This window comes from Schistocerca americana, chromosome 7, assembly GCF_021461395.2.
Source record: "Schistocerca americana isolate TAMUIC-IGC-003095 chromosome 7, iqSchAmer2.1, whole genome shotgun sequence".
In the NCBI taxonomy this organism is placed as follows: Eukaryota; Metazoa; Arthropoda; class Insecta; order Orthoptera; family Acrididae; genus Schistocerca; species Schistocerca americana.
In genome coordinates, this window is record NC_060125.1 from 460,328,610 (window position 1) to 460,472,788 (window position 144,179).

The 144,179-nt window shown below is 43.0% G+C and overlaps 1 protein-coding gene across 1 annotated transcript; it reads left to right on the plus strand.

Moving 5' to 3' along the window:
- The first annotated feature begins 4,624 nt into the window (after positions 1-4,624).
- Positions 4,625-112,945, plus strand: LOC124623010 (lachesin-like). The gene is made up of 8 exons (XM_047148801.1): positions 4,625-4,721; positions 11,992-12,162; positions 80,302-80,430; positions 86,843-86,981; positions 90,425-90,573; positions 92,541-92,603; positions 94,603-94,662; positions 112,698-112,945. Exons 1-8 carry the CDS (start codon positions 4,625-4,627, stop codon positions 112,943-112,945), a joined length of 1,056 nt encoding a protein of 351 aa, XP_047004757.1.
- Positions 112,946-144,179: the final 31,234 nt, after the last annotated feature.

Below are 144,179 nucleotides of genomic sequence, written 5' to 3' on the forward strand. Positions count from 1 at the left end.
GCAAAGATACAGGGAACATTGCTCGCCATGCGAAGTACCCTAAAATCAAACATAGGAAACTCAGCTTCAAGTAAAAATTACTGAGAACGTCCGCTTGGAGCACAGCATTACATCGAAGTAAGTAATGGACTGTGAGAAAGGGTGACGAAAAGGGAACCGAAGCGTTTGAAATGTGGCGCTATAGAAGAATGTTGATCTATGAGGACAGATAATACACTGACGGAAGAAACATCGCAACACCAAGAAGGAGTTGTGCGACAGAAACGGAAGACGGTATTCGTGTTTCCAAATCTGAAAGACGATGTCTATTCAAATTTCGCGCAGGATGCATAAGTGCGGCGCTAGTAGCGCCAATATGAGGATGCTAATCAGCTTTACCTAAAATTTGCGCTGTAATCAGAATGAGATTTTCACTGTGCAGCCGAGTGTACGCTGATATGAAACTTCCTGGCAGATTAAAACTGTGTGCCGGACCGAGACTCGAACTCGGGACCTTTGCCTTTTACGGGCAAGGGCAATGATTACTTGCCCGCGAAAGGCAAAGGTCCCGAGTTAGAGTCTCGGTCCCGCACACAGTTGTAATCTGCCAGGACGTTTCATGCGCTGCAATGGTAGTGATCATCAGTTACCTTTCTAGACTGAACGTAGTGAGTTGATGTTAGCCAAGAATGTTTTCAAGGTGAGAGAGACGCCATTATCAATACCTCATCTAGTTTGAACGAAGTCACGTAATAGGGCTACGAGAAGCTGGATGTTCCTTCTGCTATACTGCTGAAAGATTTGGCAACAATGTAGCCACTGTACATTATTGTCGGCAGCAATTGTCACGACAAAATTCTATGGCAAGAAGACCGCTCTCCGGACAGCCACGTCGCACTGTGAAGAGGGAAGACGATAGTGTTCGGCGTACGGCTACGGCGCTTCGTACTGCAACTGCAGCAGGTTAAATTGCACCACAATGACACAACGAACGGCTACAAACCGGTTATTTCAAGGACGGCTCCGGGCCACCCACCAAGTAGTGTGCATTCTATTCACCCAAAACTACCGCAATTTGCGACTTCAGTGGTGTCAAGCGAAAGGTCACTGGAGGGCAGGGTGGACGTTTGTTGTGTTTTATGATGAAAGCTGTCTCTGCCTCGGTGCCAGTGATGGCCGTATCTTGGTTAGGAGAAGTCCAGTTAGGGCCTGCAACCAACCTGTGTGCGTGCTGGAATTTCACCTGGGTTTATGGTCTGGGTTGCCATTTCGTATGACAGCAGGAACAATCTCGTGGTTACCCAACGGAACCTAACTGCTGTGTGCAGCCATTCATGAACACCATTTCAACGGGTGTTTTCCAACAGGATGTAGCCCAAATTATCTAAAGAAAGACCACGTTTTGCCTTGGCCCATCCGATCACTAGATCTGTCTCCAGTAGAGCGCATACGGGACATCATCTGACGACATATCCAATGTCGTCCACAAACAGCATGTACTGACCGACTATGTGCAACGGGTATAGAACTCAATCGCACGAACTGACATCCGGCGCCTGTAAACGCAATGTATGTATCTTTGCATGCTTGTAATCAACTTTCTGGCTGCTACACCGGTTATTAATGTACTGGCATATCTCATTTGCAATGGCTTATCTCGCGCTTACCTAAACCTGTAATTTTTCATTTTTAATTACTTAAAAATGGTACCAAGACCAATGTGTTCCATAAATTTCACTACTCACCATAATTTTTTAGTGTGCGACTTTTGCCATCCGTGTATATCAGTTAGCAGTTTCTTAGAAAAATCAGCCAGGGAACTTTGACTGCAAGAGAGGACTCACTGACAACATAATTATGAAGACATCAAGAAATAGCTTCGAGGGAGATGTATAGAGTAATAGTAGTTGGGGGAACATAGATTGCTGGCCGTGGTGGCCGAGCGGTTCTAGGCACTTCAGTCCGGAGCCCCGCGACCGCTACGGTCGCAGGTTCGAATCCTGCCTCGGGCATGGATGTGTGTGATGTCCATAGAACTACTTAAACTTAACTAACCTAAGTTATAGGGGGACTGATGACCTCAGATGTAAAGTCCCATAGTGCTCAGAGCCATTTGACCATTTTTGAACATATATTTGAATAGTAGATTTACTGCCAATATTTTGTGATCACCTGATAGACAACAAAGTGGTCGTGATATAAGGTACTTCTTTGCCGAGTACGTTTCCTATTTCGCTTCCTGGGAGGAGGACAGCGACAGTGTGCGATCTGAGATGACAGCTTGGCTTGTCATGTGCGTGTTTATCAGCTGTAGTTATTCTCGTTTAAAACTCTTTAAAAAACTAAAATATAAATAGAAACACCGACAAGTGCGAGTGGGACTCTCTTTCTCTCTGAGAGTTCCGTACGCACTTAGTTGTGTACATAGACAGATCAACTATCGATTGTGGCGAGGGAGTTTGCGAGATCCAGAATATATGATATAAACTACCGTGTCTTTCGATTATATTGACCTACAAGTGTGAAATTTTTACAATATCAAAGGAACCCATAGCTTAATATTATACATACATTTCAACTTAATACGGTCTCGTAAACTGACATGTGGCCGGAAGAACGGCTTGCTGACCACATGCCCCTCCATAACCGCATCCAGTGAGGCCTGTGGACTAAGGATGACATTGCTGCCGTTCGGTACCATTGGGACTTCATGGCCTGTTCGGGGCGCAGTCTTGTTTTCAGCTTGATACATGATGTCTTAACACATGGACTGATAAATGGAGAACACTGTGACAATAATATTATATTACAAGGGTTTTGCTTTTTCAGTTTGAGGTACAGGACTCCAAAACCGTTTTCGTCATACACTCCTGGAAATTGAAATAAGAACACCGTGAATTCATTGTCCCAGGAAGGGGAAACTTTATTGACACATTCCTGGGGTCAGATACATCACATGATCACACTGACAGAACCACAGGCACATAGACACAGGCAACAGAGCATGAACAATGTCGGCACTAGTACAGTGTATATCCACCTTTCGCAGCAATGCAGGCTGCTATTCTCCCATGGAGACGATCGTAGAGATGCTGGATGTAGTCCTGTGGAACGGCTTGCCATGCCATTGCCACCTGGCGCCTCAGTTGGACCAGCGTTCGTGCTGGACGTGCAGACCGCGTGAGACGACGCTTCATCCAGTCCCAAACATGCTCAATGGGGGACAGATCCGGAGATCTTGCTGGCCAGGGTAGTTGACTTACACCTTCTAGAGCACGTTGGGTGGCACGGGATACATGCGGACGTGCATTGTCCTGTTGGAACAGCAAGTTCCCTTGCCGGTCTAGGAATGGTAGAACGATGGGTTCGATGACGGTTTGGATGTACCGTGCACTATTCAGTGTCCCCTCGACGATCACCAGTGGTGTACGGCCATTGTAGGAGATCGCTCCGCACACCATGATGCCGGGTGTTGGCCCTGTGTGCCTCGGTCGTATGCAGTCCTAATTGTGGCGCTCACCTGCACGGCGCCAAACACGCATACGACCATCATTGGCACCAAGGCAGAAGCGACTCTCATCGCTGAAGACGACACGTCTCCATTCGTCCCTCCATTCACGCCTGTCGCGACACCACTGGAGGCGGGCTGCACGATGTTGGGGCGTGAGCGGAAGACGGCCTAACGGTGTGCGGGACCGTAGCCCAGCTTCATGGAGACGGTTGCGAATGGTCCTCGCCGATACCCCACGAGCAACAGTGTCCCCAATTTGCTGAGAACTGGCGGTGCGGTCCCCTACGGCACTGCGTAGGATCCTACGGTCTTGGCGTGCATCCGTGCGTCGCTGCGGTCCGGTCCCAAGTCGACGGGCACGTGCACCTTCCGCCGACCACTGGCGACAACATCGATGTACTGTGGAGACCTCACGTCCCACGTGTTGAGCAATTCGGCGGTACGTCCACCCGGCCTCCCGCATGCCCACTATACGCCCTCGCTCAAAGTCCGTCAACTGCACATACGGTTCACGTCCACGCTGTTGCGGCATGCTACCAGTGTTAAAGACTGCGATGGAGCTCCGTATGCCACGGCAAACTGGCTGACACTGACGGCGGCGGTGCACAAATGCTGCGCAGCTAGCGCCATTCGACGGCCAACACCGCGGTTCCTGGTGTGTCCGCTGTGCCGTGCGTGTGATCATTGCTTGTACAGCCCTCTCGCAGTGTCCGGAGCAAGTATGGTGGGTCTGACGCACCGGTGTCAATGTGTTCTTTTTTCCATTTCCAGGAGTGTAGATATATAAAAATTTCTGTACGTCAATGAAACTATAGCAATGCTCGGGCAACACCGAAAATTTATGTAATTAGACTGCTTACCCTGGGTGGATTCCATGAGATCCTAATAATGTGGAAGACGGGACACAAAGACAGTGCGACATGATCCACAATACAGTGGCCGCAACAGAGGGAATCGCATGTTGTGCAAAGCGGCACTGTGGGAGCAGGGGGGAGGGTCTCTGCGAGTGAGACGCAAACGAGCACCGACGGCGTGGGCGGTGGTGGTGGGTGCAGAAAACACCTGGAGCGGCGAGTAACCGAGAGCCACGCTAAGTGCTGCAATGCGACCCGCCTGGCGCCTGGTGGCTGCTTAATGGCCGCCAGCTGTGCACACGTGCTCTGCTCTGCGTCCCACCACTGTCTCCCACCTCCTCAGACATCGCAGGCCACCACCCCTTCGCGCTACGACTGTGGGTGACGCCTTGCGACAAACTCCTACTGGGCAAAACATGAGTCACCCCCCAGAGGACATCACGATAATAAAGTGCCACACGTCCATTGTAGCCTCAATGGGGCAAGATGACCGCCCGCAATTTCCATCAGGTATGCTATATCCACCTGAGGCTCCTCACTACTGATTAAACTTCGTAGAGGAAACAACTGTCAGAGATGTTGATTGCTAAGTTTCACGCACTGTTCCAACCATTCCCACATATGATGGGATGAGTTCAGGGCTCAGTAAGGGTGTGGTAGGATGCCTGAACGTTCATCACCCCAGGTACGTATATACGCAACCATTAGAAAATGACTGCTATCGCCTTGGAATATGGTCATGTCGACACCCATAATAAAGATGTAGAAGGAAGGGCGCCGTTTGGTTACTGAGTATGTTAAAATAAACATCATGTCCTTTTATTTTCTCCATGTTTAAATTCACCCGACTTTAATAAGGGGTGATCAAAAAGTTTCCGATTGAGTGTGTTGCTGCAGCGTATATACAATGTAGCGGGCCCATACTGCGGGTATATCAGCACCGAAAAAATTCTTCCAGTCAATATGTGGTACAACAGCAAACCAGTGCTTAACAGTATTGGTTAAAAACGGTCTTGGTTGCAATTTTTTTTATTTTTTTATTTTTTAACGACGCGTTCCGCCTTATTTAGACATCTTCAGGTTTTCTTTCCTAGATGGACGCGAGAGGCACCAAGATCTGCATAATGCGTTCGCGTTCACAGGAGCGAGTAACATTAACATATGGGCACAGCCCGGTTGTCACCAAATGCAGCGAAACAGGACCAACGTAATGTTAGATCTTTCTTGACTGTCGAAAGGCCATCACCGGTAAACATTTAACGGAGAATTAAGTCTGTGCATGGGCAGCATATACGTCGAAACCTACCATTATAGAATGGTGCGCCAAGTCCCATTCTGCTTCATGATAACATACGTCCGCATATCGCAAATGTAACACAAAAGCTATTTATTCGAGCTCAATTCAAGACACTCCAGCACCCAACCGATAGTCTCTACCAGGCCTTCCGTCCCTCAGAAATGGCCTAGAAGAGTCGACGATTCCTGCCGCATGAGGATCTGCAGCAGGCAGTTACGGACATCTTCACGCAGCAGGACACGGTATTTTATCTGATGAATACACTTAAATTGGTGCGTCGGTGGCATAAAAGTCTCAAGGCTCACGGCGATTCTGCTTGATTGACATACCGATTCTATAAGCTTTTTGATCGCCTTCTATACTACTGGCCATTAAAATTGCTACACCACGAAGACGACGTGCTACAGACGCGAAATTTAACCGTCAGGAAGAAGATGCTGTGATATTCAAATAAATTAGCTTTTCAGAGCATTCACACAAGGTTGTCACCGGTGGCGACACCTACAACGTGCTGACATGAGGAAAGTTTCCAACCGATTTCTCATACACAAACAGCAGTTGACCGGCATTGCCTGGTGAAACGTTGTTGTGATGCCTCGTGTAAGGAGGAGAAATGCGTACCATCGCGTTTCCGACTTTGATAAAGGTCGGATTGTAGACTATCGCGTTTGCGGTTTATCGTATCGCGACATTGCTGCTCGTGGTGGTCGAGATCCAATGACTGTTAGCAGAATATGGAATCGGTGGGTTCAGGAAGGTAATACGAAACGCCATGCTGGATCCACACGGCCTCGTATCACTAGCAGTAGAGATGACAGGCATCTTATCCGCATGGCTGTAACAGATCGTGCAACCACGTCTCGATCCTTGAGTCAACACATGAGGACGTTTGCAAGACAACAACCATCTGCACGAACAGTTCGACGACGTTTGCCGCAGCGTGGACCGTCAGCTTGGAGACCCTTGACGCTGCATCACAGACAAGAGCGCCTGCAATGGTGTACTCAACGACGAACCTGGGTGTACGAATGGCTAAAACGTCATTTTTTCGGATGAATCCAGGTTCTGTTTGCAGCGTCATGATGGTCGCATCCGTGTTTGGCAACATCGCGGTGAACGCACATTGGAAGCGTGTATTCGTCATCGTAATATTGGCATATCACCCGGCGTGGTGGTATGGGGTGCCATTGGTTACACGTCTCGGTCTCCTCTTGTTCGCATTGACAGCACTTTGAACAGTGGACGTTACATTTCAGATGTGTTACGACCCGTGGCTCTACTCTTAATCCGACCCCTGCGAAATCCTACATCAGTAGGGTAATGCACGATCCTGTACGGTCCTTTCTGGATACAAAAAATGTTCGACTGCTGCCCTGGCCAGCACATTCTCCAGATCTCTCACCAACTGAAAACGTCTAGTCAATGGTGGCCGAGCAACTGGCTCGCCACAATACGCCAGTCACTACTCTTGATGAACTGTGGAATCGTGTTGAAGCCGCATGGGCTGCTGTACCTGTACACGCCATCCAAGCTCTGTATGACTCAATGCCCAGGCGTATCAAAGCCGTTATTACAGCCAGAGGTGGTTGTTCTGGGTACTGATTTCTCAGCATCTATGCACCCAAACTGCGTGAAAATTTTCAAAAAATTTTTCAAATGGCTCTGAGCGCTATGGGACTTAACTTCTAAGGTCATCAGTCCCCTACAACTTAGAACTACTTAAGCCTAACTGACCTAAGGACATCACACACATCCATGCCCGAGGCAGGATTCGAGCCTGCGACCGTAGCGGTCACGCGGTTTCAGACTGAAGCGCCTAGAACCGCTCGGCCACACCAGCCAGCCGTGAAAATGTAGTCACATGTCAGTTCTAGTATAATATATTTGTCCAATGAATACCCGTTTATCATCTGCATTTCTTCTTGGTGTAGCTATTTTAATGACCAGTAGTGTACTTTCATAATCGTTTCAGATTGCTTCATGACATTACAATGTGAGACTTTTTTTGCTGCACTTGTTCTTCCCGTGCGTAAACTTAGTTTCTTGTGTCATTTTATGCAAGCGATTTACAACGGGGGTCTCGTGAGTGTCTCCAGGCGCTTTTTCCCTGATGTTTCGGCAGATATTTTTAATTTCGTTTTCGCAGTATGTTGTTGGAGTCAGCCCACAGGAATACTGTGAAGGCCATTGTTGACGGAAAGCGTCGGTTTATTTCCCGATACAAAAAAAAAAAAAAAAAAAAAAAAAAAAGAATTAGAACGATATTTTAACTACCGATAGAGCGGTCTCAAATCAGTTTAGTACGATATTTGATTTGACTGAGTGTGTTAAAAGCCAACAGCATTGCCGCGGTGGTTACACTGGTTCAAGTCACATCACCGAAGTAGAGAGCTGTCGCTGTTCTATCACTTTGATGAGTGACCGTCCGGTCTGCAGCACGCTGTTGGTAAGGGGGATGCGTTCAGCCCTTGCGAGGCAGACTGAGGTGCTACTTGGTTGAGAAGTAGCGGCTCCGATCACGAAAACTGACAACGGCCTGGAGAGCGGTTTGCTGATAACATGGCCGTCCACATCCGTATCCAGTGATGCCTGTGGGTTGAGGATGACACGGCGGACGGCCGGTAACGTTGGGCCTTCCAAGGCCTGTTCGGACGGAGTTCAGTTTCGTATATATTAACAGGGATGGTAAAACACGAAGAATGTAGTCCAACAACGAGAGATCAGCGCTGTTGGATGGCGGTAGCAGTCAGCGCTGACTCGGGTGGTACTGTCGCTGCTGGAATACTGGTTAGTCTTCTTCTTTTAGTGTTTCTCTTAATACATATCGATAAAACAAGTATCGCACTTGATTAATTCGAGATTGCTCTATCGAATGGTCACCCGATAGGCAGTATTCGCTCGGTTGCCTCCAGCTACACATTGCAAAACCGAAACTGCAGGTGTCTGTGGAAGTACAAAAAAATGCGCCTGAAGGATCTTAGGGTCGACACCCTGTATATCCACTACACTATACATTTAGAATTGTATTTTCAGGTCCCCTAGAAGATGACCTGGAAGTGAAGGACGAAACGGCTGTGGACTCCTGTTAAGAATATATTAACAACTGGAGCCGCAGTTCACTAATCCTGTATCACGTTCACGAAATCTGAATGAATGATCCCAAGTCATGGAAGGAAAAATCACAGAACGATCTCCGGTCTGAGGTCCACCCTCTGCCCATTGCATCTGTGATGTCATATTTGGCTGTTGGAGTACTTGAAGCCTTACATCATTTAAGGAGACAGAATCACGACTGATCAGACCACAGGTCATACCTCCGGTCAGCTACTGTTGAGTTTCCGTGTTATTAGGCCCATTAAAAGTGTGCAGCTTTGCGCACCTGTGAAGAATGGTGTCTTGCGAGATACACGACGCCATATTTCCGGTGTCCACTGTTTTCCTTCGCACTGTTCGCTCGCAAACTGGTTGAGATGAATCTGCATTCACAGACAGCAGCAAATCCAATTATCTGCGGACACTTGGCTTACGTCTGTTGGTGCTCGGTTAGTAACGTAGACGCCTAAAGTGGATATCCAATGTTTAGAATATGTTCAGCTTATGTAAACAGACGTGCTGCTGTTTTTTCAGGAAATAAAACAGATCACGCCTTCAGTACTCTCGAAAAGAAAAAAATTGCATCAAATACAAGCGGAGGTGAACTACTGACCAAATACAGATTGTGATAACATACTTCACTAACTTTCATTACTTAACTTACGGTCATCATTCAGTGTACTTTGACATCTTTGTTGATTCATCAACAAGTGGTACGTTTCTGCTTGCAGGAGTAGAGCTTCTTTCTTTTTTGTTAAGTACGTGCATTGAAACAACATGTTGCACGTATTGTTTTTGTGTGTGAAATCTTATGGGACTTAACTGCTAAGGTCGTCAGTCCCTAAGCTTACACACTACTTAACCTAAATTATCCTAAGGACAAGCACAAACACCCATGTCCGAGGGAGGACTCGAACCTCCGCCGGGATCAGCCGTACAGTCCATGACTGCAGCGCCTTAGACCACTAGGCTAATCCCGCGAGGCACTCGTATTATTTTTCACAGAACGCATTTACTTCTCTTCCTTATGAGACACTGCAATTTGAGCATTGAAACATGTCTGAAACTCAGAATGCAACATGACTGACGATGTTTATCAACTTTTCGCCGACATAACAATTTCGTAATAACAAATTAGTAATTTTGAAACGCAAAATTAAAATTTTCGAAAAAATCTTTTAATGCCCAGACAGTGTTAACGTAATTAATTAATTTAATGTAAGTAATCCACAATACGGAAAAAAGAACAAATATAATACGTGTACAGAAGAAATCATTTGCATATCAAATGAGTTACTTATTTATGATCTTTCCTTAGTAATTAATTTTAAGGTTTATAGTTAACAGTTTTAGTGTCGATGACTTCAAACAGAATTAAAACTCAATAAATAAAGTCGGAAATATACCGAATATAAGAGGGGTAATTAAGTTTTTTTCTGACATAATCAAATTAATTTTGTATTAGATCGATATTTCTACGTATGTCCTGTACATAAGTGTACAAAATAATTATACTGAATGTCGTTATAAATGAAATTGCACTTTTGAGCTTGTATGTATCGTATGGTAAATTTATGACGTTTATCAAACAATTCTGTTCTTTAAGTGTATCGACAGGTAGAACGCATAACAAAATATGAGTCATTCATCAATTCCGTTACAGGCTCCAGACGTGATATGAGGGGAAGGAGCACTAATATATGGTACACCATGTCACGCACTTCACAGTTGCCTGTAGGGCGATAATGTATACGTAGATAGTGTTCCGTTTCACTGAATATCAACAGAGTACCATAGTGGCCAGTTCCAGCGTTGTTGTCGCAGTGTATTTACAAAAATCATCTGGAGTGTCGCGTCTCTATGTGTTAGCTGTGACCAAAGTTGGTATTTCGCAGAGCCCAGCTTACTTGGCATGTAACCGAACATCCCTTCTCGGGCATGGTTCGGTTCGGTGAAGCTTTATAAATGTCATGAGGCTTCTATTATTCGCATAAGGCTGGGACACGGATGTTACCCCGCGCACCTTTATCATTAGAAGATTATCACGTCTGGACACTGCGATAAGGACACAACGGTAGTAGTGGAACTTAACCACATTATATTGGCATGTTCCAAATATATACGACTGTACAGTCAGACTTGCATAATAAATTTGCTGGTTACCGCCTTCCTATCAGCGTTCTTGTTTTACTCTACCGTTTTTATAGATATAGCTTTCTCGCAGACTATTTTAAAGCTACCGGCATCCATATTTAATGTATGAGATGCCGAGGTCTTCATTTACAAATGGCATCACTACTGTTCGTAATCGGGTGCGTAATACTGTGTTTTAATTTGTATACAGACCACTATTTGTACGTTACATTTTCATTTTTGCTCTCTTGTGCAATTTACATCACTGTTCTACTGATCCTGTTGTACATAACATTGGTTGTACTGTGTTTGTTATTTTCGGTTCTTCTTTTAAGTACGCTTTTCTGTATGCTAGGCAACGGCCTTGCCGCAGTGGATACACCGGTTCCCGTGAGATCACCGAAGTTAAGCGCTGTTGTGCGTGGCTGGCACTTGCATGGGTGACCATCCAGCCGCCATGCGCTGTTGCCAATATTCGGGATGCACTCAGCCTCGTGATGTCAATTGAGGAGCTAGTCGACCGAATAGTAGCGGCTTCGGTCAAGAATACCATCATAACGACTGGGAGAGCGGTGTGCTGACCCCATGCTCCTCCTACCCCCATCCTCCTGTGAGGATGACACGGCGGTCGAATGGTCCCGGTAGGCCACTCGTGGCCTGAACACGGAGTGCTGTCTGTATGCTACACTTCTCACATTGTTGTATGAAGTTATTTCTGATTCTGTTCTTCAACTGTTGTTGTAATTGTTGTATGATGTACGTTGTTTGCCCTTTCATGTTTTGTCTTTTACTATAAGATCATACCCATGTCTGTCATAATGTTGCTGTATAGTGCTGTCTGTAGCTCTGCTCCGATGCCATTGTCTTCAGTGCGGTCGGTGGTCTTGTGTTGGTCTAACTGCGCTTTTAGTTTACTTTAAGGGTGTGTTTATATGCTAACTAGGTAATTTTATGCCATACTGCTTTTTTTCGATTAGGTTTCATTGGCACTTTATAACCGCGTTGGCTGTATGGTCATCGTAACCCAAAGTAAAAAAAAAACTTACTTGCTGTTTGGTGCACTGCTGTGCAACGGAACTGAACTGGAGGCGTCTCACGGTGACCGTATTATGTGTTCGGCACAGTTCCACCCGACATCGTGGACGACGCGACGAGCTCCGACGTGACGGTGCGCGAGGGCGACGACGCGACGCTGGTGTGCCGGGCCACGGGCAAGCCGGCGCCGCGCGTCGTGTGGCGTCGCGAGGACGGCGAGCCGATGCTCATCCGCAGCGGACCCAGGGAGGTCGCCAAGCGTGAGTACCCTCGGCCCGCCAGTCGCTCTGCAGTGAGGAGTCTTAACGCTGTGGCGTTACCTCTTCCGACTGCCATTTAGCGCTACAACTAGCATCGTCGCTACGAAATAGAGGATAAATTTATTTAATTTCACGTCTGTGGTCACCCTATTCTCCCCAGACTATTGGTTTTGGTCAGCAATGACCATCTTCAGATCTGCAGCGAAATATTAAAAAAAAATACAACTAGTGGATTATCTACAGCTAAAAAGAATAAAACACGCCATGCAGACATGTGTTACTGACATACGTGTAAAAACTGTGAGCATTAAATTATAGAATACACAAGAGTCATCTAGTCAGCAACGCTACTGTTCAAAGCAGACTGTCGTACAGTAACCACAAAATGTTTGTGTCGCAAGCTCGCCAGATATCGCAACTGTAGGTGTACACATATTCTTCAGTGACAATTGTACTGTGTAAAATAAAAAGACGGATACAATCAGTAAAGTCTGTACAGGGTTTATAAGCTGAAAAAGTCATTAAAGTAATAACATGCAATAACTTGAAATGCAACAAAGTTGAAATTGTTAAAAAGAAAAATATTAACGGAACTTGGCTGGAGGCCGCATATTAAGCAATAAGAAGAGTTACAATCAAAAGGCAGAAGGCCTTATCCTAAAACATTCCATGCAATATTCGGCTGAAAGCCCCATACAAAAGCATAACAGTCTTATCCCTTAAGGGCAAGACAAGAGCATAAATTTAAGAGAAATTAATATTCGGCCGAAGGCCACTCATCAACCAAACAACTAAAACCCAAACAGGAAAATTACTATTTAACATACAAGGAACGGCGCTCGGAAGTTTCTAAGGGTCAGCCTGGGATTGTAAGACTAACTCCCGCTTAGGTGAGACAGGCAGCCTGTCCAACGACTTCTTAATCTGGAGGCAACCCAACCGACAGACAGCCGACAGACCAATCAACAAAATCAGTTCCGCTACACGCCACCAGCAAGACGACCATAATATTTCAGTACAACACCCCGGCTGTCGAACTACACGCCGCATTGGACAGCAACAACACGACGAGGAAAATACACTGCCGGAAACTACGTCAACGGCCAGGGCAGGTAACCGGAACGTCATCGGCCAAAAGGCAGAAGATACCGCTGGTCAACTTCAACAACAGGGAATAAATTAAGTCAGACTCCACAAGAAGACGGCTGGAATCTTAGCCGGTTTAAATAAACACACGTTGTTGCTCGCGGGAATGATGGGTGGGCGTCGAGATTCGTAGCACTCGCAAGCACCACCTCACAGTCCAACCACAGGTGCACACCGCCAGCGGCGCCGGCCCGACTCCGCACGACAGGAACTTCCTTGCTGCTCCACGGTAACCGACCGACTGGTCACACACCGCCTAGCTGGAACTATATCTGCCACACCAAAGATAGTACAGCAGTACTAGTATCGATACTCGATACACGCTGCTGCTGCCACTCACGGAGAGGACAGCAACATTATCGCGATAACTACAGGGGAAATAAAACCACAGGATTGCAACCGAGGTTTAACCCAAGACAAGCATGACTCGAGCCAGCCACGGCTCATATATATATATATATATATATATATATATATATATATATATATATATCCATGAGGTGCGGCAATAAAGTAATGACACTGATTTTCTTTTCAAGATGTGGCAAACCTGCATGCTTGTGTAGGCACAATATCTTTGAACTTGCTCTATAAGCTGCTTCTAGTCCAAGCTGCACATCAGTGCAACTGCTCATTCGTGAGTTGCGTTGTAATAAGTTAACACGTGTTTGTGTGTCTCGTCACGGAAATGGAACCGCATAATATTGCGCAACGTTATGCCATTTCTTTTTGAGTTAAATTGGGTGAAAACGCGACGGCAACTTATGGTAAGCTTCAGAAGGCTTTTGACGAGGAGGTTATGTCAAGAGCTCATAATATGTTTAGTAAATGCAGGACGAATGTTGAAGATGAAACCGCAGTTGACGACCATGAACCTCATGGACGGATGTCAACTTGGCCAGGGTGCGTGAAATCGTACGATCTGATCGAAGATTATCCGTAAAAATGATTGCAGAAGAACTGAACTTCAATGGAGAAACGGTTCGTCTAATAATAACTGAGAGTATTGGTATGAGAAAGATTTGTGCAAATATGGTCCCCTAAAATCTCTCCCCACAATAGCGAGAAACAAGGAAAAATGTGGCAGCCGATATGTTAGAGCAAACGGAAATCAATCCAGAATTGTTGAGCCGTGTCATCACTGGTGATAAAAGTAGTTTTTTCAGTACGATCCAGAGACAAAACGCCAAAGTTAACAATGGTGCTCAAAGGGATCACCCAGACCAAAAAAAGGTCAGCAGAGCAAGAATCAACTCGTTTTGCCAACTCGCTTTTTATTACGGAAACTACAATGAACCACCAACGGCAACACACTAATAAAACAAAAACAAAAAAGACTATAATGATCCCTTCTGCGGATCAAGCAATTAACAACTAATTCCCTTCGACTCTATACCCGTACAATTGTTCCACGTCGACGTCGGCTCTAGCAGCTGGTAGATAGCTTAACACGGCGAAAGCGACGTAACATATTCGTTGCGGAACAGGGGAAGGTCGATGTGGCACACCGCTGGACCGGCCAATTTTCTCCGCACTCGGTAAGTCGAGAACTGCCCGCTGAACAGGCAGCCACCGGGTTATATAGTTCCGGGCGAAAGGATATTTCCGGGACTATTTGCACACACGTGATCACGAGGAAGTAGTTCGTTGATCGTCGCGCTCCCATCCTCTGCTCCAGGTTGATACCCCCTGGCGGACGTTAGTTGGCAACTGTGGTACTTGCTTGTAAACAACCTTGCGTCGGCCATACTTCGCATCGTTAGTCAATCTGCGGTGTTGCTGCTGAAGTAGGCGGCTGTGGTGACTGCAGCAGTCAGAATTCGTGATAATTGATGGAAAGTCATCGAATCAAACGGAAGTGTTATCTGGTGTTCCCCAAGGAAATGCTATGGGCTCTCTGCTGTTCCTAAATTATTTAAACAATTTAGGAGCTCTCTCACATTGTTTGCTCACGATGCTTTCGTATTCTCACTTGTAAAGTCATCTGATGGGAAAAACCAATAAAAATTATTTACACATGATATCTGTATGATGTGAAATTTGGCAATTTGCTCTAAATAATGAGACGTGCGCAGTCATTAACATAAGTATTAAAAGGAAGTCTCTAAATTACTGTTACACCAAATCTGAAGACTAACAACTGAGCTAGATACTTTGGAAATACAACGACGACTATCTTAAACTGAAACTATCACACAGACAATGTCATGGGGCAGCTAATCAAAGACTGATTTTTATTGGCGAAGCAATTAAATGTTGAAGATCTACTAAAGAGACTGCCTTCACGAGGCTTGTCTGTCCACTTCTGGAGTACAGCTCCGTGGTGTAGGACGTGCATCAGACAGGATTCACGCAAGAGATTGAAGAAGTTCAAAGATGGGCTGCTCGTTTTTTATTAACGCGAAACAGGGAAGAGCGCCAGTGACATGATACGCAAGTTCGGATGGCAGTCGTTAAACAGATGTGTGTTTCGTTGCGGCAGGATTTTTTCACGAAATATCCATCACAAAGTTCCTCCTCCGTGTGAAAAAATACCTCCTGCATAAGGAGAAATGATAATCGTAATAAAGTAAATGAAAACCGATCTCGAACGAAAAGATTTCAATGTTGTTCTCACGCGCCTTTAGAGGGTGGAGCGGTACAGAAATTGCATGAACTGGAGAGTAGTCATGTAGATAGGACGTAGATGTAGGCGTTCACATGGAATTCAATAGTCTTCATCAACTGAATCAAACAGTTAAATGTTATAAAACACTATAATGAATTAAAAACGATAATGTATCTATGAAAAAAGGATTATACCAAATTTGTTTCGAACTTCCAACGTATTCTACATTTTTACTCCGTAGTGTAGCGCAGAGCCACTTTCCGCCAGCACTGTATAATGCTATTTCTTAAAGATTCATGTGTTTTATTCAAACTATTTAGCGTGTTAGGAGTATAACTGCAGCTATTGTGATCATTGATAACCTAATACATACCCACTACTGTGAGTTAGTTCTTTTTCTCCCCAACTAACAGTCTTCCCACATTGTTTACTATTTTACATGGACTGGGCTTGTCAATGTAGACTACATGTTTTGTGTCGACGTGTCCACACTTCAATACCTGACTTGGTGCCCACGGGTAGTAGGTATTGCGTTAGTAAGTTAATCCTGGCCGAGCGAGCCTGCGGTTCAGATCACTGTGGATGATTGTGTATAAAACTGAATAGTTTGAGGAAGTCTAGTTTCGAAACCGATGAAGGCAACCTTAAATTATAGAACAGCAATGGCAAACTCGGACTAATCAAGGTTCTGCTGGTGATTGTGACAGTAGAATGAGTGTAATTAGGAACACAGTAACGTACTACTTATGTCTAAATAGCAAGAAATGTAAAAAGCAATAGATCGGCCCAGCACTGAGTTTTAATCTGCCAGGAGGTTTCAATAAATCGCGTGTCCATTGAAACGGTTTCAACGTCATTTCAACCTACACAAGTGTGTAAAACTGAAGGAAAAAATTAACTTTCGCGTCAGATGTCACAGGCAAGTGACATAGTCCGATGGAACTTGGGCTATACAAAGAAAGGACTGCTATAGTACACTACAGGAGGTAAAAGAAAGAGATACGCAATGAGACGACCGGAAGTCATATTTTTACTCAAGGGCAATAATTACACTGTAGTCATCACGATTTTTTATGTTTCCCTGCACGTAACAAGTGTCAGAATTTGTTCTTAATAGGGAGAGTGATCACCACGGACAGCAATACATGCTCTGAAACGTGCTCCCACGCTGGCCACAACGTTGTCGAGGAGTTGGTAGGGCGTTCAGTTCCACCACCGGTCGACAACTGCAGGCCAGTCCATTTGAAGAATAATCTCTCATTCCAAAAGCTCCTTTATATGCACTATTCGATGCTATCACGCTTCGTCAACCATAAAAACGAAGATAGACCCGAATGAATTCTTGAAAAGACTCACATGAGGAAGGAGTGCAGTGTCACAATAACGTCGAAAGATGAGTGTACCGTCTTCAAGAATTGTTGGTCATTTCACCCATGTATCGTTATGCCTTTCCACACGATAATACTTGGACCACTAAGCCGATCATGATTAGCAACGTTCCTCGGTGCATTGTGTGTTCCCACGACACGCCAGGGCTCAGTACTCATACTGAATCTGTTCTCATCTGAGGAGAGCACGCGACAGCACGCCTCGTTCGTGCGTTGCCCATGCCCTTCGCACCATCGCGAACGGTAACGCCGCTGTTCAGATGTCAATGTAACAGACCTGTTCGTCGGCACGGAGACCTCCGCGATGCCGTCGCCGTGCCATTGTGAAGCGTGAGATTGTGTGCACTGCCGTCCTTTTAAATGTGGTTCCAACTACGTAAATCTGTTATTTGATCGAGTCTCTTTCTGACTGTTGGACAATATAGTAGTCATGTGCTTCTGTAATTGCCCCTTCTCAAAAACCGCCTCTCTGTCGGGTGGTAGTGGCTGTGATTCGATACGGTGTCTATGCATGTGAAGAAATTCTCAGAGCAATACCAAACTCCTGGGACACACTTCGTATTTCTTCAAGTGTACCGATGATTCAGCCTCTGTAAACATTCGAATGTAGTCTCCAGGCCATGTAATAACGAAGAACTCCACCACAGTGCACCGAAACCGCTCCTTTCCATAGCCTGGTTTTGCAGATCCATCCCATTTGGGGCTATAGTTACGTTGACCACGCGCCACGCGGCGTTAAATGTTCTGTGCACGTCTGAAAGATATCTGAAAATATGAGCCACACTCTCATCATTTGCACTGCCTCGCCCTTCTGTTGTGCAGCGTAACGCATTCATCTTATTTTCTTGATTTATCGCGAACTTACGAACAGAAGCAGTGGAAGTTTTGATACCACATTTGTCACTAGGCCCGCAGTAGGAAGATTAGTAAACTGGCACTTGTACTTTGGGCGTAAACCTGTTCTGCTGTCTTAAAGTATGTGTCAGATTCCCATAAATTCAGGCAGAAAATTAACTCAAACATCCATTTAATCAGAACGAAGGACGGCTTACAACTTGCTTATGTGGTTGCCGATAGGGGATCTCATGTGTGCTGGTAGCACATCAACAAAAAGTATTTTACGTTCTCCGCTTCAACGGGTGCTATTTAGCTACAACTGTGCGTCCGGATTTTCGCCGAGAATAGAGAATTTCATCTACAGTAGCGCAAAGCGTTAGACGACGGCCCCAGTACTTTCATGACACTGCTTACTTATGTAAGGGAAACGCCAGTGATGGCTCATTCAGGACACAGAGCGCATCTAACAGGCCCTTGCACATAGCCCACAGATGTCTAATCGTAGTGCAGGCCTGGATTTAGCCATTCCTCGTGTGTTTATGTAGTGTGTTTTCCTATGACGTTTGTGTTTCAAACCATATAGCAGCGCCTGCGAAGGCTGCCAAACAGCACACCGAGTGTGCACGCTGCGTGCGGGCGGGGCCTCGACCTTTCTCGGGAATGCTCGCTCCTTCTCGGAAGTACCCCGTATAGCATGACATTACATTTACTACTGCGGTGTGGCACTTTTCGGTCAGCAAAACTTTCTGCATCACCATAGAATTGTGGAGTCAGTGCTGTTTAGCTTCGCTGTTGCTTCACAATGCGCAATTCGTGGTCTCGCGGCAGCGTTCTCGCTTCCTGACCGGGGGATTTCGTTATTCGATTTCCGGCGGGGTCAGGGATTTTTCCACCTGCCCCGAAATGACTGGTTTTTGTTGTGTCATCTTTATCATCATATTTCATCCCCATTACGGTCGGAGGAAGACAACGACAAGCCACCTCTTCTATGACCTTGTCTAGTACGGTTCTCTCGTTTCGTTCCCCTACGCACTGTCACGAAGCATGGGACGTCATTTCCATTTCTTCATAGTAGGAAGGACGTTCACACGTCCAGTGGCTATTTGCACAAAAAGGAAACAGTCTAGTGATCTATCTCCACAAGCTTTTAAAACTGAATGGGACTGGGAGAAGAGAGAGATGAGAATTCGTAATATCTGTTTCAGATTCGCATAATCAGCAGGCACCACAAATATCCCACGAAACGACATTACATTACCATGCAGGAAGAATTTAAAGATGTACTTGATATACAAAGATAAAAACTGCAACCATCGCTGTACGAGATTCATTTCCCTCTACATCAAAAAGCACTTTGTGATAAATTCGCAGGCATGGAGCATGTGAAGAAACCGGTGGTACGAGTAGTAAGATTTCTGAAGTCGCACGCATTATCAGAGGTAAAAGTTTCCAGCGGAACTAAACGAAGAGTGAGTACGGTGGTGAAGTCAAGGCCATACCTGTAACGATCTTTCTGTTTAAAACAATCATATGTCAAATTTGTGAAGGAAATATCAGTGCAGAAACGAAAATTAGAACTGTTGGAATGAATTGCAGACCTCGAATTTTAAGTGGACTTCACTGCGCGCGACCCACAATAACACATTTCGACGTGTGAAACACCATATTTCCGATTTGAGTGGGAATCATTTAGAAGACAAATCACATTGTGAAAGGTACAGATCCTAACAAACACAGTCCACTTCCTTAAGATCACTGTCGTTAAAGAAAGCGCAGTGCAGAAACTACAACTATAGTTTTCTAATTGTTTTGGGAGCAATGCCAGTGTTACATGTTTTTCGAGCAGTTTTCGAGACCCTTTGAAATTTCAGTTGAAATTATCCCTGTACATGTGCAGATGTAATTAACTGATCTGCAGTGGAATTGCCATTTAAAACAAAAAAATAATAATAAAAAAAAATTCTTTTACGTTAAAATTTTCTTGTTTTCCTCAAGTGGACTCTCCAAAATAATACTGTCAAAGTGCTACAATATTTCCATCAACGTAAGTGTGCGAAATACCTTATTTCGATTATGAAACGAAATAAGTCACGAATATGGATCAGCCCGCCTGCAGAAATATGTGAAATTTTTCACGTCTGTCCGTATCATACAGTCTACACCGGTTAAAATTTACGTTATGTCTTCAGCGCGCAAAAAATAATTACGTAATACTGGAAGTTTGTTTTGTTTGTGATCTAGTATGTTATTGACAAATATGAAAAACTTAACCAAGGTGTATGCAATGCGGCTGCATTGCTATTTAAATGCGGTGCGTTGGCAGGTTCCCCGCTCCTCACACTCACACAGTCTGCTGTAGTGGTGCAGGATGTGTGCAGCTAGAGTGGGCGCTATGGCTATCGTGCAAGACATGACACATGAGCCAAGTTCTTGGTCATTCCTGCTATACAGGATTTAATTACTTAAAGTCCTTCACGGCTGTGACAACAGCATTCCGTAGTGTTTCATGACCATTCTGAGCATGGAGAAGTCCACGTATGTAAATGCAAGCACGTAAAAGAAAATCCTTGTAAAATTAGAAGAATCTTTTGAAGAGAGGAGCAGCCTAATGCTGCGCGTAGGGTAAAATTTACTCCAATTCAGACGACGTAGCTAAGTAAATGAAACTGAAAAGATAAATTAACACGACATTAAAAGAACTGAAGACCAGTTGCGGGAACTTCGAGTGAAAATGAAAAATCTAAAACCATAGACTGTGTATACTATAAGTTAATCAACTAATATAAATTTCAAAATTTGTGTTGAAGTGATGGAGCATGTCGATGACGTCTGGTGCCTTGCAAACAAAATATACGTTAAATGGCATGTAATACAACAATGGAAACAAGAATAGCCATTACCTAAAAAAATGTTTTACAAAATGATGAGGATGTCCTGTTGTCTATCAAGAAATTAAGATCAAGGTCATCGAACTGTTTCATATGGTATCTGCCTTGTGGGGTATAGAAGCGCGAGCATTGCGACGTAGAGAGGATATGTGCTTAAAGGCTTTATACATGTGGATTTTAAGGAGAAGGGTGTAAAACGCAAACATAATAGTGAATGAATTCATGTTACAGGGGGTGAATGAGGAAAGACCAATAGCCTAGTGGAAACATCTAACAGCAGGAATAGAAGTCAGTTAGGACTGCATAACAGAAGACTCTAATAATGGATGCAGTAGAAGGAATGGTGACGATGAAGAGGAGTTGAGGAGCAAGAAGATACCTGATGACTGATATCAAGAGAAATGCGTCACGCACAGTTACGAAAAAGATTGCAGAAAATTTATAGGTTGGTAGATTGCCAAACTTTCAAAGATGTACCTGCTAAAAGAGTAAAACACATCACCAACATCAACAAAACCGTTATCAACCTGTTCTCTTATATTCATAATAGAATGTTCATTCAGGAAGAGAAATCGATCGGTAGGTAGGGTCTAGAATGCATAACAGCGATAAAGTAACGTACTTTGTATCTGCTGTCACGTTCATACCCGAATGATTACCCACGAAAATACACATGAGACTACATACGACTAGCCCGCATGGTTCAATCCCCTGGGTGTTTCAAAATTCCTGGTGCAGGCTCCTAGGAGCTTTAGAGACGATTTACTAGATTAAGTTCTCATAAAGACTCCATTCCCAGAAATGCACCTTTTGGATGTAAAATAGTGGACGTCAGAATCGCGACGACCAGTGTTGAAAGGTCGCGGTTTTGTTACGAGTAACTGAGGAAAACATTTCAGACACGAGGATGCTCAGCTCAGAATCGACACGAAAAGGCCATAGGGGGTAGCATAAATGGGCGTCAATGAAACCGCACAAATATTATTGAGAGTTTCTGATTGGCTTACAAACCGCTGAGGTTTCAATCCTCCTCTACGAACGTCGTCGGCTAGCAACTCCGCTGAATCAGTGGGTACTCCCAATTTGCTATGAAGCAACATTATAATATCATGCAGAAAGAATTTAAAGATTTAGTTGACAATAAATAAGCAAATATTTACAACTATTGATACAGGGAATTCATTGTTCCGTGCATGAAGAAGTGCTTTGTGATAAAATTGCAGGCACGTAGCACATGTGGAAACTGATGGTCGAATGGTAAAATTTCTGGGGACATGCCCATCATTTCACTGTCTCTGCAACAGTTTATGATGGAACTGAATAAAGATTGTGGAAACTTTCTATCCTGTTACAAATCTCTAGAACTTGTAGGAGGAGTGGAATATAATATTTGAATATGAATCCTCTCGAAAACGTATATGCTCGGTAGGTATGTAACAAGATAGTCACGGTGGTGGGGACTGCTACGTCAGATTGCCTGACGTCATTTGACGTCCATCCTACCTCTCTGACTCTGTTCAACCGTAATTCACGCGGCTGAGAGTATTAGAGCAACATGGCAGAATACACTGACATTATACTTCAGAATGTAGAAGATCACGGTAGTGGAAGAGCTCCTCGTCACCTTCATCAAAATCTTTCACCACAACGTCCGACTCCATCGCATATCCTTTTCGCCCCAATTACGCAACAGCTTCGAGAAAGGGTACCTGCAGCGTCAGCAGGCGTGACTGTGGTGCTCCAAGGAGACCCCACACACCCTAAATGGAAGAGGCCATTCTGCATCACGGTGAAGAGAACCTCTCAAAGAATAAACGAACAATTTCTTTGGCTACTATTGAGATGAATCGTAAAATAGGTGATGTACTGCGTCACGCCTAATCTGTTACTTGTAAACGTGGTCGCGTTACGAACATGTTTTGAAAATTTTTAGCACAGAAAAGCTACGTTTGCAGACATGGGTTCATATTCAAAATATTATCTACTCACTCCCCTCCTAAAAGTTTGCAATGGGAATATCCGAACACCCTGTATGTGAATGCAAGATATGTTGATTGAGTTAAGGGCAGGCCTAGAACGGTTTTTCCATGTAAACCAGCTATTGTAGAATTTATGAAGCAAAAAGGTGCAGGAACGCAAAGTAGAATATCCGGAATGGATTACCGATCTTACATTTTTAAGAGGACATGACTGCACAGTGACCACTATAAGACATATTTTTTGATTAATTGGGGGTGCATTTAAAAGCTAAATCGGATTGCAGGCATGACAAACTTTGACAAACAGATTCCAATTCCCTAACCACAGTGGCGTCAAAGAAACAATTACAAGGACAGTTTTCTAAAAACTTCAAGACAGTGCCATTCTTACGTCTGTTTTCGAGACGTTAACGAGACCGTTTTAGCTGAAAGGCATATGCAAATGCAACTGATTGATCTGCGCTGTAATTCCCGTTGTGAAGACAAATCCTTTCACAACAAAACTTCCAGAACGCCTACATTGTTTTCCTCAGGTGGAGTCTCTATGTCTCCACAATGAGGGTACAAAAGTACTTAAATATTTCGATCAACGTGTGTGTGTGAAAAATACGTGGCATCATGACTGTGCAAATCTGAGAAATTCTCCATGTCTGTCCGTATGCTGACTGTTTTTACCAGACAGAAACTGTATTATGTCGTTAGCGCTCCAAAAATTGTTAACTAATAGTAAAAATTCGTCTTGCTTCTGAGCTACGTCGTTGATAAATGCGAAATATAAAACCAAGCTGTATGCAGAGATGCTGCATTTCCATTTAGCGATGTGAGAACTGTGAAGCTGGGTTGAATGCTGCGGCACTCATGCCATGACATGGCTCGCGAGCCGAAATTTTGGCCGTCCCGGCTCTGAAGTGACGGTCATAACATATCCAATGTAACTAAAGAAATAATCGATCATTTTCTTCGAACTCTTTTACGAGGAAACCACGTTTGTTGGTTTAGTTTCATCTTGGAGTATTAAAATAATTGAGGGTTTCTTAGTTTATGGTTCACAGGAATATATGGTTGAACTATCTGTCGGAGGATTACATTCATGCATCGTACAGCCGTTACGGGGCATTCCATGCGGTGTACGTCGGCCCCACATAATGCCACCCCGAAAACATCTGGGAACCTCCACCTTGCTGTACTCACTGAACAGTGTGTCTAAGGCGTTCAGCCTGACCGGGTTGCCTCCATACACGTCTACGACCATTGTCTGATTGAATGCGTAAGCGAGACTCCTCGGTGAAGAGAACGTGTTGCCAATCCTGAAAGCATGTTGTTGGGCCCATCTGTACCGCACTGCATGGTGTCATGATTGCAAAGATGGACCTCGCCGTAAACGTCGGGAGTGAAGTTGCGCATCATGCAGCCTATTGCGCACAGTTTGAGTCGTAACAAGACGTCCTGTGGCTGCACGAAAAGTATTATTTAACATGGTGGCGTTGCTGTCAGAGTTCCTCCGAACCATAATCCGTAGGTAGCGGTCATCCACTGCAGTAGTAGCCCTTGGGCGGCCTGAGCGAGGCATGTCATCGACAGTTCCTTTCTATCTGTATCTCCTCGATGTCCAAACCACATCGCTTTGGTTCACTCCGAGAGGCCTGGGCACTTCCCTTGTTGAGAGCCCTTCCTGGCACAATGTAACAATGCGGACGCGATCGAACCGCGGTATTGACCGTCTAGGTATGGTTGAACTACAGACATCACGAGTCGTGTACCTCCTTCCTAGTGGAATAACTGGAACTGATCGGCTTGCGGACCCCTTCCGTCCAACAGGCGCTACTCAAGCATGGTTGTTTACATCTTTGAGAAAGTTTAGTGACATGTCTGAACAGTCAAAGGGACTGTGTCTGTGACACAATATCCACAGTCAACGTTTATCTTCAGGAGTTCTAGGAACCTGGGTGGTGCAAAGCTTTTTTCCATGTTTGTAATTCTGTCAGAGTGCCACATAAGTAAAGGCTGTGTGAGTTGTTATGCACAAGCACTACAAAAATAACAATAAGTCACCATCGTGGCCGTCAAAGGATAACATCTGGTCTACGGAATGTGAAGCACGTATCAAGTTGCGTCTTTCCAACATGTATGAATAATAATCGAAATTAATTAACCTATTATCATTAAAATATCGTCTTTTGTGGAAAAATGGATGTCTCATTAGAAATAATTTTATTTCCTTCTTCCAATAAGACTTTCCATGTGCTCCAAAGAATAGTTTCTAAAAATGTCTCAAGCCTGATGCTGCAGTCCTTTCACATCAGGTTTGGTGGGATTAGCAGACACTCAATCTAATATATTACTACGAATAACAAGTGTACTGCAAAACATTAAATTTTAGTAACGTAAGTTATCTATCTACACATGCCCGATGCGTTGTTTTTCTGTCTGTATTTCAAATTAAAAATGTACACTCCTCATTTTTTCCTGTTTAAATGTGCTGTTAATAGAATAGAAATCATTGCAATTTTTCTCCCGTGTAAACTAGGAAACAAAGGCCGTCACCGAAATATTACTTCTGGAGGTTGTTTGCCTGTATAATAGGGCAAAAGATTGTTTTCCGTTCTTCCTGAAACAAACCGTAATCTTAAAATACGATGTTTCGAAACCTGGACTGCACAAACCCTCTTGCTGGAGAAGTGATTCATACGGCATACAGCAGTACCTAATGAAGAAATGTATTAAATACTCACAGTGAATTACGAAAGACGGCGATACTTCAACATATTCCTTAGGAGATTCTAGAATTTCCTCTTAAAATATTTCACGTAGTTGTGTCATATATATATTGTTCCCTACTGACACGCCGATGCTACTGTAGCAACCTGTGTGAAACTTGGTAGCTCCTGCAGACCCACACAGCAGCACAAGGTGCGGCAGCAGCGCGTGACTAGTTTTAATGCCAAGCGGGGGGGAAGTTTGAAGTCGGAGAGAAGTACTTAAAGGAAATTGTCCACTAAACAACAAACTAACGCCGTTACCCCGTCCCTTTACTGCACAAGGTGACCGTCGAGCTCAGCGGAACACCGTACGACACAAGAAACGAGCCAGAACATTCCGGCACCGTTTGCATGATTTTGGTTACATTCAGTTGTCCCAGGAGGGGGCTGCTTTACATACGTGAATATTTATGCAGAGACTACACCTATCCCCTCATTAATCGTAGCTCAATGGTTATCGGTCCTTCTTAACTTTTGTTAAATGCACGAAAAGTGTTTGACCGTTTTAATGCAAGAAAATTGTTGCATCACTTCAACGATGTTTTGACTTCATGGTCCTCCTTCTTCTGGATGTAAATGCTATAATTATGGAAGAGTCAAACTTTGTCTAATTTACTTGGACGGAATCTCATGAAACTTTTGAAAGTGTTTGTGTGAAAAAATATGCTAACTCACGAGACTTAATTTGAGTTATTGTATACTATTTGTTACCATAAACACAGAGAAAAGAAGATAAATGGAGTAAAACAAAACAATTTATATGGGAAATGTGGTACTACTTGTTGCCAGCATGAAATGTATTCGAACATACAGGGTGATGCAGTCGCCCCTACCGATGTCGTTTTATGCAACCCGAAATGTTATATCTGGCTCCCAAAAACCACTCACAAGGTTTTCCTATTTTCTGGCTTGCTATACGCAAACTATCAGTCCTAAAGATTAAAATGTACAGGGCATGTTTGTAAGAACTTTAATGTACCTCATTTATGTACTGGGGTACGTTTACCCTGGAGGCTGTAGTTTTCGAGTTATTCGAGAAAAACGTACAAAATTGACCTTCAGATGCACCTCCATTCCAACTCTCAGCCCATGCTGCTCAGGAATTTCAGTATGTTGTTCATGGCACTCACTCCTAACATTGTACAAAAATTTGTGACTGCACGAATTATTTCCTAAATTAGACCTTCCTAGGTATACATTGACTGGCCTTATTACACTACAGGCTTAGTCAAGGAGATACAAATTGTAAATTGACATTTATGTAAATTTTACCTGATAAATTTGTGAATTTTAACAACATAAAACTAACAGTTACATTATCGTATACTTCAGGCCTTCTGACTACGAAACTAATTGCTTCTGAGGGATAAGTCTGGATCGAATTTTCAACGCAAATAGTCTAGCGTTAAGGGGCTTCGGAAAGGCTCAAAATCATGAAAAGTTCAATTTTTACTTTTTTGCGTTTTCTGAATCTGCAGACTATTACCTTTTAATAGATATATAATTTATTCAATTCCGAAGACTACAACTATTTTTAAAGTTTTTTTGAAATGTGTTCTACATGGGCATGACCCACTGTGGCGCTGTTAAACTGCTGTCAAATGGTGTTATTATTAACGTCCGTGTTCATCAGGTACATTTTAGTGATGTGAGATAAAGTATGTGTTGTGGCTAACCTGTGATGGTTCAATATATATCGCTGGTGTGATTGTCGATTGTTTCATGTTTATTTACTCTGTCGTTATCTCGAAAATATTCGTAATTAATTCTGTTTCTTGAGTCTCTGTTTTGTTGAAGTATAATAATGAGTAAAAGTAAAGTTATTAGAAATCCTCTGAAGGCTTTTAAGAAAAGGTGAAATGTTGGAAAGCCAAAGGTATGTGTTACTACTGTAAACAATAAAGACGATAACCAAGTGAGTGAACCTAACCTCTCAAGTACACCTGCCCATAGCAGTCAAAGTGGGAAAGAAAATACTTCACAGAAAAAGCTTGGTTCAATGAGTGAAAACTATGAATGTTTTATGGGCGAATCGGATGTGAATGAAATATTTGATATGTCGGTTCTCAAAGGAATTTTTTCAAACTGTGTAAGATGTATTCATTGTAGTGAAGTTGGTCTGGAACTCTCCATAATAAAGCACGTAGGACTTGCTAGTGAAATACAACTGAAATGGGATAAGTGTTCATACATGACCACCTTTTGGAACAGTGTTGCAGTAACTGCAGTAACTAACATGGTACGAGCGATGCTTGCTTTAGACAAGGAACGCCTTCGGGCTGCAGACAGGGCTGTAAAGAGTCTAGAAATACAAGCAAGAGTAAACAGGAGGAGGAACAAGAGGAAGCTGGAGGAGGAGTTTGCAGAGGATGAAGATAATCCATCCTATGGACCTGGAATGCACTAAAAAGTTATTCCAATCTTTGTCGCTCGATTCCCAAAACTTTTATTTTCTCATACTAATTACATGTTTTCTAAGGATCTTTCTAGCATACTTGTTTCAAACTTTCAGTAAATGTTACACAGTACCTTCTGCATAATTTAACACAGCCTTTTTCCAAAAAACTGTATATTTTTGAATATATAAATAAATAGTTGCAAAAAACTGTTGTGAATTTTCATTACAATTGAAAAAAAAATCATCTTTAATAACTGAACTATAATTTTGTAAAATCCCTGTGTTAAGCTGTAGCCCATATTCCAATAAATAATCTGTAAAAAGTTCAACTTCCTACCTCAAATACTTTGTGAGGAAAGATGTAATTTATAAGCGTTATTTTAACAATGCAAGTATAGTGCGTTCCGAAGCCCCTTAACTAAAGTCGTTTTTCTTTCATTAACTTCACGGGCACGAAACAGTCGATTAGGCTGGTGGTGTCATAGTTGAGTCAACAGACCAAAGAAGATCGAATATCGGGAATTGTTCGTTTAGTCGGAAATTTTTATGCTGTGGTAGGAGGGTGTGCCACGAACAGCATACTAGAAATCCTGACCTGAGAGATGAGTAAGGGGGTGGAAGTGCATTTGAAGGTCCCTTTCGTAATTTTTTCTTGAATAATTTGAGAACAACGACCTATAGCGAAAACGTGTTCCCAGTAGAAAACATAACTACATTAAATTTCCTATCACGAAGGAGCTGCTCACTTTTCTCTGTAGGACTAACAACTTGTGCTCAGTGAGCGAAAGAATATGACAATCTCGCTCGCTCGTGATCTTTGAAAACCAGGTGTATCATTGTGGGTTGCACAAAATGACATCGCCGGGTGCAGCTGAATCATCTACTATCGGTACGGTTGCGACTGCTTTCTTCTTCAAGTGTGAAATAATGAACGATCCAGAAGCTCAAGACGAAGTTGTTGATTGCGCCGAAGATGATTTCGAGCAGAAATGACACTTGTAAATCCTTCTTCGTTTTAAAATGTTTTGTTCAAACAACAAATACTTTACTCGTAATCTAAGCCATTGGAAAATTTTTTTAACCCCCTACAAATTTGCGAACACATATCGGCTTAGATTCAAGATGAGCAGGGATGAAAGAGCGAGGCTCCTGGCATTACAAAAAGAAATCCTGCGAAATAAAACAAAGCAATAGCTAAAAAAGTGGTATGTTCCAAAGCCCAAATCAACTGTGATATCAGAAGCTGCGACTGCGAAATCATAAGCTGCTACAGTGTAGCTTCACCCAAACTACTGTAACATGCTTAGAACATGCTTATATCCTCGCTGGCACGCTGTCCACAAGGTGGGTATACATTGATGGTGAAGTCTGCTCCACTCTTCACCTGAGGCCACACCGTGTGTGTGAGCAGGATTCTTGCGATAGTTCAAATGGTTCAAATGGCTCTAAGCGCTATGGGCCTTAACATCTGAGGTCATCAGTCCCCTAGACTTAGAACTACTTTAACCTTACTAACCTAAGGACATCACACACATCCATGCCCGAGGCATGATTCGAACCTGCGACCATAGCAGCCGCGTGGTTCCGGACTGAAGCGCCTAGAACCAATTGACCACAGCGGCCGGCCTTTGCGATAGTGATAGACAAGATTCAATCTCATAAGCTGATAGCACAGTGCATTCCTTTCGTTTCTTCCCCGTCTCCCAGAGGTGAAATATTGACTACTGAGCTTAAGGGTAGGTAAGAGTATCCTGCATTGATACTGAAAGTTCCTCAAAATACCCTCGATATCGATGAGAGGCGTTCGAAATCCATACGCGATACTAATCCAAAACACGATTTAGCTCATTCCCTCTAAACCTGTTGGTTTGGATGCAGGAGACGTGTACTGATATCTGGCCACGCTTGGTGCCAAACATCGGTACACATTACTATGGTCAGCCGCGATTTAGTAGAATGTCCTATAGGCGACATACAGTTCACTGGTAAGCCTTCCTACCACAGATTGCTCTTGTTAACACTTCCAGGGATTATCTTAGTTAATCGACGAGTAGGATTTCTCCTTACATGTTCTGTGTGAGGCTAACGTAGATATTGTGCCTCAAAGCAGCTCTTGTAGCTCACTGGGTTCTTCATCAAACGTAACCAGGTGACCTGTGATTCTAAGTGATGGAGCGGATAGATAATTTATATGAAATAAATTCTGGGATGCTATTACCGTGCGTTTATTTGTGAACACCGTAAAATAGCAACTGTTTATATCGTGAAACGATTCCTCTCAAAAAGTTAATAAAATCCAAGGGCATTCTAAATCAGACTTTATCTATGAGCAGTGTCCGAGTGCAGCCTGACTAAGGAGAATGGTGTACAGCCGAAATCTCTTCCTTGCATTGCAAAAACTTCTTAGACCTTCTTACACCTTCAGTAATTTAATGTTTATTTGTTTACTGAATTTATTGGTTTACTGCGGTGTGTTATTATGGCATTGACGCTCGGATGACCCGTAGCTTTGTCCTATACTCGGATTAAAATTGCTTTGTGACTGACGTTCCAGTCAGTCGAGTCTTTTGAGATAAATCTTATTACAATGATAATTGTTTTAGCGGGTGTATCTATATGAGCCCAGATTTCCTTATGAGGACAGCCACCATCCAATCGTAGAAATTCCTCGAGTACCACATGCGCGTAGCGTTGCCTGTGCAGTAGGTACGTGCAACACATTGTTTAGCATGGCTGGCTACACGTCTGCAACACCGTTCCCCGCCGCTGTGGTTTGACAGTCACGAACTATTTTTAATCGGAGCATAACACCAGTTATGACAAAGAAACCTTTACCCATTATTATTTAATGAAGTAAAATGGGCAATTCACTCCAGAACGCTTGTGGTTCCCTTACCTATTTACGGCCAAGTAACGTCTCTTCTCATGGCTCTCATTCATCTCTCCACACTCATGATCCATTAAGGCGCCTTATGATCCAGTCACTGCCTCTGCCTCCCTGGTAACCAGCTTGCTACTTGCTGCCGCCTTATTTTACAGCACTGCTTGATGCAGCTAATTGACTTCGGCTATCTGCCGAGTTCAAGAAAACGTAAAATTTTGCAAGAGAAGTACCCTCCAAAAGGAGAAACATCACGCACTCCACTCTTCCACAACGATTATAAGGTGTTAGACAAATCATCCACAGCCGGCCGAAGTGGCCGTGCGGTTAAAGGCGCTGCAGTCTGGAACCGCAAGACCGCTACGGTCGCAGGTTCGAATCCTGCCTCGGGCATGGATGTTTGTGATGTCCTTAGGTTAGTTAGGTTTAACTAGTTCTAAGTTCTAGGGGACTAATGACCTCAGCAGTTGAGTCCCATAGTGCTCAGAGCCATTTGAACCAAATCATCCACTCACCACTGAAGTGAGCCAGACACCACGGATCTAGATTACATTCCATGTGTTCCTTTGCTGTCCTTGCTCGCCTAGTACGTTACTGGAATTTTTGTTCCGTTGCTCGTAATTTACTCCTAGAAGACAAATTGTTCGAGTGGAGATGGTATCTGGCCGTCTGTGGCAAACTTTGCGCTTCTACCTATCTGCAAGACGACAGCATGCAATCATTTTGTGTTTTCCATGAGGTAACGACTATCCATAATATAGACGAAGACGTTATCAGCAGTTTCCCGTTCTGGCCGTCCTTCTTGCCGTGAGTGTACAATGCACGTGTAAACGAAACGGGAGACGCGACGTGCAGTTGAATACACACTGATCATGCAAGTTTACTTTTATGTCAGATAGAGTGGTGAATGTAATATTTCACAATATTATCGACCGTTTAGGGGCCTCTTATGGATTTTTTGAGGTCCTAACGCGTATTGACCACGTTCATCACCACTGAAGTTGTCTCGTTGTATCACAGCGTGCTGTAACCCCAGGGACGGCAATTGTCTATGAAATCCCATCGGAATCAAATAAATTTGACATTTCGAACTTAAGCTTCACATCACTGTTGTTCCCTTCTGTGAGAAACTGCAGTGGCTAAGTTTTATCTCAATTTTCCACCAGTACTAGAGACAGTGGTAAAGTAGTGTAATAAATTTTAAGCGGAGGATATACAAGTTACGCATATGATCAAAGAAAGAGCTGTCGATACGGATAAAGACTGGCCGCTGGCGTTTGCTTCCCACTGGTGGGCGGAGAGGAACGGGAATTTCATGGTTACGCTGAGTTTCCTGTAAGCCGCCTCCGTGCGCGCACGTAAACTTTAGAATTAGTTCACAGCGGGGCGAGGACGGTGACGCCGCGGGCGGAAGGCGTAAATTAATTTTGTGAAGAAAAGAAATATTCGGAGATCAGGCGCTCGCCAACTTTTCCGTGAAGTTCTTGCAAAACAACATTATTCACAGTATCCAGAGACAGGGGTGAAGGAAAACGAGTCTGAACAAATATTTGAGTTCATCGTCCTCTGTTATTGAGTACAGTATGCTGTGTTAACAAAACAGTTGGATATGAAGTGCTGAGATATCCTATCTCTCAGTTAATCAAGGAGTTAGCTATGTGTATTTCAACTTGGTTAATTTAGCCTCACCTCTTCGTGCCTATACTTTCGTAGGGAAGCAACATATAAATTGGCGAATCACAGCAGCTAAGCCCAGGAGCACCTTAAAACGACAAGTATCTGCTTTGTTGAAATATTGTGCACTTTACCCAATAGCTTACGGAGGTACGCCCAAAAACATTTCGAAAAAAAGCACACGACGACGGAATTATCTGAATGGCACGTAAATCGGGGGACGTGATGGACATTTAAAGACAAATAAATGAATACAGTTTCAGAAAAATTGGAGGATTCATTCAAGAGAAAGAGCATAACAATCGGAGCGAGCAAGTAACACGTTTATCCACTTGTGGCCTTTATAGAAGTCGTTATTCGGCTTGGCATTGATTGACAGAGTTGTTGGACGTCTTTCTGAGGTATATCGTGCCACATTCTGTACAATTGGCGGGTTAGATAGTCAAAATCCCGCGTTGGTTGAGGGGCCCTGCTCTTAATGTTCCAAACGTTCTCAACTGGGGAAAGATCCGGCAACCATGTTGGCAAACGTAGGTTTGGGACGCGCGAGGACAAGCAGTAGAAGCTCTCACTGTGTGTGGGTGGGCTTATCTTCCTGAAATATAACCCCAGCATGGTTTGCCATAAAGTGCAACAAAACGGAAAGTAGAATATCGTCGACCTGCCACTGTGCCGTACGGTTGCTGAGGCCGAAAACCGTAGGGATCCTGCTATGAAAGAAATGGCACCCAAGTCAATCACACTCTGTTCACAGGCCGTACGACGGGCGTCAATTAGGTTGGTATTCCATCGGTGTTTGGGTCGCTTTCAGGCAAGTCTTCGATGGCATTCAGGGCCAGTTCGAAGCGGTATTGATCACTGAAGACAACTATCCTTCAGTCAATGAGTTCCTTGGCAAAGACATGTCAGGAGGTGCCCTGAATAGTGACGGGCTGCAAATTTGAATGTCGCCCACCACACAGCTCAACGTCCAGGAGTTAAAGACTGGATTGCTATTCGTTTCCACAGTAATAACCGTTTGGTTCTTATCCGCTGTACCCTTACAGCATAGCAGTACGTTGACGAAGTTTCGAGCCCCATTATGTTGCCCTTAATGGCAAACCACTTTGGGTTTATATTTCAGCAAGGTAACATCTACCTGCCAACGGCGAGAGTTTCTACGGCTTGTCTTCATACCTGCCAACCCTACCTTGGTCAACAAAGGCGCCAGATCCCTCTCTCCCCTACTGAGAATATTTTGATCATTGTGGGCAGAGCCCTCCTACCATATCGGGATACTGTCCATCTAACGCGCCTATTCGACGAAATATGCCCCTATATCCCCCAGGAGGACATCCAACAGCTCCATCAATCAATGCTGAGCCGAATAATTGCATAAGGACCAGAGGTGGACTAACTTGTTATTACCTTGCTCAGTCTATTAAGCTCTTTCTCTTGTATAAACCATCGAATGTTTCTGAAACTATAATCATCACATCTACCGATTTCCCTTCTATTTTGATAATTTCCTCGTGATGTATCTTTTTTTATTGTCTTGGAGCGTACTTTATGTACATAAATAACACAGTGATTTTCTCAATGAGAATCGCGTTAGAATCACAGTTATTTGTGAGAATGTCGGACTAAATAGGAGTGAAGGAGTGAGAAAGAGAAATGTCAACCGGCACATGTCACATTTCGACAATAGTAACATTGTAGCCTTTCGACATCGTGATATTGCACCTCTCGCCTGCCAAGCTGTTCACTGGATTGTGCAGTAACTTACAGCCACATCACGTACGTTAACTTAGGAGATGCGCTAGCCTGTTGTGAGTATATACGCTGACAGTGCGATGAGCTCCGGAGCACTAAGGACTGTCAGAACAAAACGAACTGGCTGCAAATAGAAGCTCTGGGTATGGGAATGGTATCAGGTCGGTTCTTCAGACTAGTTCAGTGTACAGCATCATCAGAATGGAAACATCCGTTTCTGGACTCTCCGAGAAGAATGAACGTTACCACATTGAATTATCACAAGTACCCAGGAGCTGACACGATGATATAGGGTACCACTGTGTGCCCTAAATAATCGCCTCTGGTTCCGCAAATGGTGAAGTGGACAGCAGCCGTTACATTTACGAAGTAAAAAGCAGGCGACTGTGCACCGTAGACACGCCCTCCATGGCGTTATCTTTCGACGAGGTAATGCAAGACCAACCATTTATCCCACTTTCCCGACGAACCACGAGCAAGATGATGACGCCTGTTGCCCCGGACAGCGTGTTCTCTATCTCTCTCACCCATTGACATTACTTGCCGAGAGACTGGCACATCAACACTCACCAGCCATTTTGATTGATGAACCCTGGCACACAGCTGACACAACATGGAATGATATACGTATGTCTTATACTGTTTTTCTTTATGTTAGAGACAATCAGTTTTTGACGACACCATCATAACCGGATCTGGCTAGCAATGGCCATTTTCAGATGCTCATTTGGGAAATAGAGAGCTTGAATTAAGGCGTAAAAGAAGTACAAAACATTTCAGCAGCTGAACTTGTGAGTTAAGTCATACCTATGGGCGGTGTTTGGCGAAGAAAACTGTTCACACCTAATCAACTAAAATGATACCGGAAATCAGAGAATTGTACAGGGTGATTCAGCTGCCCCTACCTCTGGAATTTATGAGTTGTGTATTTAAACTGATGTCCTAGAAACGACGGAGACGCTTCGTCCCTCCATAGCTTTCAGTGGTTCAACACCCCACAGCAGGCCACATCAGTCCACCCAATTCACCGCCGCCCCACGCCGAATCCAGGGTTATTGTGGCGTTTGGACGACAGTCTACTAAACTGGTCCAGTATAAGACGTGAACTCTTCTCCAATAAAGCACCTTTGCTTCTCTCCCATACTCTTTTAATCCATAATTTCAACCAGCCTCGTCCATTCAACCCTTGCCATCTATATGAACAACACAACCTGGTGGTATTTCAGAAGGTTTTTGGCACTGTTTTGCGCTTGAAAACGATCATTGGCTTACGTTTAGTACCGTCAGCATTTTCTCATGTCTACTTGTTTTTATAGTATCAGGTTTAGCACCCTTCATGGCAACAGTTCTGTTACTAGGCACATCAAATGTCAGAGGAGTTTCGTCGATTTTTTCTATCTGGCCTAGTTCCACACTGGAACATGCTCAATAATAAAGCGATAGAAAGATAATATTTTCTCTTCATACTCTTGTGGCACATTCTCAGATGATTTTGGTTGACACGCTTCATAAAACTGTAGCACCAACCACCTCTACCCTTAATGTCTGCTACGTTCCACAGTAGCGACAGCTTACGAACGTGTACATGAATCATTTTTGTATTAATTCCAGTGTCATTTTCACGCTATACTTGAATCCATTTCAGTTCGTCATCTTGTAGTTTTGGCCATTTTGCATTCAGTCCTCTATTTGCACATTTAGTCCTCCTCATTCTTTTCTCTTCTTCTTTGGTAGCGAAGGATATTTTTTGGATTTTTTATTTTTTGCCAGAGGGCCAAGATGCCTTCAGCTGCTCTGTTGCCGGGAATTTTAAATCAAACACTGGATATTTTTATATTCATTTGGAATATAAGACGCACCTGAGTTCAGAAGCGATTTTTCTAAGAAGAAAGTAGGTTTCATGGTATTCAAAATACGGTGGCTGAATATATATAGGCCGGCCGGAGTGGCCGAGCGGTTAAAGGCGCTACAGTCTGGAACCGCACGACCGCTACGATCGCAGGTTCGAATCCTGCCTCGGGCATGGATGTGTGTGATGTCCTTAGGTTAGTTAGGTTTAAGTAGTTCTAAGTTCTAGGGGACTTATGACCACAGCAGTTGAGTCCCATAGTGCTCAGAGCCATTTGAACCATTTGAATATATATAATTCCCTGATTTCCGATGTTATGTTAATTGTCAACGAACGCACCTTTGTTCATCAAATGTAGCCCATGGGTATGATCCGCATGTATGTTAACAGCATTTTACTTAGCACACCAGCAAATTGTACGGCGTCTTTTAAAAGAAGACATATAGATCTATGATGAACAACTGACTAAATCCAAGCACGGTTCGACAGACATCAACACAACCTGCCCAACCTTACAATCTATCAGTATTTTAGAGATGTTTTGGTGGATTTCAATAGATAAACAACCTCTACAGGCTTCTAACAGTCCTTTCCTGTCCTTAGATATGAGAACAAAAAATTAAACCACAGATACACTTCTCTAACTTCGACTGACAACGCTAACCGCCTGAAAAGAATCAGATAAGAACTCAATGGGCGCAGCTTCGTCGTTTGCCAGCTTGTCTTTCCTTACATTCATAACACTGACTCTAACATACAACTGTGACTCCTCATAGACATCGTACTTTGGCAATGAAAGTTAATAAGCCACATTAATATCAATCAAAAAACATTTGACTATTACTTTAGAGAAACGTATGAAGTGCGAACATTTACCTGACTAAGGTAAAGAAATTGGAGAATTCAAAAATAAACTTCTCGTTTATCGGAATAATTCTGACAACATACCCTCGAAAAAATTAAAACAACACTTACCATCTTCTACACGTAGTCCAGTTACGTTTGGCTCGATTTCTGAGTCGGCAGTATTGAGAAAATACAGAAATATTTCCCACCTGTTTGCTGAATGAAAACTATGATTATTAACTCCCAATCGAGGGTTAGATATGGGACGCGAACGTAACCGATTCTGGACTTTGAGCTCAGCCTTATCGTCAGTCTGCTATGTGGTTCATCAGATATCCTGATCAGTAACAGTGTCGCTAGATACGCGCCAAGCCGTAACTAAAGGAAAGCAGTAAAACAACGGATCACTGAGCAGAGTGCGTAGACAGGACAACCTGTACTTTTCAAACGCAGTTCACACAGCAGTTCAAAACCAATATTGCAGCCACTCTCAATACCGATACCAATACCATGCAGTCCTTTTCTTCACCTAAGTGGCAACGAAACCATCAGACCACTGCTCGTTTGGTACAAACAACTTCCAACTGATTTCTTCCGGATCAGAACTGCATGTTCGCAGCACTTACCAACTGACAATAACATGTACTCCCCCCTCGAAACTGCTAAGCACCGATTAACTCGTAGTAACATGCATTCCGCTACATGGCATGCGCACTTGAAAATGCGCAGATTTAACAACAACAGGGTGGCTGCCTCAGTACAACTGCCTAGTTTGCGTTACATGTAAAAAGTAGATTTTATATTCCATCCTACTACCTATTAAACAGAATGAAAATTAATTTGTCAATTACGACATGTGATACGCAATATTGCACGTGTGCTTGAAAATGGCAAAATTAGCTGATCGCGCACTTAAAATAAAATTTGTCTACGTTAGAGCCTACCGCGGACTATGTTTTCATTTATGAAGTATTGGGAGGCTGTGGATCCGTACAAAAAGAACATTCTAAAAATAACTCATGAATGAGGGGAATATCAAAATCGACTAGCAATCTGTCGAAGAATATAACAAAGAACTCTCTTGCGATCGATATGTAAAAAAATTTTAATCGAAACGACGGGTGACTGAACGAACAGACACCTTTCAGGACGTGGTGAAAAAATTTGTGCTTGTTTCAGGTCTGAATATTGTTGTTGTTGTTGTGGTCTTCAGTCCTGAGACTGGTTTGATGCAGCTCTCCATGCTACCATACCCTGTGCAAGCTTCTTCATCTCCCAGTACTTACTGCAACACACATCCTTCTGAATCTGCTTAGTGTATTCATCTCTTGGTCTCCCTCTACGATTTTTACCCTCCAAGCTGCCCTCCAATGCTAAATTTGTGATCCCTTGATGCATCAGAACATGTCCTACTAACCGGTCCCTTCATTTTGTCAAGTTGTGCCATATACTCCTCGTCTCCCCAATCCTATTCAATACTTCATCATTAGTTATGTGATGTACCCATCCAATCTTCAGCATTCTTCTGTAGCACTACATTTCGAAAGCTTCTATTCCCTTCTTGTTCAAACTATTTATCGTCCATGTTTCACTTCCATACATAGCTACACTCCATACAAATACTTTCAGAAACGACTTCCTGACACTTAAATCTATACTCGATGTTAACAAATTTCTCTTCTTCAGAAACGCTTTCATTGCCATTGCCAGTCTACATTTTATATCTTCTCTACTTCGACCATCATCAGTTATTTTGCTCCCCAAATAGCAAAACTCCTTTACTGCTGCAAGTGCCTCATTTCCTAAACTAATTCCCTCAGCATCACCCGACTTAATTCGACTACATTCCATTATCCTCGTTTTGCTTTTATTGATGTTCATCTTATACAGGGTGTTACAAAAAGGTACGGCCAAACTTTCAGGAAACATTCCTCACATACAAAGAAAGAAAAGCTTACTTTCTATGTTAGAGCTCATTTTATTACTTCTCTTCAAATCACATTAATCATGGAATGGAAACACACAGCAACATAACGTACCAGCGTGACTTCAAATACTTTGTTACAGGAAATGTTCAAAATGTCCTCCGTTAGTGAGGATAAATGCATCCGCCCTCCGTCGCATGGAATCCCTGACGCGCTGATGCAGCCCTGGAGAATGGCGTACTGTATCACAGCCGTCCACAATACGAGCACGAAGAGTCTCTACATTTGGTACCGGGGTTGCGTTGACAAGAGCTTTCAAATGCCTCCATAAATGAAAGTCAAGAGGGTTGAGGTCAGGAGAGCGTGGAGGCCATGGAACTGGTCCGCCTCTACCGATCCGTCGGTCACCGAATCTGTTGTTAAGAAGCGTACGAACACTTCGACTGAAATGTGCAGGAGCTTCATCGTGCATGAACCACATGTTGTGTCGTACTTGTAAAGGCAGATGTTCTAGCAGCACAGGTAGAGTATCCTGTATGAAACCATGATAACGTGCTCCATTGAGCGTAGGTGGACGAAACTAAAATGAGCTCTAACATGGAAAATAATCGTTTCCGGACACATGTCCACATATCATCTTTTCTTTATTTGTGTGTGAGGAATGTTTCCTGAAAGTTTGGCCGTACCTTTTTGTAACACCCTGTATATGTTCTGAATATAAGCATCTCATATCTTTGTTGTAGCGCCTGGAGATGGCCATTGTGGGCTGATACCGGCTATAAATGTGTCACAAAAAAGTGCTTCTGTCAAGAATAAAAAATTATAAAGTCTGTAAGATGTGAATCACCCTCTCCTTAAACGGTGTAGCATTTACTGGGACCAGTGGACAAGAAACGGTGGAAACGATTGATAGAGTCATAGATATTGAGTCATAGCTACATTTATAGGTCGCATATTTATTAAAATTCTCCCAATTTTAATAAATTTACAACCTGTGCTTTATATAGCAATTTCTCTTAAAATTTTCATAGAATCCATACAATCTGCAAATTACTAAAGCTGAACCACGAACGTTATTCAGTATAGAAATCGAGAAAAAAGCGGACTTCCAACATTGCTCCAACAACTATATCCGACACTCACTCTGGAATCTAACGGACCTACAGGAATTAAAATTTGTTGCATAAGAATGCTAGATGAACTGTCAGCAAATCAACTACAACGATAACAGTAAGTTGTACAGAGCTCTTCAATTTTTACTTAATTCACACGCAAACGTTCTACATAGGTAGGTATGGCATCCACAAGAGAATACAGAATAGAAATAATATTTGGAGCGGTTCCTTTCCTTGTTGACTAGCTTACTTAGGTTTGAGGCGTTTCGCCTTTATATGGGGCATTTATATTATTACCCTTCGAATTCTTCTGTATGACAGAGAGAGTGCAATATCTCATAGAGTGCATAAAACAGGCCAGTCTTAGAAACAAGCAGTATATAGTTTCACTGACGCATGCACCCTACACAAGCGTTTAATGAATTCAGTAAGCATACACTGTAGACGCTTTACTAAAATATCTCTAATACCACACACCAAAAGAAGATACCACTCAGTATTATAAATCAGGCAAACGCCTCTGTAATAAGGCATGTACATGAATGTATTGAATCTGTATAGCTCAAGTAGCATATAAAATGTTCACGATCTGTTTCGTGAGCAACTAACAGTACAACACAGCAAAGGAAAATCATGAAATGGCAACACAACCCTCAGCATACGGTACTTGAAGCAACTCAATTTCCGACACAGTGACGACAAACAATTTCCATGTATCCTACATAATAACATTCCTAAGCGCGGAGTGCGTTCCGGTCAAGCATTCAAAATGCCAGCATACATATTGACATACCACTGTCCTTCCCGCTTACACCAAGTAAACACACCGTTTATCCATATCGGGCGTTCCTTCACCGCCAGTGACAACTTTCTGCTTACTCTCAGTACTCATTCTAACTCTCCTCTTTCCACGCTTCGCTCGCACAGACAAACCCTTGCCTCTGTCAGAGAAGTCTCAAGCATCGTCGGTAGGAATATTGCCAACCTATAATAACATTTCGGGTGTGCTAGCCTAGGTCACAGTGCTGAACACGCATAATGGCTTGTCTTTTTGTCCAGCTAACTGTATTTGCCATTAAAGCATAGTTCGACTCGATACCCAGAAGGGTTAACACCATTACTGCTACCAAATGAAATCATACATTATTTATAGTATAATGTGTACATTAAAGTAAAATATCTTTATTTACTATATTTCTTAGGCAACGGCCTTGCCGCAGTGGCTATACCGGTTCCCATGAGATCACCAAGGTTAAGCGCTGTCGGGCGTGGTCGGCACTTGGTTGCGTGACCATCCAGGCCGCCATGCGCTGTTGCCATTTTTCTGGGTGCACCCAGCCATGTGATGCCAATTGAGGAGCTACTCGACCGAATAGTAGCGGTTTCGGTCAAGAATACCATCATAACGATCGGGAGAGCGGTGTGCTGACCCCATGCCCCTCCTATCCGCATCCTCCACTGAGGATGACACGGCGGTCGGATGGTCCCGGTGGGCCACTCGTGGCCTGAAGACGGAGTGGGTGCTATATTTCTTGGTGTTACAGTTTGAATGGTCTGTGGTGCAGAAACGGGCTGGAATTGTCCTTAAATCAACCGACGATCGAGGCCGTCGAATTACGTCACGGCAACTTCCAAAGTGGCGTGCCATGTGACAGGTGTCGCCGTCGGGTGAAGTGTGACACTGGCGAGGGAAGGAGTAAGGAGGGGGGGGTGGAGGGTTGGCAGCAGCGGGCGCCGGCATTTCCGAGGCGATTCCGCCACTCCTTCCTCGCTGCCACCGTTTCCGCTTCCGTGTTTCGCTCCGCCCTTTCCCCTGCGCGAGCCCGCATCTCGCGCGGTTAAGAGGTTCCCGGGCGCGCCCGCGGGAACTGCCAAAGTTGCGGGACGCAGGCGCCGCGCCTCGCTCCTATTTGCCAGCAAAGTGGCGGCTTGCGCCGCGACTTACTCCAGGAAAAACTGCCGGCCTGGATTTCTCTCTCTCTCTCTCTCTCTCTCTCTCTCTCTTTCCCCTCTCCTCTCCTAATGGCACTTACTCTGTCGCCTGAATGGCAGTATAAATTATTCCACTCCTTTTCGCTGCCTATACTTCATCTCGCACAATAACTCCGGCCACAATACGCGCTCGTAGCTATAGAAATGCAAATATATTTTCTTAGCGGAATTTTTTCGTCGAGAGCGCGAGTGAAATATTTAAGAAACGTAATACATGAGCAGAGAATTACCAAACATTGATAGAAATTTAATGTACGTCGCTGCTACGAATTGCACTGCATTCATTTTACAACGTTCGGACGCTCTTTCCTCCGGTCCTACGCATTCGCAGTGTCATCTGCGAAACGGCGTAGCCACATGTAGTCGGCACATAAAATAAATATTAATGACTTCATGTATTGGCACACATAATCACAGGTTAGTGTGTCATGTGGATAATTATATTTTCCGAATACAAGTTAGTAGTGAAAACTGCACAACAGAATTAAAGGATCACTTTTTCGAAATTCCATAACTGTGTTCTGTTTCAATGCATAAATTTTAAATTTTCCTCAAAGGTGCCTACAGCTGTCCCCTGTAAATGCGCAAAAGCGCGAGTTCCCGCAACGTCAACCATCGTCTGGAAGAAACTTCAAACAGCAAGCTGTCGACACATGTGGAAGAAAGGCCAGAGCCCAGAAGTTTATTTGACGTATAAAGTGAGTTAGTGATGTCACATTGCTACCGAATTTCATCACAACTCTGCCACACAGATAATACTGGCGAAGTAGCCTGCAGGTAGGCAACCATTTGGCCCAGCTCTGAGACCTTTGCCAGCCTGTAGGCTCCAAGAGTAGGTCGCATGTTTTTCTGTAAAGGCATATTTTTAAACCACCGAATAAATGTCGGTGGGTGGCTCTGTTTTTATGAACTGGGGGATTAAGAGGGATATTCGCTGTTTTATTCATGCTTGTATGAAAGTCACACCCTTCCATCATTACGCCACAGGAGGGCATAAAAAAGGAGCACTGAGACACGCATACAACTCTTAGCTGCTTAGGATCACATTCAGATTTCGCTGAAAGGTTTTGAACGATCCCTGGTGGTTCCACCCTGTGCACCAGACCTAAAACTACGGTCTCACTGCTCTCCAAAGGGGTGAGATCACATTCAGTAATGTCTCGGCACGTTAATGTCTTTCGATAGGTGTTCAATCGCCCAGAGGAGCAAAAAGGGCAAAGGGCGTCAAGATAGTCCTCGTTTTGCTCACCACACTGTGACTGTCGTTTTCGACCCTGAAATATGTGGACATCAAAGCCCTAAGAAAAGGAGTGGTTTCATTGACACCCTTCATGCTACACTCTGAGGCCTTTTAGTTTCATTGTGAGCAGCGGTGTGTCTGAAATGTTTTCTTCGGCGTGATTTCAACGCTGAGAGCCGTGGGTCTGACCTCCATCGTAGAGACGTCAAAAGAAGTAGTGAAATGTGGGTAGAGGTGCTGTATCGACATTCCTACCACGTGACACGTCCACTGTGGCGTGCGGTAGAATTTTGGTGAAATTTGGTGCCAATGTGACACCACTGACCCACTTTACACGTCACATGAAATTCTCAGCTCTGGCCTTCTTTTTGTAGTTTCGAAACCTTGCTGTTTGAAGCGTCTTAGAATCGAAGGGTAACGTAGGAGGGCGCCACTCTTTAGCATCACTACGAAGGAAGGATGCGGGCTGAGTTGGCATCCCTTCGCTCCCAGCTTCAGGCAGTGTCGGCTTCGGTCACACAGCTTGAGGCTGTTGCCAATGGGCATCACTGTGGGGGTCTGGACAGTGGTTTGTCGGAGACGGCCAGCTCATCCCACGCATCCCCCAATCGGACTACGGCTGTGGCTGCCCGGGATACTGCCCACATTGAGGCTGACCCCTCTCCCGTGGTAGAGTGGAAGGTCGTCTCGAGGTGTGGCAGGGGGCGAAAGACATTCCGGAGAACTGAACGGAAGGCCTCTCCAGTTTGTCTGACGAACCGGTTTCAGGCTCTGTCTCCGGCTGATACTGATCTTTAGCCAGACATGGCTGCTTGCCCTGTTCCAGAGGTTGCCCGCCAGTCTGCCAGATTCGGGTGGTCGCATAGGGTGGTCTTACTGGTAGTTGGGAGCTCCAACGTCAGATGCGTAATGGGGCCCCAAGGGAGGGGGAGAAAACCAATGTGCACTCCATGTGCATACCTGGGGGAGTCATTCCAGATGTGGAAAGGGTCCTTCCGGATGCCATGAAGGGTACAGGGTGCACCCATCTGCAGGTGGTCGTTCATGTCGGCACCAATGATGTGTGTCGCTATGGGTCGGAGGAAATCCTCTCTGGCTTCCATCGGCTATCTGATTTGGTGAAGACTGCTAGTCTCGCTAGCGGGATGAAAGCATCGTCAACAGGACTGACTGCAGACCTTCGGTATAGAGCCGAGTGGAGGGTCTGAAACGGAGGCTGAGACGGTTCTGCGACCGTGTGAGCTGCGTATTCCTCGACTTGCGCCATAGGGTGGTGGTGTTTCTGGTTCCGCTGGATAGGTCAAGAGTCCACCACACACAGCAGGCGGCTACACGGGTGGCCGGGGTTGTGTGGTGTGGACTGGTTTTTTTTATAGGTTAGATGGCCTAGGGCAAGTACAGAAAGGGCAACAGCCTCAACGGGTGCGGGGCAAAGTCAGGACATGCGGAGACCAAGCAGCAATCGGTATTGTAATTGTAAACTGTCGAAGCTGCGTTGGTAAAGTACCGGAACTTCAAGCGCTGATAGAAAGCACCGAAGCTGAAATCGTTGTAGGTACAGAAAGCTGGCTGAAGCCAGATGTAAGTTCTTCCGAAATTTTTACATAGGCACAAACGGTGTTTAGAAAGGATAGATTGCATGCAACCGGTGGTGTCGTGTTTGTCGCTGTTAGAAGTAATTTATCCTGTAGTGAAATAGAAGTGGATAGTTTCTGTGAATTATTATGGGTGGTTGGTTATACTCATCAACCGAGCTAGGTTAATAATTGGCTCCTTTTACCGACCTCCCGACTCAGCAGCATTAGTGGCAGAACGACTGAGGGAAAATCTGAAATACATTTCACATAAATTTCCTCAGCGTGTTATAGTCTTAGGTGGAGATTTCAATTTACCAGATATAGACTGGGACACTGAGATGTTTAGGATGGGTGGTAGGGACAGAGCCCCGAGTGACATTATACTGAGTGGACCATCCGAAAATTACCTCGAGCAATTAAACAGAGAACCGACTCGTGGAGATAACATCTTGGACCTACTGATAACAAACAGACCCGAACTTGTCGACTCTGTAAGCGCAGAACAGGGAATCAGTGATCATAAGTTCGTTGCAGCATCCCTGAATTTGGAAGTAAATAAGAATATCAAAAAACGGGAGGAAGGTTTATCTGTTTCGAAAGAGTAATAGGAGGCAGATTTCAAATGGCTCTGAGCACTATGGGACTTAACATCTATGGTCATCAGTCCCCTAGAACTTAGAACTACTTAAACCTAACTAACCTAAGGACAGCACACAACACCCAGCCATCACGAGGCAGAGAAAATCCCTGACCCCGCCGGGAATCGAACCCGGGAACCCGGGCATGGGAAGCGAGAACGCTACCGCACGACTACGAGATGCGGGCGCAGATTTCAGACTACCTAACAGATCAGAACGAAAATTTCTGTTCCGACACTGAAAATGTTGAGTGCTTATGGGAAAAGTTTAAGGCAATCGTAAAATGCGTTTTAGACAGGTATGTGCCGAGTAAAACTGTGAGTGGCGGGAAAAACCCACCGTGGTTCAACAACGAAGTTAGGAAACTACTGCGAAAGTAAAGAGAGCTTCACTGCAAATTTAAATGCAGCCAAAACCTCTCAGACAACCATAAGCTAAACGATGTCAAAGATAGCGTAAGGAGGGCTATGCGTGAAGCGTTCAGTGAATTCTAAACTAAAATTCTGTGTACCGACTTGACAGAAAATCCTAGGAAGTTCTGGTCTTGCGTTAAATCAGTAAGTGGATCGAAACAGCATGTCCATACACTCTGGGATGATAATGGCATTGGAACGGAGGATGACACACGTAAAGCGGAAATACTAAACACCTTTTTCCAAAGCTGTTTCACAGAGGAAGACCGCACTGCAGCTCCTTCTCTAAATCCTCGCACGAACGAAAAAATGGCTGACATCGAAATAAGTGTCCAAGGAATAGAAAAGCAACTGAAATCACGCTACAGATGAACGTCTACTGGACCTGACCGGATACCAATTCGATTCTACACAGAGTACGCGAAAGAACGTGCCCCCCTTCTAACGGCCGTGTACCGCAAGCCTCTAGAGGAACGGAAGGTTCCAAATTATTGGAAAAGAACACAGATAGTTCCAGTTTTCAAGAAGGGTCGTCGAGCAGATGCGCAAAACTATAGGCCTCTACCTCTGACATCGATCTCTTGTAGAATTTTAGAACATGTTTTTTTGCTCGCGTATCATATCATTCCTCGAAACCCAGAATCTACTCTGTAGGAATCAACATGGATTCCGGAACCAGCGACCGTGTGAGACCCCACTCGCTTTAGATGTTCATGATACCCAGAAAATATTAGATACAAGCTCCCAGGTAGATGCCATTTTCGTTGACTTCCGGAAGGCTTTCGATACGGTTCCGCACTGTCGCCTGATAAACAAAGTAAGAGCCTATGGAATATCGGACCAGCTGTGTGGCTGGATTGATGAGTTTTTAGCAACCAGAACACAGCATGTTGTTCTCAATGGAGAGACGTCTCCAGACGTTAAAGTATCCTCTGGCGTGCCACAGGGGAGTGTTATGGGACCACTGCTTTTCACAATATATATAAATGACCTTTTAGACAGAGTCGGAAGTTTTATGCGGCTTTTCGCGGATAATGCTGTAGTATACAGTGAAGTTGCAGCAGTAGAAAATTGCAGCGAAGTGCCGGAAGATCTGTAGCGCATAGGCACTTGGTGCAGGGAGTGGCAACTGACCCCTAACATAGACAAATGTATTGCGAATACATAGAAGGAAGGATCGTTTATTGCATGAATATATGATAGCAGAACAAAAACTGGTAGCAGTTACTTCTGTAAAATATCTGGGAGTATGCGCACGGAATGATTTGAAGTGCAATGATCATATAAAATTAATTGTTGGTAAGGCCGGTGCCAGGTTGAGATTCATTGGGGGAGTCCTTAGAAAGTGTAGTCCATCAACAAAGTAGGTGGCTTACTAAACACTCGCTCGACCTACACTTGAGTATTACTCATCAGAATGGAATCCGTACGCGGTCGGTTTGACAGAGGATATAGAGAAGATCCAAAGAAGAGCGGCGCGTTTCGTCACAGGGTTATTAGGTAAGCGTGAGAGCGTTACGGAGATGTTTAGCAAACTCAAGTAGCAGACTCTGCAAGAGAGGCGCTCTGCACTGCGGTGTAGCTTGCTGTCCAGGTTTCGAGAGGGTGCGTTTCTGGGTGAGGTATCGAATATATTGCTTCCCCGTACTTATACCTCCCGAGGAGATCACGAATGTAAAATTAGAGAGATTCGAGCGCGCACGAAGGCTTTCCGGCAGTCGTTCTTCCCGAGAACCATACGCGACTGGAACAGGAAAGGGAGGTAATGACAGTGGCACGTAAGGTGCTCTCCGCCACACACCGTTGGGTGGCTTGCGGAGTATAAATGTAGATGTTGATGTAGAAGGTTGTAGTCACGTTTGAGCATAATTTCAAACTTATGTATCGAAACAGAAGACAACAAACGGGTTTCGAGAACGTGGTCATTTAATTGTGTTGCGCAATGTGCATTTCATTATAGCCTTTGGTGCATAATCACGTTTTGAATCATGACGATCTCAATAAAAACTGCCGGAAGCTTTGACCGCATACATCAAAATGTTACTACTGGCCGGGGAATAAAGACGCTAACAAGATCCTTTTGGTATCGTGTTGAAGAAGCTGGAAATGGTGCCTATATGACCATGATCTCTTCAAACTTTCCCGTTTAAACTTGTCCCAAGCCCATTTCTTTTTTCAGCTGTCGTAAGGGAGCTAGCATCACTAAATAATGAACAGCATCCACAAACTTCAGGACTTGTAAAGAACTCAATATTCGTGGACAATTTCGTATCGACACCGCTGTAACTGTTAACAATGAATTGACAGGACTCATCCAGCATATAAGTCTTCCATTGTCCAAATGGGCGACAAATTCAAATGCTCCGAAGACAATGTGGGATGTTAAAGGCCTTGAGGTGAAGTCCATAACACAAGTTTTACGAATTAATTGGAATACGGAAAATGACTCTATGTGCAGTGACTACAAGAAGATTGCGGAAGATCTAATGGACAAACTGGTTAACATAAGAAATGTTCTTCAAGCATCTGTTTAGTATTATGACACCCTTGGTGTGTTCATTCCTGTTGTGGTCGTTTCAAAGCTAAGGGTCACATGGCTGAGGGGTCTTGCATGGGAGGAAGTTTTGCCCACAGATCTTCCATGTCGTTGGCATTCATGGGTCTCAAAGCTTCATCACTTGGCACTGCACATTCCTAGATGTATAGGCATCAAAGGCACAGGTGGCTCTGTGGAGGTGCATCTATTCTGTGATGCGTCTGAAAGAGCCTACGGTGATGTTTTGTATATAAGGACACTTACCGAAACTGGATACACTGTGTTGTCTGTAGCAAGAACAGACTGGCTCCTATCGAGGAGGTAACTACCTAGGTTGGAGTTATTTTCTGCATTGGTCGAACCATGATTCCTTCATTCATGGGAACAGGGTTTGATGCCACCAGAGCTACCTTATGGAGCAACTCCACAGTCACATTGGAGTGGATACGGAGTGATCCAAACAAATGGAAAACCTTTATTTGTAATCGAGTGTCAGAGATATTGACATACACCATTCCCATCCAATGGAGGCACTGTCCGTGAAGCCAGAGTCCTGCTTATCATCTCATGCGAGGACGACAAGCTGTTCGGAGAGTTCTTCACTCTTGACTACTATGAAAGATAATACACAGTCGCCGGTATGAAGATATGGAGGCTCCACTACCACTGGACAGAATTCAGCCTTAGAGACCATTTGCAGTAACGGGCATCGATTTTGCTGGTCCATTATATGTCATTTCTGGACGTCAAACAGAGAAGTCCAACATGGTCCTATTCACACTTGCCACAACAAGAGCCATTCATATTGAACTTCTCAGTGATATGTCCACTGGCAGATTTTTGATGGTCATACAAGGCTTTGCAGGATGTAGGAGCCTGCCAGTCACTGTCTACTCAGACAATGCTACAACACTCCACGCAGGCAGCTCAGAACTGTCAGAGCTTTTCAAAACCATGCAGCATACTGACGTACAGCTCTACTGTACCCACCATGGAATCACTTCGAAGTTCATACCACCACTTGCAGCTTGGTGGGGAGACTGGTGAGAACGCACGATAGTTGTCAAGCGCTTCTTGAGGAAAGTTCCTGGTCGCTCCCAGGGGGTTGAAGAGAGTTTGAACAACCCCTTGATCAGCATAGAAGCCTCAACAAACTCACGACCCAACACTCAAGGAGAGAGCAATACTGCATTGACGCCAGTCCACTTTCTAAATGGTGGTAAGTTAGTAACAATTCCATGTGGGCCAGAGCCAGCAATTAGAAGCGACCTTGCCTAGAAGTTTCGACACAGGAAAAAGATCAATGAGGACATCTGGAATGGGTAGAAGATCAAATACCTCCTGCTGCTAAGACAATACCATGAGGTGAAGAGATACCCTTCGCAAAAGAAGCCGAGAATTGGAGAGGTTGTTCTCACCAAGAAGACAGAAAAACACGGCACTTGTGGAAGAAGATTTCACTAGTGTGTAGCAATACTTCTTTAAGATTTACTGAATGTGCTTCTCATTCTTAGTGCTGTAAATGAGCGGTTATACTTTATAATCCTGATGAAAATGGGAACAATAGTGGCGAAATTATGCTAAATTTTATGCGAAGTGCTTACTCCTTGACAGTGGTTGCTATTGTGCGCTGGCGCTGTGGACTTGGACTCCTAACTAAAATGATTGCAGGGACATAATATTCCATTGTTACTGTTTTGCTGGTAAGGACAGGGAGTAGGGTGCGGCAGATTAGCTCCAAACATCTTCCACAGCGTCTCATGGACTGTGAGCAAAAGACGGTCAATAGACGCCCTTAAAATACGTCATGAACCGTGTCGAAACCTTTTTATAAACAACAGGATAGGTTATATGGTGGTTTGAACAAAGACACCAACCGGTTCAGCATGATATTCGCTGAATGAAATAGTTTTAGCGGGAAAAATAATGAAAGCAAATTAGAGGTTTCGAAACCTGATTAATCGCAGAAAGACGTAGCTCCCTGAGAGCAGTGGATACAGAACAAGATGTGCACAAGGATAAACCTCTATGTGCTGTTAAAGCGGTATGTTTTGGAGATCATTCACATCCATGGATAATTTATTTACAGAATGAGCAAATATTTAAGACAGTTTGTTGTTGACGCCATAGCGAACGGAAAATTTTCCTCTTTGAGTGACTTGAATGGAATTTCAGTTTCCTGTGATGAATGGTAGTGTGCTCTAAACATGGAAAAATGTAAGTTCTTGCAGATGAGTAGGGAAAACAGTGATGTAATTTTGGGTTGCAATGGTAGTGGTGTGCTGATTGACACCTTGACGTCGATTGAATAGCTAGGCACTGCGTTGCCAAACGACATGAAATGGAAGAAGTACACTAGATCGGTAGTAACTGAGGCAAGTATTCGACATCGGACTCTTTAGAGCTTTTTGGGGAAACGTAGCTTATGTATACAGGAGATCGCGCGCAGACAAAAGTGCAGTCGTTCCCTAAATGCCGTTCAAATGTTTGGGATCCCCACCAGTTCACCTTAACAGGAGACATCGAAGCAATTAGAAGCGCTTAGCTGTGGTGGTTAGGGGTATCGATAAACACGCGGGTGATACGGAAATGTTCCGTGACATGAAATAGGAATTCCTGGTGAAAAGAATACTTTCCTCTTGCGAAACACTGTTCAGAAAGTTTGGGGAAAAGGCACTTTCGACAGACTCCAGAACGATCCTACTGCCCCCGACTTACACATCGCGTAAAGACTGTGAGGAAGAGGAAAGATAACTGAGGGTGAGGGCTCGCGTAGAAACAAATACCTGGCTCTGTTTCTCTCGCTCTATTCACGGGAAGTGGAATAACAAGCAGTGTTACAAGGTACACTTGTGGAATTATATGTATGTAGACTTAGGAATATTGAAAATACCGCACCAGGAAGGGTGCATTGCATGGAAATGATACTTACTAGACATACTGATAGAGATGAGTGATTCACTTGATCACAAAATCGAGACACGCGAAGAATTACAGTGCGTACAAACAGACAGAAGCAGTGCGACATCAACAACGCGCTTGACCACCTTTTGCTGCAATACATGCCGCAACACGGTTCGGCGTCGAGTTGATTAGACATGCGATGCCTCCGTGAGGCAGATTGGCCAATAAATTTTGAAGAGCCACATCCACATGATATACAGAGTGACAAAGCGACATTTGGCGTTTCTGTTGGTATCACACATGTTCTATATGGGACAAGTCCAGGACGCAGGCCGGCCGTGGAAGGTCGTAGCATATTCGAAGTCTTGAGCAGTATGCGGACGAGCATTATCTTGGCGGTAAAGTGCTCCTAGGGGGACCATGTAGGAAATGTCCCGCTTGGGGCTGAAGAATGTCATGAATATAACACTGGGCCGTTAAGGTTCCACGTACCACAAGTTGAGGGGACGAGATATTGTACGCTATAACCTCTCAGACTCTTACGCTGGCTGTAAGGGCAGTTTGGCACGCACCGGTGTGGGTGAAACTGTACCGTTCACCAGGTGGCCCCCAAGCCGTATGCATTAACATCCGTCCCCAAAACGAATCGGGATCCATGGGAAACACCATTTTTTGCCAGTCTGTGCAAGTCCACTTCGATCTGGCTGGGCACAACTATAGACGTAGTCGTCGATGTCTAAGTATTAATGGCAGAACACGATAAGGGTGCCTGGATTACAAATTCGCGTCCGCTAGGGTTCTGGAAATGTTTAATGCAACAAATGGCAGCCATACATATGATTATATAGTGGAGCCAGTCACTGCAGGATTCATGATCGCTTGCCGCACTATCCTTCCATCCTCTCTCCTCGTCGCCTTTCCGGTCGCTCCAGACCCGGTATGTCGCACGCAGGTGCCATCTCGTGTCCACTGCTTCCAACATCGACCAGTCGACATGACGAACCATACGGCGAGTCGACCAGCCTGCAATTTTCATACCTATCACTACGCCTCTCTCAAACTGGCTTAACGGCGAGAAATGTTGTTTAACACGCCTACCTGACATGCACCCACTAACGTAATCCACAAATGGCGATGTGATCGTCACTTCCGTGACTCGCCCAATATGCGACGTTTACGTGGCGCCCCTGCCAGATAGCAGTGGCACTGTAGGATCTGTGGGCATGCAATCTGGCACCAAACTCTGATTGTTTTCGTATCGTATCTCATTGTACTTATTTGCAAGGTTTTGCGTTTGTACCTTTCTTCCTTCTGGGGGCGCTACATTCAGTGATGCTGAGTGTTAGTAGATGTAGGCAACCACGTAGCGTGCGATTGCCAAATATATTAGTCTTTGCACTTCAGTACAAAACACCAAATGTAGGTCTTAAGAATATATCACGAATAAGTCAGATGCATTAAAAATAGTCATGGAATTAGCTGTATACCATTTGCAACTTAGAAAACAAGTGAGAAACAAACACCAATTCAAACGAGTTGTTTTTAGTTAGTAAATGTGTAAATCAATACATAAGTAGTTGCAGTGGATAGTTTCACATAGGCGATTTGGGTTTTGTTGGGAGAGTAGACCAAACTGCGAGGTCATCGGTCTCATCGGATTGGGGAAAGAAGTCGGCCGTGCCCTTTTCAAAGGAACCATCCCGGCATTTGCCTGAAGAGATTTAGGGAAATCACGGAAAACCTAAATCAGGATGGCCGGACGCGGGACTGAACCGTCGTTCTTCCAAATGCGAGTGCATTGTGCCAACCACTGCGCCACCTCGCTCGGTCACATAGGCGAAACGTCGTTTCTTTGTGTATAATTGAAGCAAAGTGTTGTTGAGAAAAGAGATCGTGCTGATTAGCGAGAGCGTCACGCTTTCGGAAACAGCAGGCAACGCGACGGGGAGGCGAGAGTAGCCTCGCAGACTGCCGTCAGCCACGAAGCCGCAGTCCCGGACCACACCGTTTAACTCGGGGCTGGCTGCGTCAAACTAATTTACCGCCGCGCCGCGGCAGTTCAAAGTTTGGCAGGTCTGTCCCGTAGGCCCCTTAGTCCATCCGGCGTGCCGGTAATTGATTCCCCGGGCGAGGGGCCGTCGACGGCGACTGAGAAAGGAGCGCGCCCCGGCGATCGCGACGAGTCTTTAAGTCTGGGCGGCAGCCACCTGCTATATCTTGCTGGGAGGCTCGGCCGGGGTAGCGGGCGGCCAGGAAATAATATCTCTGCGTGGAGAGCGGTGCGTGGCGGCAGGGTAAAGTGGTGCAGGCAGAGGGAGGGGGGCCGCGTGAGTGTAGGGGCGAGAGGCCACCGCTACACGTCTCAATTACGTCGGTCAAGGCGGCTGCGCCAGTTCTGGAGAAGCACAAATGAAATTAGGGCTGGCTGGCTGGCGGGACTGCCGCACACGGTAGCGGCCCGGCGGGCAGGCAGCTGGCTCGCGCTAGCCGCACTGACGGCCACCTGCGGTTGTACAACTGTGGGTTTTCTCCGTTTCGTTAATACTGGTCTTCATTCAGTTTGTTGGTCGCCAATCTGGGAGCTCATCATTTACAGAATTTAATGCTTATGTGGATTGAAATAAAGGTTTCTGTTGAGTTCAGCAGAAAGAACTGTGGAATACTCTAGCAGAAAAGGGTGTTCTCAGGTACCCTCATCAGCAGTGACGTAAATAATGGCCGAGCGTACCTTGCAGTGCGGGGTCCCCTGCGTTATGGTTGCCCGATTCTATTTTTTTTCTTTTTTTTTTTTTGGTGAAAGCTGGGGCAAATCTGAATTTAATGGATTATTTATTTAAATATGTGTTCCTGTACAAGGTGGAGTAGAGGAAATACATATTTTCACCTGGTTTAATTTTAAAAAATCATGCTTTTTTAATTTAAATACCTTAACTAGTCACGGAAAATAATGTCTTTTCAGGACACAAATTTGGATCATCTCCTGAAAGTTACGCATGGTTGTCTCCCAGATTTTCATTGGTCACAGCTTCAATTTGATGACGAACACATATCTTGAGGTCATCGATTGCGCGCTGTTTTGCTCACACACATTTTTGATTTCAAGTTGGCCCACAAGTCGATAGATCAGCGAAGCGTGGGGGGCAAGAAGCATCACCATATCAAGAAACGACTTGTCCTGGGAACATTTGTTGAAACACTGCTATGGATGCCTCCGCCGTCTGAGCTGCGGCACCATCCTGTTAGAGCCACATTTCTCTCATGTTAACTCGACGTCTTTCATGTTCTGGACGAAGAAAGTAGTTTAATACGAGAGTTGGAACGTTAATAGTGGCAACTATTTATTTGCGGGTTGTACAAAGTTGATACGTGTTTCAAAGTGTTACTGACCTTCAAAGTAGTCACCAGCATTGTGTGCAACACCTTGCCAGCGATGTGGAAGTCGCAGGATGCTCTTAGCAGTGCCAGTTGTGTTGACAGTTCGAGAGGCGCGGTCTATTGGGAAGTTGGTAATTTGTGGTAAAGACCATGGAACCAAAGTGCTTAGGTCATTGTTTCCTAGGCTTTCGCACTACGTATCTAACTTAAACTAACTTATCCTAAGGACAAAACACACACACACACACACACACACACACACACACACACACACACACACACATGTCCGAGGGGGGACTCGAACCTCCGACGGGTGGAGCCGCGCAAGCCGTGACAAGACGACTCAGACCGCACGGCTACCCCTCGCGACGGTAGGCCGTGTTCCGAAAATGAACACCATAGAGACAGAAGTATGACACTTTCTGCAGGACCTGACCATCATTTTGCAGGACAATGCTCAAGCACGTACAGTGCAAGCTGTTACTGATTTGTTTGAATGATGGAGCTGCTAAGTGCTATAGCACCTACTGCACTCCCTTGACTTATGCCCTCATGAGTTTAACTCGATTTCTAAACTGAAGAAAAAACTTCATGGCATTCACTTAAGAACTGCTACAAATACGTCGGGCAGTAGACTGCGCTGCTCGAACTGTCAACACAACTGACACTGCTTAGAGTATCCTACGTCTTCCAAATCGCTGGAAACGGGTTGTACACAACGCTGGTGACTACTTTGAAGGTCAGAAAAACTTTGAAACACGTATCTATTTTGTACGAGCTCTAAATAATTAGTTCCAACACTTATATTTGAGTGTAGCACCATAATGACATAGTAACTGCGGTTCTTCCCCCTGTAAAAGAGTACGATCCAGCAATCCCTTTGTTGTATATACCGCACCACACTGTTACCTTTGAGCTGTGGAGAGTTTTTTGGTGTGGTTCTTGTGGGTTCGCTGGCGTTCAGTACCGCCAGTACTTAGCTTTTGGGCAGTCATTATTTTGTCGGGTGTAATTTCAGATCATCATATAAGATGGGACGAAGTGACCGACCTAGTGAACCATTGAGAACTAACAAAGACGGTCTTTTTCACTCTGTCGACGTTGTACGGTGTTGGGACGTGAAGTTCAGGTGGTTTATTTTTCATTACAGATCCAGTCTTTCTGAACGCTAAAAACTATGGGATTACAGTGTTTAGATCTAGGACTGCATCTCGACGTCAGACATGAAACTTTCTACTGAAAAGTGAATTGTGACGACCGAATTATTGTTCACAAAGAAACGCTCGACCGCGAGCATACGATGCTCTACACTCCACGCTACACAGTGACTTACACCGCAGTGTCCGAGCTGCCAGCGGTCGCTCAAGTTCGATACTGTCACCGAGTCTCTATCTCTTTCCAAGCATGAATCTCGACTTGTAGGGCCTGCTGGTTAATCGGATACGGCACGTTAATTTTAAGGGGTGGCCGGATACCCTTCCTGTTGCCATCCCTAACCCCCCTGGAGAGGAATTAGTGTAACCCAACTATCTGCACCTAGTGTAATCAATGGAATAGTGCGAATGTGTTCAGATGTCTGCGAGCCATGTAAGTGAGGTGGAACGTGGGGACCAGACCGGTATTCACCAAACGGGATATGGAAAACAGCCTAAACACCACATCCAGGCTGGCCGGCACACCGGCCCTCGTCGGTAATCCGCCAGGGGGATTCGATCCGAGGCCAGCGCTCCTACCCGAGTCCCGGAAGCAGCGCGTCTACCGTAGCGGGTCGATACTGTCACCGAGTAGTAGCGATTTAACAAACACGTTTCCTCTGCTCCACCGTTTTGCTTTTAGCTGCGAAAGCTCACTAAGTAGAAGCGAACAGAGGTGTGCCAACGAACATTTGGTGACGTTTCTAATTGAAAGCTAACGAGAATGCTAAATCGCGTGACAGCCGGAACTACGGGCTTTGCATAGGTTCCACCACAGCTGTTTTCCTACACAAGCGGTGACCTGAACGTCAGAAAGCACTCGGGAATACACTAATTTCTTCATTGAGTGTTTCCTTCAGTTGGCGTTGACAATCCCTTAAGTTTTTTTGTATGTTTCTGACGGACGCAGTGTTACAGTGCACGTAAACAGCTAGTAGAAACTGACTCAGACATTACAACAATTGACTACTACGATTGTCTGGGTATTGCAGTTTGGATCCCTTTCGTCTAAGCTGTGTTTTCATTAATGTAAAAGGTACTGTTCTTTTTTCTCATATGGGCTACTCTTAACACAAGAAAGAAAACTAAGAACTTGCCGAGACGAAGAAGTTAAGAAAATAATGAAAATGGATACAGTCTTCCAGCCATCAGCTACACGCCGAGAAGAGATGTAATTAGTGACGAAAGTAAAATTTGAGATGAGCTTGGCGATTTGGAGACTGGAACAGGAAGTGAATGTAAATGCAGAATAGAAACGAAGAAAGATTTTGACAGTGTGTAAGTTCATAGAGGTCACGATACCAGCTGCGAAAATGAATTGGTTGTAATTTCTGACGATTCCCAATTTGAAAACGAACCATTAGCAATTGGCGCCTGTTCAGCATTACCAGATTCTTCTTCCCAACCTGACGATAATTAGCAAATGCAACATTTAGCACTAAGAAAGCTATATAGGTAAACTGGTTGAAAAGAATGAACTAAAAATTGTTAACAGCAGATCATGCAAGCCTAAGGATCCTTTCCCTAGAGACACTAAGATTAAAACAGCAACTATCTGCGATTATTATTATAATTATATTAACGTAGGTCAGAAAATTTAATGTTTCCGCAATGCTAGTCCTCTACTTTAAATGTAGTGTGCTATGTAGCGCACTGGGTATTCGGACATGGGGAAAATGCATAGCATGACCTATAAATTAATGCGTACACCTATAAATGAGTTTATTTTACTTTTAACCTGAATTATGCTGTGTGCATGCCTAATGTTTTCATACTGTTCTTTGAAATTTCAGTAGAAAACAAGGGACCCAAAATTTATTCACATGTCTTCCCCCTAAACTTTAGTTACTCCACGGCTTTCCAGAAATTTCTGCTCTGATAGCACGGCAATAACCATCATATGTAAGACAATATGGAGGCATTTTGAACAACGCAAAGACGTTAGGGCTGAATTCTGTTACAAATTCAGCCGGCCGGAGTGGCCGTACGGTTCTAGGCGCTACAGTCTGGAGCCGAGCGACCGCTACGGTCGCAGGTTCGAGTCCTGCCTCGGGCATGGATGTGTGTGATGTCCTTAGGTTAGTTAGGTTTAATTAGTTCTAAGTTCTAGGCGACTGATGACCTCAGAAGTTAAGTCGCATAGTGCTCAGTGCCGGATTAGTGTCGAGGTCCGGTGTGGCAGCGAGTCTGTGGATGGTTTTCAAGGTGGTTTTCCGTCTGCCTCAGAGAATGCGGGCTGTTTCCCCTTATTCCGCCTCAGTTATCAGTTACACTATGTCTGCGACTGCTGCGTAAATACTATCTCCACGTAGGCTTACACAATAATTACTCTACCACGCAAAAATTAGGGTTACACTCGTCTGGTATGAGAGGTTCCCTGGGGGGGGGGGGGGTGGAGTTGGGGGGGGGGGGGAGCGGGGGAGCGGGGGGTTTCCCCTAGGGCCCGAACCACACTACTATAACCCTGCGTTCGGAGTGGGGCACCGGCGGAGTGGGTGAACTGCTGTAGCCTATTGTGGGGTTGTGAACCACTGAGGGCTATGACGGGGACGAAGCCTCTCCAGCGTTTCTAGATCCCCAGTGCCATACAATACAATACAATACAATACAAGTATCTGCTTCAGGTATCTGGCTCTCAGACGCTGAAGTGGCGAAGCCCCAGCAGCATTGACACCTCCGTTGTTGTTCTAATAATGGCTTCGCCACAGGCATTGTGATCAGATGGCACAGAGGAACGTTGTGTTCAGTAAATATGCCCCCTGAGTGGACGTTCGGACAGCGTTCGTGAAAACGAGTGAAAGAAGAGTTTGTTGGTTCAGTCAGTCCCATCACAAGTCTAAAAGCAGAATTCCTTAACAATGAGGAATAAGAGTTGGTCACATAAGGACGCTTCGTCCATCCTGCACATCTTTCTTCTCTGTCTAGCTTTACATGGTAGTTTTCCAGTCGAGTTTGCTAGGGAGACAGAACAGATGATGGAGGATGTCAAATTAAACGCCTTTCAGTCTTCAGTTTTCAACCTTATTTTATCGGGCATCCAGTTGCAGCGTTTTACTACGCCATCTTCAGGTCCCTGACCGATGTTTAGTAATAATCTGCCTCGCTTGTGATCAAAACAGGGGCAGGTGATGTTTGAAGTGATCACAGCAACTAATATCTGCTAATACCAGTATTGCTGGCCCCTGTTTTGATCACAAGAAAGGCAGATTCTTACTACACATGGGTCAGGGACTTGAAGATGGCGTAGGAAAACGCTGAAACTGGCTGCCCAATTAAATAAGATTGAAAATTGACGGCTGAAACGCGTCTAATTTGACGTCGTCTGTTGAACAGCCGAGTCCCGCAACCATCGCTAAAAATAGGGACATACAGAGAACACATAATCGTCTCCTTTGAGTCCTGTTGGTTCACTCTCCAAAATTAACGTGGAGTGGAGATTGTTCTGGCGTAGCGATAAGCGCCGTCTCGTCGGCCTGGAACGTTACAGCAGAGAGGGCTGTGAGACGATGGCAGCCAATGGTACGCTCTGTAGGATAACACGAAGCCAGGAGTGACATCTAGGCCAAGAAAATATAAGCGCCACTCCGCCTATCCGCGTGGGCAGTGGAAGAAGAGCCATCATACAAACGCCACAGCAAATACTTATGAACTGTTTTTCTTTGCTTGCATTGAAATTGTATATACCGAAGGACACTGATTATTTGCATGCCGCCATTTGCTTGTGATATGCCTTGTAAATACGCAAAATTAGGTATTGTCGATATTACTTACTGTAATAAACTCCATTAATACAGTTTGCTAGGATTGTTGTCTAGCGATCCGAGATAACAGCTTCCTAGGCACCTATATAAAACCAGTGGACAGGATACTACAGAGGTGAACTGCAAACATCTGTCGTCCAATTAGCAGAACAATGGCTCTTTTCACGTCACTGGCTAGCAAGAAAACATACAAGTTTTTTCATATGCTTTGAGCAGAGAGTTGAGCTCAGGGGGCAAGTGAAAATATCCTTGGTGATTCTGGGTCCGGTGTTGATAGCGGAAGGAAGCAGACTTCAGATGGTAAGTGCGGTTTGGTGCATTGAAATGATAGGCGCTGATAAGTAAATTCATTACGAGACGGTATCTTCAGTTTAACCTCAGCTAGTTCACTATATTGGTTATTCTGAGTTTGTGACAGGCCAAAGCTTAATTGGTCACTACTGTAACTCATTGCTGACGAGATGACAACTAGACGGTGTTGGTTTCCTTTTTCTTGCAAATTTTGACACAATCTGTAAAGTTGTTATAGCGAAGATCAAAGAAATTGTGTTTTGGAACTGTCAGAACGTTAAAGTCTTGTAACTGTACTAATTATCGGCGGTGCTTTTGATTTCTTTCTTTTTCTTGTTCCTCCCTGTGGCCTCACTTGCGCGATGATCAACTTGTGTGCCGCAGTTCCACTAGGATATTGGACTAATCTACCAACTCCGTGTAATCTTGTACAGTTCAATTGTTCAGCTCTTAGATGTAATAAATAACGCAAAATTTAAACAAATAGTTCAGTAGATAGTATAGTCCACATCTTTTCTAATAACGATTTCAACGATACGAAAATAAGAAACTGTAGGTATATCACCCTAATCAGATCGGTCAGACTACCTAAGTGATCTTATAAATTGGCATAAATATTTTCTATGTTTTCCTTTAAGTGATTTGAATATAAGTATACTCATTATTGCGTATCCGATTCTCTTGACGGTTATAGTTAGCATCTAAACATTGTGGAACTTATGTGTTGATTTCACTGGACCACTTCTCAAATTCTTTTAAACCTTTTCCTCCAGTCTCTTTTTCTGTTCAGATGTATTTGATGATACAACTTTATGCTACGAAACCGAATGTATTAATGAAGGATTATACAACAGCTGTTGCAGTTTTGTTTAACAACAGTGCCTTCACACACATCATTGAGGGTACCTCTTCATAGTCTGCTATAACAAATACCTCAAAACACATAGCTCAGAAAAAGGCATTGTGGAAACTTCAGAGGAATCAGTAGAGTTTACTGGCACCCTGACAAGTTTCGAACGATCCTCTTCACATTTCAAAGGGTATGGTTATAAACAGACCAAAAGCCGTGGTTGTAGACCGAGAAGAAATTCATCCACCTGTTACAGAATCCATGCTCCGAATTTCTCTTCTGTGGTTCAACAGCCCCCTGGGTTCATCATGTCGTCCAGTAATTACGCAGAGGGCTGTGACATCTAACAGCGAAAATTCAAAATGAGAAAGTAAAGTGGCAGACAGACCAGGAATATATACACTCCTGGAAATGGAAAAAAGAACACATTGACACCGGTGTGTCAGACCCACCATACTTGCTCCGGACACTGCGAGAGGGCTGTAAAAGCAATGATCACACGCACGGCACAGCGGACACACCAGGAACCGCGGTGTTGGCCGTCGAATGGCACTAGCTGCGCAGCATTTGTGCACCGCCGCCGTCAGTGTCAGCCAGTTTGCCGTGGCATACGGAGCTCCATCACAGTCTTTAACACTGGTAGCATGCCGCGACAGCGTGGACGTGTACCATATGTGCAGTTGACGGACTTTGAGCGAGGGCGTATAGTGGGCATGCGGGAGGCCGGGTGGACGTACCGCCGAATTGCTCAACACGTGGGGCGTGAGATCTCCACAGTACATCGATGTTGTTGCCAGTGGTCGGCGGAAGGTGCACGTGCCCGTCGACCTGGGACCGGACCGCAGCGACGCACGGATGCACGCCAAGACCGTAGGATCCTACGCAGTGCCGTAGGGGACCGCACCGCCACTTCCCAGCAATTCAGGGACACTGTTGCTCCTGGGGTATCGGCGAGGACCATTCGCAACCGTCTCCATGAAGCTTGGCTACGGTCCCGCACACCGTTAGGCCGTCTTCCGCTCACGCCCCAACATCGTGCAGCCCGCCTCCAGTGGTGTCGCGACAGGCGTGAATGGAGGGACGAATGGAGACGTGTCGTCTTCAGCGATGAGAGTCGCTTCTGACTTGGTGCCAATGATGGTCGTATGCGTGTTTGGCGCCGTGCAGGTGAGCGCCACAATCAGGACTGCATACGACCGAGGCACACAGGGCCAACACCCGGCATCATGGTGTGGGGAGCGATCTCCTACACTTGCCGTACACCACTGGTGATCGTCGAGGGGACACTGAATAGTGCACGGTACATCCAAACCGTCATCGAACCCATCGTTCTACCATTCCTAGACCGGCTAGGGAACTTGCTGTTCCAACAGGACAATGCACGTCCGCATGTATCCCGTGCCACCCAACGTGCTCTAGAAGGTGTAAGTCAACTACCCTGGCCAGCAAGATCTCCGGATCTGTCCCCCATTGAGCATGTTTGGGACTGGATGAAGCGTCGTCTCACGTGGTCTGCACGTCCAGCACGAACGCTAGTCCAACTGAGGCGCCAGGCGGAAATGGCATGGCAAGCCGTTCCACAGGACTACATCCAGCATCTCTACGATCGTCTCCATGGGAGAATAGCAGCCTGCATTGCTGCGAAAGGTGGATATACACTGTACTAGTGCCGACATTGTGCATGCTCTGTTGCCTGTGTCTATGTGCCTGTGGTTCTGTCAGTGTGATCATGTGATGTATCTGACCCCAGGAATGTGTCAATAAAGTTTTCCCTTCCTGGGACAATGAATTCACGGTGTTCTTATTTCAATTTCCAGGAGTGTATTAGCTGCGACCTGCGTTGATACCCGTGGTTAAACAGTAATTCGTAAAAAAATATGTTAATGTCGAGAAGCACTATCTACAAGCTTACGCCATCACAGAAGTTTTGTCTTGGAAGTCTATAGCGTCACGAGTGACGTGCGGCCCAGCAAACAGCGCCAAATAGAATAAAAGCATCAAATTTTGAGACGATGGGAAAAGCTGACAGGACTCACGCCGCTCGCAGCTCACTCGTTTAATCACCAGGTCCAGATTGATTCCCAGTTCGATTTTACGAAGATAACTCTACGGCATTGGCCCATTACACATCTTGAGCTTATCGTGAATCTCTTGCCCAGCACAAAGTTCCAAGCAACTGGAAACAAGCTCAAGTGTATAGGAAAGGTAAAAGAACGGACCCGAAAAATTACGACCAATATCCCTAATTTCTCTTTGCTGCAGAATCCTTGAACGTATTCTCAGTTCGAATGTAATAAACTTTACTGAGACTAAGATCCTTATGACCACAAATCGGCGTCGTTTTAGAAAGCAGCACTCGTGCGAAACTCAGCTTGCTCTTTTCTCACGTGATATACTGCGAACTATGGATGAAGGGCAGCAGGCACTTTCCATACTTCTAGATTTTCGGAAAGCATCTGACACGATGCCCCATTGCATGCTTTTAACGAAGGTACGAGTACATGGAATAAGTTCACAGATATGTGATTGGCTCGAAGATTTCTTAAGTAATAGAATTCAGTGTGTTGTCCTTGACAGCTAGTGTTCATCAGAGACAAGGGCCTCGTTAGGAGGACCCCAGGGAAGTGCGATAGGACCGCTGTTGTTCTCTGTATACATAAATGATTTGGCGGACAGGGTGGGCAGCAATCTGCGGTTGTTTGCTGATGATGAAGTTGTGTACGGTAAGATGTCGAAGTTAAGTAGCTGTAGGAAGATACAAGATACTTAGAAAAATTTCCAGGTGGTGTGATGAATGGCAGCTAGCCATAAATGTGAAAAAAATGTGAGTTATTGCGAATGAATAGGAAGAAAAAACCTGTAATGTTCTGATACTGTATTCCTAGTGTCCTGCTTGAAACAGTCAAGTCGTTCAAATTGCAAGGCGACACGAGGTGGAACGAGCTACGATAGGGAAGCCAAGTGGTAGACTTCGATTTATTGGGAGAATCTTAGAAAAGAGTGGATCATTTGTAAAGGAGACCGCGTATAGGACGCTGGTGCGACATATTCTTGAGTGCTGCTTCAGTATTTGGGATCCGTGTCAGGTCGGATTGAGTGGAGACATCGAAGCAATTTAGAGGCGAGCGGTCAGGTCTGTTACTGGTAGGTTCGAACAACATCTAAGTGTTACGAGGATGCTTCGGGAACTCAAATGGGAAATCCTGAATAGAAGGCGATATTCTCTTGCAGAAACACTATTGTGAAAATTTAGAGAAGCTGCATTTGAAGCTGACTGGCGAACGACTCTACTGCCGCGAAAATAAAAAATAATTGTACAGAGTACCCTCCGCCATCCACCGTACGGTGGTTTGCGGGGTTTCTATGTAGATGTACGTGTAGTTAACGGAAAGTACTTTTAGGCGACCGAGTAACAAATTATAAGATGTGCCAGAAAAGGGAGTAAATAATTTGAAGTCTTTCGCGACATGCTTCACACGGAAACGATCATAATTCTTTCACTGTGCATGGAGAACCAGAAATCTGCTGCAATACGTCTGTGTAAACAACGTTCCGAAGCTAGCTTTTCCTCTTCGTTTATGTGGAGACAGCTGAGTGCCCTGCGTTTCCTAGGTGTGTATTTAGTCCAGTCTTGTCCTGGTCAATCTCCTCCTCTCCCATCTCCCTGTCCACCTCCTCTTCTTCCCTTTCTTTGTCCATTACTTCCTCTCAATGTCTCTGTCCATTTCCTCATCCCCCGGCTCTTTCTTCATCTCCTCCTCCTCACTATCTGTACAAATGGCGGTTCTTACTCCCAAAGTATCCCTTTCCAGATCGTAACTAATGTATACAACAAAATAGGTTGAAATCGGTGCAGGGGTTTAGGATGAGCTTTTTAACCGTGGTTAGGCCCCGTACACACATGTAAATTTTTTTCACATACATTAAACATATTTCATACGTATCTGTACATATATTTTACCTGTATCTCTAGCTATATCTCCCTGAAATTTCATTTTCACGCAGCTCAATGTTTTTGATGTTGCATCTCCTGAATTATGTGTCTTAGAATGATATAAGTTTGTAGTCACATCCAGTGGTATATTTTTCTACTGTCTGCGAATGTGCTGCGAATAGAGTTAGAAGTAAAGGAGTAAAAATTTAAACGTCGTGCACGATGTGACAGTTTTTCATCTCACTGTCGTCACCGTCATTTCTCCAGAACTATGTGTCGTACAGTGTTACAATTTTATTGGTACATTCAGCAAAGTACTTCAATAAAGTCTGCGAAATGCGGTGCGAACAGATTTAATGGTACAGAAGTAATAAATTTAAGCGTTGTGCATGATGCGACAGTTTCTCATGCAACTCAGTGTTTATGACGTCACATCTTATGAACTGTGTGTCCTGTAACGATATAATTATGCTGGTACATTTAATGGCATATTTGAACACGTCTGCAACATGTGTAGCGAATACAGTTAGCAGTTAAGAAATAATAAATGAAAACGTCATGCTTCATGCTATAGTTTTACAGGCTCAACTACGGGAACATAACAAGCAATAAACATTTTTCTTTTGTTCCTTTGTGGGGGTTATCAGCGAGAAAAACGTCGTAAAATTTTGATATTGTTATGATGTTTGGTGCAAGTCACTAATTGCTCTCATTCTGAAATAATGAATGAATCAAGTGTGAGTATTCGCGCGTTGTGAGTTACGCTTCTCTTTAAGGTACTGTATTTGTCAATTCAGGGTACAAGCTATCTCCATTCCATATTTCATCCAAATTCATCCAACCGCTTCAGCTTGAAGGAGTAACTAACATACGAACAGTAACACAAACTCTTTCATCTGTGATATGTACAAGATTAAGGAATATTTCTCAAAGTTGCATATCACAGATTCCGGCCCGGCCCACAATAAATACAGTAACACCTCATCAAATTTAGTAACTTTTCACTCATTATAAGGCGAAGTAAAATCACTGAGGTAAATTCGTTTCAAGTGATACAGATTTTGATAGAGAAGGCCATACAGAAATGTGCAGGTATACAATATTCCTGCCACATGAATGTTTGTTTACAATTATACGCGCGAGTGGTGTGTGTGTGTGTGTGTGCGTGTGTGTGTGTGTGTGTGTGTGTGTGTGTGTGTGTGTGTCTATGTGTGTGTGTCTGTGTGTGTGTTTTTGGTACTCTTGATTGTTTGCCTATCAAAAGCTTATAAAAATATTGAATTACTCCACGAATATACGAAAGTGTTCGAAAACACTCAACTGTATCATACAATGACACACGACTCTCGATTGTATCTCCTCCCAGTAAACTTTCGTCACATCCCAAAACAGCCAATATCTCTTGATCAGAATAATATTAAGGAAACTGCAAATGTGGTTAATCGTTTGACGAAGTCGCATCGAACACTGTTACGGTTCTCTTTGACTTTAATAAAGAGTATTATCACCGCACTCTGATTGTTGTTTTTACTTTTTGTAAGATAAACTACACTCTCCTGTACTTTGCAGAGACCATTAAGTCAACTGAAACTTATTGCGTCTTCTGACCTTTTCCAGCTTGCTTGAAATCTACCTTTGACCGCATAATTCTATCTCCTATTTATTCCACACCAGCGTCTTACTACTGCTGTGGTACAGCTACTCATCGTGTTACAGACTTCCGACGTACACATGTGGCGTAACTGTTTCATATTCTGAACTTAACAAGTGCTTCAAACTTCATTAAGCCGACTTATTTCACTACTATGTCCGCCCCGATCGGTAACTCAGCGTGTTCGGTCAGGGGGTTCGCTGCCCTCTGTAATAAAGAAAACTGAGTTAATGGATCAACGACGAAATGAAACGGGTGTCTTGCCACGTATGCCCCGAGCAGATACAACGAATGAAAACTAACAAAATAAGATTCAAAAAAGAAACGGTCAGCGTGAAGGACTGCCGTCCTAAAGGGTCCGGGTTCGATTCCCGGCTGGGTCGGGAATTTTCTCCGCTCAGGGACTCGGTGTTGCGTTGTCTTTATCATCATCTCATCCCCATCCGACGCGCTGGTCGCCCAATGTGGCGTCGAATGTAACACGACCTGCACCAAGGCGGCCAGACCTGCTCCGTAAGGGACTTCCCGACAAATGATATTAAACGCTCATTTCCATATCCATATCACTACTCTTTATTCCACTTATCACTTCAATTTATTAGTCTCTTTCAATCCTATGCACCTTTTTTATGTTTTTATCTATTTCATATATTTGACCTTTAACCTACCTTTTTTGTGGGTCTCACCACATATTGCTTTAGCCTAATAGCTCCTTCTTCGTCTTCTTCTTATTCTTCTCCAGCAAGACTAGAGTTATTCGAAGTATTTTCGTCTATTTTTGATTTATGCCTCCAATTTTGTCTATAGTATTCTTCTAACCGTTTCAAACGAACTCCTCTCCAAGTTAAATACAGCCGAACAGTCAATGCCTCAGTGAAATCGTAAGCACAACTCTTCAGTAACTTAATTTCTCCCATCCGTTTGAATTTCGCCCATTTATTTGCTGCTACAATGTTACGATTTGATTCAGTATTCACATTTGTGTGTACTTTTTAGCCTTGCGTCAGTTTCTAGAAGTTCTGTTCACCAGTGATATAGTAAATTGATATCAATTTCTCAGTGTCTTCTTCAAGTATTTTTCTTGTTATTTCAGAGGAATACTATCGCTCTAATAAGCTAAAAGAAATGTATTTATTGTGTAGTAAGCATCTAAAAAGGCGGACTGTAAGGTTACACCAGACGTTGTAGTTATTGACAAAATACTCGTACACCAAACGATAGAAATACAACACACAGCACCTCAAGCGTCAGGATATCGATCATAGAAATAAATTAAACAGATTGATAAACTGTTGACCGAGTGACACGTAAAGGGACAGTGTGAGAGGTAGATAGATAGATAGATAGATAGATAGAGAGAGAGAGAGAGAGAGAGAGAGAGGGTGGGAGGGAGAGAGAGGGGGACAGGGAGAGGGAGAAGGAGAGAGAGAATTATATTGACGAATAGACATACGGCTAACGAGAAAGAGGGTGATAGCCGAGAGGGTTTATCAGATGAAAACCGATAGTGTGACGAAATACAGAGAAAGTGACGATTACTAGGGGACCACACCGACTCGCCATCACCGATTTAGTCCAAATGTATAGCACACTCAAAGCCTGACATGAAATGAAAGCGGCGTAACAGGGAGCTCCTGATGCACAAGTGTTAAGGAAAGATATCATCTTCGGAGCGAGTCAGCAGAGGCATGAGCCTTTTATATTGACATACTTTCCAAGTAGCAGATGGCGAAGCGGGAAGAGTGCAGAACGGTAATACGGGAGTTGTGGGATCGAGGTCCTATGCAGAAACTGCTTTTATTTAGTATGAATGCATGGTTTCGCGGCGATATGAATTAATAAAATTTTCTCGGGCTTCCAGCCGCGTCACGTGGTTAAAATTCTTTTATTTTCAATTTTTATGTTACTTACAGCACAAATAAACTGAAAGAAAGCCCACTATATTGCATTTATTAAAATTTTATTGAAAGACTATAAAAAGATAAAACAAAGAAAAATTTGGTATTGCAAATAAATTTCAAGAAAAGTGTTGTGTTGCGTAAACGAGAAGGTCGCATGTAGAATTAGAGATTTGTTTTATTTTACAGTTAATGATTTCAAGTTGCTGTGTCATGTCGTCATTTTCTCGTCATCTTGCACGAGTTACAATCTCCACGTTTTTAAAATTAGACGGTGGTATTAAAGTATAAAAAACAGAACTTGGTTTCGATTCATAAAAGGTGATTTCTCATCGCACGGCTCGGCAATAAACGATACGTGAAGCATCATTTCGCCATATATTGGCGAGTATATCTGGTGATGTATCATGTAATGATGCAGTCTGATGCTAGTTTCTTTTCCCTCTCGACGATATAAGACAACTTTTGAACCTTTTTTATCAAATGCCTTCCTGACGATAAAAACAGACAACGCAGGACTATATTTTCTGCTAAGAGCTGCTCATAATGAAAATGAAATACCAAGTCCTGTGGGCTTTAATTACAAGCTCTTCTTGTAAAATTATGTTAAGAATCCTCATAGATACTTTCTCGGAAATTTATTTATAATCTCACATTTTCCTTTCTCTTCCTTTTATGAAAATACCAATCAATTCAATGTATTCCCGGAGAAGATTGGATTTGTAATAGGAATTAGTGAGGGTAAAGTCTAACTGCGTTCTAAAATATATATCAGACAAAAATCGCTGTTGAAGAATCACAAGAGGAGGAGGTGCATTTGGAAAATACCGGGAGATGTGGAAAAGATTTCAGTTAGATTACGTCATGGTCAGACAGAATTTCCGAAATCAGATAAAGGATTGTAAGGCATACCCACCATCAGACTACAGGAGGAATATAATAATTCCAATCCCAAAGAAGGCAGGTGTTGACAGATGTGAAAATTACCGAACTATCAGTTTAATAAGTCACAGCTGCAAAATACTAACGCGAATTCTTTACAGACGAATAGAAAAACTGGTAGAAGCCGACCTCGGGGAAGATCAGTTTGGATTCCGTAGAAATGGAACACGTGAGGCAATACTGACCCTATGACTTATCTTAGAAAATAGATTAAGGAAAGGCAAACCCACATTTATAGCATTTGTAGACTTAGAGAGAGCTTTTGACAATGTTGAATGGAATATTCTCTTTCAGATTCTTAAGGTGGCAGGGGTAAAATACAGGGAGCGAAATGCTATTTACAACTTGTACAGAAACCAGACGGCAGTTATAAGAGTCGAGGGGCAGGAAAGGGAAGCAGCGGTTGGGAACGGAGTGAGACAGTGTTGTAGCCTCTCCCCGATGTTATTCCATCTGTATATTGAGCAAGCAGTAAAGGAAACAAAAGAAAAATTCGGAGTAGGTAATAAAATCCATGTAGAAGAAATAAAAACTTAGAGGTTCGCCGATGACATTGTAATTTTGTCAGAAACAGCAAAGGACTTGGAAGAGCAGTTGAAAGGAATGGACAGAGTCTTGAAAGGAGGCTATAAGATGAACATCAACAAAAGATAAACGAGGATTACGGAATGTAGTCGAATAAAGTCGGGTGATGCTGAGGGAATTAAATTAGGAAATGAGGCACTTAAAGTTGTAAAGGTTTTTAGCTGTTTGGGGAGCAATATAATTGATGATGGTCGAAGAAGAGAGGATATAAAATGTAGCCTGGCAATGGCAAGTAAAGCTTTTCTGAAGAAGAGAAATTTGTTAACATCGAGTATAGATTTAAGTATCAGGAAGCTGTTTCTGAAAGTATTTGTATGGAGTGTAGCCATGTATGGAAGTGAAACATGGATGATAAATAGTTTGGACAAGAAGAGAATAGAAGCTTTCGAAATTTGGTGCTACAGAAGAATGCTGAAGATTAGATGAGTAGATCACTTAACTAATGAGGAGGTATTGAATAGGATTGGGGAGAAGAGAAGTTAGTGGCACAACGTGACTAGAAGAAGGGATCGGTTGGTAGGAAATGTTCTGAAGCATCAAGGGATCACCAGTTTAGTATTGGAGGGCAGCGAGGAGCGTAAAAATTGTAGAGGGAGGGAAAGAGATGAATACACTAAGCAGATTCAGAAGGATGTAGGTTGCAGTAGGTACTGGGAGATGAGGAAGCTTGCACAGGATAGAGTACCATGGAGAGCTGCATCAAACCAGTCTCAGGACTGAAGACCACAACAACAACAACAACCCAGTACCGGATACAGACACACTTCACAATTTAGTAATTATGGACAGTACGCTAATGTTTAAGAGGTTTGTCAGGAAGGATTAAGGCTCAAAGACGTGGGCTACGGATATGCTAAGAAATGTAGGCATACGCAGGAAGTTCTTTGGGGCAATATATACTGCGACAATGAATAGCCAAGATCGAAGCGGAACGGACATTTCTAGAAAGAGCAATCAAAGACGTTGGAACGAAATACTTAGGTACAGCCGGCGAGGGTGGCCGAACGGTTCTAGGTGCTACAGTCTGGAACCGCGTGACCACTAAGGTCGCAGGTTTGAGTCCAGCCTCGGGCATGGATGTGTGTGATGTCCTTAGGTTAGTTAGGTTTAAGTAGTTCTACGTTCTAGGGGACTGAAGACCTCAGAAGTTAAGTCCCATAGTGCTCAGAGCCATTTGAACGATTTGAACTTACGTACAAGGAAGGTAACTGCAAAAAACAGTTCAAGTAATTTCAGAAATACAGAAAGACAAGTCACCTAAGAATGATATAATGGAAAGCCCAGGAAAGCCAAGGCAAAATGGTTGCATGAAAAACTTTAAGAGATCGAAAAAGAAATGATTGTGGGAAGGACTGGCGCAGCTGATAGAAAAATCAAATCATCGCTGAAATTAAAAGGAATGGCTGTAATATTTAGAGTGCAATCGGAATTCCACAGTTAAATGCGGAAGAGAATGCGGATATGCGGAAAGAGTACATTGAAGGAGTTTTATTTGATGACGACGTAGAAGAAGAAACAGGGATCGATAAGAAAAAAAAATATGGGAACCACTAGTAGAATCAGAATTTGAAAACACTTTGGAAGACTTCAGATCAAATAAAGCGGAAGCGATATCTAACATTTGATCGGAATTTCATAAATCGTCTATTGAAGTGGCATAAAAAAGGCTAATGACGTTGTTGGGTGTGTAGAATGTATGACACTGGTGATATACCATCAGATTTTCGAGAAACAGCATCCACATGTTTCCCAACACTGCATGACCGAGCGAGGTGGCGCAGTGGTTAGCACACTGGACTCGCATTCGGGAGGACGACGGTTCAATCCCGTCTCCGGCCATCCTGATTTAGGTTTTCCGTGATTTCCCTAAATCGTTTCAGGCAAATGCTTTCGATGGTGATTGTGCACCTCCACAGTCGCAGCAGATGGCTGCTGGCCATCTCTACAAGTACTACAGTGGGTCTACACCTTTGATGATTCATCAATACCATTATTTCTACAAGGACTACAGTGGGTCCGCACCTCTGGTAGCCCACCAATACCACAATCTCTACCTGGACTACAGTGGGTCTGCACCTCTGGTGGCCCACCAATACCACAATCTCTACTAGGAGTACAGTGGGTCTGCTCTGTGATGACCTACCTACCAATATTGTTCTAAACTTCGATTGACTCTGCTGTGGGTTTGCTCTGTTGTGGCCCATTACCTGTCTGCAAGTCAAGAGTCAGCACTGTCTTTCCGTTGGAAGGACAACACTACTTCTTCAAGACTGCATGGAAATCCACTACTTCCGTGTGCGTTTTCTTTTATTGCTCAGACTTTGAGAAAAACACTGCAATTTTACTGTGATGAATGATCAGGACTGTCTTTATGGACTGTGAGAAAATTTTAGCTTTTGACCAACATTGTATCAATAAGTGTGTGCTTTTGATATCTTTGTTATTGTAATTATGAAAAATTTTATCAAATCATTGTTGGCCACTGCCCAAAACAATTTGTAAAATTTTTTGTGGGGAGCATGGGGGCTATGTAAGTAGGCTGTTTAGGTTTTCTTATTGGTAACGCGACGTAGCGCTCTGTATGAAAATCACTGGCTGTGCTGTGTGCAGTCTGTGACTAGTTTGCATTGTTGTCTGCCATTGTAGTGTTGGGCAGCTGGATGTGAACAGCGCGTATCATTGCGCAGTTGGAGGTGAGCCGCCAGCAGTGGTGGATGTGGGGAGAGAAATGGCGGAGTTTTGAAATTTGTAAAACTGGATGTCATGAGCTGCTACGTATATTATGATTTTTCAACACTATTAAGGTAAATACATTGTTTGTTCTCTATTAAAATCTTTCATTTGCTAACTATGCCTATCAGTAGTTAGTGCCTTCCGTAGTTTCAATCTTTTATTTAGCTGGCAGTAGTGGCGCTCGCTGTATTGCAGTAGTTCGAATAACGAAGATTTTTGTGAGGTAAGTGGTTTGTGAAAGGTATAGGTTAATGTTAGTCAGGGCCATTCATTTTTAGGGATTTTTGAAAGTCAGATTGCGTTGCGCTAAAAATACTGTGTGTCAGTTTAAGCAAAGGCATGTATAATTGTTCAAAGGGGACGTTTCAATTGCAATAAAATTGCTCAACGGTCAAGAGGTCGGTGATCAAATTAAGATATTGCAATCTAATAAAGGACATTATGCTAATAAAGGAAGCCTAGGTTAAGTAAACAAGATGGATGGAAAAGTTTACAACTAATTATATGTGTAATTGATGAAAACCTACGTTAACCTGGTAAGGTAAAACAAATCACAAAAACAGAAACTGTATAACTGTACGATAGGTAACGATGGTCAAGTATAGACAAAATACTGCACGCAGAGTAGATGATCATGGAGATAAAAGAAGGTTTGGGGAAAGGGGAAATTAAAAATATAATATAAACATACCAGTAGCGTTAACGTCTGCTGACGACAAGAGGTAAGCAGCTTACGCCATGACTGGAATTCAGATGAACCAGTGCCGGTGCTGATGAGGAAAACGGGCGCATGCGGGAGAAACCGTGTACAACAGGAGGCGACAAAGGAACAAAATTATGAAATGTGGCAGAAAAAGTTGGCTAGCACCTTTACAAGCAATTTTACCAATGGAAGCTTGAAGAACCTAAGGTACAACGGTTACTTCATTACTTAAACAAGGGAAGGAGGAGTGTGTGAGGCTATCATGTCTAGTACAATGCAGTTGTAAAATGAAACAAATTATACAGAAAATTATTGAAAAATCTTCAGAAATAACGAGAACATAAATGGTTATGTATGAATCTCTTAATATTTAACAATTGTTGAGGTCATGCATGAATGTAACTGAGTTTAATGCCAGTTAACACTGTGTAAAAATGATTTAAAATAGGGAATATCATATATGTACTGGGTTATTCTACAATGTGTTCATACGTCTGATAACCACACGTACGGCACAGTGGACGGTGGCTGCGATTGCTCCGTTGCCCGGCGAATCAGATGCCGTGTCGCCCGTCTACTGCCGTAGTACTATATTTAAAATATACTCCCTCGAGTCACGCAGTGATGTACTGGAGGTGCCTGCCATTGTTTTCCACGCATTTAAAGGAATTATTCATCACAAGATATAATTCTCTTTGAGAAATTGATCCAATTGCCTCGCAAATATTGTCCTCAAGTTCTTGTGAAATGTGCAGTTTTGTTGTGTATCCTTTATTCTCTATTTCTCGCCACAAACAGAAATCGCACTGAGTTAAATCGGGTCATCGAGCAGGCTGTCATAGAACACACTGTGAATTGCTTACAAAGAAACATTGGCCGTATAAGCCCTTGCGGAACCCCATTTGGAAAAACGGGAAGCTCCGTTCTCTTCCACTTCACTCATTAAAAAACAGCTGAAAAATGTTTTGCACATATCTTTCACTGTTAAATGTGTCATTAAAAAACTTTCTCATCACATTCATACTATCTGACTTGGAAGAGATTCCTTATGTAGCACATTAGATCTATCGGCGCTCCAATGTGGACAGTTTGGGATTAACATACCTGTGTCACCATCACGGAATTGTTACAAAACCCATTCGCAAAACCTTACCTTGTGTATTGCATCACCAAATTTACATTCTTGCACTACTGTTCCTTTACTGGGCCGTAGCCCAAGTAACTTAGCAGCTCTTTGTAAATAGGTACAAGAGATTTGTGTTGGCTGTGAAAGACGTCTAAGAAACTTCTTAAGGTAGGTTTCCAGACGGTATGCCGTGTCATCGAGATGAACTTCTCTGAGAACTGTACGTCGTCGTTTACCCTGCTTCTCATGAACACTTTCCGAAAATTCACTAATTTGTGAATTGGATGACGAATCGGAATTTAAACACCTGGAGACTTCTGTTCAAATAATCTCTGGACAGAAGGAGCGGATGCTGCACACACACACACACACACACACACACACACACACACACATTAATAGTAAATAAACACTCGCTGTGGCGTGGAATAATTCGTTCTTGCCATTGTTTTCACAGATTGCACCGATGCATCCGTCGTGTTTGCTCCACTGTTTGAATAACGTACCCTGTAGTTAAGCAGCCGATGTTTCCTGAAACCTTACGGTGGCGCAACTCTAGCTGCACGTTTTGAGTGTGCATTGGGAGATTATTTTTGCATCTTAATATTTCGATCTCTTTGAGAACGTTCTATTTATGTCCCTTTCTTCGCCGATGAAGAATTTTTAATTTATATTGCAGATCTATAATGGAGTGTCCTTCTCACGCAGATGGTTAATTACGGCTGACTTGGAGTTAGAAAAATTAAGATGTTCTTTAAATGTAGTAGAAAGCTTCTGCCTGTTTGTCCAATTTATTTCACAGGCAGTTGTCGTACGTAACGCAATAGTAATGTATTTTCTTTCTGAACTGCGTTCTTGGTGCCCATACGCTCAGACGAGGAGAGCTATGGGATACCTCCCAATATCGTGTCGGACCTTCTTTTGCCCGGTATGGACTGAACTTGTCGCTGGAAGTGTCTTGCAGAAATGCTGAGTCACATCGCTCTCTACAGCAGTCCATAACTGCGAAAGGGTTACCGGTGTAGGATTCTGTGCACAAACTGAACTACCGGCTGTATTCCATTAATGTTAGATGGTATTCATGTCGAGTGATCTGGGTGGCCAAATCATTCGCTAGAATTACCCAGAATGTTCTTCAAACCAATCGCGAGCAAATTTCGTCTGATTCGCATGCAACCCACATAACGCAGCTGTCCAGCAGGTCCTCTAATCACTCCTTGGTACAGTCGTTTGACTATTGAAAATGGTTCCAGCAAGTCACTTCTAGAAAACACTGCTCTGTATCGCAATAACTCAAGATGTAAAGTAATACTACGATACTACAAGTATCACGGATCGCCTTATCATAGATAAGACTGTCCTTAAGGCTTGTAAGCTCACATTTATTACAGTAAATGACATACCTGAAATGTTACCGCTCTTATTATTACGTCAGATAGGTATTGCACGTAGTAAGTTCGTCTTATTCATGACTTCCTCTTCAAAGTAACATAGCGTACTTATTATTTAACACAAAATGAGATTAAAAATTTAAGTTATTCATGAGCAGCTAGTTGAGAATATGTATGAACTTCAAGTGACACGACGAACCGTCTCGTTCTGCATATGGATTCAAACCCGGGTCATGTAGACTAAGGAAAGATTTCGTGACTGACGGATACTAACAGTCATTCCTGATTAGGCATGCAGAGTGTGATATACCTCGACTTTAGACAGTATAAGTTAGCCAATATCAACTATAAATCGCATAACGCAAACATTTTTAACGGACGCGAATTCCTACCCAGCATCTATTACCCATGTTGACGAACTACGAGAGGTCTTAAATATTGCTTCTTCACAAGTAACTTACTTGAATTGCTGTGAGGTAAAGCTTTGTATTGGACAGGGATTCGAACCCAGAACCTAATCGGATAGATATCGACTCACAATCAACTGTGACATATAGGATTTTTTCGGCATTATCTAGATGTTTTAACTGAAATGATGAGACGAAGCATTAATTTTTTTCCTTGCCAGGACTCCAACCCGGCACCTATCGCTGTTATATTCTAGAGAAAATAAACGTTAAATATGGGTTTGATGCACCAGCAGCGACATGTGAGCGTGTTTGAACTAGAAATAATATGACGAAGAGTTCAGTGGTGACTGGGAATAGAGCTCCACCCATATCGTTGTTGACTACACACAAAGAAACGTCAGCTACCGAATTTTTCTCCAGCTCGGAATAACATCTTGGAGTCAAAAAGGTCACATATCGTTAGTGTTGACAACGAATGAAAATACATTAAAAATCAAAATTATTATACACCAGCAGATAGGTGTTCTCGTGCTAGACCTTGATAATACATAATGAAATCTTTAGCGCCGGGCCAGGATTCGAACCCATTCACGCGCAATATGTGGAGATGTCGAGGAATCTGCAGTTTTGAACAAACAACAAAATGTAGCCGAGAGGTATTGTCACGAAGGGATCAAATTGAGCGTTAAGCACGGTCAGAGTTGCATTCCCAGTTCAAAACCAATTTTATCGACATACAGAAGCTCAGATAAAAGATGGAATAAGTGTCCTGTGAGCCTACATAGCGTTTGTTTCGTCACTATAAATAAATAACTAGTATAAGAAAGGTTACTGGTGATAGAGTCTCTACATGTCGCCACTCCAGACTTAATTGTGCTTCAACCTAACGTCTACTTGGTAGAGAAGTAATATCATTTTGAATGTTAATTTCAGACCACAATGCCATTATATCTACTTCACTTGGTGTAGCCAGAAGAGAATGGAATCTGTCTATCCCTATCTAAAAATCGTTGGCAGAAGTTCGAATCGAACCCAGACCATAGATATACAAACGTATAATCAGTCCAACAGACCACCAAACCCTCTTCTCTGTGGCTCATTTATCTATCATAACGCTGTTGCGCCACACTGGTTGAGAATTCCGCCACACAGGCTCCCTGTAGTAATTTGCAGCATGTTCAGTAAATTCATTTACTTGGTTGACCGATTCACCATGAACTAGCTGCCTTGGCTACCCAGTGCATACATTCGACTTTATTTTGTAATGACCGAAATTAAATCACACAACTGCCACCTACATATAACTGCTAACAGTGTAGGATGCAGAAATTTAAATAGGAAGAGTTTCTTTCCACTTCAGCTACACTGTTGCCCTATCTCGTTGTTGAAAACGTCGAGCAGTGCAAATGTGGCATTTCATAAATAAAGTTTTTTATTCCTAGAAACCCAAAATTTGCCTGAAGCGGCGGGAAGAGGAGTTACCTGTTGTGCAGCGTTGTAAGTTTTTCACCATTGCACTATGAACCGAAAGTATTTTCTTGCGAATTCCTTATCGATGTTTGATCTGACTGATTGTAGCTCTTTCACAGAGGGTATAAAAACGGTGCAGTCACTGAGACTGGAACTGCGAACCATAACAGATGGTTTTTCACAGGTCAGCACAGTAACACAGAGCTGGCGAAGAAGAACGCGTCTTAGCTTCCTCTTACGAGATCAGTAGTGGCTAGAACTCGTAAACCGCTATTTAAAGGACGAGATTAGTTGCGATTTCCACGTGCAACGACTTTCCTGGGCTGAAAACCGTAAATTTACAACCTTTTGTTACACCTCAAGCGACAATAACTCAGATTATTCAATGGAAATGACAGTTAAAATCAAGTGAAGTTTGAGGCTTAATTCCGTGCACACCAGGAAGTAACTCGTCGATCACAGAGTTGCCAAACATACATTACCTTGTTGTCTAATCTCAGTTACAGTATCAGCAGGAAGAAGACGAATCGATGTGATCGCACAGCGGGCTGGGAAGTGACCATAGCTGGTGTCTCCAAGTCGTGGCTGTCACGGCCTGGAGTACGTAATGCGTCTGATTCGCATTTCTGTAACTAGATTTAGAGACTGGAGCGTAGTTACTAATAATACTCAGAACTGACTGCAAACTAAGCATCATAAATCAGTAACTCTCATAGTTGTTTTTATATTTGTTTCGCAAGTGAACTCAAAACTAAGAAACTCATCCGCAGACGTTTCCGTGCCTCACCGATAGTCGAGCACAACAAACAAATAAAAATAAAAAAAAGAATGTGTGTGTGTGTGTGTGTGTGTGTGTGTGATAGAGAGAGAGAGAGAGAGAGAGAGAGAGAGAGAGAGAGAGAGAGAGAGAGAGAGAGATAAAAATCAAAGAGAATGAGAGAGAGAGAGTAAAAAATTGTTCTAAAGAAATTGAATCATGTTGTGAAAGAAATCTTTCATTAAAATGACACGTTCCACATCATTACGAAATATCGTATTCATGATCAATGAAACAAGAATTGACCTAATGTAATCTAATCTAATCTGATCATATCATATAGATGACTAGCCATGAAGAGTCATGAATTACCGAAATTTTTGTCAATACCAATAACCAAATCTAAACTTGAAAAGAAAATACGGCAATTTTTGTAATAAACCGGGACTTCCATCAAGACCCTTTCATCCATGTTAACTAACCACGAAAGTATTCTGATATACCTCCATTCCGTACTCCACCGCATTTCTCTGGTTGGGAGGCAAATAGCTTACTGACAAATTTCATAGTAGGAAAAGGGGGACGAAATGTCTCCCACTGGAAGTTCATGTTTTATTTAAATGATTACAAAATCAGTTAAAACGAACAGTCAGGTTGTCAGTAGAAGCGCATTACTGTTGTCAGTATGATGTTGCACTGCCCAGGGCCTGTAACGGTAAAGGGCCCGTTTAGGTCAGTCGTATTATATACAGAAGTGGAAGAGAGAGCATCACTAAATTATACAATACGTATGCATTGCTTACACACAGAAATTACTGTTACAGTGTACTTATGGAGCCAAATGAGTTAACTGCGTATTTTTCGGTGAGAAAGGGCACTGGCAAATAGTCTTCGCTACATTAGGTTACTTAATCTGGTGTCACTCTGAGCTTAAAAGCCTTAAGGGCAGTCTTATCTATGATAAGGTATTCCCTGATACTTGTAGTTCGTGGTATTACTTTACATCTTGAGTTATTGCGATACAGAGCTGTGTTTTCTAGTGGTGACTCGCTGGAACCATTTTCAATAGTCAAACGACTGTACCAAGGAGCGATTAGAGGACCTGCTAGACAGCTGCGTTATGTGGGTTGCATGAGAATCAGGCGAAATGCAATTCAGGTCGTTCGGATACTTTTGAGCATGACTGTACATGTAGATCAGTCCCCTAGACTTCGAGCTACTTAAACCTAACTAAACTAAGGACATCATTCCGAACTGAATAGCCTAGAACCGCTCGGCCACAGCAGCACGCTCAAACGCCGCTGCTTTCGGCCGTTAAGTGAAGGCCGCCGGCGACCGTGTTGTCCATGGTGAGAGGTTATGCTTGGAATTTTGTATTCTCGGCACACTCTTCACATTGGATCTCGGTGTACTGAATTCCCTAACGGTCTCTGAAATGGAATGTCCGATGCGTCTAACCCCAACTACCATTTCACATTCAAAGTCTGTCACTTTCCATCGCGCGGCCATGATCACGTCGGAAGCCTTTCCACATGAATCACCTGAGTGCAAGTGACAGCTCCGATATTGCACTGTTCTTTTACACCTTGTGTACGGGATTCTACCGCCATCTGATCGCTATCCTCGACACCTGTCACCTCACTGTACTTGTCTTAAGCGCTTTCCCTGAAAGTAGTGTTAACGGCAGCCAGTGACAGCCGCGCGCCGGCGCTCTCTGTTTCCAGTGGACACCGTCAACGGGGACGAGCTGCGGCTGTCGAGACTCGACCGCCGACAGATGGCCGCCTACCTGTGCATCGCGTCGAACGACGTGCCGCCGGCGGTCAGCAAGCGCATCACGCTCAACGTCAACTGTGAGTAGGCCTACACACAGTCTGCCTAGCTACGCAGCGAAAGCTTTCCACGATGCTGACTGGAATACACTCTTTGAAATTACAAAGGTAGCAGGTTTAGGGCGTTCAATAAGTCATGCAACACGTTCTGTATTCTGAAAGTAAGTTGGTTTTATTCTGGATGCCATTATACCGTATTAATACCCACTTTTTTATCTACAAGATTCTGTTTTACAACACATTGTACGACTCAACTGCTTGGCGTCGGAGCCCACGCCTTGCTGCATCAATAACCCTCCTAACATCCACGTTCTGCTTCCTGCAGAGTGCATCCTTTAGTCAGCCATGAAACCTGATTGGCAGGTACTCAGAGAGCGTAAAGGATAAGGTTACGATTGTGGATGAGGCTATAAAATGTTACTGTGAGTTGCATAATCAAACACACAACTTAATTTTTTTAAGAAGCAGTTATTTACACATTGCTTTAAAAGACCACAATTATCCAATACAGCTGAAGGCCCAGTTAAAGAAAACTTTAGATGCTTACTGGGCTGAAGACGCAAAACCACATCAAAAACTAGAATGGCTAACGGCCTGGCTTAGAAATCAAAAGCGATTAAAAAAAGAAGGTAAAATTAAAAAAAGCGTGCAATTGAAAACAATTAGCGGCTGAAGACCTACCCTACATGTTTAAAGGACAACTATAATTAAAACACATTAATAAAAAAAATTTCTAACCAAGAAATTTATTTTTAAACTTACAACAGAACGGCTGAAAGCCTAATTAAAAAGTATTAACTTATTGCATGGCTGAAGGCCACAAACAAATTTGAAACAACAGGTGAAGGCCTGAACAACAAGTCAAACAAACAATTTGAAACAAACCGCTTCCTTCTTATAAAAATTTTTCCTTTAAAGAATACGCACGACTGAAGACCTTATTAAAAGGGGTTCACTTAAATCCTCGGCTGACAGCACACATAACACATCGAACAACTAACGGGTTAGAGCCTGGATTACAAACAATTTTAGATAGAAAAATTTTAACAAAAATTTTTTAAAATTAAAATCAATCTTCAGAATTTAAATTTAAAGCGACTGAAGAACTTTATGTTACATTTAAAAAGAACTGAATTAATACACAGCTGAAGGTTTCGCACAATACTTCAAACTAAACTGAAAATCGCATTCTAAAACAGACAGAACAAGTGGTGCTCAGAATTTCCCTAAGAAATGTCCTGAGGCGGTAGCTCAAACGTAAGGTGAGGTGAGACAGGCAGGCAATAGTTGAAGTTAAATAATCAGATGGCAACCCCAGCTTGGGATGGCCCAAGGACCGGCCAAGAATTTCACCAAATCCCTTCTGTCCGACCAACGGCACAACGATGGAAAATATCGGCCGAGGACGAGGATACGAACAGCACTACGTCTTCAGAAATTGGCGTCTAAAGACAGCCAAGGAAACAATAACCACTCTCTGTAAAATATGAAGCAAACAACTTAAAAGGCTGTCGAACTACACGCCATGACAGACAGCATCAACACGACGAGGAAAGGCACACTGCCGGAATAGCACGCTAACGACCAGGGCAGGTATTTGGGGCGTTAACGGCCTCTGGGCAGAAAATACCGCTGGTGCACTTCACTGGCAAGCAACAGTCAATTCAATAATTAATCACAATATAGGAAGACGGCTGCTAGATTTCGCCGACTCCAACACATCATACGTTGTCGCTAGCCCGAAATGCCCAGGGAGCAACAACCTGCATATGTTTGAAGAGATGTCACAGTAGTTGAGGTTTCATAACAGGTTAACCGATCACTCAACTTCAGCGTCCAGGTTTGTCGGGCAACGAACTTTTTCGCTCTCACAGCTATCGCCTCATGATCCTACAGAGCATACATGCCGCCAGCAATCCCAGCCTGGCCCCGTGCCGCGGAGACTTCCTCGCTGCTCCGTCCCAACCGTCTGGACCCTACACACACCACCACCACCCGGAAATACTAGCAGTCACTCCAAAGATAGTACGACAGTACCAGTATCGATAAGCGCTGCTGCTGCCACTCAAGGAGGCAAGCCAGCAACTTCGTTATGCAAGTAAGTAAGGAAGAAACAAGACGCCATTCGATGTGACAAAATGCCAAAGAACAAACGGCATGAACGCGAGAAGCACACGGCTCAAGTCAAACAGATGGTATTCAGAAGGTGCCAGCTCCGTTAGGGAAGTATTGTGATATACTTGCACTGTCATGAGAATGACAAGTTAGTTTTCATTTTTGCAGCGACCAAAATGCTAAAGTTGTTTCTTCGATTTCCTGAGGGTAGCACAATATAGTTCATAGTCGGTAGTGGCACCATGAAGAGGATCTCGAAAGGAATAGCTCCCTCAGAGTGCTTGAAGACTGTTGCCTTGACTTTGGCGACTGAGGGTGTGGCTTTGGACTTTTCTTTTCGGGGAGAAGTGATGTAGCGTCACTCCATGGAATGCCGTTATCTTCTGGTTCAAGGTGATGAGTCCGTGTGTGACCAAGGTCGACAAAAAATTGTCATGATCAGCCTCGTAACGCGCAAAAAATTCCCCACAGATGGTCTTTTGTTGCTCTTTATGGCCTTCTGATAGGCGGCAAGAACCCAGCGGGCCTACACCTTTGTCTAGCGTAACAGGTGTACGAGTGTGTAAGCACGTCCAGGTGTTTGACTGTAATATGTCGATTACCTCGGACGATAATGTTCGCACGTTCCAATATTGCAGGAGTTACAGCTGTGTACGGCCGGCCAGCATGTGGGTGATCTGTCGTTTGCGCGATCCTGTTGGAGTGGTAACAGACGCCTCACCCAGCGACTTACCGTACTTCTGTTCACTTCCACATCTCTGTAGGTCTCCTGCAGGCGCCTCCCAATATATGCGAGGCTCTGATTTTCCACCAAAAGAAAATCAATAGGAGCTCTCTTCATGGAAGGCAACTCCGTTACAGACGGCATTTTGAAGGGTTCGCACAGCGCCGCCACGTATCGGAAATTCACGACAATAGGGGTTGAAGCCGGAATACACCACGATGTCGCACGAAGAAATCTGGATTTTTTAACCGAAATTGGGAGAGGAAAATGTGAGTTGCATAACTTATTGAACATCACTCGTCTAACTTGTACAGATACCAGACCACTTACGGGGATTTGATGGGAGCAGTAGTTGAGAAGGGAGTGAGGCTGTCCCGATGGCATTCAATCTGTACTTTAGGCAAGCAGTGAAGGAAATCTATCAGTACTTATGAAAGAAGTTTTCTGACGACTTTGTAATCCTGCCAGATACGGCAAAGGACTTGTGGTGGCACTTAAATGGAATGAATTATGCATTGAAAACAGGTTGTGCGGTAAACATAAACTAAAGCGAGAGAACTGTAATGAAATGTGGTCGAATTAAATCAGGTGATGTTAAAGACTTTACGAATGGTGATTTTCTGCTGCAAAATAATTATCCATGACCGAAATAAGGAGGATATAGAATACAAACAACCTACAGGCAGAAAGCAATGCTTAAAAATCCAAACATAAATTTACGCGTTCCTTGAGAAGGTGTTGGTCTTGAACAGAAGAGAAATATATAAGGTAAATATTTTGATAATAAGTACTAGAAGCTTCTCAAATATGTTTCTAGATATGTATCCTCAGGATTAAGTGTGTTCCTCGGAGATGCTGAAGTTATAGCTTCAGTTGTGTGAAAAGAAGCATCAGTTGTTGCGACACATCATGAAACATTAAAGACTCATTTGTTGTGGGGAGGGGAAGAGGGGAGGAGGTAGAGAGAAGGGACCAAGCCTTGATCATATTTTTTCTATCTGTCTCCTTACGTTTGATGCGGCTCGCTACGATTTCCTCTCCTGTGCCAACTTCATCCCAGAGTATCACTTGAACCCTACATGGTCAGTTATTTGTTCTACAGATCACAATCTCTGTCTCCACCCCCACGCCCCCTCCCAAAAGTTATTACCTGCTGTATAATACATCTTGTGTTACCTTGTCACTCCTTCTTCTCAGTATCTACGACATGTTTCTATCTCCCAGATTCTCCAGAGAACCTCCTGTATTTTTATTTCATTATTCCACCGTATTTTTAGATCCCTTTATAGTGAGAAGTTGAAAAAAGGATGTAGGTTGCAGTAGCTACGCAGATATGAAAGGGATTGCACTAGATAGACTGCGGTGGAAAACTGCTTCAGATCAGTAATCGACTGAAGACCACAGTAACAATAACACCCCTACTCCTGCAGATCAGTTCTGGAACCAAGACCTTAATAGCTTTCAATGGCAGCTTGCAACCCATTAGTTTTTAATGGCCTTCAGCCTTTATAAACCTTCGCGTCTATGAACTTCAATATCATCCCAAATATTTCTTCCATCGATGCCCTAAACACAATAAACAGCATCATCTGCACAGCTCCAGTGTTACTATTTCTCGAAGAGAACAGTGCAGAGGGCACAAGAGCCATTCGAATTCAAATTTACCGTTCATTCCTCCAGAATAAGAATCTATGGTGCCGCGTTTTCTACTGACGAAATACTAAAATGTAAAGTTGGAGTCTTCTTTCCTTTCTTCAGAATTAGGCCGCCTCCAGACATCGGGTCTATTGCAGAATATTAAAACCTGTTACGTTAAAACCTGTTGAAAATGTGTTCACGACGTCTCCCTTTCCGTAGCAATTCCTTTTTATGGAAAAAGAGAGTGGATAAAATTAAGTTCGAAGATTGTCTAAAATTCTCTCAAACTCGCTTTCATCAGTTGTGAAGGTCGGAAAAGTTGTGAAATTCTGCTGTTACAGTATTAGTCCATTATACCACAGTCTAATATAACAGTCGCGACACTCACTGCTGTAAAAATTGTTGCCGTTTGACAGATGGAGCGACACTAGCGCTCAGAGCGGCAGGTACGGTGAACGTCAGACGCGTCGTAAGCATAATGTTTGTTTGCATCCATTTCCTACGTAATATCCGAATTATTCGAGTTAGTTTCTTGTTAGACTGTGATTATACTCCTATCAGGTCAGGGGTATTTTATGCTGAGACAATATACAGATGCTAAGCTAAGCAGGCTATATGCGAGGTTAGGTAGAAAACGTATAGCGCCGCTGCCTTACGGTACATACGACTGCGCATCAATTTATTCTCCGCAATCAGTTCTTTAGTGCTTGGTACTGGGCACTTACTACAAACAATAGCGGATCCCATACCTTTTACCTATGTAGCGAGAAAAAGGTGTGTCTGTACGTTCTAATCTCACTTAACGTACCTTCACGATTAGCACACGGGATATAAATTACAGGAAACATAAATGCCGCCCAATCAACCTTAAATTCTAGTTGTCTACATTAAGACAAATGAAGCACTATCGCCTTCCTTACAGCGTCAGTGTTCAAGTATTCTGAATATTACACCTACAATTAGGTGTGGACTATACTGACTTATGAAGTACGCCTGCATTAATTCGAAGTCTGCTATCATACCTACGTGATAAGAAAACCTAACACTGGAGGACGACATTTGAATAGGTCACAATGAAGTTTAGTTATCAGTTTCCTTAGTGAATACATTGCTCTTCCTCATTATCCTCTCGTATTCCCTACTACTGATTGCATCTGGTCGTTCTAATCAATATAACTTGGTAATATTACTCCTACATGATGACGACTGATGGAAGATGATGGATGATGACTGATGGTGATAATTAATGAGCTTAATGATTGATGATGATGATAATGTGTTCTGCCCCTAACGCAGGTCCATCACTGCAGGTTCTGCTCTTCGTACCTGTGTGTAATGCATACAGCATATCTAGATGTTTCCAATCAGCTGGTATTTTATTCTTCTTCTGGTCCGCTTTCCTGCTACCAGTTCTACTGCATCCTTTATTGTGGTGTCCTTTTTCATCCAGTAACCTTATAAATTTCTTCTCTTCCTCTTAAATAATAGCAGTCTTTGTCTTTTCTCGTTCGACACACATTACACTATGTCATTATGTATTTTGTCGTCCATTTTACACATTCCTTTCTTCTCCAAATCCACATCTGAAAAGCCTTTAACATTTTATCTCTCCCTTCCTCAGTGTCCATGTTTCATTACCATACAGGGTAGCACTCTTTACAAAGCACCTCGCAAATATTTTCCTTAATTGTGTAGTTAATGGACTAAGCTAAATATACTTTCTTGTGTAAAACATTTCTTCTGCAGTAGCTATCATTCGTTCAGTTATTTGATTACAATTCATAGTACTAATTATTTCGTATCTTTTGTATCTTAAGTTCTACTAACTCATCACGCACTGTCACTATTATCTGCACTGGCTGCCATGTAAAAACTCTTCTTCCCGTATACCTTCGTCAAAATCAAACACCAAATTCAGAAATTCTCCACTAATGTCATCCTTCTCTGCTTTTGCAGTTTCTCCTGTGGTTAAAGTGCCCAACCAGCTGGTTGGTGCGCCCCTGGGGACGGACGTTCAGCTGGAGTGCTTCGTGGAGGCCTTCCCCAACACCATCAACTACTGGGTCAAGAACCGCGGCGAGATGCTGCTAGACGGGTGAGTGCAGCCGCCACCAGCGCTGGCGCCACCTGCGTGAACAAATAGCTTTTTGGCGGAGGACGTGTGCTTTAATTAAAGAATGAAATTTCCGGGTTGTTTAAACTGATTTTACGAAAATTATTGCGAATATATGAGCGATACCCAACGTAGACTGCCTCATTTTCTAAGAACTTTTTTTTAGATGTTCACTAAACCGGAAATTCTGTTATCTTCAACAGTTCTGAACCAGTGAAATGCACCTGTAATATCTCCTTGCTATCTCGTAGACGGCGTTTTGCGTCATAAAATTTACCTCTAAAGATTTGACTTCTAGGGTTTCCTTACCAAAAGTAAATCCCTTAAGGCAATTTTTAGGAATATGCAGGGATACACATCACACAGTGCAATGTCTGGACTGTAAGGCAGATGGTGTATGTCTTTTCTGGGCAATAACTCTATTATAGTTTGGACAGTGGGAAGCCTGGTGTTGTCCTGACGACGTTTTCACAGCTGATGACCCTTTTCTTTGCAAAATGATGCTTCATCTGCTACCCTAGGAGCCGTCTACCGTATGCTGCAAAACGTAATGACCATGGTCTTGTCTGCAGACCTGCAAACGCGCCTACTCATAGGAGTGGCTGGTCATGTTTCGCACACTCTCTACTACTGTGTTTCATTTCTGGGCTACATGAAACAACCACATTTCATCAGCAGCTGTGTAGTTTTACCATCATGCGTCACGTTATATAAAAAGAAGAGTTTCCATTAGCAGCATACATCAGCACAATTCTGCCTTTGTTCCAGACTGCACCAGATACGTGCAGTTGTTCTTTTAAAACAGTGTGAAAATTTCCGGTTTGTATTGCGCACGTTATCTGACAGTATCACATGGATGATTCCACATAATAGGTGCGCCAGTGTTGATTGTAGTCTCTACAACGGCCGTAAATCACATGCCTATGTCTCCTTGCAATTTTCAACTTTCTCCCTCATCTCTAAATGCCTTCTGTGAATGAGTACTTGCTCGACGGGGCATTGCAGACACACAAACCTCAGTTCATCGTAGGTCACATAACAGGAGAACACAAAGACTATCACACAATACCACTGACAAAAGGCAGAGAGGTTCAAATTTTACAGCCCTAAACCTGAATAGGTAGACAATTCTTTGCTGTAACTCAACTGAGGATATGTGCTGAGTCATAAATGTAGTTCTCTTTACTCACTTAATGCGATTCTGAGCATTAGTGGAAGTCGTTCTGGGCTCTTCTTACTACATTATAATTCTGGTTCCTTCGCTGTCAAAACTTTAAAAAAGGCGTGTCAATCCGCAATAATATTCACTTAATCCACGGCCATAATGGTTCCGTCTCATGGAACTGCAAGTGAATGCTTTGCACAGATTACTACCGTTCAGACAGCTTCCACTCTTGACATGGTGCACGTTTCGAACCAACACTGGTAGTAAATGAGACTGCCCCATGCGGAGCCGCATGTTCAACAGCGTGTGCTACATGAACTGCTCCGAAGTACTATCGTCAGATATGCCACAGATCGTGGCTTATTCTGCTTTACAAACTGGGAAAGCCTCTCAACCATAATTTCTGTGATGTGGTATGGATGTTCAACGTGTTCTCGCGTGTCCGTGGTTTCACCATTGTTATTCGTCTGGTATCTTTTTCCAGAACTGTCCCACAACTAATATGAAATCAGAATATAAAGATCCATCGAATACGAATACTTATTAAAAACTGAGGAATGAAATGCATATCACAACCATTGATATTCAGTAGCCAATCAAAGTAATTTACATTTTTTATTCAGAATTTTATGGTTTCTAGAAGAACAGAGCTACTTTGAAAGCACAGTGGCATGTCGCTGCCAGCACTCGGGTGAGCCAGACAGGGAGATCTACCCCAGGGGAATTCTCAGAAGGACGTAGTCGCAGAAGCGCAGACCTTACTTTGAGGTGCTACTACTGGATGGCAGGTGCACCACGGTCAACACATCCCGTTGTTTAAGGCCCCCATTTTAGCAACGTCTGGGAAGCCACTACAGTGAAAAAAACGTAGAAAGCTCTTTTCTAAGCAATGCAACAGACACCATAGGTCATGTGTAGAAAATAGGGTGTGAGCCCCCAGTTTGGGACCTCTGTAAGCTTGGGAAGCGGCCGAGGGTTGGGTGCGCAAAAATTAAATGTTTACGCTGCAGAAGCACTGACAGGATTGCCATTGTAAATTAAACGTAGGTTAGAGACAGAGAAACACTAGACTGTGCTGACGAGATCCCAATTCATTGGCCACAGAAAGAGACTGAATGTAAGAAACCTTTTTCAAGCACAAAATAGTAGGAACTATGATCCTGGTTAACTGCCTGAATCGAAACTCAGGGAACTGAGCAAGTATTTGTTAAGCAATCTCCTTACCGCCATCACTTGCAATGTCCACAGCCCAGCCAATCTGAAAAAAGTGAAGAATTCAAAACACAAATCTTCATTTTAGTAAGCAGTCAGTACAAAATCACTTCATCACAGGGAGCCTTCGTAGTCAGATTTTTCCTCGAGCAGCCTAAGTCGCCGCCAGGGTCCATCTCCAAGCAGATGAGCTAAAGGACTTTTGGGTTGTCTTGGAGTTAGCCAGATGTGCGACTTGGTATGCCGCCAATGAATGATTCTGCAGCCGCTTCATTCCCCGTCTACAGTTTGATACGGTGAGACAGAGCTGTAACAGCGACATCAGAGATTACTCGTAGGGACTTTTATTGAATTTCAGGACGTTCCAGCTTCACTTTGAAGACATGTTTTCAGATTGATGTGACCAACGTGCTTTCGACGCTAACCATAGATGTAACACATTCCCTTCTCTAGCGCTATCTGTCTTCTATACTAACATCTCATCACGGCACAACATTGTGAATGTAATTGTTTCGTTTTTGGTATGCAGTTATTAGAATCTTACCCCAGACTCTTCTTTCGGATTTGCCATAGTTTTACTTTCGAAATGATGTTGCTTGTTACGTGATTTATGGGTCACTTTTATGTAACTACTCTTGAGTCAAACGTGCCAAGGTTTCACTTTAGAATTGATGTTGCTAGTCAAATGATGTGTGAATCATTTGATGTAATTAACTGAATTAATTGTGACTCCTGTTTCCTTAGCTGAAACTGAAGTCCTATTTCTTTATTTTTTAGGGGATATAATTAATTTGTGCCAGAAAAGTGTTCCATTTGGTATGCATTCCGGCTACTCAACATGCGTCGACACACGCCATTCTTCAGTCAGTTTCCTCAGATTCTTACTAAAGTAAGCCCGTCAGTCTCGGTGTTCCCAACGTGCTCAGTCCAAGGAGCCAGACCGTAACCATTTGCCCTATGTCAAAGTCGCTTATGTCATTGGATTTCCCCATCTGCGGACTGTACTATCGCTGGAATTATTCCCCACCTAAAACTGTGTTTGTTTCAGAGTGAAGCACCACGTGGAGGAGGAGCGGTTCTCCTACAAAGTGCACCTGCGGCTGACGATTCGAAACATTACGGCCAAGGACTTGGGCACGTACACCTGCGTCTCCACCAACTCACTGGGCCACAACGACGGGACGGTTCGCCTCTACGGTACGTCTTCAGCGGGCGATTCCATTCTCTCTGTTACGACGCTAGTTTTCTTTAGTTTAGAGGTACATTAAGAAGGCTGTGTCATAATTAACAGCGAAAACTGACACATGTGAAAGTATAAGCAAGATTAGCAAAAATGTACCAAGAAACATAGATCCAGTAAGATCCACTTGGGAGACAGTTCTTCACTTTGCGAGATACTTTCGTAAGTGTGGTCAGGAGCTGACACTGAAATTACTGTGAAATATGTTAGTGAAAATGGTTTGGAAATGTCAACATTTGTATTAGGTACCCCTGTAATTGCCCTTGAATGTATCCATCACCCACAGTCAAGTGTACACAGCCCTTCCAGAAGGTGCTGAGACTGGTTAAATTCCTGTCGCATAAACGACCTCAGTGCAATTAATACGGGGGCACCTTGAACTAACAACTGTAAACAATATATATGCAATCCACCAGTCTGTAGTGAGCAATGCTAACGTCCTCGTGTCACAAATCTAAGTCGAGTGACGTTTCTAAATTAGGTGTTCAGAACGTTCTAAAGTTTGTTCTGATGCAGAGAAAATTCTGTGTTGAGTTTTCCTCACTTACCTTGACACCCGAAGAGGATCAACGACGCTTGGACACCTGCCGTGACTTGTTTGAAATGCAAAATGCGGGCAGTTCTTCTCTAGGCAAACTCGTCATGGGTGATGAAACTTGGTGTTATCAATTTGAGCCTACCACAAAGGAACAAAATGCAGAGATTCACATCAAGGGTTAACGCTCTCATGACGTAACAGGTATTCAAACCATTGTGACGCAGGAGTTGAACAATATCCCATGAAAGGACTTTTATGAAAATGTCGCTTATTTCTATGAAGGTCTGTGCATTGTGCTGAGATGAGGAGGAGACTGTGTAATTATCCTAAAGCAAGTATACGAAGATAGTAACTGTTCTCGAAAGAATGATATCAGTTCTTTCGAGAACAGTTACTATCTTCACATATATATTGTTGAAGGCTACCCAGCCATTGACCTTCGTCTGTGCGACCGCGCACAGGTCGCCCGAACTCTTACGGGAATCGTCACGTTAGAGGTCGCGAGTAATGAGTGGATGGGTAAATACCTATTAGATACATGAAGTATGTAGATTGAGGACACTCGGGAATGTGGGTCTCACGGGAAGCGTGCAAGGGTGCAAGGGATGAGTCCCTGCAGTCGCGCTATTCAGCTGTGTCCTCGGTGGCTCACTGCCGGCTCGGTAGGTCAGCGTGTTCGGTCAGGGGGGTTAGCTGCGCTCTGTAATAAAAAAAACTGAGTTAATCGATCAACGACGAACTGAAACGGATGTCTTGCGACAAATACAAATAAAAAATAGACGGATAGAGCGTCTGCCATGTAAGCAGGAGATCCCGGGTTCGAGTCCCGGTCGCAGCACACATTTTCAGCTGTCCCCATCGACGTATATCAACAACACCTGTCGGCAGCTGAGGGTTTCAATTAAGTATCATTTATCCTAAAGCAAGCTCTGTTACAGAGCTGCAGCTCTTTTTGAAATCCTGTCTCTGTTATGCCACTGACAGTACATACGTCATTTTTCAGACATTGCTAAATATATAGTGAAATAGTACTGGAATATTTATGCATTTAAATTGTTGATGGAAAGAAGTTTGTGGCACATACATTTCCAGTTATTCCAGTTAAGATAAACTAGTGGTTTATATCCCACCTTCTTCCACTGCTTTCTTAAAAAAATACAAGTACCTTTCACTCGCTTCTTCAACGAAATGACATAATTGTTCAGTTTTCTGTGGCATCACCACATATGAATGCTGTCTCACTACCAAATACAAAATTTACTCCACGTTTATTATTACTTTCTTTTGCCCACAAATATGAGTTATTGTTACAAGCAGTAGTTTAACAGTAATATTTATTTTAAATTGCAACTCCGTTCTACATCAACAATTTTTCTGTAATTACAGAGATCAAAATCCCGACAAGACCGCCGACAACGACTACGATAATGCCAGAGACTACCGTCCCAGGTAAATATTTCAGAACGCTATTTACGAGTCAACTGAGAAAGACGTAACAACTTCATAAGGAATAACGACTATCTGACTTCTCACATGCAAGCCGTTGTGTAAAGAAGTTAATTATCTGACGTTTATACCAAAATATTTCGTCGGCTGTCGTCAGAGAACATTGTCCATTTTGTAGGCAGTAAACACCTGTCTGAAATCATACTAATTAAGCATGAAGTGGAAAATTTTATGTGTGTGATATTTTATTACGAGCTGGAGATAAAAACGATTAAAATCATTCCTTCACAGAATGACGATTTATTATAAGATGTAAATTTTATATGCAGGTAGGTCAGTCTGTAAAGCTTGTAAGGATTCTTTAAGGCAGTATGTGCTACAAAATAAGTTCTAAGATAAAATTCGGTACTTTGCGCCGTTTGCGAATTAATTAGCACTGAAGTTAGTCTGTCAGGTCGTTGTGTTTACAAATTCAAGTGGGCTTCCAGAGGCGGTGTCGCCATACGTGTTCTTCGTTTGGTTTCCTGAAGCCGAACAAGACAGTCATACGATAACTGGACGTGGAATACTAGCAAGGATCGAACCCCAGCCAAGGCTGAGCAGTCTCCTACGCTATCGCCTACGCTATGAAAAGAACTGACACTAATGGTATCTTGCGGGCCCCTTGAATTTGCAGGTGCAACGTAACGAATTTCTTTGTTAAGAGTTATTTCTCAGTTCTACATACCCTGCAGCAGTCTTAAATGCTTTTCAGGTGATTTCTCTTCACACTGTATAAAATAACGCCAAACATTGCGAAACAGTAAGTAGGACAAATTCATGAGATTTAAAAATAATTCAAATACAGCTTAAATGTATATAATCCCATATCAATTTAGTTCAATAAACATTAACCAGAAAGTAGCTTGCACGAAGGGTAATTGTAGTTTTATTGTTCACGTTTTAATCAATAATTATTAATGATAGTTTTTTATTTCAACAAATTTTCTGTAAACCTGTATGTTGTCCTGCCATCTTGACTAAGCTAGCTCGAAAACTTCATAATGCCATTTGTACAAAGTCAGTTCAGCAGTACTTTTGTAATTAAGATTTGTTCAAGTCACCTAGTATAAACCGTCCCTCTCAAGACCTATTAACTTGCTCTTGAATCTGAACATATGACAGCAAAAGATGACAGCGAAAGTGCAGACCGTCGTAGTAATTTCATGCCGGGTAAAGTAAATATATGGATATGTCTCGTATGAAAAGAAGCTGGAAGTCAAACAGGGGATCGTATAGTACATTAGAACCATAGTCACTAAAGAAAAACCTTTGGTTTGCAGCAATCAGACAGTTATCGGTTGAATACTTCCGTGACTGCATGAAAATTATGTCACAATTAAAATACAGAACTCGAGAACATTAGATAAGAGGAAACAGATATCCTCAGCAAACCGTAGCACGACAAATGCTGTTGGTAAACAACTTTAACGAGAAACATAGATTTGATTACATGCACCAATTTCTCGAAATCGCAGTTGATCGTGAGTATGCATTAATAAAGTGATTAGTTCAAGATAGCAGAAAAGCCGATTGTAAAAGTTCCACACACCTACAGAAAGGTGGCATTTGTTTTGGCGGATAACTCAACGTTATTTCATTATTTAATGAAATAAATAGTCTAGACCATGACTTATGTGAGTATTCTATAGGACGTGATTCACACTGTTCCTTTGATTAAATTATAAAACTTTTATCTCTTAAAGTTCAAAAGAGTGATCTGATTCAGGTTGCAGAGCGTTTCTATCCCCAGAAGTCCTTTCCTAACCAATTTTCGCTTTAATTTTGTTCTGGTTACAGTGATTGTGTTTCGAAAATATATGGAAATATTTTATCAACTTTAGGTGTTCTACTCTGAGTAACTTAAGAAAGTACTCAACGAGAAAATAATAAATATAAAATTTATATGTACATGTTAGTTGTACACGGGAAACGCTATAATTGTAAATCTGTTTCTTTTCAGCACTAAAGACAACTACTATACGACCGGATCGGACGAACGCGCTGATCCTCACTACCAGCCGTAAGTATTCTCGCCGGTGCTTTCGCCACGAATAGGACACCCCGTAGATTTCATACTCACATTATCAGAAAAATCGGCCCATAACTTCGTTCACATATAGTCTTGCCACCTGTACCATTTCCTGTACCATTTTATGTGCGACACCACCCTACAACAGTGACATAAATACTCAAAGAAAAGAAAAAATAGCGTCGACAGTTTGTTGGCTGAATAAATTCCTTCATTGGTTGTGGTTTTCGATATTTAGAATTCACTGGGTGGGTTTTATTTACAAACAGTTTATAATTTCTCCAATGATTACTTTCATCAAATGGAACGATGTTGCTGTCTGAATCTTAAAAGGTAGTGTTATTGTTGAGGTGGTAAGTAGCTGTGGCTAATACTTACTGGCCTCTGGGATTTCAAATCTCTACAGGAACATCTAGAGGACGTGGAACTTCAAACTGCCCATCTGAAACCTAAACACCTCTTTCGGTAGGTCAGCGATAAGTTTGAGATCTGGACCACTTACATAGCATTTTTCGGAACTTTACTGAAGTGGTTGAACTTGAAGGGAATGGATGTCTTCTTTTCCTGGACATCGTAGTAAGAAAGACGGTTGGTGGTATGCTAGGCCATGCAGTTTTTAAGGAAAAAACCATATAGACATGTACCTGCATGTAATGAGCTGCTATCGTCCTGACTAAAGTGGTAACGTAAGGTAATGTGTAGTCTCTCGTAGGCTGCCTCCCAGCCGTGCTAAGACACCTGAAATAAATCCCTTATTAAAACTGCTTAGGAAAAGTAGATGACGACTTATTCGAAACCCCGCATTGCAACGCACATGTCTGAATTTTGCTCAAAGTTGCCTGCAACCTTCCTCTATAATAGTGCTATGGAATGGCACCCCGCAACGTCACCTTCGGGTTCAGCGACGCTTCAGACGGCAAGGTGTTGAAACACGGGAAAAGAGGCCACTCCTCATAAGTTAATGTGAGTTGTAAGAATGGTTAATGATGTTACATTGGCAGCAAAGTTCGCCACCATCTGCCCAACGCAAACGTGCGGTTCCTAAATGGACTACGTTCTTACACGTTTGGTCTGTGATGCTACCCCATGGCCGTTTCAACCCCATTCTAAGAACATCGAGGGCCTACTGTCACACAAAATGTGATCTCATCCCATTAGAGTAGAAGGCTACAGCAAGTTTTGGTGTGCCATAGAGGATAGAACCACTAGAGACCGCTCATATCCATTAGACACAATCAGAAAGTGATCCCAACCGAACTGTATTTTTATCCTTTTCATCGCTCCTTCTTGATGCCCTCATTTGACATTGTCACTGGAGGGTCCGACATTGACACATGTGTGAATAAAATGACAAAGTATCCCTCCAAGACCACCCAGTTTCGTAACACCATCAGTGCCACCCACGCATCTTTTTGAGCAGGTTGAAAATGTACCGGTCAGAAACTTTGACATCAATTCAGATATGAGGCTGCTCTAACGCCTGCGTGACAGGCAACTTCTTCGACACTCTTAGGTGGAGTTTGCATACGCTTAGGCGCAAGAGCAGCCACAAGGCTGGAATGGTGTCGAACATAGTGGCAGGTACATTATTTACGTGCTCAACAAAGATGCATATATGTCACCGAGATTGATGCTGAATTGAGTGGTCTTAAACGGACACTTTCCTAACTTATTCGCGTGTTTGTCAAAGTCGAACCCACCCATGAACATTCCACAGGACGAAGCGAAAAAGGAAGGGTCACAACGCCCACAAACATCTTTTTGCTTCACGTTCAAATTTCGTCGAATAGTCTTGTAAGGTCGCTAGGTGTCCCACCCTGTACGGCACAGCAAAAATTGTTATGATGCTACTCTCCAAACGGGTGCTACCACAATCAGAGTGTTTTCAGTTCCACAACGTTCCTAGAGAAGGGTTGAAATGGCCAGAGTTTGCCAGCAGTGGCCATATTTGTTAAGAACATCGCCCTGTTGTTCATCTACTGCGAAGTATTGTTTCTGACTGCTAAATCCGCGGTAATCAACGCGGCAAGGGAAGAAGTGCCTTCATAGGCGCCCTTTATGCTAGCTCCTGACGCCTTTTCGTTTCGATTCTGTCGTGGTTCTGAGCTCTGTCGCGGGGGCGTCTATGAAAGGGCGGAAGTGTGGGAAAGAGGTGGTGTGACGACCCTCCCATCTTGTGACTTGTCCATGGTGGCGATGAGCTGGGGTGGGGTGAGATTTGGTACCAATGAGACATAAATAGGTCTAAGCACTATGGGACTTAAAATCTGAGGTTATCAGTCACCGAGACTTAGAATTACTTAAACCTAACTAACCTAAGGGCAGCACACACATCCATGCCCGAGGCAGGATTCGAACCTGTGACCGTAGCAGCAGCGCAGTTCCGGACTGAAGCGCCTTTAACCGCTCGGCCACAGCGGCCGGCTCCAATGAGACATAAGTAACCCATCTTACAGCTCACATGAACTTCTGGTGTGTGGCCTTTTTTTCTCTGCATGTGTGGACGTTGCGCAGTTTGAAGCGTTGCTGAGCTACAGGTTCGCACGCAGAGCGCCCCTCTCTTGCACCATTACAGCGGAAGGTTGCAGGAATCTTTGAGCCAAATTTCATACTTACATGCCAACAATTACGGCATTTCGAAAGAATGTATCGTTTGGTTTTGTTGACCAGTGTTGTCATAGTGGAGCACCCTTTACAATATCTTTTAAGGAAGCAAAAGATGCAGCAAGAGGAAATAGACCAAAGAATCGCTTTTCTTCCATACATGTGTCCACTTGCAGTCAATATCGTGAAATTTTCGGGAAAACGAGACAAAAAAAAAATTCTACTAGATACCACCGCCGACGAAATCGTTCTTGGCTCGGAGAGTGAGCCACTACAACTTCACGCACCAAGGATATACATCATTCCACCTGGATGTGGCCACAAATACATCGCGTGCGCCCAGCGTTGTAGCTCGAAATACTGAAAAGTACATGTTATGTTTATACATTTGACAGTGAGACGTACGAAGAAATCAGCGCTGGCAGAGTACAACGTAAATGAAGAACATAAGTTTCATTTCGAGAAAACCAAGTTGCTACTACGAGCCAGCAGCTGTTAGAAAGCTTCTTTAAGGAGTCGACAGACAAAAGAATCCAAGAGAATCTTGTCAATAGTGATGAAAATTGTCAGTTAGGCACACCGTGGAGTACCGCGTCAGTGGCAATACATTCCCAGAAGTGGGGAACATAGAAGGCGACTCAAGAACACCCACCCAGAGATTCGAGCGCAACCTACGACGCACACCCACCCAACCAGTTCGTTTGATAATTCATTTTTTCTTATTTGTTCCAAGCTAAAAGTTAATGCTAAAAATTTATACAATAAACTTTTCCTTTGTTATCAAGCCACAATATCACGTCAGACGTGTAAGGAAGTCGTGGTCAGTGGCTAAAAAAAGATCCATATAATCACAGGATTGTGATTAGGGATATTTACGAGTGTGGATCAAATGAAAACCAATATTATACGTTATTACACTAAAAAGCTGCAGTTATATCATTATTTCGACGTAGTCCACATGACACGCGACGTGCACATTTCGCAGCTTTGGGAGTGCGTGGAAACTTCGTAAGAATATTTTTATAGCTGTGGTTGTAGTCGCTCGTGCATCGCCTCTTTACTCTTTCTGAATTTCTTGCCGCCCGACGCTTATTTAAGTAGGAAGGTCCTCGAGGCATTAAAACATCTTAATCTATTGCTGTGGCTGAACGGGTTGCATGGGGCGATCATTTACGTTCTGCCACAAAATGTCTACAGTCCTCGTTTGCTTCTCGTTGCATGGCGAAGGTGACTTTGTGATATATTAGTGTTGCAGCTCCTGGACCTGTTAATCTCGTTTCCATGTAATTTTTCAAAATAACCCATTTTTTATTCAGAAAGAGAGTGGGCAAAGCTTTTCCTGCCAATGCTTAAGTTTTGGTTTTGGTGAAGAGCTATGGCGCCATTCCCCGCTGGCTACTTTGGTTTTAGGCTTGTGACAGCGCACCTAGGTTTCGTATACTCTAATAATCCAGTGCAGAAGTCCATCGTCTTCGATCTGGAAACGACTTAAGCGTTCCACGCCAGCACTGACTCGATAATGTCTCAGTTCATTGGTCACCTGACGTGACACCCATCTTTCGGACACTTTATTGAATAATAGCACATGGGGGAAATGGTGTGCCGAACGAACACTAATATCCAAAATACTGGCTATTTGATTTGCAATAATAATATTTCTGTGCCATTCATACACTTTCTGCACAGACATACGCGAATTACAATAATTTGATTTGATCGTACGATGCGTTCCCACAGGTTTAGCTCCTTCATTACTCTAAATACGTATCACAGTTCGCTGTTCCAGACCGGTGTCTGTCGACAATGTGGCAGCCATCTTTGCTCTGTCACAGTGATACAGCAACAGGCTGCCAATTGTTAGTCATTTGTCGAAACACAAGGATGTTGGTTCAAATGGCTCTGAGCACTATGGGACTCAACATCTTAGGTCATAAGTCCCCTAGACCTTAGAACTACTTAAACCTAACTAACCTAAGGACATCACACACACCCATGCCCGAGGCAGGATTCGAACCTGCGACCGTAGCAGTCCTGCGGTTCCGGACTGCAGCGCCAGAACCGCTAGACCACCGCGGCCGGCCCACAAGGATGTCTCATGCCATCAACCAAATCTATATTAAAACTTTCCAGGGTTTCGTTTCACTTTTAAGGTTTTCATTTGATTCATCACCATATTAAGGGTGGGCAAGGTTAAATGCTGGAAAATAAACATAAGCAGATAATAGTGATGCCACGTGTCTGATCCTTACGCGTTTGAACCGTTATTTGAATATTTTCATCTTGGTTGAGATTGCAATGGGGGTTTCAAACTGCCACGTGTTAGTTAAATGAATGTTGATAGGAATGAGTTTTTCCAGCCTCCTGATTGGCTATGTGAAATTATTTGGGAGCCATCAAATTCCTACAAGACGTTGATTTGCATTGAAAATTGGGATGTTTTAAGACTGTCCTGGTGGTAGAGGAGCGTTAAACCTATTTCGCCCATTGCCAGTTGCTCCGCTAGCAGTGGGAGCAACTACTTTTACAGTGCATTCGTCGCGTGCTGGTGCAGTGCTTAGGCCGAAACAAGGACGCAGACTCACTGAGCACCGCTACCATGCGAACGCTGAATTCAATCAGATCCGTTTGGATTTTCAACAACGTCATTTTGTAACACTAAAACGCTCATAAAGCAGATATGTGATTGCTTTAGGAAGCCATGTTTGTTCTAGAGATAGCGTTGTTGAGAAGTAACAAAGACGTCGTGTTTCCGGCGTTCGATCCTCGCTATTGCTTAAATTTTGAACAAAGGTCGCCAGCAATCGCGGCCGATGACTTCCAATGGAAGAAGTTACCCTCTCACTGCCATCACCCTACTCAAAGAGAGCGAAGAAACGGACATAGATTCAGGGGAGTCTCTTGTCCTTGAGGTGGGAAATTGACCCTAAAAGGCGAAAGAATCAGCAATAATCAACGGCATGGACACCGCCACACTAAAGGCACACAATGTGTATCAAAAGAGCATATCGCTTCCAACTGCATAAGTGTCATCATAATCTCTCCATTAGCAGAAGGTTACGGATTAGACCCCCATTCGGATCTCTGGGTAGGAATGTCAGAAATTTGAAAGTGGTAGGGAAGCTAACAGGTCAGAAAAGGGACAGTCTAGATGCATTGGCGTTTAGTGGAGTGAAATTGTAAAAGGACAAGGATGTCTGGTCGGAGGAGTATAAGGCACTACAACATCAGTAGGCCGGCCGTTGTGGCCGACTGGTTCTAGGGGCTTCAGTCCGGAACCGCGCTGCTGCTACGGTCGTAGGTTCTAATCCTGCGTCAGGCATGGATGTGTGTGATGTCCGTAGGTTAGTTAGGTTTAAGTAGTTCTAAGTCTAGGGGATTGATTACCTCAGATGTTAAGTCCCATAGTGCTCAGAGTCATTTGAACCATTTGAACCAACATCAGCAAAAAGCGGAATAACAGGACATATCGACGGCGTCAGCAGAAGATGAAGTGATAGAAAAAGTATAAGAGGATACCGAAAGGGAAATTCAATACGTAAAGGAAGATGAAAATCCAACGGTCATGTAGGACAGGAATGCGGTTTTAGGCGAAGGAGCTGAAGAAAGAGTTGCGAGAGAGTATGTGGCTTCGTAGAAGGGATGAGAGAGGAGAATGATTGTTTTGTGTCCTGCAAAAAGGTAGCAATACCTAATACTCTGTTCAGTCACAAAAGGAGGTGATATACTTGGCAAACGCCGGGAGATACAGGAGATTACCGTTAGATAGCTAGATTACACCATGCTTACGTAGAGATAAAGAAATTAGGTATTGGATTGTAAGGGGCACACAGAAGGGGCCATAGACTCAGATCACAATTTAGTAATGATGTGTAGTAGGTTGCAGTTTAAGAGACTAGTCCGGAAGAATCAGTGTGGAAAGAAGTGGGATACGTAAATTCTAAGGAATAGCGAGATACTGCAAATATTCTACGATAATGAATACCTCGGTAGCCAGTTCAATCGAAAAATGCTGGACATATCAAAAAGAGAAATCAAATGCATTGGTACAAGGAACGTAAAGGCGAAGAAACCAAGGATAAAAGAAGAAATATTTAATTTGATCGACAAAAATGTTCAGGGAAAATCAATAATATGGAAATGCAAGTCACTTAGGAATGAATAAAAAGGTATTCCAGGGAAGTTAAGGCGAAATAGCTGCTTAAAAATGTAAAAAAGAATTGAAAGTAGGTTGTCAGGAAGCAGACTCAGCATATAGAAAAGTCAAAAGAACCGTCGGTGCAATTAAAAGCAAGGGCGGCCACATTAAGAGCTAAATGGGATTTCGAATGTTAAATGCAGAGGAGAGACCGGATATTTGGAAAGAGTTCACTGAAGGCTTCTCTGATGGGGAAGCCTTTTGTGATGGCGTGCCAGAAGAAGAAATTAGAGTCATCGTGAGATTCTGTATTACACTCGGTATTAGAATCATAATTTAAAGGAGCTTCGGACGAATTAAGATCAAATAAAGCAGGAAAGACAACATTCCATCGGAATTTATAAAATCATTTGTGGACGTAGCAACAAAGCGACTAGTCACGTTGTTGTGTAGAATGTATGAGACTGGCGATATGCCATCAGACATTCGTAAAAACATCACCCACACAACTCCAAAGATAGCAAGAGCTGACAAGTGTGAGAATTATCGCATGGTCAGCTTAAGAGCTCATCCGTCCAAATTTATAGCAAGAATAATATAGAGAAGAATAGAAAAGAAAATTAAGATCAGTAAGGTGACTATGAGTTTAGCAATAGGAAAGGTAAAGGCACGAGAGAGGCATATCTGACGTTGCTCTCCATAATGGACACTTTCAAAGGATTCGTCGATTTGGAAAAGGCGTTTGACAGTCTAAAATGGTGCAAGATTTTCTAAATTATCAGGAAAGTAGGGATAAGGTATAGGGAAAAACTGGTAATATACAGTGAGTACAAAAGCCAAGACGGAACAAGAAGACTGGAAGAGGAAGAACGATGTGCCAGAATTAAAAAGGGTGTAAGACAGGGTTGTAGACTTTCGCCCCTGCTGTTCAATCTGTACGTTGAAGAAGAAATACAGAAATAAAAGAACGGTTCAAGAGTGATATTAATGGTCAAGATGAAAGGATGTCAGTAATGCGATTGGCTCATGACACTGCTGTCTTCAGTAAAAGTAACTAACAATTAAAGGTTCTGTTGACTGGGATGGACACTCTAGTGAATACAGAATGTCGTTTGAAAGTTAGTCGAAGAGAAATCAAAGTAATGAGCAGTATCAAAAATAACTACAGCGAATAACTTTACATCTGAAGGAATTCTGCAGCCTAGGCAGAAAATAAGGTATGATTGCCGGAGCAAAGAGGACATAACAAGCAGAGTGGCACTGGGAAAAGGAGTATTCATGGCCAAGATAAGTCCAGTAGTTTCAAACGTAGCCCTTAAGCAGAGGAATAAATTTACGACAATGTGCGTTTGGAGCATAGCATTGTATGGTGGTGAAACATGGACAGTGGGAAAACTGGGACAGAAGGGAATCGAAGCACTAGAGATGCGGTGCTGCAGAAGAATGCTATAAAGGTAAGGAATGAGGAGATTCTGCACAGAATCGGAGAGGAAAGGAATATTTGGAGGAGACTGGATGATGGGACAGCTGGTAAAACATCATTGAATAACTTCCAAGGTACTACAGGGTACTAGAGACGGTATAAACTATGGAGAAAGACAGAGACTGGAATACACCTAGCAAATAATTATCATTGCACTGCTACTCTGATATAAAATGGTTGTCACCGGAGAGTAATTAGTGATGGGCCGCATCAGACCAGTCAGAAGACTGATGATCCAGAAATTTTTTTTCTGCTACAAAATGATGTGTCCCAACACCCGAAAGGATTTTCTTTAGATTAACAATAGCTGTGGAAGCCTGCGCACATCAGAAGAATATAGTTACACAGTATTTGAATTGCCGCACTGTCTATGTCGATTCCAAATGTTAAAATGTAATAAACGCTGAAACGTTCCTTTTCTCCATGTTTCGGAGATTCTGTAAGGTCATGCGATATCGGACTCGAGACCGCGGCCAAAATCCACACACTGCTGGCGATGACGGGCGCGCGAGAGAAATTTCGCGACACAGCTCGCAGTTTTAATCTAAAAAGTTTGTTGGCGGAGGCAGATTAATTTTCTGTACTGCTACACTAGTAAAATCAGTGCAAATGAGGATCATCGGTATCGCTTTGACCCACGAATTAGGGTTAAACTTCTCAACTCAAAATTCAATAACCAAAAACCTCTTAGCTATCTTACGACTGTCGGGAAATACTATTACCGGACTGCAATGTGGTCACCGGTAGTACATAAACTGCCTCCAAATGGCTACCAGCAACTCCCGCCAGTAAACTCTACGACAACAAAACAGGAATACAGTTGAAAGTCTATGGGGAAGGAGCCTTTAGAAAAATCGCTTTCATATTTCCACCGAAAGAAATATACACGAATGAGCCAAAACTGTATGACCACCTGTTTATTAGCGTGTTGTTCCACTTTTTAAACACAGTACAGCTGTGATTCTGCCGGGCATGGATTCTACAAGTCCTGATAGGTTTCCAGAAGTATACGGCACCAGGTGTCTTCTCACAGGTTACTAAATTCCCGAAAATTACGAGAGGGTTGTTTGTGGGCACGCAGCTGGCGCCCGAAATGTGCTCCAATGGCTACAGATCAGGGACATTTGCTAGCTAAGATATCAATCAGAGTTGACCATTATGGCCCACAGATCATGTTGTCGACCTGAGAGAAGATTTCAAACGTGAAGGGACACAGGAGGTTCGCAATAATGTTCACGTAGTTCACTGCTGCCATGGTATCTTTACACTGCTGTCATGGTGCCTACGAGTACTACCATATGTTCCGTAGAAACCCAGCTCAATGTACCCCATAGCATAGTTCTGTTCATGCCGGCCAGCGTCTGTGACACAGTGCACGTTTGGGGCAGCCATTCGCCTGGATGACTGCAGGTTACGACCCAAACATCTAAGTGGCGTGACAAGAAATGTCATTAATTCAGGTTACACGTTTCTACCGATCCACCGTGAAAATTCAGTGATACTGCGCCCACAGCAATCTTAACTGACGAGGTCGTTGGGTCAACACAGGAACACGTAGTAACCGTGTTACATGGAGCTACATGTTCAACAATGATGCCTGGACAGTGTGATCCGCAACACATGCGCCTGCGTCAGTTTTGTACTCTGGAGTCAGATCTCTCACAGATCTGTGCCTACCATGGATTACACAGTGGGTATCCTCTGACCTTTACGTTTAATGATGAGATGTGAACGTCCAGTACCATATGGCCACGCGATATTCCACAATTCTTCAACCCAATCGTCCCGCTTCGACGCTGGTCAACAGTATGTACGAATTTTACGAAATGCCTAACACTGTGCTGTCTGAGATAGTGTTATTTATTCTGCTACCGGTTTCGGTTTTCAACTACCATCAATGGCAGAAAAATTACAGGAGATGTATCAGATTATTATTGCAGATGTATTCACGCTTCATGCTTTGACAAGACCATAATTCCCAGTAAAAATGACAATTTTTGCAAGATTGAAATATGAAAAGATGATGGTTCACTGACAGAAGGACAACGTTTCAAACGGCCATCATATTTTAATCTTGCTACAATGTTTCCTTTTTATTGACAGTTATGTCCTTCAGTGGCAACGTAAGTCAGAGCAAGTATGACATGTAATATATCTGCGATAATTTTTCTGCCGCTGATGATGGTAGCAAAATAAATAGATAACATTATCACAGACAGCACAGTGTTAAGCGTTTTGTAAATCTTTCAACCACTTTCTCTAGTTGCTCACGACAGTAGAACGCAAACAGCCGACCAGCTTCGCCGTTTCTGAGGTTCTTGTTTCCAGCTGCAGCGCCATAGCAATGTGCCCTTTATCAGACAAATTCCGCATTTGTGGCCCGTTCTTCGGTGTAACGACTGCCCACTCGTCGTCTCCCTTCCCCTGACACCTCTTCCATACTGCGTCACATTTCCGCAGATGCACCAGGATGCATTCAATCTCGCACTAGGCAATGGTTATATTTTGGCTCGTCAGTGTATCTTAAAGGCTTCCACTAAACTTCGTCAAACCCGTCTCGTTCTCTAAAACACTACCGTCCAGCGAAATACTGGTTCACGGTCTGAAATAATTGTGAGCTCTATCTATAGAGCAAGTGCGCATTCACATAAGGTGGCACTCTCCAAAAATACCGAAAAGCTCAGCCCAATATCCAACCCTGAGCCCGGGAACATGCTGTGCGAATCTCTCAATTTTCCACACTGCAAGGTATAACTCAGTTGATCATAAAGGATCGTTATTTCTCAACTTTAGAAATATACTACTCCAGAGGGCACATAATTTCTACAGCGCATGATGGCTTCACTGCACGAAATTCTTCAGCATTTACGTCCTGGGTCCAAACACAGTAGCAGAATGTAGGCGTTTTCATTGGCCGTTCCCTGCTTCTGTTGACAAAGATGCTGTTCCTCATGGCTACTTTCAGGTTTGTGTGCAATGCGTGTTGAAAAACAGTGGCAACCGTAAGGAAATGACTCCACCTTGTATTGACATAGTATAACCTCCTTACCGCCGGCTTAGGGACATTCGGAAAAGACCAGCCCGTTACCACCAGACTGGAGAAACCCTCTTTCCCCCGCGTTCTCAATGCCCACAGAAACGAGCAAACCGCCAGTTTCGGAATACGATATAGCTCTGCAGCCATTGTTTTACTGGTCCACACAATGACCAGCACACGCTGAAATACTGAGGAAGAAGACACTATAAACGTAATCAGGTGGGAGGAAATGTAAGAGCAGAATAGTCTCTATTATTTTTATATCTGTAAGGAAAAAAAATACCACTCTAGTATAATTTTTCAAATCCACCTAATTATGATGCTCAGCCTGTGAGAGGTGTAATGAAAGTTAATAGAGTTTTATTCCCTCAGTTCACACTCAACTCCCGATAAGCCTGCGACATATGCTGCCTAGAGTGGAAGTGCATAGTTTTACGACCCGAGCTGTGGTCATGTTGTTATCAGGACTTCTAGCGAAGAGTGAGGCCGAGTGATCCTTTGGAGCACCAGGAAGCTAGAGAAACGTCATTCAGTTAACAATCGTTTGACAGTGAGAGTTTTGCAATCACTCCATCCTCTTCCAGCGATGGCTAGCATTGACTGCGCTGCATCCACGTTACTTGAAATCGTAAGTTGCCGTCTCGATGCCCGGCGAGGAACTTGCTGAGCGCAGGTCCTGTCGTTGTCTCTGCTCAGCGCCGCATCCAGTGGGAGGGGGTGGTGGCTGTGTGCCTCAACGCTCTCGATGAGTGAGACTGCGCTTAGTCTCACTTCCAGAGTACTGGATACTCCTTTAGTCGGTGGTCGAGATCGCGTGGAGGCTGAGGATTTAACAGCAACACAAAGGACAATCCGAGTGGTGGTCCCAGCATATAACCGGTAAGGAGGTGTTTGTACTGCCCCAGTAGTGGCGATACAGCACCCAGAGCCAAAGTTGATGAGCTTGCAGTCGGACGACCGGTTCTCTATCCATGGTCGATCGGCCCGGCCTCCACCCTCAGTAAGTCACGATTGTGACTGGCAGAACTGCGGCATGCATATCAGAAGTGTCCTCTATGGCCAGAAAGACAGCTTTGGACTTGCAGCAGTTGTCTCCAAGTTGGCAGCAGCTTGTGAAGACGGGCTGAATTCACCAAAGCATCCTGCAACTTAACAGAGGCTTCATTCCATCATTATTCTTGATACAGGTGGAGTGGCTTCACTCTGAGAACGAGCTTCTTTTTCCTTACTAAGCAGTGGACACTCCCACGCCTAGTGTGGTGACCATCACAAAAGACCTCTGCAATTGTTAGTAATTACCTCGAGGAGTTTACAGAATGCCGGCCTGTGACGTCGTCCATAAGTCGGTAGGGCTACCCATTAATAAGGGCCCATCGGTGGAAGAAGTGGTCGAATGTTGTTCGAAGAAGAGCGGTTTTAAGGAAAGAAGGAAGAAAATTCTACGGAAAGTGACACGGGGAAAAAATCTCTGTGGCAGTCTAGGAGGGCAGTATGACAAGAAGCTGTTGTCTCGCTATCTGCGAATGATCATGCAAGCATATGATTACGTCAGTAGCGGGTATCGTGCAGTGCTCAGTACTAGTGTCGTAGCGAATGGCCGTCATAAGGTTGTCAGTCCCATCGGTAGGAGGTATCGACCCTGCAGGGCACAGACGGTATCTCCTTTGCCACGTTCTGTGTTTGCTTTAACACATTTTCCACATTCTGTGTCTGCTCTAACAAGGCAGGTCGTCATCTGGGTGGTCGATCTGATTATAAAATCGGTCTCTCTGTGTGAAGGTTGACTCAGCAGCTTGAGGAGCTTGAGAAGGGCGGAGGTTTTATAGCAGGCGATGACGTGATTCCCCCACACTTGTGACGTTATGTGTTCTCGTTTCCTGAGCCTGTCAGCGTTCTCGAGTGCTCTAGTATTTAACTTCAGAGTCTTAGAACATTCCTTCATGCAGAATCTGCATCCAGAAATGTGTTCTTATGAAACCTCTGGGTGACGTTACTACATTTAGTCTCGTTACAACAGAGCAGTCTGTGTGCTGTCCGCTGTGGTCAGAGTGATGAATCAGTTGTTCTTACAATGAAATGAAAACCCTTAGCTGCTTACAGGAGTTGACATACGTCAACGGGAACAGATGAAAATCTCTGCCCCGACCGGGACTTGAACCCGGGATCTCCTGCTTACATGGCTAACGCTCTCTCCATCTGAGCCACCGAGGACACAGAGGATAGTGCGACTGCAGGGACTTATCTCTGGCACGCATCCCGCGGAACCCACATTCTCAACGTACTGTCCCGCACTACATTCGTAGTACCCCCGCCCATTATACTCATTACTCGCGGTGCGTTGCCGATTTCCGTAAGAGTTCGGGCGCTGTTTGTGCATCTGCGCAGAAGAAGAAGATGGTCAAGTGGCCGGTGAGCCTTAACTATGTATATACTAAGATGGTATCTGTCCTTTCTGACATGTCCGAAAGAACTGATAAAATTTTTGTATATATCAGTTGTTCTTGGTTTCCCTCTTGTACATTCTGACAAAACTACGTCCAAGCTTTCGTGCTGATATTCTTTTTCGACACCATTGAGCATCCGGCAGTCGCGCCCCACTTAGCGGCATCTTAGTCAGCTTCTATACAATTCTTGTTCCTACACTTACATACATTTCTACTGTGTAGTAAAAAGAAGAAACTGCAGAACACTACGACTAATCTGAAAATCTATACTTGCACTAAAATTCATTGAAGAGCTAGTGCATAGTGTGTAGTGTTGTAACAGTTCATAATCAAAAAGTTCATACGTTTTTTGCGTAATTCACACCCCATTATAAAACCTATCAAAACTGTAACATAACAATAGTAAAGAATGACTGCCAATAGTAGAAGAGTGGCAAATAGCAGGGGTACACAAATATTTGACCACCTTAAAACACGAACACTTTCAATGTCGAAGTGTGTCTGTACTGCAACTCGATTTTTATAGCAGACAACGGAGTACATATGAAAATGTTTAGAGTGCCACACTTATAAACGTCTAATGAAAATTATTTAAAGTTCCGAGTCAAAATAACCTGTCAAAGACCAATACGTCTGTGGAAGTGATAATTCCTCAGCATAGGTCGTATTCCTCTGTCTCCACTCGGTGCAACTCACCACAAACGGAGTCCGAAACACGCTGTACAATTTAGAAAATACGTTTACAGCACCTCCCTGCATGGTCAAAAGTTCTGTGTATAACCTTCCGTGACTCAGTGAATACAACGATGTGAAGTCGGAGTACATTGACTGCCGACTCTTCTTCGTGCTCCCGAGCTCGTTCCTTCTACAGGGTGTTTCACAGCACTTGCATCAGTAGTTTGATGTGATAGGTTGCATCATGGGGAACAAAATTTGTTAGAGGGAAAGCCCGCAGCAATTTTTCTCACTTTCAAAAGAGCGTTCAACAATTCCTCTGTTTTCGTTGTCGGTCTGAAAGACCTCAATCTTGTCACTTGATACATCATTTTCCCTGCCTTACAAAATAATTTAATAACTTTGGCCATAGTGCGCTAGATAATATACAATGATAGATCTAGAGTAGAAACAAACGCGAATAACTGTTGAAATTCCCCTCAATCTCAAAAAAGCGCCAATTACTATGATGTCTATCTGGTCCTCATACCATAATTGGTGCTCGCAGGTTGTAACCTCCCCGCAAAAATGAAAGATAATGCTCAAATGTAAATGGACATAGAGCTAAGTGTAACTTCCCCACAGAAAAATGAATGACTTAAAATTAATAAATGGGAGTCGTGCGTAACCTCCCTGCAATTAAATGTACTGACTATGACAATTAAATGTTTGACTCGCAATCTGACTCAACGTGCAAGCTCCCACAAAAATAATGAGAGACAATTTAATGCTAGTGAAACTTCAGTCACAATGTAAACTCAATTAGACCGAAATATCAGTCTTTGGCCCTGTGCAAAAAAAATCAGAATTAATTTCTTACCTCATTGAAACTGCATGTCAAATTTCTGCTCTCATTGTTGGCCACGGCTTGGAGGAAATGCATTGCAAGTATTTTTTTTATTTTTTTATTTTTTTGAAATTTAACTGAAACTTTTCTTTAGAGGAATTGGAAGGAGATCGTTCGTTCAATTAAATGGTTCTTTTGTTAGAATGCATTGAAAACAAAATTAATATTGGGGCACTTGTTGAAAATTAATTACAATAAAAAATACATTACATTATCTGATGTGCGCAATGCAGCTTTGTTACCTTAATTAACAATATACCTCATTCAGCATCTTGACAAGAGACCCATGTCGACGCCTGCGACTGCGTCCCGCTCGCGACCGTACTCGACTACTACTGCTAACAGACTGCCATTCGCAACTGAACTGCCTCGTAACTCGACTGCCACAGAACTGAACTCTCGCGCGGTCAAGCGCAGACTAGGAACGACAAATAGCTCTCTGGTCAGAGACTCTGCAATGCCTCACCATCGCCGCCACACAACATACGTGTTTCAAGGTTTAATACAGAGCTTATCTCAATTTCAGTAAAACTTCAAAAAAACACCAATAAATCCCGAAATAATGCCCACTAGGGCATGATACTCCGGACCCTGGTGTGATTTGGCATCCTGAATATAGCACCGTAATAAAAATAATAGGTCATTCTAGAACTAAATTTCAATGACCTGCAAAGGATTTAATAACGCTAATCTCACAGATAACGGATCGCTGCTCTGCTGCAGCTGCTTGATGCTCCATACTAAAGGCCAAATAATGCTCATCTCTCTACAAATCGTCTATCAGCACTTACATTCATGTCGGGAAACTTACTATAATATCCACTTCAGTCCTATGCAAAACCTAAGTCACACATGAAGTGTTTATAAAGCAGAGTCGTATGTATTAATTAGCTCTTCCTCTGTCTGAATTACCCATCCACTTCAGTCCTATGCAAAACCTAAGTCACACATGAAGTGTTTATAAAGCAGAGTCGTATGTACTAATTAGCTCTTCCTCTGTCAGAATTACCCACCCTGACGCTTAATTTGATTTTATTTACTGACGAGGCTACACTCACGTACCATGGAATGTTATTTTCCGTAACACGCATTATTGGGCAACTAAAAATCAATGTTGGCTGCAACAAACATTAGGTCAGTTATTGGAAGAAACACCTTTAGGAACAAGGAACAGAGCGTGGACTAAACACGATGGATGTCCGGCACATTTTTTGCTGATGGATAGAAATGAGTTGCAGAGACAATTCTCAAATCGTAGGATTGGACGCGGAGAAGATGTGTTTCGGCCGGCTCATTCGCCAGACTTGACGCCTCTGGATTTTTTCTTGTCCGATTCATAAAAGACATTGCTTATAAAGACGTTCCAACTACACCTGAAAATATGCAAGAGAAAATTGTCAAAGTGTGTGATTCGGTAAGCGCCGATGTGATAAGGAATACTACTCAATCCATGATAAGAATATTACAGCACTGTATTGATACCAATGGTCATCACATCGAACACGTTCTGTAAATGGACGTTCATGCCACCTTTGTGACCTTTGTTGACTTTCAAAGACTGTTACACATCACTGGATTCGTCTCGATTGCCGCTATCAGAAAAGAAGTACCAAACTATAACATCCCATTTAAAAAACAAAGTTGACCTTCATATCTCTGAAGCGACCCCATCAAGCAACAAAAAACCAACGCGATATTGTGGCCCTCATTGTCCCATGCAAATTTTGTCCCAAAACAACTTTTCACCTACTATCATACTTTCGGATTTATTCTAGGTGGCAATAGTTAGTGAGTAAAACTGTATAACACAACAGATGGCGCATTTGTCAGGTTGGTTACAGCTGCAGGTTATCAAGATTTACGTGAGTTTGAACGTAAAGTTACAGTAGGCGCGCGAGCGGTGGGACAGCATTTCCGAGTTAGCGATGAAGTGGGAATTTGATGACTGCACGAAACAACGCTTTATGCCTGGCCTGGAGCCGTCAACACCGACATTGAACTGTTCGTGACTGGAAACACGTCGCCTCGTCGGACGAGTCTCGTTTCAAATTGTATCGAGAGGATTTGCTTGTACGGGAATGGAGACAACCTCATGAAGCATGGACCCTGCATGTCAGCAGGGTACTGTTCAAACTGTTGGAGGACCTATAATGGTGTGGGGAGTGTACAGTAGGAGCGATATAAGACCCCAGATACGTCTAATACGACTCTGACAGGTGACACGTACGTAAGCATCCTGTATGACAACCTGCATCTATTCATGTCCACTGTGCTTTCCGACGGACTTGGGCGATTCCAGCGGGACAATGCGATACCACACACGTTCAGAATTGCTACAGAGTTTAAACACTTCCGCTGGCCACCAAACTCCCCAGAGGTGAATATTAATGAGCATACCTGTGATGCCATGCAACGTGCTGTTCAGAAGAGATCTCCACCCCCTCCTACTCTTACGAGTTTATGGACAGCCCTGCACGATTCACGGCGTCAGTTCCCTCCAGCACTACTTCATACATTAATCCAGCCCATGCCACGTCGTGTTGCGGCACTTCTTCGTGCTCGCGGGGGTCCTACACGATATTAGGCAGGTATAGCAGTTGCTTTGGTTCTTTAGCGTATTATTAACAGATTCAAAGTAAAATGGCACTTTTTGACAAATTTTTCATCATACGTACTCCAATTAATTGTGTTAGATATTGTGGTAGTAAAGGTCAGTTGCAAAGTGACGTCAGACGCTAGCGGAGTTTCGCGGACTGTTGCAGCGCCGCTGCAGGCGATGGTGGCGGCGTCACCGGTGGAGCCGCTGCCGCAGCCGCCTGGCCCGTCGCGCGACCTGCCGGGGGCGGCGTCTGCCTCGGGGGCGGCGGGGGCAGCAGGTGCGGGGGCGAGCGTGAGTTCGGGAGCGCGCCGCGGCGCCGTGTCCAGGGGCGCGAGAACGACGCCGGCGCACTGGCTGCTGCCGCTGCTGCTGCTGCCGCTACTCACGCCGGCCGCCACCGACTGCCGGTGACGGCCGCCGGTTCTGCAATGGGCGACGTAGAGCTGCTGTTCTGCTCGGGCCGGCAGGAGCTGCCACCTGCTTCCGGACGTCAGGGCAGCCTCGACATACTTCACCTCTCTCGCAGCCTACGTCTGCACAACGGCAACGATTTCAGAAGGTGTCAGAGTAGTAACATACCAGTATAAAATGTACTCTACGTGGTAGTGCAGTACCTGGTGTAGAGCGGCTGGCGAGCATGGCTCGCTTTTCAAGCAGTAAATGAAAAGCGAAAGCAGTTGTTCGTCCAACATGACTGCATACCTTTTGCTAAGGAACTGCCATAAATTGCAATGCCCTTCAGACATATGATATCCACAACAAAATCGCAAAACATGGAAAAAATAGAAGCAGCAGCGAAGTCTGCCTTGGAATGCTCAACATGGAATTCTTCTTCTTTGAAAAATGTGACAGTGTTGTAATAAACTTTGAAGTGATACAAACTGCTGTGCATTTTTGAAGCAGATATTCTCGAGCGAAATGAAACATTTTCATGTGAATTTTAATACTGACTGTATATAAGCAAAAGTACGCTACACAACGAACGTATGTGGCAAAGTGAACTCTGTTAAATCCACAACGTGAATCGTGACTTCATTTTTTGCAAAGACTTGTTGGCTTTTCGGCGTTTCTCACTACCTACTTTCTCCTTTTGCGAAACAATAGGAAACCTGCCACACGTCACAGACATTCCAAACATTCTTATGACGTAACCGAGATCAGATAATGTTGTAATAGGCTATTAGTTGGTATATAAATACCTATCTAAACAAATGAGAAAAAAAGAGTTGCATTGCATTGAAAGCATCTGACAAATCGCTGTGAGAACGTGCTGTCATATCTGTGAAATGCGTTCTCCTGATCTGATATCAAGGCATATGTACTGCTACACTATAAACGAATGAATTCCTCCAGTGGTGGATGTAGAAGCAACATCATTCCATTCAAGACATTTTGCAAAACAAGACAGTATAATGACTAATGAGCATGGCTGCCGTGGGGTAGTTGAACTGTCGCACAGGGCAGTGACTGTCTCTTGCTTCTGTTCTCTTACTACACTGCGTCACCCAGGGATAACAATGCGCTTTCCAGAGACGCTCCAAAGTGTCAAGTACCCTCCGAGGACAGAATTCCCTTCGTCGGACGTGACAACTGGTTACACCACAATACATCAACCCTCACCTGTCTCTCATGGATGTTGTCTTCGAGAATGTTCCAGAAAATACGCTTGCAGGAAGGCCGTTTGCTTGTAGATTTTGCTGACCCCGAGTACAGAAAATATTTTCGTCCTGCTTTCTGCAAATTACACATGCCAGTGAACATTGTAAACCACTTTTGTAAACGTGGAGTGTTGTTAAGTAACTTAGGAACGGTTGTTCCTCCCGCATATCAATTAGTCTGTGTTTTATCGGATACCTGAGAGTAAAAGCTTTCCTATTGCATTTCACGAAGGCTGGACATGGGGAAGATGAGCGAGAAGGTAATTTCGTGTAACTGTGTACTGTACATTACTTTGTTATGATGTATGTGTGAGAGATGTATGTTATTAGATGTAAAACTGTGTAATAACTATTATATGAATAATTAAATACTCCTGTTTACTAAGAAAAGAAGAAAGTAAGACTTTTATTGCCGTAAACTCCTAAAATGTTATATCCCCTTTCTGGCTGCCACTGGAAACAACACAAAAGTGTATCTGCTATACACAATGTTTGAAACAAGTGTTTCACTATACACAGTTTCACAGATTAAGAAATAAACTCATTGTTTTCCATGTTAGCTGTTGTGTTCTTTGTCACATGACTTAAGGACATTACAATTTCAATAGTCGTCAGTTGTCATTTTGCAGCCCAACAACGCCCGAATGCAAGTTGCTGCATCAACTCAACATTTTCTTCTGTGGCTGAATTCAAAGATGTTAGTTTGAGCATAGCTCTGTTTTTCAGCTTCAGAACAGAGAGGTATTCACAGTGCTGATGCGACGGTAATATGAGATACAAATCGACCTTACGGGTTCCATAAAAGCAGGACCAGGGAATTCCATAAGATCGTCAATGAACGTTGAACCTGAGTGCATGAGATCGTCAGTGACCTAAAACACATGACATCATCAGCGACATCGAACACATGACTTCATCATGATCTTCCCCTCGCTTTCCTCTCCCCCAGTAAGAGCCCAGTATTACAAGCCATTAAAACGAAACAGCCAGTCAAAGCTCAGTATTCTACAAGTCTTTTCAAATGAAATAGCCAATCAGAATTTAGTCCCACTTATAAAATATGCAAACAATGAGAATTTTGAATCATGTTTAAAAGTATCTGAAGAACACGTATTATTTATAAAAATACGTAAAGCAAGGAACTTAAAGGTTAAGCAGCACTTTTCAGTCAGAACAGTACAGCTATTGACACCACACTCAAAGTAGGGAAAAATTGTCTCTGAAGTATTTTCACATCTAAATTGTCTGCATTATTGTTCTGCAAATAACATGATGTTTTTCGAATGTCTCAAGTTAATTTCGTGTATAAAAGTCTTTAAAGGGTATGTACAATGTGTAGCTGATAGTAGCTCCAAATCTAAAATGTATGTCCAAAAGTACACAAACTCAGACACACACACACACACACACACACACACACACACCCACACACACACGCACAACACACACAGACGCAATGGCTGTGTTAAGTACAAATTACTACTTCCATGTGAAAAATGTGTATCAAAAATATGAAAGCCTCATAAGCAACAGAATGATTTTGTTGACAGTTTCAATTTTTTACATATCTAATAGTTTCGCATATAAAATACTGCAATCCTGCCTCCAGGTCTAAAATGTTTTGTAACAGTACAAAACATGTGTTGCAGCAACATAATAGTATTAGACAGCTCCTCCTGAAACTAAATGAGTTTATGGTACCGATAGTACAAAAATGAACTGACTAAGCGCCATTACAGGGTGGGGGTGTTAGTGCTACAACAAAATAAAAATTAGCATTCTTATTTATTGGGTAGCTCTTTATTATGACATTTGATCTCGGACATTCCCATGGTAGGACACTTACCTGCCAACACTAAATGTTCTAACACTTCAGCACAACAAACCACACTAAAGATTTTGTGTCTTGATGAAACCATAAATTATTGCACTCTACCACTTAAACTGCTTTTTTTTTAATAACACGACTATATAGCTTCAGACTGCTCACAAAATGCGAATAGTAAACATGGCACAACAAAGTCAAAAACAATGATGAAATAAAAATTATATCTCTGCTCAAAAATTTAATTATTTATCAAAATATCAGAAATTTATGAGTTAAGAACCAATGCAGCTAGCATACAGTAATACTACAGAGCTCTGATCATTAACAATAATTTGGACATTGCATTAAAATAAAATTTATCAGAATTATTTACCTAAATACATGAAGATTTCGAGTACAACACAATGTGGCATTAGTTTCATTTCTTAATCCTTCTGTTATTGATGGAACTCGCAGATATAGTTGTACTTGCTGAGTTTAGTTGGATCTTTCTACCACAGTTTAAAGAAACCGAAAATTATGTGCGTTATTAATCACAATATGTAAATATTTGTTCTACAACATTGTAAAACACAAAAAGCGCTACTGCTGGTGTAACGAACAGCTTAAACCGTATTTGTTACCTAGAATAGTTTATCTTTGTACCAAAGTAAACAACATTATTCCCACTAGTAAATTGTGTATATTATTTGTCAAAAACTCGCCTTAGTTTGGCCAAAAACAGTATCATAGGCAGCTAGGTATTAACTTAATCTTGCACTAAAAATGTTTTTCATCTTCTGCTGCAATTTCAACTTACGTTTTCACAATGGAGAATTCAGATACTTCCCTCCCCGTACATCTGATTTTTTACCAAAATTGTAACATATTGCCCCATAAAATGCGCTGTTATATCAAAATTATAACAAATTGCACCATACAATTCTATTTTACAGCAAAATAGTGGCAAATTATAATTTAGATCACTATGTTACAGCAAAATGGAATGGTTTTACCCCATATATATCACTATTATGACGTGAAATAACAGAACAATTGCCAAATACATTATGAATGAATGGTGCTTATTATTCTAGGGAAATTATGGTCAGTTGATATAGTGACAGCCAGCATCTTGCTCATGATGACTGCCCATCACCCCAGATATATGCCGGATACTACTGGATGCAATTGTATCAGCTGATATGATATTTACAATTACTCCAGTCATGTTGACTTTGATAACCCTGAACACATGGTGGTCATTGTCTGGGGCATTATTGATAATTTGACATGGTGTCAGCAATTAAACCAGTACACTACTTTGGGGCAATGTTGATCAGCAGATGCAGTAATTTCCATTGCCCCCCCCCCCCCTCCACTCCACGCACACTATTGTGGGTAATGATGATCAGTTGATATGGTGACCCCCATTACTCCATTTGTGGTGACTACTACTACCAAAACGCAAAAGTGAAACATCATTCCATCATTCATGAACATAACACAACAGAACTGTAACAAAATTCGGCATACATTGTCATGTTACAGCAAAATTGTAGGAATCCGCTCTATAGTTTGCTACACCACAGCAAAATGCATGTGCATATTATAGCAAAGCTTAACAGATTGCCTATCAACAAGATTAATCATGACATCACTTAGGGTCATGATTCCCAATTTAGAACAGGTCTCAATGCATCTGTGAGATTACAAATTAAGAACACACACATATATATGTGCAGTTCCCCTGGCAAGATAGATATGTACTGATGAATTAAGAGTCATTTGGGAGAGGTTAACTGTGCCAAGATATGTAGATATGCAAACAGTGAAACAAGTCATGACTAACTCTATGCATAGGAAGCATAACCAGATGTAACAACATGATTAGCTTAGCTGATGGGCATAATGTAATACAGTCCTGTAACATATCAATGTATGGGTCAATTTGATACAACTTTGCTGTAACATAGTAATGTATAGAAATATTTGTTACAAACTTCCTACAAATGTCCTTTTATTGGGCAATGTATTACAGTTTTACCACAATATAGTGGTACACAGGACAAGTTGTTACAGTACTACACTAACAAGTTTTACTGCACAATTTGTTGCAATGTTGCTGCAACTTGCTGATTTGTGGAACAATGTAATACATTTTTACATTTGGGATTGTAGTAGTCAGCACGATTTGAGTAACTGCAGTTACCATAATTGCCCCAAAATTACATATACATCTAAATGAAATCTCTGCAGTTCACTATTATGTTTCTGCCAGAGGGTTCATCACACTACCTTCGTGCTACTTCTCCATCATTCGACTCTTGAACAGCACATTGGATAAATGAACAGGAGAACTGAACGCTTAAATCTTTCTGTGTGAGCTCTTATTCCCCTTAATTTTTTTGTAATGATAGTTTCTGCATTTGTAGGTGGCTCCCACAAAACATTTTGATATTGGGAAAAGAATGCTGATGATTGGAATTTCATAAAAAGATCTACCCTCAATGAAAAACTCCTTTGTATTAATAACTACCACCACTATTTGCATACCATATCTATGACACTCTCCTAAATTTTATGAGAATACAAAATAACCTACTATTCTTCAAACTTTTTCGATCTTTTTCATCAATCCTATACGCTATGGATCACACACTGCACAGAAATATTCAGAAGAGAATGGACATCCATAGCGTAGGCAGTCTCTCTAGCAGACTTGGCTTAATAGCAGTTGCTGCCAATAGTATCACGGGTGGTCACTATGGTTGGGTTAGTGGTTGTCACCATACCAGCTGACAATCGTTGCCCCCAGTGGAATCCTCGGAGGTAATATTCTCACCATATCGACTGGCCATTGTATATGTGGGAGATGGCATAATGACAGTCTCTATATCAACTTACTTTCTTTGTCTTCCCCCTCCCCCCCTCCCCCTCCTCCCCTCCAACACTACATACCAAGCGTTCAGGGTAATCTTAGTTACCATGAGTCATGTAATTGCAGTCAACATGTCAAACGAGCAATGCTGCCGCAAACATTATTGACCATGGCTCCTGGATAACAGTAGCCATTACGGTTCGGTACTGTCTGTTACCATTTCAACTGAACGTCATCATCCCTCATTATCCACCATGTGTTCACACAAAATCAAGCTAATCTTTTACAATTCGGGATAGCAGTGGTGATATACTGTGTAATTTGTTAAAATTTTCTGTAACAATGTGAGGTATGAAATAGTCTGTTGTATTTTTGTTGTAACATGTTGTATGGTGCAGTTGATTACAGTTTTGCAATAATGTGGTGAAAAATATGTCAGTTCATTACAATTTTGCAATAACAATGCGATGTACAGGAGGGCAGGATGAAGGAGAGCAAATAGTCACCAAGAGTGTAAACTTTGTTACAGTATATATTACCATTACCACCACAAGGTTACAAACGTTTTTATCAAAAGGTAAAGTTAATACTCTGACGTGGAGTCAGTGTAATGTTTAAGTGACTTTGAAAAGTAGTAAAAATCATACAGTCCTTGTTTTGTTATCTACAGGGTGTTACAAAAAGGTACGGCCAAACTTTCAGGAAACATCCCTCACACACAAATAAAGAAAAGATGTTATGTGGACATGTGTCCGGAAACGCTTAATTTCCATGTTAGAGCTCATTTTAGTTTCGTCAGTATGTACTGTACTTCCTCGATTCACCGCCAGTTGGCCCAATTGAAGGAAGGTAATGCTGATTTCGGTTCTTGTGTTGACATTGCTCTACAGTACTACCATCAAGCACATCAGTACGTAGCATCAACAGGTTAGTGTTAATCACGAACGTGGTTTTGCAGTCAGTGCAATGTTTACAAATGCGGAGTTGGCAGATGCCCATATGATATATGGATTAGCACGGGGCAATAGCCGTGGCAGATTTCCAGAACGATGGTGTCCCGACAGGAAGACGTTCGAAGCAATTGATCGGCGTCTTAGGAAGTACGGAACATTCCAGCCTATGACTCGCGACTGGGGAAGACCTAGAACGACGAGGACACCTGAAATGGAAAAGGTAATTCTTCGTGCAGTTGACTATAACCCTAATGTCAGCGTCAGAGAAGTTGCTGCTGTACAAGGTAACGTTGACCACGTCACTGTATGGAGAGTGCTACGGGAGAACCAATTGTTTCCGTACCATGTACAGCGTGTGCAGGCACTATCAGCAGCTGATTGGCCTCCACGGCTACACTTCTGCGAATGGTTCATCCAACAATGTGTCAATCCTCATTTCAGCGCAAATGTTCTCTTTACGGATGACGGTTCATTCCAACGAGATCAAATTGTAAATTTTCACAATGAACATGTTTGGGCTAACGAGAATCCGCACGCAATTGTGCAATCACGTCATCAACACTGATTTTCTGTGAACGATTGGGCAGGCATTGTTGGTGATGTCTTGATTGGGCCCCATGTTCTTCCACCTACGCTCAATGGAGCACGTTATCATGATTTCGTACGGGATACTCTACCTGTGCTGCTAGAACATGTGCCTTTACAAGTACGACACAACATGTGGTTCATGCACGATGGAGCTTCTGCACATTTCAGTCAGTGTTCTTACGCTTCTCAACAACAGATTCGGTGACCGACGGATTGGTAGAGGCGGACCAATTCCATGGCCTCCACGCTCTCCCGACCTCAACCCTCTTGACTTTCATTTATGGGGGCATTTGAAAGTTCTTGTCTACGCAACCCCGGTACCAAATGTAGAGACTCTTCGTGCTCGTATTGTGGACGGCTGTGATACAATACGCCTTTCTCCAGCGCTGCATCAGCGCACCAGGGATTCCATGCGACGGAGGGTGGATGCATGTATCCTCGCTAACGGAGGACATTTTGAACATTTCATGTAACAAAGTGTTTGAAGTCACGCTGGTACGTTCTGTTGCTGTGTGTTTCCATTCCATGATTAATGTGATTTGAAGAGAAGTAATAAAATGAGCTCTAACATGGAAAGTAAGCGTTTCCGGACACATGTCCACATAACATACTTTCTTTCTTTGTGGGTGAGGAATGTTTCCTGAAAGTTTGGCCGTACCTTTTTGTAATACCCTGTATATGTATATAATTTTCTTTGTCATCAATGTGATATATAGTCTCCAAAGTGAGACAGCATAGGTTAACAAAAAAAGACAAAGCATTTTTATTGCAAGAAAAGCTTAATATTCTAGCATCGTTATGACTGCAGTGTAGCCTCTACAGTGGCAGGGTGAAGATGAGGCAGGGCATTGGTGTCAGAATGTTGATCAATGATGGCTCAAGGAAACAGTACAAACAGTGGAATATCTTGTTAGAAAATAAGCTACAACACCCTTAGTACCATTCTGTAGTAGTTATGCCAACTAGTGTTTGCCTGCAGCATTTTGGCCAGTGGTTGGTGATATAAAGGCCATCCAATGGCTGGACTGATGTCAGAAGCAGAGAATGCCTGCTGACGTTTGACGCCTGTGGCAGCACATGCTCTGTCTATGCCTAAAGCTGTAGTACATGGCAGTGTGCACCGGAAGACATCATGATTCTAGTTGCAGAACACGGCCCCCAGCAGTTGTGTTCATCTGTACGAGTGGAGGTGTACAGGATTAGTTTCTCAGCACAAGTACAGGCAGATGGGCAGTTTCACTGCCCCAGTCACGATAGGCTGCCTTGTAAGGTAGAAGTCTAGCTTGGCTGAAGTGGGTCCAAGTTGGTCCACCAGTGAGAAAGCGCCAAGTGCACAAAAGTGGCCTCAGAATCTGTAGACGATAATCAATAGTGGGGCCCAAGACTCGTACGGGCAGCTTGCCAAACCATGTCACCACGTCGCCTGGTGTGGACCTCTCATTGTAGTAGATGCCACTAGACTTTGACGTCTACTCAGTTTGAACGAAAAGAATTGTCGCCTGCGGATCAAGCCCACAGATTTAGCCCATTGCTTTCATTTAGCCATGATCTGAAACATCCTTGCCAGCCGCTGGTGGCCGAGCGGTTCTGGCGCTACAGTCTGGAACCGCGCGACCGCTACGGTCGCAGGTTCGAATCTTGCCTCGGGCATGGATGTGTGTGTTGTCCTTAGGTTAGTTAGGTTTCAGTAGTTCTAAGTTCTAGGGGACCTATGACCTCAGCAGTTGGGTCGCATAGTGCTCAGTGCCATTTGAACCATTTTTTTTGAAACATCCTTAAGTGAATACCTATTAACGGAGAGGGTAATGTTGCAGTACCCTACTATTCTGTTGGAAATCGATTAACACTACGCCGGCCGGAGTGGCCGCGCGGTTCTAGGCGTCTGGAACCACGTGACCGCTAAGGTCGCAGGTTCGAATCCTGCCTCGGGCATGGACGTGTGTGATGTCCTTAGGTTAGTTAGGTTGAAGTGGTTCTAAGTTCTAGGGGACTGATGACCTCAGCAGTTAAGTCCCATAATGCCCAGAGCCACGTTTTGAAAAGATCTTTGATGTGAAGCAGCAAAAACATGTACGCTGCATATTTTTGTGTTACGAAGATATAAATTCAAAATCCACCAAACACCACATGTTACTTTCCAAGGCATTGATATCGAGACTGCGACGCGCTTTTGTAAGCCAGTCATAGCTCATGGTATGTGATCTCGCCAGCTGATGACAGCACAGAACACGTTATGTACGCAGGCAATAGCAAGATCACTCTTAAGTAGCGAGAACACACAAGTAAGAAGAGTTAATGGTTTAAATTAATATAAATAGTGTTGCTACAAGATAAACAGAGGTTTGACATATTATAGTAGTCTCGAAGATTAATAAGCTGCAAGACAAGCTAAGCTTCCAAATATAATGTTGATCTTTTTTGCGCGTGTTACACTTCAAGATATATCACACAAACGTGCCAATAATGTTTTTACTAACGGCGTGAATGTCTGATCTTCTGGGCTCGAAATTTTTCTAGATCGTCGTCCTCAAACAGTTGAATTTTAATTGAGACTCAAACGCTCTGTGATTTAAGAAATTCGTCGTATATTCTCGCATATAGTTGATCTTGTGTAAGAGGAAATTTATTTTGAAAGTAACGCTTTTGAAACCACCATCCGCAATGTTTTCCCGTGATTTGTTAGAAACAGATTCGTTTCAGCAGTTGCCAGAGAGCGCCAGATAACAGGCGCCACCGCTCTTGCGCGGCTACTATGACACAGGAAGCCCGTATGTTTGTACGTGTAAAATATTAAAATATCTTGCACTACGTCACAAAAGAAACAAGACATCAGAGGACACTTCAATTTCATCGGAATTTTGTGAACCATACTAAAATGTGTAATTGGGCTTAAAGTGCACATTCGTATGTCCAGATTCGGATGTAAATTTTCTTGAGTACCAGTACTGTAGTATCTCACGTTTGGTTCTTTATTATGGTATAATGCCATGCGAGCTAGAAGATGAAAAACGTGCACTTGAAATGCAGCAAATAGTTGAAACTAGCCAACAGCGTGAAATTAATCACTTCATTTCAAATAAATTGACTACCTCAGCGCAATAGATTAATAAAAGTCAAATCTCTTTAGCAAAGCGACAAAAATACCTTCATTGTTCTGCAAGGTGATAAATGCTTGACTGTCACAAAGGCGGAAATAAAACCTGAAAATAATAACGTAGTTTAGCCTTCCGTAATTATGCGAAAGTATTTTATTTCATTTGATAGCTCCCGGCCACAGGCACCCGTGTTGTTTTCATTTGATGTGAGAGTAATAAATGAAGAGGAAACAGGAAAATCACTAAGCGTAATCACAGGTCACGTGGAGACGACCCACCTTCGCACCAAAACTCAGACTGCTCTGTGCGTCAGCCCCGGATCTACGATATTTCCGAACCGGGGCAATACTAGATAGTGGCGCCCAGCCACACATCTGTAGCCAGAAGCGGGAGAAGGTACTACCCATACGCGACTCAACTGCGCATGCACACGAGCCCACCCGCAACCGCTGAAACGAATCTAATGTCAACAGCTGTCACGTCACGCTCATCGGAGGCAATTTGTCGTCATGAATCATTGAATAGTCTTTCTAAAGCCTTTGACACACTTTGCTGTTGGCAGACGCTAGTATGAGCACTATGATATGTAGTTGTATATGGCGGATTTCCTTTGCGACTTAAGTTTTATTTTCGTTTTTTCTTCCCCTTGTTAATGTTTTGTTGCTGCAGTATTATCCTGCAAACACGGGATACAGTAATATCCTTTGTTGGAGTATTGGTTCTTACCAGTCAAAATCACCAAAATTTAACCGAAAACGAAAACAATGAATCATTCCCGGAATTCTAAAAAATTCTCACGTTTTTCCCAGTTTTCTCCCGAATGAATAAATTCCCGGATTTTTCCCGGATCTGCCGGTTGTCCCGGGTTGTATACACCCGCTAAATTATATGGCATCCAAAAGAGCAGTATCAGTGGCTTTTGAGGTGAGGTTGGAAGCATTTCCGAAACGGCTAACTTTTTAAACAGTTCGTTTGCCGCCATGATTAGAGTGTACTATGGATGACAAAATGGCGTAACCATAATCGATGGCAAGTCAACTGTTGTGCCCCATGGGCCGTAGACGACACAGGTTATGACGGCTGCGTGGCTGTGTACGGGCGAAGAGATGTGCAGCTGTTGAGCAGCTGACTGCCCAGATGAACCAATGGGCCACCAACAGTTTCTCCTCAACGACCATTCAGTGAACGTTGCTGCGTATTGATGTTTGTAGTAGGCACCTGTTTGGTGCATCCATGCTGACTGCTGTTCATCGGCGACGAAGGCTGAAATTTACACGTCAATACTGCAACTGGACGCCGACTGCGTGGTGACATGTGGCCCTTCCAGATGAATAACGTTTTGCGCTACGTCGAAAAGATGGTCGACACCCTCCAACAATCGTTGGCCAGAGGAGGGAGCTCAATGGTCTTGTGAGTGTTTTCGTGGTATTCTCTTGGTGGTCGCCTCACTCTGGAAGTCCCAATAGCTCAACAAAAGTATAAACCTATCCTTGGGGACCATGACTACAGCTACAAGCAGTTTGAGTTTCCTCAATATGATACCATCAATCAGCAGGTCATTGAAACATGTCATACAACTCGCACTGTATCTGAGTGATTCGAAGAGCACCAAGATGACTTTAGCGTACCCTGATCACCAGACTCTTCGGATTTAAACCCAATTATAACTCTGTGGAACCACCTTAGTAGGGATGTTCGCAACATGGATCTTGAACTGCGAATCCCAGCGGGGCCTGCCACGCTCAACATCCCTGTTGGTAGCTTCCAGAACCTCACTGAAGGTTTCTGAACGTCTCGCAGCGGCCCACGCTGCAGAAGTTGGTTAGGCAGGTTTTTGACATGTGGGCACAGAAATGTGACTGGACTGTCCATATTACTCTCTTTATCTTAAAAAAAAGTTACTATTCTGTGCATCAGCTGAACATACACTATTAACTCCTTCCTTCTTATATTCTTAATTTCCACAAAATCCTCTCATTCCTTACTCACAGATAATCATACTATATTGTAATCATCCACTAGTAAAATCTCTACCTCCTCACCTCTGCATACTCTGGAGTAACTCTTCAGCGTGAAATGGTGCTCCTTTCCACACTCTTTATGATCTTAGAGTGTCTTTATATCAAGGGATCCCGAATTCATCTCTCATCTAGATCGGAGATTTTCTGCACTTAGAGATAGGGTGTTTTTTGTTGGGCTAATAATTTCATCTCATTGTCCCTTCTACGTGGAAGTGGCTAAGTGGTGTCCAATAGAAACTCTTGCATCAGGTAGCCAAACAACCCCAGACGTGACCTCCAAGCCACAAATGCCATATTATCATTCCATTTCATTTTCCGTCGACACGCAAACGTAGTCAGCTTACAGCCGATCCACTTAAGCTGCTAAAATCCATGAAGTTTCGTCCAGGATAGTCCCATGTAGTGCTGACATAGACATGGTTAACCATCACCTATCAAACAACGTAAAACAGACGATGAAACAAAACAGATAGACAAAATGAAAACAAAACTTAAACGTATTACTATTCTAACACTTCTTACTACTTTAAATATGCTTACATACCGAAACATATCCCCTGCTTCAAATAAAATACATTGTCCGTGGTGAACAGCGAAATCCAACACACATTTGCTGTAACTCTCAAACTCCATTCAATAAATACATAAAAAGAACTGCTAAACATCAAATTAAAAAAGAAGCAAAATATCAAATTAGGAGAACACTCCACTATAACATATTCACAATACTTCACTTCCTGAATCTCTACAAATGGATAAAGCCTTATGAATTTCTAGACAACGAGCACCATCACACATCCCTGGCTCATGGTAAGATACTGGGTGGTTATAATTAAAGGTTCCATATTTAACGCCTTATAAAACGGAAACTAATTACCATACAAGGACGAAACTTGGTGGAATTAATGTCATGGACATCAGGAAGAGAAGTAACGCAGCATCAATTCAATTGAAATATTTTAATTTACTGCTACGGTAGATCATATCTTTTCATACCAGTACCATTACTGCTACAAAAGGGACCCAATATGTTGCCCCTTGTATCTCCAGAAGAGTCTGAAAACGCAGGACTGCATTCTGCACAGCAGTACGAAGCATGTCCGTAAGTATGCTGGCTACCTCTCTTGATATGCTGCGTTTCAAATTATCACATGTGTGAATGTTCACGTGGTAAACCCTGTCTTTCAGGATTCCCCACAACAAGAAATGATAGGGAGTCTGATCACCTGATAGTGCCGGAAATCATTTGGAAACAATCGGATGATAGTTCGATGGTTTCCAAATGAGTTTCGGAGAAGCACGTGAACTTGACGAGCGATGTGTGGTGGAGCCCCATCTTGCATGAAAACTGTTGAGTTCAATGCGTGTGTCTCCTGTAGTGCCAGTATGACACGAAGGCGAAGCATTTGGCAGTAACACTGGCCAATCACACTGCACGCCTTTGGTCCTTAAGCGCGAACATATTCAACAAAGAATGGGCCAATGATGAATGTAGCCGTGAAGCCACGCCATACGCTGCCAAGTTCACCGTGGAGTGACTGGAGATAAAGATCCGCACAGTCGGTAGTCTGTATGTTCACCTCACCCGTCAGAGAGAAATGAGCTTCGTTTTTCCATAGGATGGTTCAGGGCTAGCAATCATCAACTTCAGTCCTTGCGAGAAAGGGAAAAGTGAAGTCAACACGTCGTTACCCGTCCTGTAATGCAAGCTACTGTTCGATATGGTTCTTGTACGCATACCATTTGAGAATAGTTCGAAGCACCTTCCGTACAGTGGACCACGGGACGTTCAATTGTCGTGACAGAAGCAAGCGTACTGTCTTACGATCGGAAATTGCGCGCAGCGTTCTCTGCCACAGCAACAGCGGTTTCATCAACCACCTGTGGGGCAACTGGTCGTCGGGCGCTTCCCGGAGCGACGCCAACTCCTCGAATTGATTCGAAATTCTTCATCGTGCTCAGCACAGAAGGTGGAGAAAGAGAACCCTTATGTAAGTCTTTCAGCCGGCTGTATTGCCGAAGTGCAGCTTCAGCATTACTGTTGTTTTAATAGTAGAGCTTCACCAATAATCTCTGTTCCTTTTGCTCAATCTCATGTTGAGACGTCAACATGTCAGTTGCATGAGACAACGAAATACGATGACTAATCACGGCACCTGGTGGCCGTAGTTGGAACTGCACGGTGGCGCTGAGACGCGTGGAAATCATGCGCCCCATACTCCGGATATTAATGCTACCAAGTTGGTACTCGTACGGTAATTAGTTTCCATGTATTCTTTTTTTTTGGGGGGGGGGGGGGAGTGCATTATTCTTCTGCCTGGTTTGATGCAGCCCGCCAGGAATTTCTCTCCTTTGACAACCTCTTCGTGTCAGCGAAGCAGTTGCCACCTACGTCTTAAATTATTTACTGGATGTAATCCAATCTACAGTTTCTGCCCTCTACAGCTCCCTCTGGTATCATGGAAGTCATTCCCTGATGTCTTAAGAGATGTCCTGTAATCCTGTAGCTTCTCCTTGTCAGTGGCTTCCACGTATTCATTTCCTCTCCAATTCTGCGCGGGACCGCCTCATTCCATATCTTATCAGTTTACCGATTTTCAACATTCGCCTGTAACACCACATCTCAAATGCTTCGATTCTCTTCTGCTGTGGTTTTCCCATAGTCCACGTTTCACTACCATACAATGTTGTACCACAGATGTTCATTCTCAGAACCTTGTTCGTCAAATTAAGGCCTACCTTTGGTACTAGTAGACTTATCTTGGCCAAGAATGCCCTTTCTGCCAGCGCAGTCCTCCTTCCTCCGTGCATCATTGGTTATTTTCCTGCCTACGTAGAAGAATTACTTAACTTCATCTACTTCGCGACCATCAATCCTGATGTTAAGTTCCTCGCTATTCTCATTTCTGTTACTTCTCATTACTTTCGTCTTTCTTCGTTTTACTCTCAGTTGATACTGTGTAATCATTAGATTGCTTATTCCTTTCAGCATATCATGTAATTTTCTTCACTTTCACTCAGGAAAGCAACGTCATCATCGAATCGTGTCATTTATATCCTTTCGCCTTGTATTTTAATTTCACTCCGGAACCTTTCATTTATTTCCATCTTTGCTTCTTCAATGAATAGAATCAAGAGTAGGGATGAAAGACTACTTCCTTGTCGTACACCGTTTTTAATCAGAATACTTCCGTCTTGGCTCTTGTGCATATTGTACATTATCCGTCTCTCCCTACAGCTTACCCCCATTTTTCTCAGTATTTCGAAAATCTTGCACCGTTTTTCACTGTCGGACGCCGCTTCCAGGAGCTTCCATTATCAACTGCAACGTCAGAATTACCTCTCTCGTCCCTTCACATTTTCTAAAGCCTAAGTGATCGTCATTTAGCACATCCTCAAATTTCTTTTCCATTCTGTGTTCATTATTCTAGTCAGCATCTCGGATGCGTTAGGTGGTAGGCTGATTGTCCGACAACCGTCGCACCTCCAATGTCTTGCAGTCTTCGGAATGATAAGGATAAAATTTTCCGAAAGCCAGAGGGTATGTCGCCTGACTCATATATTCTACACATCAACATAAATAGTCGTTTCGTTGCCACTTCTCCCAATTATTTTAGAAATTTTGGAGGAATATTGTCTATTCCTACCGCCTTATTTTATCTTAGGTCCTCCGAAGCTTTCTTAAGTTCTGACTCTAACAATGGATCCCATACCTTGTCCAAATCGACTCCCATTTCTTCTTCTATCACATCAGACAAGTATTACCCCTCAATTCCCATTTAATGTACGCTTCACAGTTATCCGCTCTCTCCTCTGTATTTAATAGTGGAAATCGCGTAGCACACTTTATGTTACCACCTTTGCTTTTAATGTAAGTAAAGGTTGTTTTGACTTTCCTGTATGCTGATTCAGTCCTTCTGACATCATTTCCTTTTCGATTTCTTGACAATTTTCTTGTAGCCATTCGTCATAGCTTCCCTACACTTACTATTTATTTAATTCCTCTGCGGCTTGTATTTCTTGTATTCCTGAATTTCCTTCAACGTTTTGGTAATTCCTTCTTTCATCAATCAACTGAAGTATTTTTTTGTTACCCACGGTTTCTTCGCAGTTACCTTCTTTGTACTTACGTTTTGCCCTCAAAATTCTGTGATTACCCTTGTTAGGGATGTCCATTCCTCTTCAATTGTACTGCCTGCTGAGCTATTCCTTACTGCTATATCTGTAACCTTAGAGAACTTCGAGCGCATCTCGTCACCCCTTAGTAATTTCGTATCTGACTTCTTAGCATATTGATTCTTCCTGACTAGTCTCTTGAATTTTAGTCTACTCTTCATTACTACTACATTGTGATGTGAATCTGTATCTGATCCTGGGTACGCCTTAAAATCCAGTATCTGATTTTGGAACCTCTGTTTGGCCATGATGTAATCTAAGTGAAATCTTCCTGTATCACCCGGTCTTTCCCAATTATACCTCCTCCTCTTGGGATTCTAGAACAGAGTATTCGATATTACTAGCTGAAATTTACTACCGGATTCAATTAGCCTTCCCCATCTCTCTTGTCCCAAGCCCATATTCTCCTGCAACTTTTTTTTTACTACTCCTTCCCCTAGAACTTTATTGCAGTCCCCCATCCCTATTAGATTTTTCTGTTACGGGCCTCATGTCCTGTGGATACACGTTATGTGTCTTTAGTTCGGTGGTTTCCGTTGCTTTCGGCATCCTTATACCAAAGATCATTGCTGATTCTTCCACCTTTAGGGACAATTCTCCCTTTATGTACTGGAATTTTATTTCAATATCGTCATATACTTTCTATATATCTTGAGCTTCACCTCGCGACGTCAGCATGTATACCTGAACTATAGTTGTTGGTGTTATTTGCTGTCGATTCTGATAAGAACAACCCTATCGCTGACCTGTTCACTGTAACACACTCTTTGACCTACCTTTCTATTACAACGAATCGTACTCCCATTATACCTGTTCGCGCTTTTTACAGATTTCCTAGCTTCCCTACAACATTGAAGCTTCTGACATTTCACTCCCCTATTCGTTGAACGTTATCCTTTCGTTGATTACAGAATCTCTTTCTTATGTTCACGTACCCCTTTGCTGTCCCCTCCCGGAGATCCGAATGGGAGCTCTTCCGGAATCTTTTGCCAATGAAGAGATCATCATGACACTTTTTTCAGTTACGGGCCACATTTCCTGTGGACACACGTTATGTGTCTTTAATGCAGTGGTTTATATTACCTTCTGCATTTTTATGCCCTTGATCATTGGTGGTTCTTCCGCCTTTAGGGGCAGTTTCCCACCCTGTCGTTTCCCCGCTCCTCCACTCTCATTGACAAGGCCGCTAGCAAAGTAAGGATAACTACTTATGCTGGAAATCTTCAGCATATTTATCAATCAAAATTTAAGCGGTGGTAGGTTCGGAACCCGGATGTTAGTGGATAAACATCTTACCACAGATACACCCCAGATAAAATGTCTGAATAAAAAGCTACGTATCAGTTACTTAATAAGTCTCTCCCCCAGCCCTCTAAAATTGTGTTCTATCAGTTTCTTATTGTACTACCCGTATCACAACCTCATTTAAGTTCAGGAGAGCTATCGAATTTTATTATATTACGAGTAGCATATGTTTTATCCTGTTATAGAACAGTTTACACGAGTAAATAACATTGTGACACTCAATTTGAGAGTCCACAGTCATATTATAATTGTCAGACGTACCGGTAGCCCACCTTTTAGTTACACAATAACTGCACTCTTCAAATAGGTAATACATAATTTTATTTAACCTATGTTTTATTGAACGTTGATACAGACTTTTGACTTGGTAATAACATTCACATAACCATTGTGTGTTAATAAGTGTGTACATGTGTGTGTGTGTGTGTGTGCGTGTGTGCGTGTTAGAGAGAGAAACAGAGAGACAGAGAGAGAGAGAGAGAGAGAGAGAGAGACTGGAGGCTTATATATATTCCTGATCCTGTCTGCTGATACGTGTGATGAAATTATCGAGAACGAGGCGTAAGTTTTGCTAATGAAGTAGTGTTTTTGCTGATGAAACTATGTATCGGGTTAATGCTGACACACCATTTCATCCGTCATATGTTTGACTGCCACTAATGTAGGCAACCCAAATGCCAAAGGTCAATATGCATCTCGAATCACCATTGCATTCCTACTAACCACTTATTTGACATTCTCTTTACTTTTCTGTAATAATTAATAACTTCAGAATCAGTTACATGTAGTAATGTCATTAACGCATGGGAGCAATACAGTGCTGGTGTTCAAGGTCCGTGGTTTTACAATAACAGAACAAATTTTAATCTATAGGATGCATGGAGTACAACTAATCCGAAGTATGTAATGTATTCAACTACAAGGGATTCATTCATGCACACGATCGGGAAATCTCTGCTCTCTATGTGGCAGCAGAAAGTCAGCGATGGACTTGTGCCACTCATGCATCTGGGTTCTGGCAAGAGTCATTGAAAGAGATATAAAACATCTCTTTATCTGTGACAAACTGTTTACAGCGACATCTGAAGGCTGTCAAGTGGACGGTTTAATGGTTTCCATGTGGTTAGCAAGTGTAAGTAAATTCAGAAACATCCTACATTAGAAGGCCTATACAACAATAATGAGATTAAATTCAGTGTTAGAAGAAAGGGAAGAATAAGCACATGAATATGACACAGGAGAAATGATACTACGAGAAAAATTTGGCAAGACATTGAAAGTGGAAACAAGCCCCTGGGAAAGAAGACATTCCCTTAGGACCATCATGATCCTTGGAGAACTATTCCACCTGTGAAACTTGATTTCCTCCTATCATATGAAATGTTCAAGTAACTTATGCGAACACATGATACAGGAGACCGGCAAAATACACTCAGACGTCAAGACAAACCTTTATTTCCAGAGGGGCAAGGTGCTGATTAGTCTGTCTGTTACCGAACCGTCAGCTTAATAAATAATGGATGTTACATACTGATGCGAGTTATACACACAATATTGGTAAAACGTAGAGGCCAACCTCAAGAAAGACCAGTTTTTGCTCCGGAAATACCTAAAAGCATGTGCGACACTATCTAACTTGCGAATTATTGTCTTAGAAGACAGGATCAAGGAAGGCATCCTACACATGTAGCAGCTGTTGATTTAATTTTAGAATGTTGACCGAAAATTCTGTTTGTCGTGGGGTAAAACAAAGGGACGAAAATGTTATCCACATCTTATACTGAAACGAATCCGGTAGTTGGGAAGCTATTGAAAAAAAATGGTTCAAATGGCTCTGAGCACTATGGGACTCAACTGCTGAGGTCATTAGTCCCCTAGAACTTAGAACTAGTTAAACCTAACTAACCTAAGGACATCACAAACATCCATGCCCGAGGCAGGATTCGAACCTGCGACCGTAGCGGTCTTGCGGTTCCAGACTTCAGCGCCTTTAACCGCACGGCCACTTCGGCCGGCGGGAAGCTATTGAGACACTGTTGTAGATTACGACCAATGTTACTCCACTTGTGCATTGGGTATGCAGTAAAGGAAACCAAACATATGTATTGTAAGAAAATAATTTGATTGAGGGACTGATATGAAAATAACGCCACAACAGCCACGAAACTGAACTAAATTAAATTTTTAAAAAGCGATAAATACAGGGAAACAATTATATTCATCATTATTATCAGCCACAGAGTTCAGTATAAATATAATCATAGGCCCGATTTCGCTGTGCATAGACATACCTCAGTAGTGATGCACATAAATTGGGCACTAACCACTTCGTCTCTCCAGTCGAAAGAGTCAGTGTTATTTGCAGGCATGTGGCATGACGTGTAGATCTCCTCTGATCAAGTGGCGCCTGTGTGACAGCTGGCAATCTTCGTATTCCATGTCCCTCAACTTTGAGATCTTGCTCTTTGCAACTAAATTTTTCCCATCTGCCACTGGTTTACAACTGGCTCAATCGGTTTGGGTAGATGTTTGCACAGAGGGCAAGGGGCGTTATTGTCGGTGAACAAGACAGGCATCAGACCACAAGAAAGTCCATCCGATCTGGAAGGAAAGATGAGGATGTTACTAAAATACCACATTATATAAGGTATAACTAGGTTCATCTCTCAATAATCGAACCATTAATGGAGTGTACAGGATGGCTTGGTGTGGGCATGATTCTTTACTGGAGGTAGATATGGGTGAAGCAGAATAAGACTGCTAATGGACAGATGCATCTGTACTGTGGTCTTTATTTACATCCGTTGCTCTTCAGTGCTGCTAGTTTTGATCCCTGGTGAGCGCGACAGGTACACCGAGACGGCGACTTCTGGTGTGTTGACCATCGAGTCAGGCCTCATTAGAAGACGTGTGGATCATGCAGTACTGTTGCTGCTTCTATGTCAAGGGAAGTCTCGCATTGCAGGCCCTCGCTGGCTGCTCGCATTGCGAATACGAGAGATTTCGTCTTGCCTGTTTGGCACAGGGTGTCCACCGCTATAACCTTGGCAGATGAGGGGATCGGAAGACCCGACCCCATTGTCGTAGTCGTGCAAAAGACCCGACCCCATCGTTGTAGTCGTGCAAACGTGGCAGTGTGCTGAGTTGCCCAAGGACCGAGAGCACACAGAGGTTTGATGCCAACTGAGAGACGTGATGGCAGCGCTGTCGGTATGGTGCTCAAAGGCACAGGTGGGACATCAAACTAGTGCCTAGCCTTGTGGCCTTAAGATTAAGACGGCTGGGTATCACTTCGCGGAAAAACTACCCTTCTCTGCCAACCCGAAATGTCTCCAATTGGGAAGCAGTGTCCGTGAGCTGGTGGTTGCCACTCAGTAGTGGATTGAGCTCAAAAGTTCAGTATCCCTGGCCATGGACTCACAGTATTCCGGCAGCACATAAACACCTAGTTCCCACTGCGTTGGATGTTCGACGTCTGCGCCTGGGAAAAATCAGTTACGAGCGTCGTGGGTTGGGTACCTGACAGTGCGGCTCGAGCCATTACAAACCCTATGGTTTCCCCTGCTTCACAGTTTTGTTCATTTTACCACATTTTGTTCTCCATGGCGCTGAATGTCCTGTCGTATCGTCCCTATCGTCGATCAATCTGCACTCTTATCCAATGAGTGATCAAAACAGGATAAGTACTAGGTGGCAGCCACCGTAACGTATGAGAGGATTATCTAGGAATGTGTCATTGTTTTCACTTGTGCTGAAATGGTGTCAAAGCCAATCAATAATAAGTACAAATAGTGGTCTCATTTAGTCATTGCTAACAATGATACACATAAAGAAAGCACGCAAATATCAAACTTATGCAAGAAACACAAAACGATCATATTTCATTCAAAAGTGTTGCCATATCATAAAAGCAAACTATAAAAATATTCACAAGACACAGAATTAAGAAAGGTGGAACATAAAATCTTATAAAAGGAATAAACATCATATTACAACAATATTCATCGAAGAAACATGGAGACATAAATTTGATGTGAACCCAAACAGTTGGTCTCTCAAATCGGCGAATATTTACGACACAGTCGTTTGACAGTCTCCGCATTGCCTTGTTTTATCTCGGCAAGCCGCGCGCTGTGGGCGCACTGTCTGAGGCATCATGTCGTGGACTGCGTGGCGCCTCCCGCTGGAGGTTCGAGTCCTCCCTTGGGCATGAGTGTATGCGTTGTTCTTAGCATCAGTTAGTTTAAGTTAGATTAGGTAGTGTGTAAGTCTAGGGACCAATAACATAAGCAGTTTGGTCCCTCAGAAATTCACACACATTTGAACATTTTTATCTCGGCCAGCTACGCCCGTATAGTGTCTGTCACTTCAATGTTTTAGTTGAGTTAGCTGATCTGTGGTGTTTTTTAACTTGAGCGATGAAGATATAAAAAGCAACATGTAACATAGCAACAATCTGCACATTATAATTTCAAGTATAAAGCTATGTTATAAAATACTTAATGCTACAACAACAAACACTAAAAGCTCTCATTTCGACAAAAACTACGGTTACAGTTCATTTGCAACACATACACACACCATCTGTGTGCCTGGCATTGTGTAAGAAAAAGTCTAGTACATGATATACAGTCATGGGTAATCAATTGTTTCTCAACATGTCTATAATACTCTCGAAATTTTCACATTAGCAACGAACAGTGGTTGGCATCAGATAGAAGTCACAAGTTTGGCACCGAAATGTAATAAAATTGAAGTTTCTAAGACATTAATGTGCAAGCTGCACCACGCAGGATGCCAAAATGTAGTAAATTAAATTTAGAAATGACAAATTCATGGAAATGTTTAAGTTTATTAATGTTAAGATTTACAGATCTACAATAGAAACATAATCTCAAGGCCGATTGAGCTGGACATAGGAACAACTCAGTAAGTGGGCCATTTCATCTCACCAAATGATGGAGTCAGATTTACGTGCAGCTATGTGTGGCTGGTGCTATGTCTGTGTGACGTGTAGATCTCCTTTGGTGTCATGTGGTTCTTGGGTGACAGCCAGAAATCCCCAAACTGCATGCGTCTGAGTTGGATCTGCTGCTCTCTGAAAGGTAATTCCTTCCTTCTTCAACTGGTTGACAGCCTTTCTAATACCTCCAGCCCAGCTACCGACGAACAGCTCTTGTCAGTACTGATTAACTCGCAGGGGTAGCATGAGTGTACTGCTCGGAAGGTGAGGTCAGACAAGGCGTATTGCAGTCAGGATAAAAGATTCAGGCATCGGACTTTAAGAAAGTCCATCCAACATGGAATGGAAAATGTTGTCACTCGGTGACGACAGACGAATTTAGGGATCCGACTCAGGGCCTGAAAACTGATTCGGCGATAGGCTGACATTTCTCCAGAAGGCACAGTTAGAATGCTTTGAGCGAAGCAGCTTGCAAATCACTTCTTCTCGGGCATCACTGCCTCCTTCTTCCACTAATCGATCTTTACGCTTCCCTGTCCAATAGTTTTGTTCATTTTCCCCCACAATGCCTCCAGGGTGCTAATTTAGCATCATATCGTCTTAGGATTGGCGGGCTCAGTTTGAAATCTCACACAATGGCGATCAACACTGGGTAACCACATCCCGAGCAGTCTTTCCTCAGTGTCCTAAAATTTCCGCTTCCGACTCGAAACGCCCCAGGGTGCTGGCTGGCATGTAGCGTATGAAGTTTCGCATTATTCTCACGCTGTTCCGTGGTGCGATGCTTCCAAAATTGGGATACGGGTTCTCTATAGTCTAGTTTTCGCCTGAGTTTTGGGGCTATGAAACATCCTCCTCATCATCCTGTGATATTTACAAACCATACTTGTGAATAGTATTCAGCATTCAGTAGTGTTCTCAAAAATACATGTCACTTGGTGCAGGATATTCAATGACTGTGTTCAGATGAAGGAAGAATGCCATCAAATATTGTCAATTTTTTTATAAGTGCAATACGGTGGATACACTGGCCATCTCTTCGCTTCAATATACCAATTATAAGTACGGAAAACGAAATTAAAAATCATTGAGACTGTAGGCCACAGGCTTGAAGCACTAAACTTCCTGAGCTTAAATAATATTACACCCAAAAGTCTTGATCGCATAAACTAATTTCATTCGTAAGTGGTGATTGGCTTCGACCTAATGTCTCTGTAATTTAGAGAACAACAGAGTAGAAGGAAACTTGTAACATAATAAACATTAAAGCTAAAAATAAGTTAATGATGTTATACTCAATGACGACGCATGGAAACGGTGACAAGGAGCAAGAACCTTAAATACGACCCACTGCTGACTGTGTGTCGGTGTCACAGAGTTAAATAGCATGCCCCCCACCCTTGCCTGTCACCCTACATCAACTTAAGCCAACGTCTACGATGCATATCAGACATCATGAATACAAACCTTCATATTATGCTGCGTATTACCGTAAGTTATATTAATATAACGACTTATATGTTATACAGATGCAAGTCGTCCTTCAGTGCCGACAGTTGACATTGCACGTCGTGTTATATACCGTAGAAAACTTATGCAACCATCGTCCAGCGTCACCAGTAATATAGACACCTTAGTAATATGTACACAAGTCACTGTTTTGAATTTAATGAAAAACACCTGTTTACAATAATTTTATGCACTTGGGCTAAAACTTATAGGTCGTAGCTTGATACATAAGTCTAAAATAATTTCAAGAATTACGTGGTCTTAATATGCAGATTGTCCCATTTATCTTTCTCACCCAACACGCTTTTCTTGTGATGCGTTAAATGAAAAATTGTTTCAACCAATGTTTTTAACATCATTGAGTAGTTCTTGCAGAGGTATACGTTTTATGTATTCGTGTAGATGTAGAAGATACGAGATGGGGGTTAAATTTTCTAACTGGAACCATGTACATTTGACTCAAGAATACTCTCACCCTCTCCAAGAGCTATTCAAAAATGTATCACACTGTACTATTTTGTCCACGAAACTAATAGCTATGGAAATGATAAATAATAAGTAACTTTTCTAAATTAAATATCGTTCTATTGCATTTCATTAAGTAAGGCGCGTTTCAACAGATCTTACAGATTACCAATAAACCTTGAATGCAACAGTATTGCACTGTACGGGAAAAGGATCTTGTTTTTGTACAGTATCGGATTATAGTACTTATGACAGTGTAGAAGCAACATTACTCTTTGTAGGAACTTTTATTGTGATGCTGGCACTACATGAAAAACAGAGCGTTTACGTCAGTTTCTCAAAGTTGGCAAAATTGGCCGTCATACACAGGGTCACTCTGTGGATGGAGGACGGCCTTCGTATTGTTGATGGTGATGGCTGTACAAGCATCAATAACGCTCTGTCGCACGTCCTCTGGTGTTGTTAGAATATTTTTGTAGACAACATTTTTGACTGCTCCCCAAAGAAAAAGAATCCAGCAGTGAAAGGTCCCGAGATCGAGCAGGCCAACTAACTGGCCCACGACAATCAGACCTCTGCCATGGCATTTACCGCTCAGAATTCCTCGTATTCGTAAGGCGTTATGTGTGAGGCAAGCATCATGCTGATACCACGTGACCATCGTTTGGTTCAGAGGTACGGCATCCGAAAGAAGAGGAAGAGTGTTTCTTAAAGTCGGGCACATTCTCTACCGGTTTGGCTGCCACTTACAAAGGTCCTACCATGATATCTCCAGTAATTCCGCACCAAACATTAACGTTCCATGGACGTTGATGCTCTGTCCGTTGGAGCCATCGTGGATTGTTGATGGGCCAATAGTGCATATTTCTCATATTGACAATTTCTCTGTTGGAGAACGACACCTCGTCGGTAAAAGGAATATTTGAGAAGAAATTATTATTAGTCAGAATTTGTTGATGAGCCCACTAACAACATTGAAGCCTATTGTTGAACTATTTCCATCAATTCCTTGTGTAAATGAACATGGTAAAGATTGAATTTACGACGCTGCACAATAAACTGTCCAATTGCTTTCGAGGCACTAATTTCACGTTGAATTTTTCGTGTGCTGACTAAAGGATAGGCGGCTACGGCAGCGAACACAGCGACCTCATTAGCTTCGTCCGTTCGTGTCGTACGACGACTTCAAGGTCTTTCATTTACAAAACATCCCATTTCAAGTAGACGAGAAATGAGACGACCAAACATCCAGTGAGAAGGTGATAGTTTGTCAGGGAATCGTCTGTTGTAATGTATTTGTGTCTGAACAGAATATCGCAAAAAAATGGTTCAAATGGCTCTGAGAACTATGGGACTTAACATCTGTGGTCATCAATCCCCTAGAACTTAGAACTGCTTAAACCTAACTAACCTAAGGACATCACACACATCCATGCCGAGGCAGGATTCGAATCGGCGACCGTAGCGGTCACGCGGCTCCAGACTAAAGCGCCTAGAACCGCACGGCCACACCGGTCGGCAGAATTTCGCAGGCCTACAGCAAATTACCTTTGAGGTATATGCAGTAGATTACAAATAGACATAATATCGTAATAATCATAATGTTTTCTAACAGTACTGAACATAAAAATGCAATTTAGTAAGTTATTTGCTGTCAATGTACTTTCTCCGTAGATCAGCAGCATGTCTACCTTATCGTCATGCCTTTACATCATACACCTTTCCAAAACAAAAACTGTATTAACGATGTGTACTACCGCCATACAGTTGCTAAGTTACTCTAAGTCGCGGGTAGCCTGGTATGCAGCGTATTTGTACGCTAAAGCAACAACGAATGAGGTGCGCGTGTAGGAGAGGAGAACGTGTATTTATATGAGTCGGAAATTACAAACAAAACCCAAACCTCTACTACAGCACTACATTGGGTGCGTAATGTGTCCAATCAAGGCTCGATTCCTTTACAACCTGTATACTCTCCACCTTTTGTACATATAAGCTTTATTGGTAAAAATGGTACAGTGTTATATATTTTTGAATAGCTCTTGGAGAGGTGAGTGTATTCTTGAATAAAACGTACATGGTTCCATTTAAGAAATTTAGTTTCTACCCCATATGTGCAATATTTTTGGGAATATATAAAAAGTTGACCCTCAGTCCAGGGATGTTAAGAAAAACTTTGCAGCATCTGAGGTACCGTTAGTATAAGAATGTTTTACTTTTTTAATTGAGCAACAACGTGTCAAATATTGAAAAAACTGTAAGAGAAGATAATTCATTGGTGATTTTGAGGAATATGGACTGAAGATAAAGGGGGAAGGATGAGAATCGAAATATCTCAGGTTCACTATCACGGAAAGAGGCTGAAAATTAAATTGACTGATAGTAAATGAAGAGATTCTCCTAACAACCTGCGAGGAAGGAAATATGAGAAATGCTGACTAGAAGGGACGGAAAGAAGATACATATGTTAAGACTTCAGGGCGCATTTTCAGTGAACCCAGAAAGAGGCGTGGAGAGGAAAAATTGTAGAAGTTATTACTGAAAGTGAGCGTGAGGGTCAGTGAGTTAAGAAAGCAAACGCAAGAGGCGATAAATTGTGGTGGGATGTATCGAAACATACAGGAAACTGTTAACTCGAGATGATGAAAGAAACCAAAAAATAAAAATTTCAAAGATTTCTATTTGAAATCACGATAGGTCCTAGGGCAGTCCTGTCTCTTCACTTCTTTCACTTTCAGGAGTAATTTATAAATTTGAAAAAGATGTAAATGTAAGCTAATGAAAATGTCCACGGGTGTACTGCCGGTCTACAGTGTCCAACGGGCACAATATTTCGGCGATCATACATGTCGCCATAATCAGGTGAACTGACGGACTGAGCTCCTGTGAACGTGCCGGCACGGAGATCCGTACGCTATGGCTGCTCAGGGGGAACTGGGTTCGGTCGCGGCGGCGGCCGACTTAAATACCCTCCGCCCGCGGCGTGCTCAGTCCGCCGTCCGCTGTAAGCTGTTGCGAAGTCCCTGTTAAAGTACTGGTCCTTCACTAACTGGCTGTAAAGTCCAATTTAACGGATAGAGGTACGCAAGGACACACCACACTCGATAGGACCACACGTAGTAAAACACTTCGAAGGTCACAGCAACCTTCAGATACGTAACTTTTTAGGTTTTGAGAACATAATTACGAAATACAAGCGCAATATTAAACAGCAATAACACAATTGAAAACGTAATGATTAAACCACACATTGTTGCGAAATTCCAGATAAACAAAGCGATAACTGGTGCAAAATCATTTGAGATTCATATAACGTACACATTCTATCTATAAGGCTGGTGTGCGGTGTGCCCATTCCTTTACTGCGTTAGTATAGATAATTAGGTAGTTAAGTTGATTAATTAATTTGATCATATATATATATATATATATATATATATATATATCCCATGTTATTAATTGCTGAATATAATATTGATCAGTGAACTAGGGAGAGTTTATGCTATGATACAAACAAATTTCCGAATTATTTCCTTAAAAATTATGGAACTGTAAATATAAATTTTAAAAAGTGAAGTTGAGCAATAAGAGGTAATTGCACCATATATACCGGAAGGAATGCTGGGAATTAAAGCGCTTTTTTCTTATTCAGATAACACGAAACCTATAACAGATAGCGTGACGATTTAGTGACATCGCAAAATCCGTAAAGTACTGATGCCGATACTTGGAACCATTACGAATGTACTCGAGTCGGCATTTCTCCAATTTACTGGTATTCAGCATAGTTGATTCTTAGCTGATTATGCTGAGATTATACACGTTAAATTCCCCTAAGTACATCTTTGTGCTTTAATTATTTTTCCAGTCGGTTATTTGAATTTTATGTAGCGAGTAATTTATCAGGGCATTCATGGGGCCCTACATTTCTGGGACCAGTATCTATTCTTCTTTACAATGGATCTGAATAATGGAACAAATAAGAAATCATAAGAAGAAATATGCTGTCTGGACCAGTTTCTAAATATTGTCAAGTGATGTAGCGTACAAACTGGACATTATTTTGATTTGTATCTTTGTAAGGACCGATGAGAGGATGTTATCTAGATACATATACGATTTTATTACCACTCAGAATGACCCCGCTGACTTTTTGTTATTCTGAGGACAATGATACTGTTGGCCTCTACACGTCTTTTATTTGGTTACTGTCCACTCCTACACCCACATACATCTGGGTTTTCAACCCTTTCATTGAACCACAAAGCAGTTCTCCTACGAAATTTGAACTATAGAGATTAAAAAACGAACACACTGCTACAGGCATCTAGCTAACAACGTAATTAACGCGTAACATAAACCAGTAAGTGCCTAATTTTCAGCGCTCGCTTAGCTTGTTTTGTAAAATAAAAGGAACTAAATTTTAACTAACAGCGAGCAGGTAATCGATTCTCAGAGAAGGTATTTCAGCCGGCCGAAGTGGCCGTGCGGTTAAAGGCGCTGCAGTCTGGAACCGCGAGACCGCTACGGTCGCAGGTTCGAATCCTGCCTCGGGCATGGATGTTTGTGATGTCCTTAGGTTAGTTAGGTTTAACTAGTTCTAAGTTCTAGGGGACTAATGACCTCAGCAGTTCTGTCCCATAGTGCTCAGAGCCATTTTTTAGAAGGTATTTCATTACCTTTATTGTGATGAATTGTGAATTAAGCTACATTGCATCCTTTTTCCGTGATTAAAATGGTTAGCTCTATGAAATTCTCGAAATCCCTAATTCTGTAAAGCACATTCACATACTTAAATGTAAAGCGGTCGTATTACTGTTATTATTATGATTACGTTTAGTGTGTGTTAACCCTATCACATGATGATGCGTATAATAGTGTCTCCATTCTCAACTACTTGTGAGCTAATGAAGAAGCTCATTAGCGATGTGCCACTTCAGGTAGTTGATTACATTAGTCTACCACTAGTATCTCTACAATATTCAGTAGCGCTATGGAAGTTAGGCATTAGTGTTATTAAGTCAAGTAAATATAGCTCTTAAAACAAGATGAGCTTAAAAAAGATTCATTAAAACAAATAGTTCTTTACAATAGAAATCCGTAGTTGAAATTTCCTTTAAAATGTGTCTGGCGAAGTGTTCCGGAATTGTGTGATCACGTGATGACTTTAGGTTATCAAACGGCTATTACTTCATAACCTCATTCACTTCGTGTATCACATCATTCACGAAAAGAGTGCTACGTGTCACTACAACAAGGCTGCATCGACCATGTTAGCAGACTGCAGTATTTTCGTATCTCAGAGCGATATAGAAGTTACTGTGAGCACTAGTGTCGTCACTGCCGGCGGTTTCTGTCATGGGGGGGCGGGGGGGAAGATTCGAGAATTGTCCTAACTGATTCAGTTAGTTTAAGAACTATACATTGATGAGGCAAAACATTATGACTACCTACTTAATAGCTTGTTTGTCTATCTTTGAAAAGATATACATCACTGATTCTGCGTATCAGGTACAGTTTGTTGGTAGGTTTGTGGGGTTGTCTGGCATTAGACGTCTACGCACGGTTCATGTAATTCGCGCAAATAACCGCACTGCGGTGGTGGCGCCTGATAGCGACCCAGATGGTTTCCATAGGGATTACGTCAGGCGAATTGGTGGCCGATACTTCAACGTGACTTCACTAAAACGGCCTTCAAAACACTGTAGTACGGTTCTGGCTCCGAGATGCGAACAATTATACTGCTGAAAGATGACACCGCCATCGGGGAGTATATGGAGCATGGAGGTGGTTCGCCGCTCAGAGCGTGTCTTCCATAACTACCACAGGTCCCATGCAAGCGCAAGAATGGCTCCCATAGCATAACACTGCTCCCACCAGCCTGCGTCCGTGGCGCGCTGCGCGTTTCGAGCCGCCGTTGACCCTGATGGCGGCGTTTGTGGAGACGACGAGCGACATAGTGTAGCAAAAATGTGATTCGCACGAAGAGCCGACACGTTTGCATTGTTAGATGGTCGAATTCTGTAGGTCGCGTACCCATTGGTATCGTAGCTGCCGATGTCGATTGGTCAAAATGTGAACACGTAGGGGTGGTCTGCTCCGGAGCACCATCTTCAACAACGTTCGATGAACGGTGCGGTCCGAAGCACTTGTGCGTGCACCTGGATTATGCTCTTTCGGCAGAGATGCTACTGATCACTATCTATCCTACTTTACACAACAGA

Coding starts and splice junctions, on each gene's coding strand:
- LOC124623010 (XM_047148801.1), top strand. CDS start 4,625: ATGGCCGCCAGCTGTGCACACGTGCTCTGCTCTGCGTCCCACCACTGT. Junction 80,431..86,842: donor CATCACGCTCAACGTCAACT/GTGAGTAGGCCT, acceptor CTGCTTTTGCAG/TTTCTCCTGTGGTTAAAGTG. Junction 90,574..92,540: donor CGGGACGGTTCGCCTCTACG/GTACGTCTTCAG, acceptor CTGTAATTACAG/AGATCAAAATCCCGACAAGA.